The following is a 132,617-nucleotide window of genomic DNA, read 5'->3' as shown; positions in this document are numbered from 1 at the left end:
TTACAAAAGCTTACAAGGGCAACTGCACAACATTTCCCTAATTTGAAATGAAAAAACATTACTTTATTTCAAATAAACCTGTTAAATTATTACAAATAACTAACTTCTTATAACAAGCTTATGCAAGCTACTTATTTGTTTCTTATTAGTTAAAAAATTGAAATAAATATTTTTAAATTACAAACTAATTATTTATAATGAAAAAGAAGTAAATTGTAATATTATAAGGTACTAATTTTTTATGGAAAATATTTAACTCGTAATAACAAATAAATAATTTTTGATAACAAACTGGCAGTTTGTTATGACAAATTTGTAAAATTTATAATAACAAATTTATAATTTGTCGACTCAAATTAATAATTTGTTATAATAAATTAATTATTTGTATTAATAAATAAATAAATGATTTATACAAATATTCTATAACAAATTACAGTGCTATATTTATAAACGTATCAAACTTTCAATATGATTACACCTTCGTGGCATAGGGAGAAATGGGCTGAGAGAGTCTTTATACAGATATAGGATCAGAGACGTATAATAGATCTCTTATACGTCTCTGATAGGATGGTTTGACAGATAAGGATAACTCATACTTTAAACACTAATTCCTGGTATTTTAACGCAGTAAGAGTGATCTTCCTTGGGAAATGAAATATAAATCGAATTCCATTAGGACAGGACAAATTAATTAAACACTAAATTTTTATGTTTATTCCCAAGTTGATTTGTTTTTTGTTTTTTTTAATCTTTATTATCTATAAGTATTTTTTTTTTCTACCAAGGGATAAATTGCTGGATACCCGGCCCTATGACGAGATGTAATATCAAATTTATTCGATATAATTTTATAAAATCGACGCATAAATATTTTCAATTCTAGATATTCTTTTGCAATCACTTACATACTTACTTAATTATGCCTACTACCCCTTCCGTGGCATAACCCCCACCCCCAACCCCACTATCCTGAGAAATAATTTTCTAGTTCTTTTCAATCCCTTTGATTTCGACTTCCAGAAATACCGCCAGGTGTTTCTTGGCCTACCTACTTGGCCGACCAAGGTGTCAATTGTATTCAGTTCCTCCTATATTGCCGGTGGATTGATTGATTGATTGATTGCATATTGTTTAACGCCGGGTCGGCAATATTTCAGCCATATTTCGGCGGTATTGTCGGTGGATGATTTCAATATCCAGTCTATTGCAAGCAGAAACAGAAAGGGTGACATCTTTGATAGACTCCAGTTTTAACTTCAAATGTGCCTCCGTCAGTTGTCAACCATGCATGCATGCCAGGTGTTCATAAGAATTGTTGATATACAGGTATAAGTATACCAGGTACTCCATAATGCCGCAGAAGTTTCCATTTCACCCCCCCCCCCCCTCGTCAACACTGTCAAAACCTTTCTCGTAGTCCATGAAACTTACGTAAAGGGAAGAATTCCATTCAGGACATTGCTCAATGATAATGCATATGTTGTATCTGGTCCGTACAAGATCTTTTATTTAAGAAAACCAGCTTGTTGGCCACATTACACTTCTTTTTTTTCCTGTTCACTATTATCCGAATGGATACCTTCCCTGGAACATTTTAAAATAGCGTTATTCCTCTATAGTTGGCACAGTTACTAAGATCTCCATTTCAGGAATCTTGATATGGAACCCTATTTCTATTTTGTGGAATAATTTTTTCTTTTTCTTTTTTAGTATTTAAGTTTCCCATATATAATGGAGAATTATATCATATTATTTATAAGAGCGCGTAGAGTACATCTATGTCGACCGAGCCGTCAAAATCTGCTTTTAGTGCTTCTGCAAGGATGTTGTCAGGCCCTGCTGACTTGCCATTTCTCAGCTGTTTTAAGGCTGCTTTAACCTCCTCTTTTGTCGGTGGTCTTCCTCCGCCGGTGTTATCTTATACTCCTATAGTATTTGGGTATATTTGAGGAGTCTGGTATTGTATATCAGTCTCTGTAAGTTTATTTCTATTTTTTCTTGAGCTTCGTTTTGTTCTTCTTTCAGTAGGTGGTGGTCTGAGATTTCATCTGCTGCTCGTTTGATCCTAGTATCTTTCAGTAGGTGGTGGTCTGAGATTTCATCTGCTGCTCGTTTGATCCTAGTATCTTTCAGTAGGTGGTGGTCTGAGATTTCATCTGCTGCTCGTTTGATCCTAGTATCTTGCAGAGATCCCAACCATTTATTAATGCATATATGATCTACCTGGTTCTCGGTTTTGTTCTCTGGTGATACCCTTGTGGCTTTGTGGATGTTTTTGTGTTGGAGTATTATGTCACCAACGACCAGTTGTTGAGTGAACAGAAGTTTGTTAATCTTTCACCATTCTCGTTCATATGCACAGTGCACAGTCCGTGTTAGTCCAAGATATCCCATCAGGATGGCGACGTCTCTTTCTCTACGGGTGTCAAGAACACTTTGAAGTCTGTCGTAAATTCATCAGTTGTCTCTTCCTCTGCATCATTTGTTAGAGCATATGGCACTGGATGATAATTTAGTGTTTATTCTTTTGTGTTTTGTTCTAAATAAAACTTTCCTTGGTCAGCCTATTAATGTTTCCTTTGCTTTTTTGGATAACATTATTGTCACTCCCTATGTATGCATTGAATTATCTTCTTCATGTCCAAAATATAGCATTAAGTCACCAGTAGTTAGTCTGCACTGTCCTGATTGAATCCATCTTGTCTCACTTTTACCAAGCAGTGTCAGTTTGTAATTTATCATCTCTGCTGCAACTTGTGCTGTTTTCCTTGCTTCAAACATGGTTTTCTTGATGACATATTGATGTTTTCTGGATCCAAGAAGGGTTTTCAGCCCTATATATCTGTTTTTGGCTTTCATCACATAGCGTTCTCAGTCTTCCTTTTGGAGAACCTTTTTTGACAGAATTCGAGAAAACTTGATTAAATCTGGTTTGCCTTTCTGTAGTACATGTAACTAGGTAACGGAAATGTTTTAAATTCTAAATCTTTTAGATAATGTGCAATTCCTTCACCTGATTATTTATAGAATCAAATAATGAAGTATTCTGGGGGATGGTAATTTTATTTTGCCTATTATCAGGTTTGAAAATCTTGATAAAGTAAATAATTTGTTTTAAAATGAAAATTATGTCTGTTTTTTTTTCTATTAATCAAATAATTGATCAATGAAATAAGAAGATAACGAACAGTATTCAATCTTGAAAGTCCAATAAAACGATACAAATTTGGAGCAGATCAAAAATGGACCTCAAAATTTAGAGGTGGGATCAGGTGCTATGGAGGAGTGAGCATCCCCTGCCGACCGGTCACACTCGCCGTGTGCTCCTTGTCATGATCGGGGGAAAAACCCGGAAAAATCCGTAGACAGTTCAGTGCATAAATAATGGCCTAACAATTAGTATGAAAAACGTCAGTCAGCATTTGACACAATGATAGGTTGTAGGTGCTGACAAGGTCATTGTATCGACCATAAAACTTTCGAAACGATGACTTCAAACGAGACTGTTTGATATCCTTGTTTCATCAACTTGTTTGTCAATAGCTTGCCTCGTTTTAAAAATTGTTCATATGTAGACCATGCTCTTGCGTATCGAATCAACTGAGAGATATATACCCCAGTTAAAGTCATCACGTTTATCATAAAGCTTTGTTGTTAGGTTACCATTAACGTCTTTTTCTAGTAAAATATCTAGACATGAAACAGATGTGTCAGACTCTGTGGTATCTATTATTTCAAGCTCACTGGGATATATCGAGTCGACATGTGAATGGAAGTAACTATTGTTAATTGATAATACGTCGTCGATATATCGAAATGTCGAGTTGAAAAGCCACAGCAAGTGTTTTCTTTTTCTCATGTAGAAGTTTTTGAATAAATTCTGCTTCATATGAATACAAAAATAGGTCTGCTAATAACGGGGCGAGTTTGGTACCCATGGGAATTCCAACAGATTGTTGGAAGAAAGAATCTCCAAACACTACATAGATATTGTCAATCAGAAACTCAAGCATCTTTTTAATATCAACTTCAGAGTACTTGTGTGTTCAATCAGAATGCATATTAACAAAATAATTTTGCAAATGACCAATTGCAAGGTAAGTTTATTTACGAGTTCCATTTTTGTTGAAAAAGCAGCTGTCTATGATATCAAAAAGCCTGGACTTCAATTTATCGTGGGGAATGGCTGTATAAAGTGTTGAAAAGTCGTATGTTTTGATGTTATTGATTTTAGTAAAATTTTGTGATTTCAAATTTTCTAAAAGTTCCTTGAAGTTTTTAAGTATCCACATCTGATTTACACCACTTCTAGAATATACTGTTGTACAATACTCCCGAAGTTTCCCCTTCATTACAATATATATTTTAGTGAGGAGTAAAGAAAGAAGTTTGGTAGAACATTTATTGGAACCCGCTATGTATCCTTTTTTGTAAGGATTTTATGAAGTTTAGGAATCCAGTAAAGGTATGGTAATTTAACGACGAAGGACCTAATTCATTTCTGCAATAGATTTTTTATTCAAATTCTAATATGAGGTAAAGTGACTTTTGGTGAGTTAAAATCAATAAAAAAAATCACATGGTAACCAATGTAGATTTTTAATGGGGAGCGTTTCAAAAGATGGCGATGGAAATCGATAATTACTATAGGAAGTAATGGGAAATTGCCAGTGTAGAGTATAAGAGTGATCATTGAAAAAACAATTATGCAATAGAATTTTTATTCATATTAAAGGGAAATGTTAACAAGACAATTTACCAGCAAATTATGCCAAAAAATAAATGGGTTATCGGCTTATATTTTTCAGGAGGGCATGTCAAACTCAGGTGTAGGGCACGTTTTGGGGGAAATTTTCAATGAAAATACCGTGCCCAAATAAATCATTTATTTATAAAATTAACAAATGAATATAAATCGAAATATTTACAATATTTTTTAATTGAGAGGAAACGTTTGATATCTTTAAAAGAATTAAAAATGTATATTTTTTTTATCTATTGAAGTACATAATTAAGGACAACGTACCTTACCTACTGATAATTTTTTGAGATATTCTTATTTTAAGATTATAGTGCCATCAGATGTTCGTAGACAACAAATCAGCATGCATTACCAGTGGTTTTGAAAAGATATCAAATGATGAAAATTTTTGTATAACTCAAAGAAAAATATACAAAAATTACTAAACATATACCGGTATTCTAGATGTTTTGTTTATCAAAACTTGTTTTAGAAGAAGTGTACAATAGCATATATAGAAATTAAAATGTAGCACAAAGTTCCTTTAAGTATTGGAACTCTTCAACTCCAGAGAAAAAGACAATAAAGTTAAAACTACGTTGCGTATGTCCTTAAGTCAATTTGATTCAAGGCATATGCGCGGTTTTCTGTGCAGTGGCGCGAAATTTCGAATTCGGTCCGTCGTCCTTAATTTCATTTTGATTGTTGGGAATATTAAAAAAAATCTAAAACGGACATATGATTTTGAAGAATTTCATCCTTAGAAAGAGAGCTATGGGTGTAAGCTGGATTTCCTTTTGCAGAATTAAATCCTAGTTCCTCTAAAATACAATTCAAATAATGAGCCTTACAAACAAAGACTATGTTGTTACCAGGTTTGACAGCTGAGATCAGTACATATTGAAATAATTCCACATCCCTTTTATGCATGTAAATGTGCTTCAACATCATGTAAATACCTGTAGCAATTATATTTAGCTTTTCAACTGCATTCATTTCGATGGAGGCCAACAAAGCACAGAATGCAAAGCGTAGTGTTTTTAAAAATCACAATTTGAACTAATAAACACTTACTTTACCGAGGAAATGCTGCATGTAGTAAATATCCTAGCTCAAGTGACCGAGGAAAGTAAAGATCCTAGCTCACGTGACCGAGGAAAAACTGGTACATTTTGCAAAGATCCTAGACATACGGTTTTCATGAAAAGTATGATAATCGACAACTTATAATTAATCTATCAAATAGATGGAAGAAATTTACTAAAGTAAAAACTATATGGTATTTTTTCTTGGTTTTTATGCTGATATAATCTTTGTGTGTGCTTATATCCTACATCTAAAGGATTTTGAGCGAGTTATACTATGAAAGCTAACTCAGACATTACTTTGAATCCCCTTTTCAAACTTGTTTACATAAAGAAAAAGAATTAGATGTTTTGAATTTGTCATCCTCCTGGAAATCATTTTCACCTTAAAAGAAGATGTAAAAGGAAATTTCATGAAATATTTACACAAGTCAGAAACAGTTTTTCCCCGACTGGTTATATAAATTATCCGAGTAATCTTAATAAGAATCGACTCGTTCCAGCCATAAAAAGAGGTGGAGTCAGTTTTATCTCGTTGTTTGAACCAGAATCCATTTCCCTAATGAGAATTCATGTTTGTCAGACTGTTGGTTGAAAATCGCGTGGTAGATTGAACTCAACTGGATACATGTTGTATAAGAGAATGAAATGTTTGTACAAATGATTCTAGTGAAGCAGAAATATTCTTAGAATAAATCCTTTTAAAAATATTCAAACAACAAAAACAATTAATTGAATGTTCCTGCTTTGTATATAAATTGTTATAAATGCAGCATTTTACTATATATGTACTAGTTTTCTTGTGAGTACGTGTAAATGTTATTTTGTATGTTGTTGTTGTCGTCGTCGTCGTCGTGATGATGATGATGCAATCTGTAGATAAGGTGATATGATTTGGCCCCAACCCTAAATATATACGAGGAAACTTGTAATCTCATTTATCTTTTTATACTAGATTTGACTGCGGAATATTCCAGTTACCTGATCAATACATAGGACTCACGGCGAGTGTGTCCAGTCGACAGGGAATGTTTACTCCTCTTATGCACCCGATCCTACCTCCGGAATTTCCGGGGGTCCGTGTTGTATATGTTCTGTTCACAGATTTGCATTGTTTGTAGACTTTTTTTTTTTTTAGATCGATCACTGTTCGTCATCTTCATCTTTTTCGTTATATAAGTATCTTTTGCTTTTTATTTCTAATTGCTTGCTGTTAGTTTAAGGTTTGTTTGTCATCGTTAAACTATTATTTCATTATGTTTCTTAATTTCTTTGGGGGCGTATTTTATAGACGTTTATTTGAATGTTCTCTGTTCTTTTTTCTTTTGTTTATTTTTTTAGTTTCTTTTTTCAATTGACATTCCAAGCTGACAAATGTCATATTATCTAAAGCACGTTTCTTATCTGATTAATTGGCTTTGTCAACAAGAGCATCCTTATCATACGTTTAAAGCATATTTCCAAAATTAACAAATGTGCCTGAATTAATACTAATAATTACCTGGCACATTCTCTTACGTTACTATGAATCAGGAATAGATAACAAATTTCAGACACACAATAATGTAGCATATTATTTTACACGAATTAAAAAAAATGATTTTAAATAAAATAAAAATAAATTTTATTCTGTTTATTAAATCCTTTGGGTACATGTATACTGCTGAAAATGACTCTCATCCCTCCACCAGTGAGAGGGTTTTATGTTACTTGTTTATGTTGGGCCTACTTGTGTTGTGTTTCTAAAGAAAGTAGCAAAACATTGATCTAAATGAATTTAAGAAAAGCGTGGTACACGTGAGGTTGATGTGATATTTCCTTCTCTTTTGTAAAATGGAGAAAAATATCACTACAGTACGAAAAAAAAAAACAAGTACATGTAGTCCTTATTATACCCCCGCTTGAAAAGTGGGAGGGTATATAGTGATCGGGATGTCCGTCCGTCCGTCTGTTACGCTTTGGGGTACCCATCTCTTATCCGCAACTCCTCTTATACCACTGAATGAAATTTTATGTACCTTTCACAGAATCTTTGTTACATAGTGCCATTGTGCACCTCCTATTTTACTTTTTGATCGGACACATATTTCGGGTTTCCCATAGCAAAAGATGGACACTGCCATTCTTTCCATAATATTGAAGGGTACCCATCTCTTATCCGCAACTCCTCCTATACCACTGAATAAAATTTAAGGATACTTTCACAGATTCTTTATTACATAATGCCATTGTGCACCTCCTATTTTACTTTTTGATCTGACACTTATTTCGGGTTTCCGAGAGAAAAACATGGACTTTGCCATTATAATCATATGGGAGGCGGGGGTATCATTTAGTGAGCTCAGTGCTCACAGTACCTCTAGTTTTTTTTTTTTTATTTCAGTGGGGAAGGGTATGGCTGGGGATATATAATCCCCGGTTGGGGAGATATAATCCCCGAGTTGCATTTGGTTTACGAAGTCATTCATTATCTTGCTTACAGCTCATTTTGGGGAATGCATTTAACCCCATTAATAATTTTTGTTGCATACTTTCTTGCAATACAAACCTTTACCATAAAAAAAATCAAAAGAATTTGTCCTCTGGTGTCTTATTTTTTCTTTCATTTTTATTTAATTCTACAGTGGGGAAAAAAACTTTTTCTAAAGAAACAAAACAGTTGATAAACCAGCTTATAAAATGGTTGTCGCTCTAATTCGAAATTCTTGTAGCTTCACAACTAACTTCTCATTTATATTTATTTTAATTATTTATTTATTTATTTGAACGTATATAATACATTAATATATATCATACAATGTTTAAAATAAGGATAGGAAGAAATCTTTTTTTAAAATCAAACAATTAAAAATATAAATAAATCATATAAAGTTTTTTTCTTAAATGCAAGGCGTTGACATTTTTGGAGACATGAATTTGTCTCATTTAACATTTCTTTGAGCAGATTTAAGTTCACCACCGTCCTCTCCCAGCCTTTTACTATTTATCACTGATCCATTTTACAACAACCCGTCAATTTATATACGATCCTAAAATAGAAATTTCATTTTCAAAGAAAGTTCACTGGAGCGACCCTGCTATACCCATAAACCCGATAGAAGTGATTATCCCCAAATTTAATGTCTTAAACATTAATCGTGTTATTACTTCATTCTTAGGCGTGTAGTTTAAATCCCATAATATTCAACTTTGGTTTTTTGTTTTTTTTTTCATGTGTTATTCGTTTCTTCTTCTTTTTTTTGTTTTAGATAAATGTTGTCTTTATCTTTTAAAAGTCCATCGGCATGATTGTTTGATAACTTATGTAGGTTCATATAAATTATAGACTTAAAAATTGTAGATTAATCCACACTCTACTACTTATTATAAGTTAAAAATGTAATGGCGTCTCTGAGTGTTGATCCAGTGATGTACAACACTCTCTAATTCACCACTACCAATCAATCAATCAAACATATGCTTGTGACTTCGAAATACATATACGATGCAGTATGGTCTAAAAACTGATTTTAAAAAAAAGTTGAGCAATTGAATGGCTTGTCCAAGTATTTTCTGTATACTGTGTGTAAATAGGACGGTCTGAGAGTTGGGGAAATGGTGAACAGTAAACACCGTATGTATGATTAAGCCCAGGTTTGTTTAAGTTACAATCATGTCAGATCTGTCTCATGCTCTCCGTTGGTTTCTTTCGTCCGAAATTTCAATACATCATACAAGTTGTGAAATACACTCCTCTATCCTCGATATCTATTGGTTTCAAAATTTGTTATTAGACTAAATAAACTGAAACAAAACATTTTTTTTTTTTAAAAAAAGGGGGGGGGGCTGGAGGTACCACATACATCTGCTTTGGGGATTTATCATTTCTCATATTTATATACATAATAAAGTCAATGGCCCAAATATCATATTTACTCTTCTTTATTAATTTTATGGACAAAATACATTATTCACATCACCATACAATTCATTAAAAAAATGTTAATGGTATTTTCTTTAAATCACCGTAAGGTGTTGCTTCCATAAGAGCTGAGTTAACGGTAGACACACCTGAATTTTTTTCATTCATGTGGAAGGCGAGTTACGTAGTAAATAGCAATATATTCCATCCGATTTAAAAGGTCATACAGTCATTTAAAAAGTAGAACGGCAGTGCCTACACACAGTATAACCGTAACAGGAGGCATCTCAGTCTAACGAAACATCAATGAAATCAGTGGGGCATCCCCGAATCACGCATGACAAACCCCGGCACAGCCCTCACAGTCACTCAGCGTTATTACAACATTTTTGGAAGCATGTATAGCCGGTGAATTTTTCGTACAGAAATAATTACGGGATTTATATGATTTAGTGTACCTGCTACTTTTTATCATTTTGATCGAGAAACTTTACTGAACAAGGTGAGAAAATAAATTGTACTATTCAATATTATTTACTTATTATAATTATATTACAATAAGAATATTGTACATCTATTATTGAACAATTATAGTATATAAGAAAAATATTTTACAATGAAATATTTAGATTATTTATATACGCAAACTATATTTATCAATATATTGATTAATAATCTAAATGGTTAATCATGATGTCCTTTTAAATCTGTAGAACTGCTTGAACAATATATTTGACACTGCTTATAAAACACATACATCCCTTTTCAGAAAAATTCTTTTACACATTTGATTTTTAAATCATACCGTCTTTGACAATACTCTTTTTCAAAAAGTTTTTGCGTCACATAAATTAAATTAAATCAAATGACATGTATTTCTGGACCAATGACTTCATATCATATTCTTGTTTTTGGTCAAATTCATTTTTTTTTTAAATATATGCATGCATTAAATTCGTAATTAGACACGCCCTCAATTATATGATCGGGGTAGAAAAGGTCACTGCCCGAAACCGTCCTGGTCCATTGACTAGCGCTAATATTGGCCGTATTGTTAGAGAAGGGGTGCTTCTCCAGAAGTTTCATTGTATTTATAATGGAATTCGAACACAAAAAGGTGAATCTTGGCGTCCATTCATTGAAAATTACCCTCAAAATGTACTGTTTGACCTGGTATTTTTTAGCCATTGGACATTCTCTCTGCTAGACATGAATAGTTTGAGCGAATAGAACATCTTTGACCAAATGCTCTATACATCAGTACAGGACTAGTATATTTTCAATGAAACGTTGTTCAGATAAATGATATACAGTAATCCAAAGACTACAGTAAATCATATCTTGAATAATACACCCAAACACTGAACATCTTGGATTAAATTACAAAAAGAAAGAAACTAGCGCGCTTCATGAAATATGCCTATGTGACAAGTCTGTGTGATTTACACACCAATAACTCACACAAAACTTAAAAACATTCCTTAAATATATATATAAAACTTTATCTTTTTCCTAAAAAGATTCATCGCAATCCTGTTTTCCTAATCAATAGGTAATCAGTAAATTTAAGACACGTTCTATTTAACCCGGTCACACCTTGAAAACCGATGCAAACGTTAAACTAAACATTATAAGATGATCTAGGTACATGTCCTACAAATGCATGGCATTGGTACATACAGTATGTACATTCATTAGAAATAGGTTGCAGATGCAAACATGTAATTAAAACTGAAAAAAAGTTCCTAACATTTCAAGCCGAGAATTAGAGAGGCAGTCAATGCCTAACAGCTACGACTGATACAAGTACAGGATGAGGAAATAATGCCCAAAAATTCCATAGAAAGACATTTTTGATATATATAATAAATATATAAATATATTTAAAATTTATACCTTATTTATAATGTATTTTTCAGATGACTTCGCTTACAAATCAAGTTTGCGTCTTCTCTTTCTTGTTAATTTTGGCTCACCAAACCTCGGCACAAGAAATTATTACGGAAAGTACGCCGGCTTCCACTGATAGTGTACAAATAACCACAACGCAAGGAGGCTACACAGAGAGTACTCAGACAGTTACAACACAGGAAGTAACAACTGTCAGTTCTCAGACAGCTACATCACAGGAAGTAACAACTGTCAGTACTCAGACAGCTACAACACAGGAAGCAACAACTGTCAGTTCTCAGACAGCTACAACACAGGAAGCAACAACTACAAGTACTCAGGCAGCCACAACACAAGGAGCCACAATTACAAGTACTCAGGCAGCCACAACACAAGGAGCCACAATTACAAGTACTCAGGCAGCCACAACACAAGGAGCCACAACTACAAGCACTCAGGCAGCCACAACACAAGGAGCCACAACTACAAGCACTCAGGCAGCCACAACACAAGGAGCCACAACTACAAGCACTCAGGCAGCCACAACACAAGGAGCCACAACTACAAGTACTCAAGCAGCCACAACACAAGGAGCCACAACTCTATGTACACAAGTATCTACAATATCTACAACTGACAGTACTCAGTCAACAACAACACAAGAAGCCACAACTGACAGTACTCAGTCAACAACAACACAAGAAGCCACAACTGACTGTATTCAGACAGCTACAACACAAGAAGGCATGACTATAAGTACTCAGACAGCAACAAGTGACAGTACCCAGGCATCCACGACACAGGGAGCAACAGCTGTCAGCACTCAGGCAGCCACCACACAAGAAGCTTCGACTTTAAGTACTCAGGCAGCCATCACACAGGTTGCAACAACAGACATATCTCAGTCAGCAACAACACAAGTAGCTACAACTATCAGTTCCCAGGCAACCTCGACTGATAGCACACAGGCAGCTACGACTGATAGTACCCTGACAATGACAACACAAGGAGCAACAGCTGTCAGTACACAGACAGTCACCACACAAGTAGCTACCACTGTCAGTACTCAGACAGCAACAACACAAGAGGCCACAACTGATAGTACTCACACAGTGATAACAGAAGGAACCACAACAGCAAGTACTCAGACAGCAACTACACAAGGAGCTACAGCTACAAGTACTCAAGCACCAACCACACAAGAAGCCTCAACTGCAAGTACTCAGGCAGCTACATCATTGAGTACTCAGGCAACCATGACACAAGGAGCATCAACTACAAGTACTCTGGAAGTCACCACACAAGGAGCAACAACTGCAAGTACCCAGACAGCAACCACACAAGAAGTCACGACAGCTAGTTCTCAAACAGCCACTACACAAGGAGCAACAACTGGAAGTACACAGGCTGCCACAACACAAGGTGCTACGATTTCAAGTACTCAAGCTGCCACAACACAAGGTGCAACAACTGCAAGCACTCAGGCAGCCACAACACAAGGTGCAACAACAGCAAGTACTCAGGGAGTCACAACACAAGGTGCAACAACTGCAAGTACCCAGGCAGCCACAACACAAGGAGCCACGACTGATAGTACTCAGGTTACTACAACACAAGGAGCTACGGCGGCAAGTACTCAGGGAGTCACAACAAAAGGTGCAACAACTACAAGTACCCAGGCAGCAACAACACAAGGTGCAACAGCTACAGCCACAACTCAAGGAGGCACATCTGGAAGTACACAAACTGCCACAACACAAGGTGCTACGACTGCAAGTACCCAAGCTGCCACAACACAAGGTGCAACAACAGCAAGTACCCAGGCAGCCACAACACAAGAGGTCACGACTGATAGTACTCAGACAGCCACAACACAAGGTGCAACAATTACAAGTACCCAGGCAGCCACAACACAAGGTGCAACAATTACAAGTACTCAGGCAGCCACAACACAAGGTGCAACAACTGCAGGTACTCGGGTAGCCACAACACAAGGTGCAACAACTGCAAGTACCCAAGCAGCCACAACACAAGGAGCCACGACTGATAGTACTCAGGCTTCTACAACACAAGGAGCTACGGCAGCAAGTACTCAGTCTGTCACCACACAAGGTGCAACAACTGCAAGCACCCAGTCATCAACAACACAAGTTGCAACAGCTAGTACTCAGGAAGCTACAACTCAAGGAGGCACATCTGGAAGTACCCAAGCTGCCACAACACAAGTAGCTACGACTGCAAGTACCCAAGCTGCCACAACACAAGGTGTAACAACAGATAGTACACAGACAGCCACAACACAAGGTGCAACAACTGCAAGTACCCAGGCTGCCACAACACAAGGTGCAACAACAGTAAGTACTCAGGCAGCGACAACACAAGGTGCAACAACTGCAAGTACCCAGGCAGCCACAACACAAGGTGTCACGACTGATAGTACTCAGGCTGTTACGACACAGGGAGCCATGACAGCAAGTACTCAGGCAGCCACAACACAAGGAGCCACGACTGATAGTACTCAGGCAACCACCACACAAGGAGCCTTGACTAATAGTAGTCCAGCCACAACACAAGGTATAACAACAGCAAGTACTCATGCAGTCACAACACAAGGAGCAACAGCTGCAAGTACCCAGGCAGCCACAACACAAGGGTACACGACTGGTAGTACTCAGGCAGCCACAACACAAGGAGCCACGACTGATAGTACTCAGGCAACCACCACACAAGGAGCCACGACTAATAGTAGTCCTGCCACAACACAAGGTGTAACAACAGAAAGTACTCAGGCAGTCACAACACAAGGAGCAACACCTGCAAGTACCCAGGCAGCCACAACACAAGGAGTCACGACTGATAGTACTCAAGCAGCCACGACACAGGGAGCCACGACTGATAGTACTTTGGCAGCTACAACACAAGGAGTCACGACTGATAGTACTCTGGCAGCTACAACACATGGAGCCACGACTGAAAGTACTCAGGAAGCTACGACTCAAGGAGGCACATCTGCAAGTACCCAGGCAGCCACAACACAAGGGTCCACAACTGGTAGTACTCAGGCAGCCACAACACAAGGAGCCACAACTGATAGTACTCAGGCAGCCACTACACAAGAAGCTACCACTGATAGTACTCAGGCAGCCACAACACAAGGAGCCACAACTGGTAGTACTCAGGCAGCCACAACACAAGGAGCCACAACTGATAGTACTCAGGCAGCCACCACACAAGAAGCTACCACTGATAGTACTCTGGCAGCCACCACACAAGAAGCCACAACTGATAGTACTCAGGCAGCCACCACACAAGAAGCCACAACTGATAGTACTCAGGCAGCCACCACACAAGAAGCCACAACTGATAGTACTCAGGCAGCCACCACACAAGGAGCCACAACTGATAGTACTCAGGCAGCCACCACTCAAGAAGCCACAACTAACAGTACTCAGGCAGCCACCACACAAGAAAGCACATCAGACTCAACTTCAACAAGTACACAGCCCTCTACAACCCAGGCACCTGCTGGTGATTTGTTTTACTTTGATTTCGTTTCGTTTTTTTAGTTTATCTTAAAAAGTATAATGCGCTTTACAGTATCAAATTATGTGGAAAAGTTTATGGAATAGTTAAAGCACTATTGTATGTTAATTACATATCTGGATATGTAGGGGTATTTTATTTTTTGGTTTTAGCTGTTTTTGGCATGCAGATAACGCTTACAGTTCAACCGAATGTGGACTTAAGTGACCAAACCAGCCAGGTGTACCTCAACTACAAAGTAAAAGTAGAAAAATCGGTATGGTTGTCATTTCCTTTCATCTTTTAATTCTGCTAATTAATAATAATAGTTTTCTTCGATTTTTTAATCATTTGAAATATAAAATGTAGCGTAAGAAAGATTTTTTTAAATTAAATTATTTTAACTATTTCAGCTGAGTGATTATTACAGAAGAAAGCTTGGAAATACTTTTGCTTCTCTCACAGTTTTGTACATGAGGTACAGTTCGATTCATTTTGTTTAAAATCAAATATTTACATTTTTAATTGTTTTCTCTATTATAACTCTTTGAAAGTTAGGTGAGTTGATTTCTTGATAATTACACCTGAATGTAAATTTTGCCCAGTGAAAGTTCAGGAGCCTATTATGCATGTCAGTCTCGTGCGGCTGTCTTTGTGTCTCACGTTAGTGGGCGGGAACTATTGAAATTAACACGGGGTGCCTCGCGTACTGTATGTGTACTTAAAAAAAGCGGGCTTTTTATTTTAGCGGCTTTGGCGCAGACAACGATGCGCTGATTCATGAATAAAAAATACTTCACGGACATGTATACCGCTAATTCATGATTTCGCCAAATCCATACCCAGTGATTGCGCATGCCCAACAAACGAGACAGCGATTTTAAAATTCTTAAATATTACCAAGCATAAACAGATATATGGATATCCGTTCCTCAGACAGGAACAGTAAATCATGATATATTTGTTTTTGAATACTTCTTATTAATTCTCAAAGTGAAGCTTGAAATTAAATTCATTTATTGCATAAAACGTTTTTCATATGATAACTTTTTTTAGTTACGTGCAACAATTATCATTTTTAGCTTCTTCTTTAGATCCAAATAACTTTTTAAGTTTTTGAAATTTAAGGGAAAAGGCACAGTTTCAATAATTTTCTCAAAGTTTTCAGTCTATTGCTACATCTAGTATCGATTTTTGTTTATTTCTGATATTAAAGCTGTGCATTTTGTCCTACATGATAAACAATCTTTCGTCGAGTGGATTACTTACGGTACCACATCTCGGTTCCTACAGGTAGATGATGATTTGCTGTTTAATCAATATTTTCATCTACTTATTTTAGAATTGGTAGTTTGATCGTTAATTACACCCTCGCAACTAACTCGGAGTCTACAGGGGAGGTAATCGGTGCTGTACAGGCTCTTGTCCAGCGACAAGAAACGGTCACCCTGGATAACCAGGCCGTGCAAGCGAGCAAAGGCAGCATCGAGCCCACGGGGTCAAGTAACACAGGTAATTCTAGTAAGCCAGGGATCAACCACTGGAGCATCAGTTAAAGATGAAAGATAAATAGGATTGTGGAATAATTTATTCCAGTCCTTTTTTAAGCCGGCTTACTATTATTGCTGATATATTATTGTATATTAAACTCTTTTAAATATGGAACATGTTTAATACGTTTTTCAGTTGAATTAGAAAGAGGAACAGTAACAGACAGTTGTCAGATTTACACCTCCATTAGCGCCTGTTCCTCCGACACTGTATGTGTGGTCGAATCCTCAGGAGTCCCTGTCTGCAAGTAAGAGATTTTCCCATTGATATTATTTGATATACATTTTTGGAATCAAATAAAAACGATATTGATGTAATCTTATGAGAGTTTTCATTCATATCTTTTCTCTTTTTCAGACCTATAGTTAAAAGTGGTAAGTTCGTACATACAAACTACAGAGAAAGAGATTTGTTCATTAATGGTGTAGTCAAGCTTTAGTCTCTTAGAATAAACATTTTCCCGTCTCCGCATATTGTTCCAAGTCATCAAGTCATTTATAATACAATAAATATTGTACTGTCAATTTAGCGCAAAGTAATTACTTTAGCATCAAATTTGAAACCTTTGGTATTAAATGATTGCGGGATTTTTATTTTGTGATTTTTTGTAGACAACTTTTCGTTGATCCTTGGTCTGGCAATCGGCATTCCTGTGTTTTTCCTGGTAGCGTTCCTCGTGGCTCTGGCCTGTATCTTAACGAGGAGGCATCGCCGGAGTAAACGGCTTATGGAGGAGGACGACTGGTGAGGCAACCAAATAAATATAAATAAATAGATATGTATTTTTCTATGAAATTGGTAATGAAATGTAGACAGCATTTATCATACACTTCTTAGGGTACGTGACCGTGCAGGAAGAGCCTTTATTGCGTTCTTATATTTTGCTAGTACGTGAGAAAGCAGCATTTATTTTTTTTAGAAGAATATAAAATATACAGTTATGATAATCTCAGATAAAGTCTGCCTTTTGGTAGTGCAACAAATATTTCAAACACGCTTTGATGATTTCTTTTTTAGGGATGCTAAGAACTACCCCCATCTTTCCTTGCCATACAAATATGATAATCACGGTTTCTACAAACATCATTACTTTATGCCAGATAATCTAGAAATGGAAGTTTTACCATCAGCCAAAGCATTTAAAGGTGAGTAGACCTTAAATTATCTTTGCATCTGGAACTGGCGGATTTAGAATTTTTCAAGATTTGCACATGAGCAACTGTTTTACTATGAAAAAAGGGAAAACTGTCACTGTATTTAAAATGTGCATATCAAAATACCTAAATGGATAAAATTATGATACAGAAAATTTGATATTCTTGCATAATCAGCGTTACGTGGATTTTACTTGATTTTAACCAATATTACAGGAGGAAAGGTTTACCTTTTGCAAAATCTATTATTCAGACCTTCCACCAGCAACTTGATACCGAAAAAAACTAAAGATTTCAAGAAGTCGCTTTACCTGTCTCAGGTTTTTGAAAAAAAAAAATCATCTTTCAATAACCTTGGAAAGTGAAGAAGAAATGTTTAAAAGAGTATTTTATCTTAAGGTTTTTCATCAAATACGCATAGAATAAACATAAAAATGCCTTTTTTAAAAAAAAAGATACAATTCATGTTGTGCATTTTATTTAATAAAATAACGGACACTTCGATTCTTTGTTTTAGGAATTATAAAAAACTAGTAATTAGTCAAAACCAGTGCGTTTTAAGTGCAATAAAATGCTAATTTTCCTGCTAAAATTTCCTGAAAGTATCCGATAAAGAGAACAATTTTAGGATTACTTTATGATCCCCCAAATTCAGAAGCTTCCTAAACCCCAACCAGGGCAAGTGCATTTACTGGGGGACTAATGGCGGCCCCCAGACCCCCCGACCTTGGGGTAAAAATCACGCCCCCTAATTGTAATTCCTGGATCCGCTCATATCTGGAGTCTGTGATCGGCTAACTGCAATAATGTAGCCCTCTCCCTTTTTTTTTTTTTTTTTTTTTGGAGAGAAAATATCAGATAAAAAAAAATCGGAGAGGGCTACATTATTGCAGCTAGTGATCGGCCATCATTATGTGACTGGTGACGTGCAGCTAAAACTACACTGTTTATCTGATTTTATATCTTGAATTTTTTCAGTGGTCTACTTGTCGCAATATCTAGCAATAAAAAGGGCCTTTTAGAATTTTTATGATTATTTACCCGATTGTACTTTAAATATGAATTTATTATGTAAGAAAAAAATCCAGGTGATTTTGAAATAAACTTTTCCAGGCTATTCATCAGGACGTAAAATGAATTCAAATATGAAGTATGTTTGCTGACGAAAAAATATCAAAATGCATTCTGTTTGTATCGTTAGCCATGGAAATACAAATAAGACTTTTTTTTTTACCTTGGCTAGTTGTTATCTATGATGATTTAAGTAAACGAGCCGGATATACAAATAAAACTAGAATTTAGGATGACATGTTTCATGGCAGTAAGCAGTGAAATTAGATCTGCGGCCCCGCCAGTTGTGACATCTCCCTTTGTTGTTTTGTTTACTCGATCACACCTGATCGTGGATTCATAAACTTCTGTCTCCCTAAGGGTGTATCAATACATTAAACTGTCAAGTCGGTCATTCTACACCCATTATAGATTTTCACTCCGTAGATTCTGAGGTAATGGCTCTGTTTCGGGTGTATCTATTGAAAACCCTTCATCCCCTTACTGTAACCGAGAGTCACCCGAGCATTAACAAGTATGGGCGTTACCATGATGATATCACAAAATTAAGCTTTTTCTAAAGAACAGCATTAAAATATGTATACACCCGGTATTGATGTAATTTTTGGAAGATGGTTTCATTTTTTAAATTTATAATGAGTTTTTATATAAAAAAAAAAGTTGTTTGTGAAAATATACCGTTGATATATATCTTAGGTCTTTTTTGGGTGTTTATGATATATATTATTAATTGTATCATTTATTTATTTAACAATTATATGTTTATTCTGATACAGGAAACGCCCCTTGGAATGCTGCTGGTTTTGAAAATTGGGATGAGGTAAATAGAAATGAAAACATCAGCTTTATTTTCGTTTATGACCTCTTAATTTGTAATGATTGAAAAATAAAGTTCGCGAAATAATGTTGCAATAGTTCGTATTTCATTTCTTATATATATATTTGCACCTAATTTCAACTTCGAATTTTCATAATATAAGAATTTTGTGAAATGTAATATTAAAACTGATACCGATTTAAAAAAAAAAATCTCCATCGTTTTCTTTGCAGTATCGCATGCCACGCCCACAAATGTACCGGTCTCCACATCCGGCATTTGTTGTAAGTAACACCGACTTAATCAGGCTTATTAGTCATTTTGATTACTAAGTAGGAAAGGTACAAGTTCAAATGTTATCTTTGGTATTTATTGTTCTTCATAAACTTAATAAAATTGAAGACGTCATACCTTTACATTCCTAGAAAACAAATTATCTGTGGTTGCATATATTCTGAAATCTGAGTTTTGTTTGGGATATTTTGAACACACCCACAGGCTACCTTGTTGTTTACCTGGCAGGTTACGATACCGAATTACATTTTCGTTTACAGCGAAATACCTAATTTTTATTTTTGAAAAATTATAATAATAAAAAAAGATGATAATGCAAAGTAAAGTGTTTAACCATATGGTTTTCCTCAATCGTTATTTTTAAATATTTCTTTTAATCTGCATATTTCCTTTTATCATTTCAGAGTGACACATAGGAAGCAATACTGATCATGTGCTAGGAATGTTCATCATGGTGTGAATGCTGCCAAGTGTGAATAAACGAGATGATACTTACTCATGCGTATCATGATTGTTACCTGTGTCCGTAAGACCATCTCATTCAAAGAATTGAGATTGTTCAACATGTGTGAAAGGTGATTAAACGCGAATGAATATTTCGTTCAAGTAAATCAAATTAATACAACATCATATGGCGTTTAACTTAAAGATTGCCATAAAATGATATATACAGAGATTTCGCTGTTTTTACTGCCGAAAAAAAATTCATAAGTATACTATAGCTTATGAAGTCAGAGTTTAATTTATGTGTGCTATACTTATTCGATTATGGAATAGTGTTCGCTGCAGATTTGTTGAAGGGCATTTTTTGTCTTTTACATATATATGGGTATTTGTGTATATTTTGTATCAGTATGAATTCGTTATTGTAGTGCAATCATTATGAAACTTTGACATAATATGTTTGTTATATTTAATTCATCGAAAATCAAATATTTATATTTTTATACGTTTTGATAAAAAAATTTATATGATTTGAAAACAATAAAGTTTAGTGGGACTTTTTTCCTTTGTGTTTTATTCCATTAAATATCAAAGAGGAAACGAATACAATTGATATTTAATGGAGAATTTGAAGCGGATAGTTGCCCATTTCCAAAATAAGATGGACATTTACGAAAAAATCCTTTTCCAACAATAATATATAAACATGAGCATCTAATTTTTAATTTTTATTGTTCCTATGAATTTAAACTCTATCTCTCTCTGAAAAATATATATATTTTAATATCACTTTTCCTTCAATGATCGATTATTACAGCCAACATTTCGAACGACGAATATTACGTACATTTTCAAATGCACAAATTACTCACATATATAATATGAAATGTCAGCTGAAGCATTATTAACCACAGATATTATCTACACATATAAAGAACGAGGGCGCTTTTGATTGACATTCGGCAGGAATCGGGACGCACTTGAAAAGTGAAAACTTTATTGAACTGTAAAATTAAATTTTAACATTCTTTTGATGTATTGTGTTCCTATGAAATAGGAAAGGAAAATATTTTCCCTATAGTGTGTTTTGATTTCCTTAAAAATAACTTGAAACATGGCCAGATGAGTCATTTGGTACAAAATGTTACATTTTTAACCACGTTTTTCTAAGAATTTGCTACCTCTGGGTCATCTCTCCACGATTTTAAAAAGACGAGTGCATTTGTATTCAAAGAAACAAACAAACATTGTAAAAAATGGAGAGAAGACCCAGAGACTATAAAAAATGAACTCTTTCCAAAGAAATACCAATGTGTAAATGCGTTGCTTCTTTCTCGTTTTAAATTCCGAAGTGTTTGTATAGCGGTGATAGCCCAGTAGTATGCGTTACCTTAGGAGTAGAAAAGTTTTTGGTTCGATCCTCGCATGGAGCAATTTATTTTTTTTTATACAAACAATCAAGTTGTGTATCAGTTGAATTTTATTTACTGATTTATAACTTTCAAAAGAGATAGATTTTGGTTCTGTTGCACGGAAAGCAAGAGCAAATTTTCAAACCTACTGAAACTTCATTTCATAATTATAACATACTCTATTATCTTTTTTGATGTTTATCATTTATGTGAAGTATATATGTGTTATCGTACTATTAAGATAAGTGGACTAAAATATTTCAAATTTGAAAGCTTTTTCAATGTAATTCTAAATATTTTCCTATGTTCGTAACTTTATAAAGTCTGTCCACTTCTGGTCAGTAGACCAAATCGTGGACATTTAAACCATGAATGTTTCGTACGCGTGATTCCTGCAGATCGCACGCCAAGTACGCCCATCTTCTTTTGTATCCTTCTTGGAACAGCTGCAGCTATTTGAAACATAGTAAATAGGTAAATACCATGTACAATGTAGTTCTTTTTACGTCAATGTGTTATATATTACAGTATTATATCTATGAGATACATAAATGTATATAAAGACCCTGGTCATCAGACCAATATTTTACATGAAAAATAAATATAACGAACAATAATCATGCTCCAAGACAAATTGTGAGCAGAGCAAACACGGACTTCTGAACACATCAGAAGTGGGATCAGGAGACATGGAGGAGTAAGCAACCCCTGTCGACCGGTCACACCTGCCGTGTACCCTTTGTCATTGTCGGGTACCAGTAAACGGAGAAATCCGTATAGTCGATTCAGAATGAAAACATGGCCTAACACTTCTTATGAAAGGCGTTAGTCAACATTACGCCCAACTACAACATGATGTTTTTGCAAACAATGTCATTGTATCGATCATAGAATTTGCGAAATGCTGACTTTTCACGAGATTGATGATACTCTTGTAGACTGGTAAAGCCTCGTTGAAGATATTGTTTTACGAAGAACATGCTCTTACGTATCGAGTCAACAGGGAGACATAAACCCCATACAGATGATAATGGTATATTTCTACATTAAATAAGGGAAGATGTTTGTCTATCGTTGCACGTCAACACAGTTTTAATGACGTTGCTTTTCGATTCATTCACAAATCTATCAAATCTTTGACATTCTTCTTAATTTTTATACTTTTTAATAATCTTAACTGCTGTTTTGTATGGCGTGTAAAACATTCCATTAAATTATACTCTTTGGTTATTCCTATTAAAAAAATTTGCTATTCTTATTCTAAAACATATCATTCCTACTCAAGAAAATATGATTCCTATTCGATAAGTTGTTATTGTTATGCAAAAAACTGTGATTTCTATTCGATAATTTATCAATCCTATTCGATAATTTGTTATTTCTATTCGAAAACATGTGATTCCTATTCGATAATTTTGTCATTCTTATTCGATAATTAAATGATTCATATTCAATTCCTATTAAAAACATATCATTCCTATTCGAAAACATATAATGCCTTATCGAATAAAAATTACACGATTATCGAATAGGAATCGTATAACATACGTGGACTAGGAATCTTATTTTTCCAATCAAAATGACAATTTATCGAATAGGAACAACAACTTACCCAATAGGAAACACATTATATCGAATAAGAATGATTTGTTTTAGAATAAGAAACTCTTTGAATAAGAATAACAAAAAAATTATAATAATGCATCGTTTTACACGTCATAGTCTTGCTATGAAGCGTCTCTCTTTGAGTTTCTTTTTATTTTGAACTGTCCAAAGTTGATTTACATATACATCTCGTTGCGCGTAGATCTTTCGATCGTCGAATTCAAGAATGAGACGTTAAGGTGGACTATCTTCATTTTTCTTTCTCTGATGACATTTTTAAAAGGTTGGTAGCCCTATTAAATGAAAAGACGCAACGTTACACACTTTTACTACAAATAAGAGAAATAACAAACTTTATAAAGATGGGAAAAAGATCATGCATAAAACATGAAGAAAGTGGGTGGAGGATCAGCCAACCATAAACATCACTTACTCTTGAATCCCATTCTACGCTAAATTTACGCAGAACGGAATAATGTGGATATGAACTACATGGAATAGTTTAAATAGTTTTGTTAAAACGACTAAAGCAAGAGCACAGTTTGATAGTATAGATTAAATGAAACAAGTGCGTGAGATTTGATACATATTCTTAATCACAAAAGGGCCCAGTCTTGTATTCCGCCATATTTCAAGTTAAAGACTACACCTTGTATTTCCTACAGATATACATCGACTATTGCTTCCAAATTTTTTATTACAAGAAAACTTTACAGGGCCTGGATATATCTGAAACATAATCCTCCATCGTGTTCATGTTCTTCTTCACCCTATAACTATAGTCCTGCTGGACACATTATTACTGGTGACGTAAATATAGTTAATAATGAGGACCTTAGATCACTAATTTTAAAAGGTCCTAAATATAGGGAACCCCGATCCTTCAACTGGCGTCGGAATTTCATAAATATTATGGATTCTGTAGAGGATTACGCCAGGCGATGGGCCAGACATGAAAAAGAAGACATTGACACTTTGTCAGAATGGATTAAATGTATCAGATGTATGTTAAAATCGCACATTAAAAGATTGAGGGGCAATATGAGAAATATCTATCTTTCTGTATTCAATAATCCAGGAGTGAAAAAAGAATTAGATAGATTACATGATTAGTACGTAATGGTCCCTGCTGACAAAGCAGGTAACAACATTGTCTTTGTTTGTTAGGCTCATTATATTAAATGTATTTTAGAGAAACTTGGATTTAATGCTACAAGTGGTAATCCAACTTATACTCATTGTTCCCTTTCTAAGGAAGACATTCTTCAAAATCATATGTCAGTTTTGAATATTTTTAATATTCCAAACAACCAAAATTAATTTGAATTACCATATTTATATTGGATTCCGAAACTTCATAAAAATCCTTACAAACAAAGATATATAGCGGGTTCCAGTGTATGTTCAACCAAGCCTCTTTCTTTACTCCTCACTAAGATATTAACAGTTGTGAAGGAGAAACTTCAAGAGTACTGTGCAACAATATATTCGAGAAGTGGTGTAAATCAGATGTGGATACTTAAGAATTCCAAGGAACTTTTGGAAAATTTGAAATCTCAAGATTTTACCAAAATCAACAGCTTGGGTTAGGGTTAGGGTAACCCTAACCCTAACCCAGACTTTTCAACTTTATACACAACCATTCCCCACGATAAATTAAAGTCCAGACTTTTTGATATCATCACACACAAGTACTATGAAGTTGCGCTAAAAAGATGCTTGAGTTTCTGATTGACAATATCTATGTGGTTTTTGGAGACCAGGTCTTCCAACAATCTATTGGAATTCCCATGGGTACCAACTGCTCCCCGTTATTAGCAGACCTTTTTTTGTATTCATATGAAGCAGACTTTGTCCAAAATCTTGTATATGAAAAGAAGAAAACACTTGCTGTGGCCTTCAACTCGACATTTAGATACATCGACGACGTATTGTCAATTAACAATGGCTATTTCCATTCTTATGTCGATACGATATATCCCGGTGAGCTTGAGATAAAAGATACCACAGAGTCTAACACATCTGTTTCATATTTGGATATTTTACTTGAAAAAGACGTTTATGGTAATCTAACGACCAAGCTTTATGATAACGTGATGACTTGAACTTCTCAATCGTCAACTTCCCTTACTTATGCAGCAATATACCTTCATCACTTGCATACGGGGTATATATCTCTCAGTTGATTCGATACGCAAGAGCATGCTTTACGTATGTACAATTTCTAAAAGGAGGTAAATTATTGACAAACAAGTTCATGAAACAAGAATATCAGCTGTCTCGTTTAAAGTCATCATTTCGTAAGTTCTATGGTCGATACAATGACCTTGTCAGCAAATACAATTTATCATTGAGTCAAATGCTGACTGACGTTTTTCAAACTAATTGTTAGTCCATTATTTACACAATGAATTGTCGACGGATTTTCCCGTTATTTCCCGATCATGACAAGGAGCACACGGCGGGTGAGACCGGTCGGCAGGGGATGCTCACTCCTCCATGGCACCTGATCCCACCTCTGATGTTTGGAGATCCGTGTTTGCTCTGCTCCTATTTTGTATTGTTTAATGGACTTTTTAGCTTGAATACTGTTCGTTATCTCCATATATTTCATTCAGTCATAACCATACCCATACATTCGAAACTGATATTTCCCAAAACACGTCTGATAAAGCTTAAAATAATAAAAGAAATAAAATTACATATAGAAACTGTGTGAAAGTTCATTAAATGGATTTTAGTTTAATATTAACGACATTCATTTCATGGTAAAATTATATTTTTTAATTGTTATACAATCAGTTTGATATTGTATTGAAAGCGTACATTGTTTCTGACATTTTTAAATAGGTTGCAAACATACAAATCATCATACGTACCAACTGTAGTAAACGAGTGGAATTCTTTATCGCTAGACACCAGTCTTTCGACCTCTTTGTCTGCTTTTAAAGTAAAATCACACAAAAAATAATAGTAGCCCCGCCTTATTTCAGTTTTGGAAAAAGACGCTACAATATACTTTAGTACTGCACACCTGACTTCGACACAGTTGTGTGCTAAACGTTGATCTTTATAGGTGTAACCCAATATCTAGTCCTTTATGCTTGTGGTAAGGTAGAAGACACACGTCATTATTTTTTTCTCATGTCCTAATTACACTGAGGCCAGGAAAGATTTCTTCGATAAGTTCTTGAGATTTAATAAAGTTCATATTGTTGACACTCATACTTTACTCTGGGGGGATACTTCACTCAGTATTGCTGAAAATGAATATCTCTTTTCTATTGTTCATTCTTATATTCAGCATTCTGGCAGATTTAATCGATTGTTCTTATACTTAAAATGTGTATGAACAATAATTTAGCTGTATACATGTATATGATGTGAGTTAATTTACTCTGTGCACAATGTTGGACACGTCTTTAGAATTCAATTTTTTGTGATTTTAGTTGTGGGGAGAGGGCGAATTAAGTTTATAGTACTTCTGCCCAATCCCATGGCATATATTTATTGCAATAAAATATGTTCAAATCAAGTAGGTATTAAGAAAAACAGACAAAAGAGAACTAAAATTTGACCTCCTTTCTTCTTTACCTTTCCAGTATATGCTCAACATAACGCAAGCGAATTAAATAGAAAAAAAATCATTCAAATGAATAAATTTATATTGTCGAAAATAATTAACTTTCTTGCAACTGCATTTGTTATTTTGTTTAAGTATATGCATTATATTCTTTTAATTTGATGGCTTGTTTTTACATTTTGACGTATTTCACTAATACATATGTCTTGTATCAGCAGCTTTATCAATACCCAAATGAATAAAAAGCTGGAAATTCTCGCAAAGAAATGTCTTTAAATATTCCATTCCATTCCTCAAAATAATGCTTTTAAAATGATAAATACAGAGAATTCGCTGGGGTTTTTTACTGCCGAAAAAAATGCATCAGTATATTATACATGTAGCTTATGGAGTCAGAATTTAATTCATGTGTGCTATACGTATTTGATTTTCTTTTCCATCAATAATATACAACAAGTCAGAGCATATAATTTTCTAATTTTTTCAGTCCTATGAATTAAATTTCTATCTCTATCTCTCTAAAAATGATACATATTTTTAATATCACTTTTAATTCAATGATCGATTATTACAGACAACATTTTGAACGACGAATATTACAACAAATGCACAAAATAATGATAACATCAATAGATGAGTTTATTGAAGAAAGACGACAGTGTTTGCTTAGATTGTTCTACAGGAGAAGGGCGATAACAACTAGTTTACATCAGCCTTCTAGTGGGCGTTCTCAGCGTAAGAGTTCCTCTTTCTGATAACTCTCAGCCTTCTGGATACTAATAGTCGATTTTAGCACGAAGAAATTATAAGGAGGAAGTATTTTAGACAAAAATCCCTCCACACCAACCCTTTCTAAAACAGATGATGGTAGATAATGAATTATATGAACCGTGTTTCTCCTCTTGCTGCTGTTTGTTTGGTTGTTTGTTTCAGCTGAAGTACTTGAAAGTCTGCTTTCACTTTGAAGAAATCGGTACGGAAAGAAAAAGACAAGAGGGATTCCACTTAGACGGTTCATTACTATGGGTATTCCAGCAGACTTCTTCTGTCTCTGAGATGGAATTTAATCACACGGGATAAGCGGATTGCGTGGCACCTTTATTGTCATAAAGAAAAAGAAAATGTATATTTGCAAAAAACTCTATGACATTTATCCAACTTTGACTGCCATTTCCCGGGGTCAAGGCTACTTTAAGTAAACTACGCTTAATCGTTAATCAGCGGCGTCCGCCATTTCTCGGGGTCATGTGCTGATTAAGGTTGCTCATAGTTGTTGAATAATGTTGATGTTGACTTAACAGTTGAAGTTCAGATATGTGTTGAACAGTTGAAATACAAACGTGTTGAAGTTTATAATTTGTATTGAACAGTTAAATTTGAAAATTGTGCTTATGTTGTGATGTTGATATGTTGTGGCTTGCTCAAGTTGAAATTGCAGCTTAATTTAAATTTACTATACAAAGCCGTGCCCACTTATAAGCCACAGTTAGAGATTATATAATAAAATCGATAAGTATAGAGTTTTTTGTGTTGTCGTCTTTTCTTCGATAATCATATACTGGAGTATATGAAATGTCACCTGAAGCAGTATCTTAACCAAAGGTATTCATCTGCACATCCTTCTTGGAACAGCTTTACAACATTTGTAAATGAACGAAAGTGAGGGCCATAAATTAAGTACTGACATAGACGATATCTAACATCTTAAGGTTTTTTTTATGTATTTGATTGAATTTTTAGACGACAATCAAAATAGAGAGAGAGGTATATTAAGTATATAAAATGTTAAAATAACCTCCTATTATTAAAGATTTTATTGCAGTAAATAGTGACATTACTTTCGGAACAACCCTCGTATATCAAGTTCTTACGTCCCATCCACTTCGGAAACTGAGTCTCTATCATACAGAATTGACTTGGGAACTATTTGATTCAGGAGAAAGAATAAAACTCAAACGTTAAGTATTTCTAAAGGATATCACTTCTTACTCATAGTTATATTGTTTATGAAAGTACCCAAAACACGTTCGATTAAGGTTAAATCATAAAAGAAATAAAATTATATACAGACGGAAAACTGTGTGATAGTTCGTTAAATGAATTTTAGTTTAACATTAACGGCATTCATTTTATGGTAAAATTATAGTTTTTAAATGTCGTATAATCAGTTTGATATTATGATGAAAGTGTACATTGTTTCTGACATTTTAAGTAGGTGATTATGAAAAAAACAGAACTAAAATTTTTATCTCCTTACTTCTTTACCTTTTCAGTTAATGCTTAACATTATGCAAGCGAATTAAATAGAAAAAAATCCATTTTTTCCCAAAATGAACAAATGTATAATGTCTAATATAATTAACTTTATTGCAACTGCATTTGTCATTTTGTCTAAGTATGGCAAGTCAAATGTTGCAATATTTGATCTTTTCCATTTGCATTGTACAATTTTCCATTTGTATTGTATAATTTTTATTTGTATTGTATAATTTTTATTTGTATTCTAAACTTTTCCATTTGTATTGAATAATTATCAATTTTTATTTGTATTCTATAATTTTCCATTTATATTGAATAATTTTTTATTTGTATTGTATAATTTTTATTGCATTCTATATTTTCCATTTGTATTCTAAAAAAAATCATTTGAATTGTACAATTTTTCATTTGCATTCTATATTTTCAATTTGCAATGTATGATTTCTTATTTGTATTGTAAAATTTCTTATTTGTATTTGATAATTTTTCATTTGTATTGTATCCGAGGATTGTTTATTTATTTTGTTGCGAAGGTTTTCATTGGTCAAGATTTAGTCTGCATCGTGTTCAGCGAGATGTTCCTGGTGCTCAAAGCAGACTGGACTTCTATATGTATTTGCGTGCATGCTAGAGACGGTAATTTAGTTGAAATGGGAGCGCTGGCAGATGGCAAATAAATGATATGTCCTTAAAAATGTTGTCTGAGAAGATAAATATTTTGATCTTGACTAGTAGAACCTTACCCACCCTAAGAAATGGAGTTTTCGGGTTTGGGCAGATTTCTTTTTTTCTTCTTCTTCTCCTTGCCTCTGTTGTCATCTCGGACATAAATATTCTCTCCTGCAAGAGCATGAAAAGGAATAATCGGATTCAACAAAATTTGACAGCCCCCCCCCCTTTTTGAGAATTGAATTAAAAGACCGTCCCTTAACATCCAAGCAAATAGAGGTGCCTAGTTCACCCGAAACATTTCGCTTCTTTGAACACTATCCTACATACTAAAACTTGTCCATTGAAATCCTTCGTAACTAAAAAAAAATAATAATAATAAACAATCCCTCGGATACAATACAAATTTATTACCGGTATTTGTATGCGATATTTTTCAAAAATATCGCATACAAATAATAAATTATACAATACAAATTATGAATTAAACAACTTTCACTTCAAAGCGCCGATCGCTTGGCGAAGGAACAGTTGCTATCCTGTTATCAAATCTTGATGACATCACTATGTGATTTAAAATCAACAAAAGAAAGTACAAGAATAACAACCAATATTATGAAAAAGATATACAGTACTTATTCAGAGTTATCTGCCTTTGAATGTTTTAATAATAAGTTTCAGTTATGTCTGTTTTATCAAGATATTGAGATACCATATTCCTGTTAATACAATTCATAACACATAAAAAATTACCATTGAGGGTTTCATTCACGTCTGCCATTGGTTATCGAAAAATTTATTGAATAAAAGTGATATTCTCTCACAGTGTGAAAGGATACCAAAATGATATTCTCTCATAGTGTGAAAGGATATCATAGTAAGTAAAAAATAATTTTTGGCCTGTCATAAGATAGAGATAGTAACTAACCATCTTGATAGAGCTAAAACGGCAAATTTCTTCCCAAATATGTTGCTAAAACTCATGCTATGTAATGTTTTCAATCTCACAACTGCTAAGCTATGACGTCTCAACCGCTCAACTATGACGTCAAGCTTATGACACTGTGTAAGAAAAGACAGGGGCAAAGGTAAAATCAAAGAAAATGTAATAAACAGAAAATTCAATGTTTTGTAAATGAATATGGAATTTATTTCACTCGTGAAAATATCAAAAAATCCTGTCCCACTCGTGAAATACATTCCATATTTATCTACAAAACATTGAATATCCCCCACTCTCTCTCTCTCTCTCTCTCTCTCTCTCTCTCTCTCTCTCTCTCTCTCTCTCTCTATATATATATATATATATATATATATATATATATATATATATGCGAAAAAGATGATTTAAAAAGGGGTTGTTGAAATCCTTGTAACATTAACTTATTTGTCAGTAACTTGTCTTGGTTTAATTTTTTATCGTACTCAGAGCATGCACCGTATGCAGGGATATTGAAATAATACTACATAAATAAGGAAGTTGACGATGGAAAAGCTGAAGTCATCCCGTTTGTCATATCAGTTAGTTATTAAGAGCCATTCTCTGTAATGACTTTAACTTTTATTTAGGAGCTGTGGCACGCATAGTCTCAGAATTTCTCCAAACTCTCTATGATAAAAGTCTTTGATAACGTAAACTCAAATCAGGCAAAAATTGGTTTCTACGTGTCACTGTCACCATAGCAACATGTCCTAAAGTTTGAAAAATGGCATTTTTCAACATGTTCAGAGTCCCACAGTTAATGTTTGCAGCAAAGCAAACAAGTGGCGATGACTGTTTCTGAAAGTTGAAGGCCTGATGTCTTAAATGCATGATAAACATGTTTAGTAAATCAACTATTACATACGTTACTATGGAAACAAAGTATTCAAAAGTAATAATTTTGTTCATTTAATTTTATAAAGTCATACACTTAAGAATAAAAACAATTATAGGTTGAAATGCAAGCATATAATGGACAAGAGATATCCTTGTAACATATACCAAGGACGAAATATGATATTTCTTATAGGTTGGCAATAGTTGCCATGGTTTTAATACCACAATGGGATTTTAAATTTACTCTCTTGGTGTTTTAATCTTATCCTATCTTTTTAAAAAGCATATTTCTATATAACTGATGATCAATTTATAAAGGCGTTGGTGTGACCCTAATTTTCACATTTCAAAAAATTCAAATTCAATTCTTTAAATAGAGCGTTGCTATGGAAATTAGCAGAAAAAATATGCAGAAAAATCTGAAAAATATTCTGTTTCCTTGGATACGTACCCTTGTATGTAGATTCCCAAACCTTTTATGATTGATATTTATAAACAACTAACCTGACTTTCAATTTTGACTACCACCCAATCTCTAACTGGATGCAAAAAGCTGGCACATAGGATTTAATGTTGATATAAAATTAACAAAAACGAGCATTTTCCCTTCTTGGTAACCATAGCAACAGTGTTGTATTTTTCAACAAACTTTATCAATATATGATATTCAACTTTAGTTCTACCAGATAAATAGTATTCAAGGTGAGTCAAATAATATGTTTCTTGATTAAAAGGTAAGTAAATTCCTAAAGCAGCAAAAAATATCAATTCAAACAACTGGTACGTTGTTTCCATGGTTACACTGCAAAAAAACAATTAATCCCAATTTTTCTTATGTTGTCGGTGTTGCAAGGTCTTAAGGATGTGCCAGTCATGAATTTGACTGTTTTTCCTTAAGATCGTAGCATTAACCCAATCTTATCAACAGATTTTGCATGGTTACACTGTGTTACCATGGCAACCATAAAAGTTATTTTTAGAATAATATTGCCAATACCTAATTACTTAAGGTAAAATATTTTTATTGTTTTTTCTTAGATTGTTGATTGAGTTTGATCATTTAACACCTATCATTAGTGAATATTGAGCGTTTTTCTGCATTTTTCAGCATCTAAAATGTATCCCAAATGTACCCATGGTTACCACTTACTTAGAGATAAATTCTAAATAGTTTCTTTATAGCATAAGTGGCAACAAGGTGTCAGGTTTTTGTGAGAGTGGTTTGTTTGTTATTCTTAGTCTTTCTTAAGGCTTAGTAAAGGTTCAAAGTAGCTGAAAATCTCAATTTTTCCAACTTTTTTGGCTGTTACCATGGCAACCAAGACACATAGCGACGGAATTTTATTTGATATATCTTTCTGGTGTCAAGTTGTAATAATGGGCAAAGTTTCATCAAAATCGGTGACCATGCGTGGCAAAGAAGTTTAAGTGGTTACAGAGAATTGCTATTAATTGGCCATTATCGCCTTTAGTCAGTAAAACATCCAAATATGAAATACTAGTGATAGACTCTGTAGTGTCTTTAATTTCGAGTTCACCCTAACAAAAAAATACTGTAGTAAACTATAGTTTACTATAGTTTACTAAAGTTAACTATAGTTAATCAAAGTTCCAAAGTTTTCACTATAGTAAATCAAAGTTCCAAAGTTTTCACTATAGTAAATCAAAGTTCCAAAGTTTTCACCATAGTAAATCAAAGTTCCAAAGTTTTCACTATAGTAAATCAAAGTTCAAAAGTTTTTACTATAGTAAATCAAAGTTCAAAAGTTTTCACTATAGCAAATCAAAGTTCAAAAGTCTTCACCATACTATATCAAAGTTTTCACAATAGTTTATCAACTTATTAAAGTATTTTAATAATTTTTTGCTTTTTGCCGTTTTTAGGGGGTGGAAATGGTGTCGGGCGGGGACTGGTGGCTTTGTACATGTAAATCTAAATTAACAAATTAGTTAATCCAAATGCAATATTTACATTTAGAAATTTAAAAAAGTACATTTTTACTGAAGTTGATGGAGCAGGTATTTTGGTTCTAAATGACAAAATTTCATTTTATAGTATATTATTTTCCTTTCTCCATAAAAAAGAAACTTACACTACATCTGCATTAAATTAAATATATTTAAATAAATATTGCTCATCTATCGGCGCGAGAGACAGCCTTACATTAAAATTCATTTCTTGTACATTAATTTTTTAAGGGACGGGTCGGGTTTATCAAAAGTCCTCTAAAGCTTTTATGAATTTTGACCGTGAAATATCATATAATGTCAAGAATGGGAATCAAAAACATACTTCCATGGGTTTTACTCTAGTAAATTAAAGTTTCACAGTTCTCACTATAGTAAATCAAAGTTTCAAAGTTTTTACTATAGTTAATCAAAGTTCCAAAGTTTCTACTATAGTAAATCAAAGTTCCAAAGTTTTCACTATAGTAAATCAAAGCTCCAAAGTTTTTTCATTGATACTATAGTTAACTATAGTTTACTATAGCATTTTTTGTTAGGGCACTGGGATATATCGAGTCGACTATGAATGAAAAAAATATTGTTAATTGATAAAATGTCGTCGATATATCTAAATGTCGGGTTGAAGGCCACAGCAAGAGTTTTCTTCTTCTCATGTAGAAGTTTTTGAATAAATTCTGCTTCATAGAAATATAAAAACAGGTCGGTCAATAAAGGACACATTAAGCACAATTAGTACCCATCGGAATTCCAACAGATTGTTGGAAGATCTGGTCTCCGAAGACTAGATAGGTATTGTCAAAGAGGAACTTCAGTATCATTTTAATATTAACTTCGGAGTACTTGTATGTATGAAATTGGAATGATTATTAATAAGGTAACTGTATGAGTTTTAGAATATCATAATCAATTGTCAAAAATTGGAAATATTTTGGATAAACACTTTTATATATGTTATCAACTGAAGGAAGAAAAATAAATTGCTAAAATTCTTTTTTATTTAAATACACAAATTCATATGGATAATCAGTACTTTTATCGTTTGTCTTAATGATGAACTATCAAATACAATATTTCCCTTTAATTACTTATAGAAAAATTGTCCATTTATAATGCAAATGTATGTTGAATTTTCAAAAGGCATTAAGAAAATGTCCACATGTTTAAAAAAAAAAAATTTTACTTAAAAAAAAAAATAAACGGATGGAGAGGGGCATTCTTTAAATGTTTGTTATTTCACAAGGAGAAAGACACGAGTGATCTAAAATAGTAAGTCGGAAGTTAACAGTCAGAGACCAATCTCATAAATCCTTCAAACATATGTAATGCGCAAACAATTGAGCAATAAAGAATTGAATTGAATCTTGAACTGGGTAAAAATATGGACCCCTGAAAACACTAGAAGTAGGGTGATGTGCATAAGAAGTAATTGATCAAGTAATTGAAATTAAACTTAAGACAATTGCCTAATAATTTGTTTTAAGCATGTCAGTCAAATAACAAAGTCGCTATAGCGACCATAGAATTTCCAAAAAAAAAAAACTTTAAACGGCATTATTTTTAAATCCCTAAAACATCAATTTTGTCAGCCTGTAGTTTTAACAAATTAAACAAACTGGTAAAATATTTCATTAAACAGAGTAAATTCAAAAACTTCTTCATGAGAAGACCAAAAAAATCTTGCTGTAGCATTCATTTCGACTCTAGGTAAATATCGACGACGTTTTATCATTCTACAATACTTAAAACTTTCATTCGTATGTCGACTCCGTATATCTCAGTGAACTCGTAAGAAAAGGCATGACAGAGTCTGCAACACATGTTTCATATTTAGATGTTTAACTAACTTTAGACATTAACTGCAATTTGTATTATTTTTGTCAGTCATATATGTCAAACCGCAAACATGTATTGTATCATCAGCTCATTCATTATTAATTTTTAACTATTTATCTAGTCTTTTATATATATATATATATATATATATATATATATATATATATATATATATATATATATATATATATATATATATATATATATATATAGATAGATAGATAGATAGATAGATAGATAGATAGATAGATAGATAGATAGCTATGTAACTAATATAATATTTACATGTATGACTTTGACCTTGTACTATGGAGAGGACTTACATAGGCAGTGCCTGCTGTCCAATCCTTTTGTGATTATTCATAATAAAATATTTTCTAAATTAACTGCAATCTGACAACTAAGCTATGACAAACGAGATGACTTCCCTTATTTATGTATTGTGACATGACCCGGCGAGTTTTCCTTTGAAGTCAGCCGTACAATAACTGCGATACAGAACACTTTTAGTGGGCGTTTCTTATGCAAATGAGCAGAAACTGTACTGTATCTGAAAAATATCAACGATACAGTGCGGTTTATTTTTAGCGATGACGGAAAACTGAATCCGTATCTTAAATGATATAGACAAGAATCAATCAAATCGCAAGATAGCGCTGTTAGTATTTATTCAAAATTTGAGATGAATTAAGAATAGAATTTTACAACGTAAAGTTACCAGTGGCGGATTCAAAAATTTTAGAAAGGAGGGAGTGGGGGCAGTACACAAATGGTTTTCATCGAAAAAAAATGTCCAAACTGGAAAATCGGGAGTTTCGTGGGGGGGGGGGGGGGGTAGATTTATAATCAGGCCTGACACTATAAGTGCATGATCGTTTCGTGTTGATAAATTAAAAGTGTATACAAGTTTAGCAAACATAATTTTCGAAAGCCAAAAGAGAAAAAAAATCGAAAGGGGGGGGGGGGGTACCGACGCGCGCGAGTGAGTGCTGGATCTGCCTTGGTTCCTCTACATTTTGTTTCAAACATGAAGGTTATATGCCCCCTTTCTTACATCTGTTTATTTTATTTTGGAGCCAAGAATTTTGTATACACATGTATGACGACCGGTCGATGATATTGTCGGACATTTCTCTCAGAATACAACCTCCCCGAAACATTTTTGCTTCAAATACATTCCCATATATGATTCTTATGTATCAAAATGTTTTGCACTAAATTCGTAGCTTAGATTTAAAAAAAAGTCAGCAAGAGCTAAATAGAAAGGAAAAAACCTACGCAATCAAAATAAATTAAATTTTGGGAAAACACATTGTATAATGCATCTCATAATTATAATCATTTAAATTGATAGATACCTGCACGTCCACCTCACTCGGGATTTCAGTTGCGACTGATAAAAATGGGGTATAAATCATCTTTCTGCAAAATCATCTGATTGGTTGAGAGACGTATTCCCAAATACACATGTAAATTAGCGAGGTCATAAGAAAGGTCATGTCACAAGTCATTTAGAATACTCGTTTCCTACTGTATCGGAGATACAGGGCGGGGCCCGGCTCGAGCTATCGCTCTCGACTTAAGCCCCGCCCTGTATCTCCGATACAGTAGGAAACTCGTACTCTAAATATAACATAAGATACTACTGTTACCTAAATATTAACAAAAGAAGTTGATATTACAGGACTTTCTATTATCTCGTTTAAAGTCAACATTTCACATATTCTGTGGTCGTTATAATGACATTGTTTGCTAATATAAACTATCGTTGGGTCGTATTTTGACTGACAAGTTTCATATCAATTGTTAAACAATTTGTTTTTACACTTATTTCAACTACGGATGACTCCGTTTATCCAATAAATACATAGTCCCACGACAAGTGATTCTTACTACTCCCTTACTTATTCCATTGGTAACATTCTTCTTTCTTAATATGTCTAGAATTAAATGTGTCCAAATCTAAGATTTTAAAGTACCCTGTGTATAAAAATATGCAGTTAAAGAAACAAAATAAAAAGATGAATATTTATATTTTCTTAATATACTAATTGAATACATGAATGATATGCATATCAATTTTTAAAATCATCTAAATATCAATTCTTTCATAGGAAAGAATATTTGCACTTTCCTATTTTGCAATACTTCAGTTTTATCCATATATTATATAATACGAGGAGCATTTTTTCAAAAGGCTTTAGATCTTTATCCTAGGAGGGGGGACATTAATTTTTCAAAAGTCAATTTCAATAATCATCAACATCAAAGCAGACCAATTTCACCCCTTTGAAGAAAATATTATTCTTTGCATTCTTCGAGATTGGGTACAAGGTGACAAATTGGTATTGCACTGCACGTTACAACAATACACAATGTTAATGCTAATATTTGATATTATGACGTGTAGAAAAGCCTTACTCTTGTTTGACTTTTAAGATTAAGGTATGCCTATCTGTTGTTTAATGTCTCTTAGTGTCATAACAACTGTCAGGACTTTCCTCTCCCGGGTGCTTTGGTAATGCCCAATTAAAATCAAAATTAAAATTTTTGTATCAGGTTTCCAGCGGAACTTACTATTTTCTTTTTTCCCATGTAGAAGAATTATGTCGTGACTAATTGCTTTTTTTTTTAAATGAGAGAGTCAGATTATATCTATATGTTATTACAGTCACATCTGATTTATTTCCGACTACAAATTGCATGACAAAGTGTACAGCACATCACACTTAACTCGTTACTCCTCTTATGTTACATAATTACAACAACAAATTAGCAGGACAAGATTTAGCCAGATTGTAAGGAGATACGATATAAATGAATATTTGACATTCATTTAACAATAAAGTCCTTCCCAAATTGGTAACATGAGCCTTTGGTAGTCAACAGCAAAACTTAACGTAATTTTTTTGTTTGCCTGCTATTTCTATTTCGTAAATAAAATAAGATATGTGATTCAAACAATATTGATAACCACTTGAATAATTATCACTGCTGTAAACATTTTGACAACAGGTAGAAATTTACCCTAGGTGCTGATAATGAACAGATTTGTATTTGATGTGCAGAAACATTATCCAATTGAAGATGCGTTCAGATTATGTCAAAAAAATATCCTAAGAAGAATATTGCAATCTTTTTTTTTTTTATTATTTTCAAAGAAAAGATAAAGAATTCAAAGAAAAAATAAAGATATGTTAAATATATACATTTGTACATATATTTTTTTAAGTGCCAAATCATTGGAAAAGAAGAATGCACATTTTCAGGGAAAATAACCTGAAATTTTCACCAGTGAATGTAATATTTTTTTGGATTTATTTAGAAATAAAATGTTATTTGATTTGTTTGATCGAGATCTACGTAGGGAATGAAGAAAATATAAATTTTAGTTTGAGCAATTAAAATCCACTAATATATTTTAATATCCAATTTATCGCTAGGAACCCTTCTATCTGTTCTAAACTCCTTCATCCTGAAGTTTAGATACTTATTTTCATACCCTGTCAAGTCAGCAATGTGGAAAGGTCTTTCCTGTGCACTCAAGAAGCAACTTATTCTGAAACAGACAATGGCTCTTCTTATAGCGGTATTTTATGACATTTTATACACAACTTAATGTACAGTTTGAAGACATTCAATATTGTTGAAGAGAAAGAGGTTTTCATTCAGTGTAGAAATGACACCTATTAAGTTTTGCGAAGCATTAAATCTGCATTACCCGGAAAATGAAAATATTAAAAAAGAAGCTTGTTCCGTAACATTAGCGCTTAATTAGACAAAAATTTGCAAGTACATGTCAATTTCCAGTTTAGTATCATGTTCTCTCTTCATTTTGATATGCATGCACTGTTGTTTCCCATTTGATTTCTTAAAATGTTGCAATTACTATTCGTGGGAAAATTAACCAATTGCAAATACTAACCATTCAATTTGAATAATTTTTATCTTTACTGTTTACAAATATATTTATTGTAATTTGAAATTTTAGAAGTAAAAAAAAAACAATGACTTTATATATGAGGACAAATTTAAGGGTCGCGTTTTGTAATATTCCAAAGAATTGTAAGTACGCAACGGAAAGGAAAAGTTATTAAGTTTCTCCATAGTACCAGTTATTTATTAGAATATTTTTTCCTAAAAATGATATGACCTTGAATCAAAATTTTAAAATGCTGATTTCACGATAAGAAATTTTGTGCCGATGATTTCATGAAAATGAATCAGGCAAGATTAAGATAAATTTCAAGCCATGATCATCGTTGCCATTGAAATTTAAACGTTTATGGCCAGTGGACAAATAACTCTCAAAATAAAATGATTTTATGTCTAAAATATGGAAATAAGTATTTGATATTTGTCATTTATACCGATGTTTATTAACAAAAAAATTATTTTATAGCATGGGATTTGATGGAAGAGAAAAATTTTAGATGGTTTACCTTGCGATCGATACGGTTGTAAACAAAAACAAGTTTCATTTTTCACCTTTTAGAAACAAAGGAACATAAATTAATCTCAATTAAGAATATGCATATAGAGATGCAAACCAAAAAATAAATAAATAAATGAAAATAATCCTGTGAATTAAAAAAAAAAAAGGTATGTAGAGAAAGTCGCTCTCGGAAGAGGTGATAAATCGCATAAGAGGTCTATATATGTATTACATGTGAATTCAGATATCAAGCCCATAGACTGAGAGCACCTAAGTCAAAGTTTCATATCTTTGGAAAGGATTTTGAAATTAAAACAAATTTTTATCATGTGTTCAAAATTCAATATTTTACAATCTTGGAGCTTTGTAAATTTTTTTTTGTTAAATTACAAGCAAGATATTCAAAATGTCAGTTTTGACTTAGATCTATTCTTAGTTTATGTTCTTCGGGCAGGTCGATTATCATCCTAAATAAACCAGAAGTCTCTAACGAGACTGTAGCTCTACTGATTTGTACTTATAACAAAACACTTGGACTTGAATTAACCATTATAAATTCACTAAACAGAATAATGATCCTTGGTTAAGTATCTTTATAAGGCAAGTTTCATAGCAGTCTGACTGTAGAAGGAGTAGCCATATGAAGAGAATTTCACAGAAAATTTCTTTTTATAGAAACCATGGCAAACCATTCATCAAAATCAAAAATCAATGAACAGAATTACATATCACAGTATCGTCTACTTGTTTTTTTAAGCAGACCAAAACTTTACAAAAAGTAGTGTTTTTCAGAATTACAGGGAAATTCATAATTTTAGTAACCATGGAAATGCCTTTCATTGAAATCAATAAACTGATATACAGAATTATGTATCTTAGTGTAGTCTACTTATGTAGAAAGTTTTATTGAAATTAGACAAAAACTTTAGAATGAGTATCATAATGAAAGAATTTCAAACAAGTTCTTTGTTGAGTAACCATGGCAACACCGTTCACTGAAATTAAAAATCGATAAACAGAGTTATCTATCTTAGTTTAGTCTATTGTGTAGCAAGCTACTAGCATATTAAAATTAGACCAAAACGGTAGGAAGAGTAGCTTTTTGCAAAGAATTTCACATAAATTTCTATTTTAAGTAACCATGGCTACACTGTTCATTAAACACCCATATACAGAATCATGTATCTTATTAACACCTACTTGTGTAGAAAGTTTTATTGAAATCATATCAAAACTGTATGAGGATTAGTTTTGAAATTGTTACTTGAGAACCAAGTTGTATTGAAATCGAAGCAAAACTGTTGGAGGAGTAGCATTTTGAAAAATTTGTTAAAGAAAAACAGACAGCTAGAAAGACATACAAACAGACAGACTGACGAACATCGGACACATAAGCTCTCAAAAATGAATATTCGTGATTCCTAAACTCTACTTTTACTTTTCGGTTATACAAGAAATCATCTCTTCATCAAAATTTATGCATATATAAAGATGCCCTTTTTTTTTTACATTAACTATCCTAGTAGTAAAAACACTAGGAACACCAAACTGTATATGTTTTGGCTCAATTTGTTTAAAATCAAATACCCTATTAAATTGTTTTAAAATATAGCAATTGTGCATTTAGAAAAGTTATACAATACAAATGGAAAATTATACAATTCAAATGGAAAATCATAAAATACAAATATAATACAAATAAAAATTATATAACTTAAATGTAGAATTACAGAATAAAATGGAAAATTAAAGAATACAAATAAAAAAAATTTACAATTAAAATGAAAAATTATAGAATACAAATGGAAAATTTTTGAAAGACAAATAAAATTTTACAATACAAATAAAAAATTTAACAATTCAAATAAAAAAAAATTACAATACAAATGAAAAATTATAAAATACAAATGGAAAGATCGAAATTGCAACGTTTGACAGTCTCCTTTAAAGTCATCATTTCGTAAATTCTATATGGTCGATACAATGACCTTGTCAGCAAATACAATTTATCATTGAGTCAAATGCTGACTGATGTTTTTCATACTAATTGTTAGGCCTTTATTTACACACTGAATTGTCGTCGGATTTTTCCGTTATTTGCCGATCATGACAAGGAGCGCACGGCGGGTGTGACCGGTCGGCAGGGGATGCTCACTCCTCCATGGCACCTGATCCCACCTCTGATGTTTTGGAGGTCCGTGTTTGCTCTGCTCCTATTTTGTATTGTATAATGGACTTTTGAGCTTGAATACTCTTCGTTATCTCCATATATTTCATGCCATATATATATATATATATATATATATATATATATATATATATATATATATATATATATATATATATATATATATATATATATATATATATATATATATATATATATATATATACTAAAAATGACCAACGACACAAACAATTATAAATTGTCAAATTTTCGGGACGCAGTGTCCCTTCCTCAGGACAAAGAAAAAAGTTAAGAAGGCATAAAAACAAAGGAAAGAGAGAAATGAAAAACAACTAGCACTACTACTAAACCACCAAACACTATATATTTACAATGTTGTATGTTTAATTTGAAGTTTATAACCAGTTGTAAAGAAAGAAATCCGTACCGCTATGAAATACGTCCGGTCTGTCAGATGTACTTTGGTGAAGGTATGTATTTTTTATTTAGGAAGCATTTAGAAAATCTTATTTCAGTCTTTAACTTTAGCCAAAAATGCCTCAATGTGAAAGGGTTAAGGTATACATACTGTAGTTACAACTTTATTATTATACTGATATGGTAAATGTGGACAAAACATTGACAAATGTAAATATCAGAAAAAATAGGAGTTATCTATTGCTGATACATTCTGTTTAATGTCTGCTATGGTTTCAAATGCTGACATTTTTGTCCATGTATTCTTAATGAATATTTTAATTTCAAATGTAGAAGATTTCTTTTATTGTACATTAACTTTATTTTTTCAGGTTTCTTTCTTAATTGTATAGATTGCTTTTCCAGTGAGTCTCTGGAAGTATACCGACATACTTTTGGCAGAATGAAAGTAGGAGATACTTTAAATACTAAATATCATATCATCAATAAAAAATCAATTAATCAAGCAATTGTATACATTTGTACTTTTTATATGAAGGAAGAGAATTTAAGTGGCAGAAGTTGAAATAGGTCAAAGTAACTCGTAACGAGCTGACGCACATACCCGATCTGCATCATTTAGCTGGCAAGGTTGTTTGCTGTTTCTCCAATTCTTATCTGTGTTCATCAATCATTTATGGAAATCATTTCACATTTGAACTTTTTGATATGTCTTACTTAAAGTAGATTATAGCTATTTATTAATGTTTATATTCATACGGAATATTTCTATCCACTACAGAACATTTCTTTTTCTAGTACATGTATATTTATCTGACCAGAACCAAGAAGAAGAACCTATTATTCTGTGCTAAATTTCCTCTTCTAAAATTATCCTGAGGTAATGATACGTGGTGTATGAATTTAATTTGATTGCAATGCACATTGGTACATTGAAATGATCAAATCATCTTCATGCGTCACAAATCTTATTTCATTGTCAACATTCACATTCCTTCAAGTTGATTTTAAGGACGCCATAGATCGTCCAAGTAACAATTCCTATGTCAAATATGTTGCACCTCACTTACTAAGTTCTGAAAAGCACACGTTCTTCTCATATGTATGAAATGTTTTCCGAATTTTAGGGCACCTGAGTCACTCATGTTTTGCTGTTTTCGTCTTTCGTCGTGCGATATGCGTTAACATTTGAACATTTTCAGCTTCTTCTCGGAAACCGTTGAACCAATTTCAACCAGTTTTGGCATAAAGCATTTATTGGCGAAGAGAAACAAAACTGTGACTTTCATGGTCCCTTCCCCCTCCCCCTGGGGCCTGAGGGGTGGGGCTAAAACCACCAAAATTAATGCAATCCTTAAAAATCTTCTTATTTACTCCTGATCATCAAGCAGTCAAACTGTTGGCACGATTGTAATAAGCATTGAGCCTTCTACCAAAATTGTGAAATTCATGGCCCCAGGATCAGGGGTTCTGATGCTAGGGCGGGGTTCCGTTGAATATATTATGAAAATGAATTAATGCTTTGAAAATCTGCTCCTCTGTCCCTTGGTATTAAGCAAAAAAAAAAACTAAATGTATAGTAATGATGAGCAGGGGTGCCTTTTCCAAAATTGCGAATTTCATGGCTCCTGGGTAAGGGGTTCTGGTATTTGAGCGGCGCTCTATTGATTTTATAGCAAAAATACATTAATACTGTGAAAATTTTCTCCTCTGCCCCTGAGTATTAAGCAAACAGACTAAACGCCATAATATAAATATAAATGTATAAACATAAGTAATTGTGCCTTTTCTCTACTCCTTTGTATCTTGGAGGGAAACAGAGTACAAAATTGTAATAAGTGAAGGAAAAGTTACTCCCCTTTGCTAAATTGTGTTAAATCAAGAAATCATTGTATATAATTTAATTAACAGGTTATTTGATGGAATGAGAATACAAAAAGAATAGAAACAAAAAAATGATTTTTGGTTTAATCGAGCAAAGCATGCTCAAAGTTAGATTCTTGCCTGGGAAGCAGTATAAAAGATTGAAATAAAGATTCTTTATGTTGTTGCGAAAGGGCCAATTGTACTTAGTATGTGTATACTGTAGTGTTCTGTTGTACGTCTTATTGTTAAGTTAATTCAAGAAGATCATAGTGAAGTTAGCAAGAGTCTGCAAAAAGTTGTTTTATACTTTATCAAAGTGAACAAGTGAACAGAGAGCCAGGGTGACTAGGGGACATGTAGTTACTGACAAATGGCAAATAGCCATGTTGTATACTACTACAAGTGAAGAGTGCTGGTAACAAGTATTACCATTATTTTTGTGTAGCCAAGAGGCAAGTGTTGGTACCAAGTATTACCAAGTGGCAAGCAGCTAAATTGTTTGTGTAGCCTAGAGGTATTACCATGGGTAAATATACAAGCATTAGAAATATCTCTTTGTGTACTTAATTGTAGCACTTGGTAAGTGACAAAACATTTCTGTATATATTGAATACCTTACACGCTAGGAAAGTGTCCATTGTACATGTACTTGTATATTTTGCATTCATTAACATCCCTGTATATTTTGTATTCATTAACATCCTTGTAAGTCTTGGGAAAACCAAGTACGATCCCAAGATTACTCGGGTCTCGCACGGTACAATAAGCAAGGGTATTTTTACCAGATATTTGAAATTCTTAGGCAACATAGCTTCATCTTTCAGTTAATTTTGTTTTATACTTCTATGGATCCTTTACAGTCTTGTATTATACTCAGGTGACCGTTAAGGCCCTTGGGCCTCTTGTTTCTTCAATGTCATTCTAATTTTACCAGTCTCTGAGTTTTCAGCTTAAATAAATAAAATCCTGTGATTATGACTTATAATGCATGAGAATAGAGTGTGAAACATTATATACATGTACATTTTAACTATAGAAAAGAAAGTAAACAGAAAATAAACGAATTTACAATTGAATTTAAATACAAAAGTTGAACGAATGTCAAAAAAAAATCACTACAGAATATAGTCGAATGAACAGAAAAAATCATTATATAGTACATGTATATAAAAAAAACTAAAATATAAAAACAAGAACAAAAATTAAACCCCAAGATTACTATAACACGATAGGATAAATCATGTTGATACTTCTCCTCGCTGTTCTCTAACTGTTTATTAAGAGTAAAAAAGAATTTAAGATATCTAAAAAATTAAAAACAAATTTTAGCATTAGTGATTCAATTCAAAGTATTTTATTTTCGTATATTTTTATTGATATTATTTTTAGAAATCTTTATCATTTAAAAGTGAAAGTAAATTTTTATCTAATATAATTTTTCAAAATTTTTTTTGGTTATATTGTTTTATACTGAATTTTACCAAATTTTAGGCATGTAATGTTTTGGTTTAAGTATGCGGTTTCATTTTCTTATGCTCAATAACAGTTCATCTTAGTAACTAAACCATTCATACACTAAAAGTATGATTTTCTGCGTGCTTACTCTCATACTTTGTTTTATGGGCAAGCCTTTGACTGAAAAGGGGCAAGCCTGACATTTTTTAGGGGGTGGGTGGGATTAATTCCATTTATAAATCGGGACATTGTGTTGCAGTGAAATTTTTGTAAGAACTCCATGTATCATCTTTTCTTTTAAAAAATACTACATTGGGTTAACCAAATTGTTTTGTAAACTTCCAAACTTCCTTTCTTTATTTCTTTGAAAGAAAAAATCTAATATACGAGATGGTTAAACTAGGTGTACGAGGGAAAATAGCTCCAATTAATCCATATTTTGTCAAGAATTAGACAGTTCTATTCTAAATGTCGTCAATAAATTTATAAGAGAACTTAAATTATTGCTTGCCGTCAATACAAATAATAATTCAGCATATTTATTTCAAAGCTTCTGACTTGAAGAAAGTAAACTACCCTGTCTAGTTATTTAAACCATGTGAGATGTCATTCACCAAATGGAAACGTTCCAAAGACCTGGAATGAAGTCACGTGGTTTTGTTGAAAGTGTGCGCTTATTAAAGGCACCTCCCATATACTATGTATAACAGCACTCATGCCTTTTTCGTCAGTGTATAAAAGTAAATTACACTTCACTCGGCAGCAGTCATTTCTTATTTGTGGAAAATTCTCTAAAATCTATGGTAAGTAAATAATGTTTCTTATTACTTTTTGTGATGCTTGTTTGCAAATTAAGATTAAGGAACACCTAGCATAAATTATATGAAGGTAAAATGATAATGTATTTCAAGCTTTTATGAAATCTGGAAATAAGACACGAGGCGGGTGCTCATTAATAAAAATGATGTTTACCCTTTTGATGCATAAAAAGGGTGGACACGAAAAATATATCCCAATAAATAAAATATTTTCCTTTGAATTACATTAAACTTTTTATCATTATTTCCATGCAACGTTTATGCCTGAGATTTCCTTTTAAAACAAAGAAAAAAAAATACATAAAGTTTGATCAAAGGACACAAATTTGAAATTTAAATTAATTCTGGGGCCTCACTGTTCTGTTGTATGCTCTTTCAATGAACAAAGATTTTTTTTCTGATATGCAGTCTGTTCATTTATTATATCAATTATGATCCCACATTTTGAAGATGAAAACTCCAGCAGTTGACGTCAAAGATGTAATCAAGTTAATATATACAGCTAAATAAATCCATTCCCTAACCTTTAGACCAAACGAGCCAATAAATCAGGCAATATCTCTTGTTGAAGCATCATTGCCTTTCCTATATTGAGATATATCATCTATTGTCCTTTGCAGCTTATCAAACTAGTGAAAACAGCACTTGAAATGAGGGACATTTATATAACGACAAATGACAATAATGACGTAGAGAAAGAGAGTGAAAGTCAAGACTCCTTTACTTCCGACCAGACAATGCAGCTGAGAAGGAGTATGTTTGGAATAAAATCCACTTTGTATAAAAGCTCGAAAAGAAATAGCTTGGAAGACTTTGATGACATTCGGAGCATATTATCTCACAGGTAGCTATTCTTTCAGATTTCTATGTTATATTGTCAGTCAAGTTTTTCTTCTCATTGAGATCTACTTTGAACAGGATATTTAGTATTTCAACAAGTTTCTAACCTGGTTTTAAATTTCCACAGGAACCCCTATGTAAATACATAGTTATCTAAAGTATGTGTAATAGTCTGCTAAAGTGTTGTACAAGTAGTGATTAAAGTTTATTTGATACTCTTCTAGCAAAGTTGAAGAGAACTGGGAATCACATATTAATGAAGACGGAGGAGTTTTCTATGTTGACGTCACAAAGGACGCTGACCAGTCACAGAAGAGAAGACGACATGGACCTGCTAGCGCACGTGCTAGACATCGCCGCAGACGACTAAATGATCATCATTGCCAATGTCATTTTCAACCAGAAAATGAAACAAAATCAGAGATTCGAAACGAAGTCAGGATCAGAAATGGTGTGAATACTCCTTCAAATTTTGATATTCGAACTGTAAATATAAACTACCTTGAAAGTTTGATAGATTATCAATCTCAAATTCTAGCAAGTGGAGAAAATAATAACAATAGAACTACATTTGATGAAACACACAGCACTCCAGAAATAACAACAGATCTTAGACAAATTTATGTGCTGCCCAAAGAACATACCCAATGTTCCCGATTGCACCAAGACTCTTTTTCTAGGATAATTCATTTTCATGCCTACTTTGGAGCTTTTTTGTGCCACCATAACCAATGTGCTCAGCCAAAAGCCGGAATTTTCCAAGGTATGGTAGAGGAGACTAAATTTCTCGTTCAGTATGTGGAACCAGATAGTCCAGCTGCAAAAGCAGGTGTTAAGAAAGGTAAAGTAATATCTTATATATTGACATATATTTGACTTATATATACATGTACCTTAAATTATGCTTTTGCAAAATTTAGAATGTAAATATAGTATTTTTTAAACAATTTTTTCAGGGGATATTCTTCTCTGTTTGGATGACATAGAGGTTTCACTTTACATGGCAGAACGATTACTTGAAAGTCCACCAAAACATTCAGTAAGTAATTGACGACTTTAGAACCCAGTACATCGGTAATCTGAAAAGAGAAATCCTAAAAATATTCTTACATTAGATTTACTTTTTTTTAAGGTAAAATGGACTTTGAAGACCACGGAAGAAATCAATTCAGAGTCTCCCAATCTGATTCTAAAACCACTTCTTGGAGAACCCTCAACAGAACAACTAAAAACTAGAAAGCAAGTTCGGAAGAGTCTATTTCAACTTCTTTCCCGTGGAGTGAATCCGAAGATTTCGTCGTTTTTAAAAAAGCTAACTCAACACTTTGTTTCTGACGTTGAACTCGAGGAATTGAAAGTTAGGTAGTCAAAAATGATTAGAGTGACATCAAAATTTGTGTGTGTTCATTTAACAAGCATTTGGCTGTGGTGCTTTATTATTTAAGAGTTTTTAAGGAATATGTAAGTTAATGAATATTCTGCATTACAACAGAAGAATAAATTCTTACCAAAAAAATGTTTGTTTTTTTTCTGTCATTGTACTCAAGACATCTTCGACTGAATTTCAATTTAAACAATATGTAATTGTTTTATGTGTCATTAATTCAGTAAATACATTGTCCTGCGACCTACATTTTTAAATCCAGGTGGTGAAAAACTAGTAAATTCCCAGACGTTCAATTAAAAATTAATAACCCATAAACACTTCGGCAAAAAATACAAAAGAATATGAAATGCATGTTAGATGTCATTGAAGCTTTTTTTCAGATTTACAAGAACCAATAAAGTATTTTCGATAGAAGGGAACTGGGTACAAATTAAGTGTTTTTGTACACATAGCTTCCAAGTGAACTGAGGCAAAAATTGAAGGTTCACTTCAAACATTGACGAAGGTGAAACTTTATTGGGTGGATCCAAGCAAGCCATCTCGTCTTTTGTACTTTGGTTTGCAGAAATGGTGGTATAGTTCTAACCTTGTAACCAGACTGTCTTAAGATCACAACCAAATAGTTCGAATTTATGAAACGAGAACACACCCAATGAAAGACACTGGGTAGCCTATAGCACCTTTACAAGTTTATGTACCATGCATTAGTGGTCTTTATATAAATTCTTACGAAATGGTTTTAACTATAAATAATTAAGCCCACAAAAAATACAAGGTTAACTAGAATTCAATTATACTGAACTTATTCAAAAATATGGTATTGTTACTATGAGAATGAGAAGTGAAATGGTTTTAAATTTACTTTCATTTTATCAGATTGCTCTGAACCTGAATAAATTAATTATCGAGCACCGATATACCTTTCTTTATAAACACACCTAGAGTCACGCAAAGAATGTCCCTGAAAGTTGCTTGTTAAATTAATTATGATTTTTTAAATTGATATACAAATGAAATCGAGACACAAAGATTTAAGCATAAGGCTACCCCTTTAACACGATTTACCGGCACCAGTAAGGCGTTTTCTTTACATTATCAAAGCAAAGAGACTTTTTCCTGACACCAGCAGATGTTAAAAAACACTTCAAAAGAAATCTATTTTACCACATTATAACTTATCGACAATTGTGTCAGGAGTGCTGCCTGTGTCAGTGTGAGCCCCATCAATTGAGGGTCTGACAATGGCAGCTTCCAGAGCGATAGAGCGTCTGTAGATCAAAACAAACGACAGAAATGGACAGGCAATGCAGAACAAAGAACCCGTGGAAACATTGGTAGGTCGAGTCAATATTTACCTTTCAATTAAACATTACCGTGTAAATCTCCTTTTCTTGTTTAAATGTTATATCAGGAAATTTACCGTTTTACGGACAATGAGGAATATTTCTGAATTAGTTTCATTATTCTGTGGCGTTCCCTGATCCATTCTAATCGGAATATTCTTAAGAAAGAACCTATATTTGTATTTAACATTTAGTTACTTTATACACATATTCTACAATAATACTGGGGTAATTCTCCTCCTGATATTTTTATTGACTTCAAGTGTATTTTGGAAATGCGTGAACCCTGTTGTTAGGAAATCACAATCGGGCCCCCTGCTCCTCGTACAGAAGCCTCTAATCCTCACAAGAATTAATAATCCCCGGAGACTTATCATTTTAAATCTACTGGTCTGAATACTTTAAATTGTAGTAAGATTCTTTTATGCATTGTGAAGAATTTTTTTGCAATTTTGATTGCGATATAAATTGCTATAGTCCAGACTGTCTCTATATTCTTGTCTGAAAGCTATTTCAGGTACTTTAAAGAAATTCATCTTTATTCAACAGCTTGTCAGTAATACAATTGCATTATATATATATATATATATATATATATATATATATATATATATATATATATATATATATATATATATAAGAAATAAATAACAAGTTTAAAAACTTCAATGGGAATTGAAGTGGGTCGGTCACGTGATCAAATCCTGTGAAGGCCGAAGGCCTTCTCAGAAGATTTGATCACGTACCGACCCACTTCAATTCCCATTGCAGTTTTTAAACTTGTTATTTATTACTTATATATACATTTGAAACGGACAATCGAATGTAATCGAATATAAATATTGCACTAACTGCACGTCGTAGATTTTGACTAATTACGCTAGGTGTAAATCGGCTTGAAAAGCGGTTACGCTTCAAATTCATCTGGCAAAGGATTCTGTTTTGAAGGGAATATTCTGTGAAAGGCTACTTGTGATCAATTATAGTGAGCATATTGGTGTCTTGGAATTTTTGTATTCACGAGAACCCATATTCGATGTTTAAAAACACAAGAAACACGTCCGATGTTTGATAATAAAAAGTTGGAGGAATTTCGGTCGGAAAGGGATGGATGGAGACACTTGTCTGGACCAGATAACTTGAAATCAAGTACAAAATTTGATCAAAAACATAAAATCTACGATTTCAGTAAGGCATATTTATTAATTTTTGATGTTGACATGGAGACACTTGCGACAGCTTACATTGTTAAGACAACGTCACAACGATCTCGATGATGGAGGTGTGCCTACCGAACTTCCAAAGTGCAGTGTTTGTCAGCTGTTTGTGGCGTGATTGCATTACATTGATATTTTTCAACAGATTTCAGATTTATTGTGAGTAAAGTTTAATGAAAAAAAAAAAATAGCATTCAGAGGTCTGCGAGAAAAATAAGGGTAAACGTAGAGACTATGCAGCTCAGACATGAAACTTATAACACGTAGTTTTCTATTCTCTATGTTAAATCGATCAAGAACTGTATTAAATACTCGTTTACATTGTAAATAAAATGATTATTATTTTACTTGCGTATCTTGTACATTTTTATGCATGAAAAACATGCTATAGGCCTATTGCTTAGTGGAGTAAGTCTTTTTATGTAGATATTACTGCGCTGTGTGATTAGGTCACGTAATGACCTATGACCTTCGAAAAACTTCATACAGGTATGAAGATATTTGCTCTCTGCATGTTTATATAATAGAGAGATACCACAAATGTATATATATATATATATATGCACAGAGTCACTTTATAGAATTTATTACTAAGGAAGCCCTAAACACTGTTTTCACCGAAGAGATCTAACTCCAGTATGGTACTTTCATGCAGTTGCTGTGATCTGCACTTGGATATAAAATGGAATAAATGGAAATCTTCAATAAATTACACTATTTGAAATAGATCAAAGTATTTGACAAAGATGAAGCAAATTAAAGCATTATTTACAGATATTTTCTCTTTTTTGTTCTCAAATACTTCATTGTCTTAGAACATTTTTCCAGGAGAATAATGGCAGGTACCTTATACTGATAATGAACTAGATAAACTGGATATACATATATACACCTTTATATAATACAATTTTCTCAAAACTATGAAACAAATTAAATTTATTAATGCTAAGAGCTTCCTTTAAGAAATTCTACTTTGGACTTTTCCTCGTCTGAAAAACGTGAAAAAATATGACGAACAGTAATCAAGCTTTAAAAACTAATTAAACATAAAAAAAAAATGAGAATAGAATAAACGAGGACCCCTCAAAACAGCAGAGATAAGATCAGGTGCCATGGAAGTATATCCCCTGTCAACCGGTCTCGCTCTTCTTGATCCTTTTATCTTGATCGGGGAGACGAAGTAATTCACAGACAAATCAGTAACAGAATTATGGTTTAACATTTTATATGAAACGTCCGTCATCATTCAACCTAAAGACAATTGTAAAAGAACTATATAATTTGCGAAATGGTAACTTTAAACAAGATCGTTTATATCCTTGTAATATCAACTCATTTGTCAGTGGTATGCCTTATTTAGTGATTGATATCGATCGTACACAGAACAGCTCTTGTGTATTGCATCAACTGGGAGATGTTAACACCATATGCAGGAGAGAATACCTTACTATTGAAGTAAGGGAAGTTGACAATAATAAAGTTGAAGTCATCACGTGTATCATATACATGTAGTTCAGTTGTTAGATTACCATCAATGCCTGTCTCTGGTAATACATTCAAATATAAAATACATATGTAGAGTCTGCGGTGTCTTTTTTCGAATTCAGTGATGTATCGAACCAACGAATGATTGAAAATGAGTATTGTGTTAAATTTTAAAGTCGAATTCAAGCCACGGCTTGTTTTCATGTAGATTTTTAATATATAAATTTAGCTTCATAAATACGAAAATAGGTCGACTTATTAATGGGAAAAATTAGTACCGATGGGAATTCTAATAGACTGCTAGAAGAGCGGGTTTTTATAGACTACATATATAGTTATTGTCAATGAGGAACTCTAGCATATTTTTAATATCAACTTAAAAATACTTGTGTGAATTTCAACATGACCAATCGCAAGATATGAAAAATTTCTAAGTTTCGATTTTATTGACATATGATAAATACCCTCTTGGTACAAAATATCTGCAATACATTCTGACTTGCTTTTAGCTGTAGTTTTCTCATAGCAAATCTTGTTTTAATTAAACAAAAAGTAAAAGTTATCAGACTTGAAATGAAAATGAGACCAAGAAAGTTTCAGTATTTTCTGACTTACAGATTTACATTCATGGAAATAAAATCAACAAATAAAAGTGATTGAATCCTTAACTGTTAGTAAGAGGGGAGATCTCCATAAAATAGGCAGGAAAAATGGACGATTTGATTTCAATATCTGACTCTCACAAAACGTTATTGAATCACTGAAAAGCCGATTGATGTTTATGAAATAGTTAACCCGCTATAATTGGATTATTTTTTTTCACTGGTTGCAACAATACCTTAATTATTAAGACATTAATACACAACAAATGTGCTGTATTAAAAATAAAATGTGCTGGTGGGTTAAATGGATTAAATTATTAAAAAGTTTATGGGAAAGTAAATTTAATTCAAACTTCTTTTTATTTTATAAATCAAGCACAGAGATATACTTAAAGGGCTTTATTAATAAACCATGTTGGTATTTAGTAAATATGTGCATGTTTTAAATTTATTTTGAATAATTCATAGTCTATCAGACAAGGGGAAAACTAGCAAATTCGTTAATTGAATATGTTCTCAAAAGAAATTTATAGAATCTTTTTAAGGTAAGTGGTTAGTTACTGTTATAAAAAAAAAGGCAGAAAATCTGTTAAACATAAATATTTGTTAAAGTCATTGATTTAGTTTATCTGCTAGACGGCATCATTTTTTCGTATTTGCCCGCTGTAAGTAGCACTCACATATGATCACAGCAACAGTGTGTTTGTCTATTAGCAGGCCCATTACACTCGCGTGTATCCAACCATTTGTCTTTGTTTTAATAAAGATATCGCTGCATTTAGAATCATCCTCACACCTGATTTATTGGACCTAGGATTACAACAAGTATATTTCATTACGTTGTAAATAACCTCTGTAAAGATAAATGTCTGTTTAGCAGAGAGCTACAGATACAATTACAATCAGGTCAGTAACTCATTAAAACAATTAATTTTTAAGTTGAATAGAATCAATTTTCACTCTAAGTACCATGGAAATTTAGAAGTCTGATGTTTTGCTGCACAAATTGTATATGAAAGAAAATTTCAAAGCTTTTCTGGTAATTGTATAGGATGTTCAGTTTAACGATATTACTTTTTACCTAAACAAAAGCATTTCTCTGAACTTCAATGATTTTCATGTACCATCAAGATAAGAATTTTTTTTTATTTTAAAATTCTTTCTCTCAAACCGAAAGGAGACACATAAGTTGAATTTGAATTATATAAGTATAGAAAAATGCAGAATGTTAGAATAAAGAATATCAACAACAAATAGTGACAGAAAAAATAACTTATAACCATCCAAAATCGCAGTTTGCCAGAGTGTATTTTTCTGGGATATCCTGTAAAATCAAACGCATTTTAAGACAATAGTGACAGACCACATAGTCTGGATGAAGTGATCCACCTGTAAATATATAGATCTATTTTATTATCTTTTCTTCTTTGCTTTCTATATTAAACTGCCACTTCCATAAAGTAAAGCAATAAATGTCGAAATACAACTTCATTTAGATTGACGAGGCAAAAAAAGTCATTTACCAAGGTAGAAAGGATAGGTACTCCTAAGGGCAATTGACACCGAAATCAAACTCCTCGTTCTCATACATCGGACCTATTGGGGAAGCATCATTGAAAAATAAAAGTGCCAAGCAAGAGAATTCCATATTAAGAAAGAAAAAAATAATAAAAGATTAAATGATAAAGACAGATTTTGATAAATTTTTATTAGATTCAACGTTGATTACATTATGAATGATAATAAGTATTACACTAGTTTTTAGGACATTAAAATTGATTTTAAAGACAGGTTTTTATCCTAAATAGATGCCTGTCAATTCATATTTTTTTTCTTATGCTAAATAAGTAAAAGAAAAGTTCTACGAATACTTTCTATTTTCAAAATGTTATATATATAGTAATGAATATGGATATTAGCTAAACCGTCTACTGTTTCAAAAAGTACACCCTTGTTCGAAAAGTTTGAATGTACTTTAAGAGTCAATTAAATGCCAATATGTGCATGAGGATTCTGCATTAGATGAGAATGCATGATAAAGCCGATGTTCAACATCAGATATATTCGATAATTCATTATCACCCATGAGTTCAAAATTTTTGAACAAGTCTAAATTTAAAATTCTTATGTAAATTTCTGAATTAATATACATGTATTTATAAATGCGATTTAAAGAAAATGTCTCATCTTTCATACCATGTGTCTGAATAATATTTTCGTAATTAATTGGCATAAACTTTCGATACACACAAAAGAGCATGCCATGGTAATTATCTAACAACACTAAATAATATTTTTTTTTCAAATTTGTTCCTACTTTTTGAAACCTAGGGCCAAATGCACTGCCTGTTTGCTCACGTAGCCATCCCAAACTGAGAAGTATTGTTACTATTTATAGGCTAATGATAGTCTTCCCAGTTCGTGTATTGTTGTCCTTTTTTCAACCAACTGGCAACATTGTGTCAATACTCACTTCCTATTGGTTCTTATTCCTCCCTACTCAAGTTCCCATGGTCTGCTTATTTCATTCTGAAAGTGCAGGTACAATATAATTACCCGTATCCTAAATGCTGAATAAACAGAATAGTGTCACATTTCAATCATGTATTTAGAGAGATGAATAAGATCTTCTATATCGGGGTTATTTCCCTGTATAGACACTAAAGGATCTTACACAAGAATACAAGTCACTCCCTATTTGAGTAATTGATTCCCACAATCGTTTACTTTCACTGATATTATGTATAATAACATCTGCACTTGTAAAAAAGGATGGGTTGACATAAGTACAATTATATGTTATCAACTAAAGAATCAATGGTTCTGTCAAATCTGATCTACTGTATACAGATACGTACGATGCACTTTAAAATCTGAATAATAATCTATTTATACATGTGTTTTAGAATTCAATAATTAAAATATTTTTACAATTCAATTAATCAGCTATGTGTTCTTCAACTCTCTGCAAGATTGATGTGATTAAATTCTCTTAAAGCTTATCTCAACATTTAAACCATGTATGTTCCCCCATCTTGTGACTCCTCAATATAGTATGATATACATGTATAATCATATTTATTTTGTAATCACAGCAAAGTTCTAATATAACCATTACTGTCTTATTGTTTGGATGAAAAATTATTACAATCACCTGTGCATGATTAACTAAATAATCTTTTTAAAACACCGCATACTTTATCATATTAATTCCTTATACGAATGTTAAATTCCAGTTAAGTATTAATATTAACATTTCCAAGTATTTTTCCTTAAGATTCTTTGCAAATTAGAAGATTGTTCATTTTCTCATGAACTACCATGAGATGAGCATGAATATCTCCCGTCATAATACCGTACTTGACGTCAAAACTATAGTGCAAACTGTTTTGCTTTAAAAAAAATGACAGTTGAATGGCGTAACTTGTGGAAACTCATCGGAAAAATAATGTAAATATAAGAAATGAATTTAAGTTTTGAAAATTCATGAGGTACATGTACAAGAACTACAACGCTTCACGCCGGCATATTTATCATGAAGAGCTAACGCGCTTCATGAAAAATGCCGGCGTGAAGCGTCGTAGTTCATGTCCTCATGAATCTTCAAAAATTAAATTCATTTCTTAAATAGATTCTCAAACCGTAAAAATTACACTGGATATAGCAGTGTTCCCAATGAAGTATATTTTAGCTTTAGTGTTTAAAGTAAAATACAGTACACACTTTTTTTTTTAAAATTTCAACTTGTTAAGATTAACTTCATTTAAAGTCAGTATGGCAGTAAAAAAGAAGACAATATAATCTATACTGAGCTTTTGATTGATATAAAAGGTTCTGACTAACATCAAATTCCACTAAAGTCACTGTTACTTCTCACATGTTGTTTGCTTGTTTTGTATTTCTACGGTGTTTTCGCCCTAATACATTTGAATATTTTTGTGTTACTTATAAATATAGTATTATTAAGTGATACATTTTCTTCCCCCATTTTTAAATATATATTTAATTAGTGGACATTCTTGCCCCCCCCCCAAATATCTATTAAAGTACTATCTTTAACAAAACAAAAAAATAAAGACCTTTACGTCTAATCTAAGATCAAGTTTTTGGTAATTTGATACTTTATAATAACTTCAGTGCTTTCTTAAACTCGTTCTGTTTGTAGTTACGTCATGTCAGTTTTATATTTCTACAAGGAACATATGTTCTGTGTATGTAGACTTCAGAAACTCCATATCAGGAAGATCTCTGTATGATATGTTACACAGAAAGCGGACCGAGTTCGTCCATTCAACCTCACTAGGAGAAAACAAAGAGACTTGTCAATTCTATTCATTCATTTAAGAGAGAGAGCTCAGATATACATGTGGCTCATCAACCTGGTTATCGAGTGACTGATATTCATGTTTACCGGATTCTTTCTGAAAGACAGAATGCAATTGTTTTAACTGATGTGAAATTTTTGATAGGAAGTTAGTCTTACTTGCTTTACCATATCGATTCTGCGTCACGTTTAAATTTAAGTATAAGTAGTGTGCAGTCATACGTATACATACGTCGACATAAATCAATGTTTCCCCTACCCTGGGCCTTCAAAAAATGTTAAAAACCTTCATTTAAAGTTTTCGGTTCAAAATTACCTAGTTACAATGGACATAAAAGTTTTTGTTAAAGAATTCAACACGTTTAACCCTAAATTTTTACAGGGGACTTAAGTGGACTCTTGACAAATATCCCAATGACTAAATACTAGTACATGAAGTCATGACATTCTAGAGTAAACAAATGAAAATGATCAAATGAAAATTAAAGGGGGGAATCTTTCAGATTGCAATATATATCCATTCTACTGAATGCAATAAAGAAGAAATTAAAAAGAAAAATGCAAACTTGATCTGTAACTCATCAAAATACACTCACATACCAAAAAATCAGCTCAATATCTGCAAGCGTTTAGGAAAAAAGTGCGGAAAAACAAGTGGGACAGACTGACAGACAGACAGAGGGACAGACAGACAGACGGACGGACAGACTCAGAGGAAACCTATAGTCCCCTCCGGTTTCACCGGTAGGGGACTAAAAAAAAAAGAGGGGGAAATAGTAACAAGAGAACTTTTTCCTAAACTCAAAGAATAAGAATAGGACATCAAATGTATCGAGCTTAGAGCTATTAAACTCGGCAGTGGTTTATTTAATATTCAACATAAGAAACAGTGTTTATAAAGACTGTATTTGTATTTTTAAGACCACTGATGCCTGACCTCTACTCTGGCCTAAACATTTTTGAAACAAAGAAAGAATTAGAGAGAAATCCATTTTATAGGATGCAATATGTATGCCATGCTACTGCATTACATGTACATCCATATAAAACTATGGCATGTCAAACGTTGCAATATTCGATCTTTCCATTTGCATTGTATAATATTCCATTTGTATTGTATAATTTTACATTTGTATTGTAAAATTTTCCATTTGTATTCTATAACTTTTCATTTATATTCTATTATTTTCCGTTTGTATTGTATAGTTTTCCATTTGTATTGTTTTTTTTTTATATATTCATTGTATAATGTTTATTTATATTCTATAATTTTCTATTTGTATTGTATTATTTTCCTTTTGTATTGTATAATTTTCCTTTTGTATTGTATAATTTTCCTTTTGTACTGTATACTTTTCCATTTGTATTGTAAAATTATACAATACAAATGGAAAGTTATAGAATACAAATAAAACGATACAAATGGAAAATTATACAATACAAATGAAAAAATATACCAAACGAATGAAAAATTATAGAATACAAATAAAAATTACAATGCAAATGAAAAATTATACAATCCAAATGAAAAATTTTACAATACAAATAAAAATTAAACAATACAAATGGAAAATTATACAATGCAAATGGAAAAGCTCGAATATTGCAACGTTTGACATGCCATATAAAACCCATATACATTCCGACTTTAATGCAAGCTTTTCATTATAAAACAACTTTTAAATTGTACCAACTGTCTTTAAGATGAGCAGCTTTTCTCAAAGTGTTTACTTTGAGTTGATTACAAAAGTCGAAAAGGCTTTGGTTTTACATATAGGAAAATCACACCGCATTCTAGCTGAAAAATACACAGAATGTTAATTTGCAGATAGTCAGACGCCAAACGGTTGAGATATTTAAATTCAAACATTTGTTCTTAATCAAAATTTGAGAAGTTCCGTAATTAACTCTTATAGAAAGTTTGAAAAATATACATAGTATATGTCTGCTCTCATAACACTAAATCAATGAAATTTCTAGCTAATGTGTATTTCTATAGCAACATTTGAGAAGTTGTTTTATTTTGGTTGTAGGCCTTCAATATTATTTTAATTTATTTCTTGGTTATAGAAGAACTGGAATGACGCAGATTTTTCTCATTCTGAAAGGAATGGAAATCGTCTCCCGTTAGAAACACTTTCCCCGTTTACTTTTATTACATTGTAAGAAAACCAAAAAGGTATTGATTTAACTGCATGTGTATACCATCATGTAAGCATCCTGTGATCTTGAATCATTAGTCAAATCGGAGAACACTTTGTGACAAAAAAAATAAACCTGCATCGGTCGATTAGAAAATGAAACACAAATTGTTTATATGTTAAATTCTCTTTGATTGATTTTATTGAAAGATTAATTAGTGTTCATAGAATTGAGGTTATTAAGTGAAATGTTCATAAGAGTCTTTTTCATAATGAAAAATAAAACGACACTCTATCTAAAGAAAAATCGTCATATATATGATTTATTTTTTAATAATAAAATGAAGATTTACTTGCAAAAAGTACTCAGACATTTTAAAACCGAAGGAAATAGAATTATTTTATCTGACAATAAACTTGTAGCCTTTTTTAAATCAATTTTTAAAATCAGTAACAACTTATATGAAGGAAAGCAAAATTGAAATGAATTTGTATAGTTTTTCTTCTGACTTTTACAGAGTTCTGTGTATGAATGAAAACTGTTACGAATTGTAAAAACATTGAATCAAGATAGGTTTTATAGAATCTGGATGTTCACATTCTTATATTGAATACTAGATAAAACATTGGTTTCTTATGATCCAAAGCAAAACTTGTATAGAGTAACATTAAAAATTGATTAATTAAGATACACTGTGATACATGGAAACTAAGGAGTCGTGAATTTCATTATTCTGCAGTGTGCCTTAATAGGAGTCATTAAATCGAAGTAATCAAATTAAGTTTAAGGTTAATATTAAATACAAAACTGTCGATCGTTTAAAAAATTGAAAAAAAATTCAAGAATGTGACGTGAAATGGAAACAAATTTATTAAAAGAGTATTTTTCTATTCAAAAAATATCATTTTTTCGTTATTTACTGAAATGTTTATGTACAGTATTTTTTCCGTGCATCGCGCTAAGTCATAACTTGAATTATGAAAAACATAAAGATAACGATCTGTGGTCAATCTCATGACTTGTAAACAATATAAAACATATATGCAGGACAAAAACACGTACCTTTGGAAACACTGGAGGTGGGATCAGGAGCTTAGGAGAAGTAAGCATCCTCTGTCGACCGATCACACCCGATGTGAGCCCTTTGTATTGATCAGGAAAAACGGAGTTATCCGTAGTATGATGTGGTATGAAAGGAAAATCTCAATCAAAATACCAGGGATAGATTGTATCTGACAACAAGTTCATTATAACTCATATAGAATTTGCGAAATGTGGACTTTAACGAGATAGTTGAAAGCCCAGTAACATCAACTTATTGATAAGTAACCTGTCTCGGTTTATAAATTGGTCAGTTGTTAGACATAACACCATGTGCCAAGGATTTACTATATTAATGGGGGAATGTTGAGGATGAAAAAAATGAATTCATCTCGTTTGTGATATAGTTTAGTTGTTAGTTTTCATAATTTCACAGTGATTAGTAACTTTGAATAAATATACCGATTGTCCTTGGAAATCAGTGGTGTACATCTATATATAAGAAAGTATTTAAAATTCCTTAAAAACTATTAAAAAAAAACCCATAAATTATTGAAATGTATAAGTTGCATTCTCTCGTAGCTGGAGATTTCTTCATATTAAACATGAAAATATTCCTTCTATTTAAAAGATTTGTTTTATTGAACTAGTGCTATTTTATTTGACTCTCATTTTAGAGACTCAGTGTAGACATAATGAACACCATATAATTATCCTCATAACAACTATTGTCATAGTCTACATCCTTGTAGATTTTGCAATGTTGTTCTCTGTTCTTTTGTTATGAGTTCTATTTTTAATGGAAAGCTAATACACTCCGTGCTATGTAATATGACTACAGACCTTTATCATTAGATATTTCTTGACGACTTTGTGATAAATAAAGCACTTTCTATAGAGGTCCTGTAATTGGTCCTCATATTTTGTTGAATTTCTGCACAATGTGTCCTTACTGTGCATAAGGAGATTTAACAAACTTTTGTCACAAGTTATTTTCCTACACAATAGAGACACATGCAGGCAATTTTATATTTGATAACAATCCTCATTATTTCCATAGAAAGCAACAAGTGCCCAACTGAAATCGTCCTCAGTGACACGGCATTGAGGCTAGATTGCCAATCACAACTTGTTAATGAAGTCTGGATATGTTAGAGGAGCATACTTTTTGCAGATTGCCTTGTTGAACTAGCCTTGTATAACAATGAAAACATTTCTCTTTGGGGAGAAGAACATTACAATGCCCTGTTAGTCTTCGTTTCAGATGATTGGGGCTAGGGTTCGGATAATGAGAATTGGGAAGAATAATCCTTTATGTAGCGATGAACAGTCGGTGCAACATATCACAACATTACAAATCAAACACGTTCACTCCCCCCTTCTTTCAATTCTGTGAAGTTCATTCACAATGCCTTGTTAATTCCTATATTAGTCGCTCTGTGTACACAAACCAACACGCCTCAAAGGGATTTAATTCTCCTCTCCAAAAACTTTAGATTAGGAAAAGTGTTACTCTTAAAATGTTAATTAATTTTGGAGATGTTTTGATGCATGATTTTGTATTGCACAACCCGGAGCATAGCCTGGTGTGGAAATTTAATCTTATATATTTTTAGTGGCTAGGTATAGACTACTTAGAAAAGGGAATGTATAAAACATAAGCACAATATAAAGCTAGAAAATTCTTTTGGAAAAAAAGAAACTAAAGACAAAAAATAGCTGCACCGTTTCATTTATGTTATAGGGAGAATAAAAGAATTCTAAATGAATTCTTTAAATTGTTTCTCATTGCTTTGCTTTGAAAGATTAATTTTATGATTACCTTTTGTTGTTTGAATAAGTGGACAGAATTCGCTTTAACACCCAAAGACGGACATTGAGTGTAATCTCCAAGTCAAAATAAATGTTCAAACAGTCTTTTTCTTAAATCACAGGACGTAAGGGGATTACTTACACCAAATTTCAAATGATCGTAAGCTGAAATCCCTATTATTAAACTTTAAAGACAAATTATATGAAAACATACCTAGTTCTGACTAAAGATTTGTTCGTGTCTTCTGAACAATTGTATAACTCTGGCAGTGGTCCCTGTTGGTGAGAATTTATGGAGCTTCTTGGATTAGTTTAGTCAGCTGGCGGTGGCTGGAGTCCTATTGTTAACATCATGATACACTGACAAGGGGAGATAAATAGGACTTGTCAGTAAATTGCTTTACAAATATATTGCGGAGACTTTTAAGAGATATGAGGAACTATGATATAAATTATGTCTGCCTGGCTCCTTAATTGAGATTTCCGTACCAATAGGTAAGACATTTTATCTTACAAAATCTCTCCCTGTCAACAAAAAGCAACAATAATAAAATTACTTCATATGAGTTCTCCTATTGTGACTTTGCAAATCTCTTTCATAAACCATAAAGTAAAAGGTTGCATAGGTACTGGTTAAAAGTTTTAAATAACTGTACAGTTATGCGCTATTTCGATCAATTTCGGTCGAATTATATTTCTTATGCATTTGATTAAGCTCTATCATTACAATTTCACTTAAAGGACCGACTGGGGTTTCCATTGCGCAATACTTCGCGCATCACAGTAAAATGAAACGTATTTACTCTTCTCACATAAGTAATAAAATAAAACAAAAATAAGAAATTACATGTTAAAAAAATCTAATTGCAACTCTATATGATTTTTTTAAATTTCTTAGGTAGATTGACGTCGTAACAGTGCGTGACGTTATGAAAAACTGAAGTTCTTTAAAAGGGGATCATGAAAATGTTAAAAGAAAAAGTATAAAATATAAGCTCTTGAAATTTAAAACATAGAAATTTGAAAATCTCCGTTATTTTTGTCAATTTTTGTATAAATCTTTTGTATCTGTCATATTTTGTAGTATACTCCATAAAAATAGGAAAATTTCGTTAATTTTGACATTTTGAGTCCCCCCCCCCCCCCCCGGAAACCAGATGGTAGAATTTTGTGTTTCTTACATATAATGTACAATATAGTATTACTCATCACATATTATAATTTGAGTGAAAAGTATATCGTAGTATTTGTATAATTTGCTTTGAAGTGCAAAAAATTTGCATTTTCCCATATAATCCTATAGTAAATGTACCCATATTTTGAAATGGTCCCTAAAAAACACCTAAACGGTAGATTTCCCCTAAACTTAGCATGTACACTGAAATCAATGTAAGTTACATATGGTATGAAATTACAGAGTTTCACTGTTGTAGTTTTCACAAATAAAACCCCAGTCACTTCCCTTAATTCTCTAAAAGTCGTTAATTAAGAAACCTGTGAGGATACTCTGTTTTTCCCTCCCGTATCGGTTTTTGCCGTCACTCAATGCCTTTTTGTAATATTTTTTCTGAACTTCAAATTAAATTTAATAAGATCATTGTAGAAAAAACTTTTGAATTTCGACAAGGTCATACACCTTTAAATGTCCACGACAGTCTCAATATGTGATCTATATGTAATGGGTCTGATAACGAAATTATTTTTGGAAAGGGGTTGACAACATTTATTGGTATCAAACATTTTAACTATGTGGATTTAATTTGTTGAAATACCAGGAATATGAATTATTCTTCGGATTTACTTGGGGCGTTTTTGTCACATAATAAACATACAAAAGAGTGTTATTAAAGATATAATAATTGACAAAATAAAACCAACATGTAATTGTTGGTGAATTGTTTCTTTGGTCCTCTTTGCTCCTTTTACAATAAAATAAGGTTTATCAAATGTATAAGTTTATAATTCAGATTCCACATAAGAGAATAATGTCCTTTATGAAAATTTTGATATTTCTTATGCAAATTTTGTACAATTGTCATGTACAAATTTTGCATAAGAAATGTCAAAATCTTTGAAAGGAGAATAAGCATACAGTGCAGATATTAACTGACAATTGCAAATTTCTCTCTCTCTCTCTCTCTTGTCTACGACACCATGATGGTCTATTTTCCTATTTTCTGTGCTCAAATAACTGTATAATTTTTTTTATTGATTTACTGTCGTAAGGTCGTCAGCTTACCAATTTTGTTTACTTCTTCCAGTATTGATACAGGAATCTCTTGCTTGTTTTTCCCTTTCCAATGCAAACATTTAACCACTAATTACCTTTGATCAATAATAAAAAAATATATATATATTTAAAAGGCCTCGTGTCAGGATCCTACCCTGGTGTATATAATGGCATCCATCTGAGAGAAACTAAAAAAAATTTCAAACAAAGAGGCCTGTTTGTCTGTATTAACATAAACAAAATTAACAAACCATGCATTCGTTTTGAAAGAATAATACCTTAAACTTGAGACCTGTCATTTCTCTGTTAATGTTCAACGATTAATGAAACCAATTACCGATTCGAGTTAAAGCTTAATTAAATATATTCAAATTTGAATCGATAAACAGGGGAAAATCATCAAAAATTATCAGAAAGAAATAATTATCCCTTAAAAAAAAGATTTTAGAAAAATGTATTTTTATTTACATAGGTTAGAAAGTCGCTAAGCGTGTCATGCAAGAAAGGACATTATAGGGTACTTAGTTATGTATATTCGAAAGTTAAATAAAGGATTCATTATGATTTCACGGGTTATATTTCAAAGATTGTGCATAAAGAACAATTACAATTAATTGCTGAACAATAATTTCTCTGTGGTTCATGTTTTCCTCCATCTCTTGCACTTTGCTTGTAGACCCCCTGCTGAATCCCCCGTCATCGTGCTCATGAAGCAATGTCATTCTGTGATGTACATACACTTAGCTTAAGACAACGAAGGCTATTGTTTTACTTTAAATATGAACCTTCAATTAAAAAAAATCGATTGCCGTTGTCTGCGCAGGTAGGAAAAGAGAGAATAAGGCTATCAAGCAAATCATGATACTGTATCAGGCAACATTTTGGTTAAAGAAAATGCATCTTTGCAATGTGAACTCCAATATGGTGTGGTCACCAAAATAGGTAGGTACTTAATCTATAGAATGTTTTTGACACTATGTGAATAGGTTTGGGTACCCAAAGTTTTTTTTAGCATAATAAAGGAAATACTCTCCTTTCATCTAAAAGCAAAAGGTAAGTATTTCATAGACTCGATCTTTTTGTTGCGTTCAAAGACATCTTTGACATCACTGTCAAGATGACAAAAATTGAGTGCATATTTCGTGTAGCAAAATTTACAGATGAAATTGATACATGTACATTAATTTAGCAATGAATGAAACGAGAATATTGAATTTTAATTGTTGACAATTAATTTTCTTCTTTATCTTAAACTAACTGTTGTAAATAAAAAGGAAAGACAGCTGAAATTGACGTGCAGCTTCCATCAAGCAGACTGAAATTGACATGCAGCTTCCATCAGATAGACTGAAATTGACGTGCAGCTTCCATCAGACAGACTGAAAGGGACGTGCAGCTTCCATCAGACAGACAGAAATTGACGTGGAGCTTCCATCAGACAGACTGAAATTGACGTGCATCTTCCATCAGACAGACTGAAATTGACGTGCAGCTTCCATCAGATAGACTGAAATTGACGTGCAGCTTCCATCAGACAGACTGAAATTGACGTGCAGCTTTCATCAGATAGACTGAAATTGACGTGCATCTTCCGTCAGACAGACTGAAATTGACGTGCAGCTTCCATCAGATAGACTGAAATTGACGTGCAGCTTCCATCAGACAGACTAAAATTGACGTGCATCTTCCATCAGATAGACAGAAATTGACGTGCAGCTTCCATCAGACAGACTGAAATTGACGTGCAGCTTCCATCAGACAGACTGAAATTGACGTGCAGCTTCCATCAGATAGACTGAAATTGACGTGCATCTTCCGTCAGACAGACTGAAATTGACGTGCAGCTTCCATCAGACAGACTGAAATTGACGTGCAGCTTCCATCAGATAGACTGAAATTGACGTGCATCTTCTATCAGACAGACTGAAATTGACGTGCAGCTTCCATCAGATAGACTGAAATTGACGTGCAGCTTCGATACCTGGGACATAGTAGTGACAAAACATTTTTCCGTTTAGGGTCTGTTTTTTTTCTCAGTGACCTCAACATATAACAATCCCATGAAGAAATGTTATGTTTTATTTATCAGATTTGTACATTTCTCTCATGCATTACGTAAATACTTATCAATATTGCTGATGACAAGCGTATGATGTCGAGGTTTATCCTGTCATGGAGTTTTCCCCGCTCCTTCTTCCTTTCTGTTGACAGTTATTTAATTTGACAAGGGGGAACCCTTCTGTCCATTAAACTGATTTAAAATCTATTAAACATTCTAATTTCGAGACATAATCACTTCAGGTCTACTTTTATGTGACAGCACGTGCAATTTCTGTCGCGGACTCCCTGTAGCAATACGGTTACAATTTTTGATCGACAGGAGGCTCCTCTGACATCCGTTATGCTGGGTACAAAATCATTACGGCAATTACACGGCAATAGGGCACAATAGAAATCACTTATACAGATTAAATATGACAATCGCCAACCAACTCTAAAATCTAAGTATTTAATCCGACAAAGAGTCTGTTGCACGGTAAGATGACACTCTAATTTCGGTCGAATTCTTGTCTCTCTATGGCACTTTTTTGTTCGTGATTTGCAATTCTTTGAACTGTACAAAATCTTGTGCTTAGTTTGAGAACTAGCAATAAACAAAATATTAATACGGTGATCAACGTGGTATGGGACTTTTGTCATGAGATGTGAATTTAGATGGATTCTTTGTTAGTTTTAGTCACTTATTAACAGCAATTAATCATAACTGGGAACATCATTAGGACGACCTTAGTAAAACTGGGTCTCGCAATCATATTTCAAATTAATGTCGAAAGATGAGAAACCAAAATTTCAGAACTCTTCCGGTTTTCAATCGAGGCTATTTAGACTTGGTAAGATATTTCCAGGTGATAAAAGGGAATATCAGTATAATAAGCCGCTTTGGTGCTCACAATATTAAATATTTTGCATTCGTAATTGTAATTTCGGTAACCCATTTTTATAAAGGATCCGAGGTACAGGTGCATGAATGCACTGCACTTTTTTGTCATTCTTTTGATAGAAGAAAGAAATAAAGACCACTATTAATGCATTCGTAGCTATTTTATCTGTGTGCTGAATGGCCTGAAATGACTCAGATGAATCTTTCGTTATTATCTTTGAGCGAAATTTGCTAAATTACTGATGCATTTTTACCTGATCAATACAGTCTTCGCAATAAAGATTATTTCTAAATGACAGTACTGATTGACTGTCAGTCTTCAATGGCAGAGAAAATTAGCTCCCGAATTAATTACGAGAACCAGTCTAAATGTCCTTGTAAAACATGTCCCAGTATTCTTCTGAAATAATAGATTGGTTCAAGCACAAAAGAACGTTATCAAGTGTTGTTACTTTGCTGCAAAACCAGATTGATAGTAAACCTGACTTCTTATCATGTCTTTTAAAGTAAACAAAAACTTTCAATTTGTTCTAGTCTGATTCGCAGAATGTAATAATTTGTTTTTTGTAGAAATAAAGGCTTAAAAGAGTGAAAAAAAAGAAATGAAAGAAAGGTCCACAAATATAGCATTCCTGGACGTTTCCGAAAGCTTCCACATGGAACTGACGGCCAAGTTGTCAAGAAACAGTATGTTTGGACTTTCATTGCCGATCTATCGAAGCAGGAAAAGAAACACACTAGATGACTTCGATGGAATAAGAAGTATCTTATCACGCAGGTATGTCTGTTTGCTCTACTCTCTAGTCCCTTTTTGTGTAGTGTATTCCTCTTTTTTTCCTCCGTGTGTGTCTAGGAGTAGATAAATAATGATAGATAATTTCTTTGACGGGTTATGTGTACACTTGAGCGGTGAATCAATAGCATAATGTGTATTAGATAACATAAAGGTCAAGGGTCATGCTAGATCTGACACTGACCCCTCTTAACTACAAGAACACGCTGGATGAGCTGAGTAGATTTTCGCCCCAAGAGCTGATACCCCCTTGGCTGTGTAAACATTTATATGGAATTCCCCTAAGTGGATCAAAGGAGTTTAAGACTCGTGCTTCGGCACTGTGCTCTATAGCCTGTTGTACACCACAGGACTTGTCACATTTCTTTTATCATGTAGGGATATCTATAAATGACAAAAACACAGTGATCATATTAATACTATATAAATAAAACTGGATAATCTCTAAGAGAGATAGACATTGATAGTTCTCAAATTCTTATCTATATAACTGTTTAACAATGTTACTTCGCATGCATGACAATCGTAGCTTCTTACATTTTTCAACAAACTCGGATCCCCCCTCCCCCACAGAAAAAACCCTGACTGGATACGATTGTACATACAGACCTTTATTAAGAAGACAGGACACTGGAGCTTGCAACAAATACCCAAGAAGCTGTGATAGAGTACGCTTGTATACGATGCTGTGGATCCGATTTGAAGAAAGCGTACACTAGTCAAAAGTTTTAATCTCATCCTAATACCAAAAGTCATGAATTTCACAATATTTTGGAAGAGGTATCCTTACTTATCTGCTTAACTCTCTTTGCTTACTGAGTCGTAATCGAGCTAAAGGATAAAACTTAGTACATTTTTATCACCTTGGAGCATGCTTATCAACGTAACGTCAAAATCACAACGTCAAGACAGTTTCTCAAAAATACTCCACCTCCTTATTTTACACATAGTATGTGGCGCCTTACACATTTATTAAAAAGGTTTCCCTATCACTTTATTCTTAGTATTCGAGTATTAATGCTTCAATGTCTTAATTTTTTTTACCACGTAACTCTGCTTTCACTAGTTCCGCAAGTGCACATCTTCCCTTGACGTTATTAGCGGTTTTGACCAGATTTTATTGATAATTCATTTCCTTGAATGCCGCTCATCGTCCAAAAAAAAAAAATAAAAAATTCTTTGACATTTATACACACCTGCATGGCTAAATTTTGATATATTTTCTGCTTGGTCCAGCTTTTTCTGAGTTTGTTTTTGTATTGTCTGATTGCAACACAAAGTGTTTTTTTTTTTTTTTTTTTTTTTTTTTTTTTTTTTTTTTGAAAGAAGCACAACTTGTTTCCTGCAATTGATTTCTCTTTCAACGAAACAATTTACTACATTACGGTATATAAAATGATGTGACCATACTCAATTTGAATATTTAATTTTATTTTGCTTTAACGCTATTTTAAACGAGATATCACTACAGACAATTATTGCGATTACATTACTTAATTTTGACTGACTCCGTGACCCCATTTTTTGCAGTTTATATTTTCAATAATTTTAAAATATACCATGAGATACTATAGTATTAAAAAAAAAATTAATTCAAACTATTCGGATTTATTATTGAAATATTTCTACTGAATTGGTTCAAAATTTGACGTTAAGTTAAAAAAGTTATGGCGAAAGTCTACGTATTTTTTTTTAATGACCCTCGTGGTTATTGCTTCAAAGTTTTAAAATATCGAGTAACTATATAGAGGAATTTTTTATTTAGCATTTATTAACAACAAATTTTTAAACTCTAAAACATCTTATTTCCAAATAAATCGATTTTTACATTTATTTATTTATTTTATTTATTTATTTATTTATTTATTTATTTATTTATTTATTTATTTATTTATTTATTTATTTATTTATTTATTTATTTATTTATTTTTTTTTGAACTTAAAAAAAATCAAATATAATAAGACATATATAATTAAATATGTAAAATTAGGAGATAATATAAAATTTTCTATGCTGAAAAAGTATTTCAAAGGATATGCATTAAACATCCATTAAATAAAATTTTAGATGTATAGCATTGGTGTGTACAATGGATATCTTTTTTTTTAAGTAGGGCCTATGTCACTTTATTTGAATCTGCTACTAAAAACAATCATTTTTTTTATGATAATAACAATTTATATGAATTTAATAAAATCATAATAATAATTCATTAAAATTTGATGAAATAATAACGAGAAAATGTAGGAAAGCTAACGAAAGATAATTCTATGTGTGCAAGAGTTACATTCCTTTGGATAACCTCTTCTGTCTTTAGAGTCACGTAACCCACATACTTCAACGGATACCCGGATGTAAACAAAATGGAGGACTTTTGGAGACAATAACATTTACTTGACACAAAAACATGTAAAGTTTCAGGATTTTGTTAATATTATGGCATTTAACTCTCATTTCAAACCATTTTTTGATCCTAAAAATGAAAAAACACAGCGAAACATCGTTGGAACAATCAGCTCCACGAAGTCGAATGACGAGACGAGTGCGATTCAACAGCAGAGGGCACCTGTTACAGTATCAAAGTACATATTTTCTTAAATACAGATAATTTAGATTTTGCAAGATATAATGCAGTACAACTTTTTATTTTTAGATTGTCATTTCCGTACTTTTTGTATTGAATCAAATAGGCTTTAATAAACAAAGACAAAAACTTAAAAAGAGAGATAATTTAAGTACTTCTCATCTTGGAAAAAGAAGAAATTTATTTCCTAGTATTCATATTGTTATCAACACATTTTCTGTATGAATCTTATTGTAATTTTCTTTTTATCCCCCTCCCCCCCCCCCCCCCACAAAGATAGGGCGCAAAATTTTTCAGTCCTTACTTCTGTTGGTGAAAATTTTAATAGTTTTGCTTTATAGCGAGCACAGCGAGCTCGATAGACTAATGTGTAAGAACAGAGAAAATTTGAATTAAAATCTGTATATTCGTCAAGCAAATTTTCTGTGAAATCTCAGAATTCCGTCGCTACCACTTGCCTGCCAGGATTCCATGCTATAAAGGTGAATAAACAGTCCCACAGTTATGTAGTAATTAAGATTTAGTTCTTGTGGAGAGCTTAAACAAACAAAGAATAATTGCATCCTCTCTACAATGCCTTTCGTTACAAAATTGCGAAAGGCCTATTTAGACCCAGTTACGGAAATCAAATGCAACTTACATACAACGTCATGTGATGTCACAGTCATGTGGTTTGAAGTTTGAAGAGGTGGATAGTGTAAGCTTTGTAAAGGTTTTTTATGGTCAACTGCACTTGCCCCAACAGTGGCATCGTAAAACATATTATTTTTAACTAAAGAAATTTAACTCTAATTAATTTTGGCATGCATATTCAACTATTAGTGCCCTTTCGAATATACGAAGCTAATATACATTGATAACTACTTGATTAGATTCATATAAGGAGCTAATAACTACTTGATTAGATTTAGTATATTCCTTCAACTTATGAAGACAAAATCAAAAGGAGAATTGTAATTATTTAATTTTTTATGCATTATATAGGGCATCTTATAGCAAATAATTTAGTAAATTTACTATATGTATAACATTGTTTGTACTTTTGTGAGTTTTGGCTAGGATTAAAATTGACAGTACTAAGGCACTGGAAAGTTGGTAAAACCCGGGGAAAATACAGCTATGATACAACTTACATATTAGCAACATATATATTTGTTTATCATTTTAGACTATTTATTCTATACTTGTGGGCATATTTTATTATTAATGCTATTGTTTCTTGAAATGCATATTAATATATGTTTTAAGAAGAAACGCATAGCCATTGTAGAACTATTTTGCAACAAAAACATAAATACATTAAAATTGAAAATGTATCAGGTATTTATATACATCCTTCAGATGGATTGTACAGTACAAAATACGGTGAGGAGAATCCACAGCTCTGCCCAGGACGAATTTTTGCCCTCAGTGCTCTTAGAGACAAGTAATGAAAAATATGTGCACGAGGGATTTTTTTGCACTGAACAATCAGAACACATGTACAGGGTTGTCCGTAAGAATTGAAATAGCAGGAGGCATTAAAAAAGTAGAAAGGAGTCAGGGTTTCCTCCCTTAAGAGGGGTTTGATGGGGAATACATGTACCAGGATAACCAGGGGACTTTGTCATTATAGGGAGGGAATTCCCTGGCCCCTAGGTCTTACGGACAACCCTGCATGTATTATGGAATGTTTATTGTTTACATCAATTTGAGAGCAGGCTTTTTTTAGCTAAATATTCCATTTATTTATTTGTGGTCACTGGGTAGATGAAATCTTATGATCTATAGATTACTTTTAAAATAAAATCCCAAAAACACAATTTTCTACAAATCTCTGACAATGAGAAGCTGATGAGGGATTTATGTATATTCTATAATGACTTAATTAAAAAGGCATCTGTAGCTTTATAATTTACTTAATCAGTGTAGCTGTTCGGTCAGATCTGATCATTGCTTGGAGATTTGTGGCTCAAAATTCTTTGACAACTAAAATTTCTACTATCTTTACCAAAAGATAATCATGTAACAATGTAATATGGTTCATTTGGAAGATAATTAATTAGTGTAACTTTTATTGATGTATACAAGAGCTGTGTTAGATTTACATTTGTACACTTGGCAGAGGGAGATGTTTTACTTTATCAGAATTTTCTGCATGAACTGTGCTGAATAAATTCCTTGGGACTGGCATAACATTTTCATGTGTACAGTCTCAAGTTATCTGATTCATGGTGTTAAGAGAAATAAAAGGTTGCATGCTAAAGATAAGATACTCATACATCATTTATGAAATATTTGTGGTAAAAGGACTCGTACTGTTGCATGTTGGGCATTTTAGTTTGGGGTGTTGATTTTGTTTGAAGAAATATCATAATCTGCTGTTATGTTTATATTTGAATTTTCATAAAATTTGAGTATATGTTAAAAAAAGACTTTAAATTATTGTATAAATTCAAAAGACTAACATTTTTCGTTAAATGCAGTTTAATTTTTCATTTAATATTTGAATTGAATAATTATCTGATCATTAATTTCAGTAAATGCCAGGAAAATTGGGGGCCATATGTGCATAAACAAGGTGATCTTTTTTATCTGGATGTGAAACAAGACAACAAAAGCAAGTATCAGCAAAGAGGGCATGTATCCGATTGGTCCTCCAATCACCATGTGGAGCAGTCACTGAATTCTGGGAACTCATACACACACAGTGGGGATCACAGTCATCTGGAAAATAACAATCAGCCTCTATATACCAAGAGCTCTGCTGCAGAGACAAAGTATAATAAGAATGAGGTACAGGTGTCAGGAAGTGGTTACAAACATTTTAAACCTAAAATTTTGTTTAGTGATCAGAACATGTTAAAAGAAAATGATTTTAATTCTGAAAATTGTGTCGAAAGTGATACTCACAAAAAGCTAGGTAATGGACAGATCCTTAGTTCTTCCTGCCCTCCAAGTGAGGATAAAATCAAGCATGTTTATTTGGTGCCAAACATAAGAAACTGTTGTTCAAGTGATAAATCTGGAATCATTCTTTGTGAAAAGCTTTTTGGGATTGTGTTATGCCAGTATAACCAAAGGACTCCTCAACATATGCTTAATGGTAGCACATTAGAAAAGCTGGCCAGAGAAAGGAAAATCATTGTACAAGATGTCTTACAGGCCAGTCCTGCCAAACAATCGGCTCAAATTTTTAGAGGTGAATTTCTTGCATTTTTTTTGGCTGTTTTAATGTCCTATTTTTATCAACCTTTACTCACCTAAGAGATTTACAAAGTGAATGAATTTTACAAAATAGAAATAATTCACTAGGCATGTTGATTTATGATACATTTACCCTTTTTCTGTTTTTGATTGTAGGAGATATGTTGGTGTGTTTAAATGACATTGAATTAACATGGGTAAACTTGGATGAAATTTTCAGATCAATCACCAATAGACCAGTAAGTTTTACAAATGTATAATTTATAGCTTTTCTCTTAAAAACAACTGGCTCAAATATGTTTTATGTTTACATTTAGTGTTTTGATATAGTCAATATTTCAATATATTTCAATTGTAAATAAGCTATCTTAGGGATGAATTAGAACAAAACAAACGCATACTCAAGTTATCTTTGGTTTTATTATAGGTAAAGCTAACCTTCCAACTTCCTGTGGTTATTGGGCCAGATAAAAACCCACCACCTTCACGCGTCCCTCCACCTCTACCTCCCAAAACATACCCCCACAAAGTCAGCACCTGTACAGTGGTCCCCACATCCCCACACCAACCACCAAAGAAACAGCGTCCCCAGCTGGGGGATAACATCCTCCAATTAGTGTCCGGTGAAGATAAGTCCAGACTTGTCTTATTTCTGAAGAACATAATGTGTGCTGTTATGTACTTGACTTTAGACTCCCCTGAACCAGAGGAGTCATCAGAAAACACAAAAGAAGACATTGTGTATCAGTTTCCTTGTGACCTTGAGAACAAACTTGTTGATGTCAGAGGGTTATTTTTGACATTGTGTGGAACCGTCCCAGACATCACTGGCAATAATGTTAAATGGTAGGCAATTGTGTTAATAAAGATTTGTAGCATTTTAATATTGTTAAATAAACATGAAAAATTAGGCATTTTTTAAATCACAGACAAACACAAAAAATCAATTTGATGTACTTTGACACTTTTTTTCTAATTTGACCATCTTTTAAATTTTCAGTTGTACCATTAGTCACAAAGGGCAGACAATCCATGTAGTGTTCATACGAGAAGGCCAGGACTTGTTCTTGATGGGCTTTCCCCAATCCAGGTGAGATAAAAATATGTTATTCAAAAAAAGTACTATAAAAACAACTTATTTTAAGAAAACTTTATGACTGATACTGTTTGTAAATGCGAGTATGTGTGTTTTAGAGTTCCTCTGGCATTCTGTGAGGTTGTTATGAAGGAAATGCATAGACTCCTTAAGGTTTTATTTGGTTCCGTGGTCAGGTAAACAATCATCCTTTATAATTTTCATCTTTAATATGAAATTTCTTTAAATGGTTGCAAGTTGATGAATGTGTACAAAGACAATTTTTAAAAAATTTTCTTATACATGTAGTGCTTTTCGGTCTCCAAAGTTTCGTGTCCAGCTGGATCAGCTGTTTTCTCTAACTCTCCACACAGTACTTCTGAATCCAGACATAATCCAACATGGAACAAACTCCAGTATTCCAGCCCAAGTCTTCTTTGAATCAATAACAGGAGCTCAGAGGCTCATCCTTACTCAGGAAAATATGGTACTTATCTCTATCATCTCTGTAATAAAAAAACTTGTGGAATTATTACGTTTGGCAAAAACTGTCTAATCCGACTCCTGTGCAATCCATTTCTCTGTGAAATCTGACACCCAGTCTATTCCAACAAAATTTCTTGCCCATTGCATGTCAGAGTAAAGAGGTTTCACTGTATAGAATTCAATTTTTATGGATTCTGCAGGTACCCCATAACCAACAAATTTATTTCCTCAATAGATATTGACCTTTAATGTAAATCTTTCATAATGAGGCAATTACCTACTGAATTAGATCACCTAAACTTGTAAATTTTTAAACAATTTCCCCATCTAATTAAAGACAATAAAATTCTGCCGCTGTTCTGTTTTACAGTTACTCTGTGATGAAATATTGAGTGAATTCGAAGCTGCTGACTTTGATGAGTTTATGGTAAGAAATTTTCTTTTGCCCAAAACATTTTCTTTTGAAACATTGCCCAAGTTTGATTGATTGTGTTCCACAGGCACTTGTTTCGTATATCGGGTAACACCCTTCTTTTTCTTTCGATAAGGTACCTAATTCAATTTCAGGCACACTCACTTCAAGCTCATATTCTGTTAATATATCAATCAGTAACCTACTTTAAAATGACATCACTGGCTTCGAGAGACTTTTTTCAAATAAATCGTTTCAGACGTCTCTGGTCCAGCCTCTTCATTGTAAACCACTCGTTTATTCCTAGAAAATTACTTCAATACATATTAAGACTCTAGACGGGACACAAGAACTTCTGGTTGGGGTTATAGATGTAGGATGAAACCAGAGCCTTCCAAGTTTTCCATTCTGAGGTCTCTGGTTTTATCGTAGACTACAATCCTAACTGGAAGTTCTTGTATCCCCTCTTGAGTCTTAATATGTATCAAGGTAATTTTCATGGAATAAATAAGTGGTTTACAATAAAGAGGCTCAACCAGAGACGTTTGAAACGGTTTATTTGAAAAAAAGTCTTTTGAAGCGAACAATGTCATTTTAAAGTAGGTTAATGATTGATATATTAACAAAATACATGCTTTAAGCTAGGGTGCCTGAAATTGAGTTTGGTACCTTGTGGAAAGAAAAAGAAGGGTGTGACCCTATATACAAAACAAGTGCCTGTGTTGTGTTCCTATTTAAGTAATTTTGTTCATTATTGTCCTATTTTAACCAAATACAAACTAATTCCAATAAATTTTTCATTCACAGGAAGAGGAAGATCTGTTTGAAAGGAGAACATTTACTGTGTTAGGGACCTGTCTATACTATAAGGTATGAAAAGAGAACATTTACTGTGTAAGGGACCTGTCTATACTATAAGTTATGAAAGGAGAACATTTACTGTGTTAGGGACCTGTCTATACTATAAGTTATGAAAGGAGAACATTTACGGTGATAGGGACCTGTCTATACTATAAGTTATGAAAGGAGAACATTTACTGTGTTAGGGACCTGTCTATACTATAAGGTATGAAAGTAGAACATTTACTGTGTTAGGGACCTGTCTATACTATAAGTTATGAAAGGAGAACATTTACTGTGTTAGGGACCTGTCTATACTATAAGGTATGAAAGTAGAACATTTACTGTGTTAGGGACCTGTCTATACTATAAGGTATGAAAGTAGAACATTTACTGTGTTAGGGACCTGTCTATACTATAAGGTATGAAAGTAGAACATTTACTGTGTTAGGGACCTGTCTATACTATAAGGTATGAAAGTAGAACATTTACTGTGTTAGGGACCTGTCTATACTATAAGGTATGAAAGTAGAACATTTACTGTGTTAGGGACCTGTCTATACTATAAGGTATGAAAGTAGAACATTTACTGTGTTAGGGACCTGTCTATACTATAAGTTATGAAAGGAGAACATTTACTGTGTTAGGGACCTGTCTATACTATAAGGTATGAAAGTAGAACATTTACTGTGTTAGGGACCTGTCTATACTATAAGTTATGAAAGGAGAACATTTACTGTGATAGGGACCTGTCTATACTATAAGGTATGAAAGTAGAACATTTACTGTGTTAGGGACCTGTCTATACTATAAGGTATGAAAGTAGAACATTTACTGTGTTAGGGACCTGTCTATACTATAAGTTATGAAAGTAGAACATTTACTGTGTTAGGGACCTGTCTATACTATAAGGTATGAAAGTAGAACATTTACTGTGTTAGGGACCTGTCTATACTATAAGTTATGAAAGGAGAACATTTACTGTGTTAGGGACCTGTCTATACTATAAGTTATGAAAGGAGAACATTTACTGTGTTAGGGACCTGTCTATACTATAAGGTATGAAAGGAGAACATTTACTGTGTTAGGGACCTGTCTATACTATAAGGTATGAAAGTAGAACATTTACTGTGTTAGGAACCTGTCTATACTATAAGGTATGAAAGGAGAACATTTACTGTGATAGGGACCTGTCTATACAACATGTATAAGGTTTGAAGGATAGAAAGTACTGAGATACCCTCTGTCATATGTCTGTGTTGATAAGTGTAGTCAAATTGGATGCGGTGTAATATACATTGATAGTACATTTTCATGTTAATTTTGTAGGAATATCTCCTGTGTAACCACCTACCAGTCTCTGATTTCCAAGATGTCCACCTCTTTGTTAAATATCACAGCCTGCTTCAGCTAATGGGCAGAAAGAGTGTGGAAGATCTGGTAATTTGGAGGGAAATGTTTCCTACCCGTCGATGTCACTGTAGGGAGGCCCCACCCCCAGGGTATACAGAGCCCACAGGGCACTGGTTTCTGCTACTTGTGGGAATGGTAAGACCAACTAAATATTGATTTGTTGTAATGGCATTATGGTTATTTACAAAAAGGAAATAAGTCAAAAATATACATGTATGTAACATGTTGCTATTTTCAGAAACATTTTTTATTGGGTACCTTGCTTGAGATGGGAGGTTGCACAAAGACACGGAATATTCCACTGTCTCCTGATCCATTCTATGTGAGTCAAGCTAAGGCCACTCTACTGCAGTTTGAGACCGATGATGTTGCGATGGCTCAGTGCTGTGAGAAAAGGTAACACATAAACCTGATTCAGGTCAACTTTTTCTCAGATATAGCTGATGATGACTTTGTCAGGTTGAGTAAATATATGTCATACTGAATTTTGGGTACATGTTTTTGTGAATATTTAGATTGACAGCAGAATCCAGTGGTCCTACTTTGGTCAGTGCCGATTCTATGTTACTTGGTATCAAATCAAAGAAGGAAGATGGGTCATTTATCAGTCCTGCCAAAGTGCAGGAATCTCCCAAGAGCCGTAAGCATCTAATTCACTCTCTAAGTGCTTGTAACAAAAACATACAGCAAACTTTGCACATAAACAATAAACATATGATTTATTGCTTACAATACATACCAGCATACTATACCAGTACATGTAAATGGCACCCTATTTATTCACATATTTAGTTATTAACTGCCAGATTTTCTCTTGTTTATACTGTTGATCCATTTTTTATTAAAGGAAATTAGAGATATTATACTATAATTATTTTAAAGTACGTCTAAAAATAAATAAGAATTTTTCTTCTGGTTCTGATTACTTGTGGAATTCATGTGAAGGAGAATTCTTTGACTTTTCAATTTATAAACTGGATCAGTAGTGTATTGCTATTATAGACTGTATCGAACCACTGTTATCTTAGAGATGTATCAGTTTTGTCAGTCCTAGTAGCTTGCACTGTTTGTCATGTTAACTGTGTGTCTGCACATATATCTTGCTTTGACAGCTACCATTCTGTCCCCCACTTACACTCTCCTCTTTAAGTGGCCACTTTCTCCAAATAATGACACCAACACTGGTAAGTCTCGGAAAGTTCTGATAAATCTTAAAACAGGCATTTAGTGATGTTTCTCATGATGAAATTTTGTTAAATAGGTAGTAATATTTTCTTGTTTCATTAATTGCAACACTAAAGAAGCGATAACAGAGACAAAACAATTATTTAAAATATTAATACAAAAAGAAGATAAATTGTAAAAATGCATTTCATGTTACTGAGTATATTAACTTTAAATTAACTTTAAATTAGGCACCCTTTCTTCATTCTTTTAAAATGATGCTACCTTTAAATTCCCAGGGTTGACAGAGGAATCCTCAGATCAATACAGGGGTGGATCCAATAGTGACGTTTCCACTCCTATAATGAAACGCCATGGAAGTCGTTTATCATATGGTTCCAATGATTCTGCAGGAAGTGGGAGTAGCTCTGGGCCACACAACAAGGTATTTATACATTATATAGAATTATGTCTCATACACCAGTTTATGTTCATATATGATGAAATGCTTTTCACTGATATCCTGAATTGTCAGTGTGTTTTCTCAGACTTAGAAACATTGTTCTATTTAAGAAACTATACATTTAAAAGCTAAGCTTGCATGATGTAAAGCCTATTTTTTTTTTAATACAGGGAAAATTGGGCAGCAAATCTGGTTCAGTCTTTGATGTCAATAGTAATAACAGTGCAATTCATCCAGAACCATACAAAGTAATCAGGTGAGATGATGGTTCAGCTTGGCTGGTTTTTACCAGAATTTAGATATAACCCAATTATTAAGTGTCCTTTTCTTTTTATCTATACTTTTTAACACACAATGTCTTCTATCTAACAGAGTAACCAGAGGTTGCCAGAACACGTTGTTTCATGCTGTTCAGTTTGACAGTGTGGAGGGTGTGTTTATCTCCCCTACCCCACAGGCTATGGCTGTCTCCCAGGGACATCTTCATGGTCAGGTTCTCTTCAACTTCTACAAGAGTTGTCTGCAAATACGCAATTCATTTCACAGCAACCTTCCTCAACAGGTATGTCAAAATATGTAATAGCAAGTAGAGCAAGCGGCAAAAGCACTGCTTATGCATTGAACTTCATAGACAACGTGTAGGAACAGAAGAAATTTGGGTTGAAAGCTACACAGTGTTCAAAGAAATTTTATGAGTCCATGTGGAAAAATTCTAAAACTCCCAGTCCTCTTTATGTGCATAGCAACATGGTGGCTAAACAAAGCAAAGACTTAAATTGTACTTCAATAAAGATATTTACTAAATAGAATTTTATGGAATCTCCATGCTACAAAACATTCCCCCTCAATAAATTTTGACGTAATTTTTTTGGTCACTAAAACATCTCAGGTTTTACCTTTTTTGTTGGAATTATAATAGAACTATCTGAGAAATTTTTATTTTTAATCCTGAGGTATTAGCCTTGTTGTCATATAATATATTAAACCCTGCAATATTTTGAACCCGGGTTCAATATTTTGCGGTATCAAAATATTATGCTACACCGGGTTTGTTACCCATTTTACCAACTTTCAAAGATATTATTTCACAAACTGCTTTGGCCCTAATGGTTTCACTATTGGGAAATATTATATTGGCTTAGCTTTTTAACCCTTGCTTTTGCTGAAAGGTTGAATTTTGATTTGGGTCTTCCTGTCCATTTATCTGTCATTTTCTCTGTAATACTCTAAAAGTTGTTTAGGTTTTCATATTATTACTCCCTATGTCTTTTTAAAAAATCTATTGATTTTTGAGTTTAAAAAATCAAAAGCCAAGGTCAGAAATTTATATGTTGCATATAGATAACTTCAGTTCTCTTTGAGCTTTTGCAATGAAACTTGAGTTGATGACTCTCAACTTAAGAAAGACCCTATTGATTTTAAGGCCAAAGGTGAAAGGTCAAGGTCACAAGTGCATACAAATGTGTATGGTATGAAATGGTTTTCAGATTCACTTCAATACTGTCTATAACTAAAACATGACCCATTTGGTTTTGAGGAAAAGTCAAAAGTCAAAGTCACGGACTTGTATATTGTCTCTGGATAACTCTGTATTTAAATGGGACATAAATTCCCTGAATTATCTTGTTCATATACAAATGTACATATACACATTTTACTTAAGGTAAAAAAAATGTCTTTTGGTCATGTATATGATTTATTGATGTAGAAATTTGCTAATTGACCAATTTTTGCTCAGGCCAAACTGAATCCACGGAACTTGAAGTGGGGAGTGAACTCAATGTGTCTCCAGGAGCAGGGATTGCTGTTTAGTTATGTGCAGCCTCAGGAAAACAAAAAAACACCAATAACTCTAACATACTGGGTAGTGGGGTAAGCTAGACTCTCTATATACAGGTTCAAATGTTAAAAAATGCTCTCATTTCTTAAATATTATACCCCCGCTCCGAAGGAGAGGGGGGTATACTGTTTTACCCTTGTGTGTCTGTCTGACTATCCGTCTGTGTGTGTGTCCGTCTGTCTGTCCGTAACAAATTTTGGTCGCAGTTTTTTCAGCAATTACTCATCGGTGATGCTTGAAATTTTAGCACACTCTTTGTTTAGGCATGCCATATGGTGGGATTCATTTTTGTGAGAATCCAACGTCAACTTCCTGTTTATCCATGCGTCTGTCCGTACCATACATTACAAATTTTGGTCGCAGTTTTCTCAGCAATTACTCATCGCTGATGCTTGAAATTTTAGCACACTCTTTGTTTAGGAATACCATATGGTGGGATTCATTTTTTGAGAATCCGACATCAACTTCCTGTTTATCCGTACGTCTGTCCGTACCATACATAACAAATTTTGGTCGCAGTTTTTTGAGAATCTGACGTCAACTTCCTGTTTATCCATGCGTCTGTCTGTACCATACATTACAAATTTTGGTTGCAGATTTCTCAGCAACTACTTTTTGCAGATGCTTGAAAGTTTAGCACACTCATTGTTTAGGCATGTCATATGATGGGATTCATTTTTGTATGAATCTGATGTCAACTTCTTGTTTATCCCTGTGTCTGTCCAAAAATGAACTTGTGTATTCACATCAGAGCAGGGGTATTAATTTAGTGAGCATTGGCTCACAGACTTCTTGTTTTTTTTAATGTGCACTGAATATTAACCAGCACTTACATATATGTACTTACATGTACTAAGTGGTACTTGCATGTACTAAGCAGTTATAAGGGTCTTTATGATAAGAGTTTTATGGAAGACAAGTTCACCTCATTCTGTAGTAAATTACACAAGCACCTGTTAAATTTATTTTGAAAATAATTGTATCTTGTTAAGGAATGCAGAATTTATCTTTGAAACAGGATGAAATTAACCAATAAGATTTTTTTTTCAGACGAATATTACAACAGGACAAGGAGCTGTACGTGTGTTTCCATGAATCTATTCCTCAGTCCACTGTTGAGCTGGCCTTCAGGGTGGGGTTTGGTACATGAATCTATTCCTCAGTCCACTTTTGAGCTGGACTTCAGGGTGGGATTTGGTACATGAATCTATTTCCCAGTCCACTGTTGAGCTGGTCTTCAGGGTGGGGTTTGGTACATGAATCTATTCCTCAATCCACTGTTGAGCTGGCCTTCAGGGTGGGGTTTGGTACACGAATGTATTCCTCAGTCCACTGTTGAGCTGGCCTTCAGGGTGGGGTTTGGTACATGAATCTATTCCTCAGTCCACTGTTGAGCTGGCTTTCAGGATGGGATTTGGTAAATGACAGCCTGACATGTGTGCCATATAGTTTTTTTAATGATTACCCAGTGAAAAAAAATACAGGATTTAGTTTGCATGACTGAAAATTCCTCTTGCCACAAGGAAGTAGTTAGTTGTGGGATAAATACACCATTCAAGGCTACTCACAGCAGTTATAACTACACAAATTGTTCAGAACATTTATATATTTCATATATAGGTCTTTCAGAGTGTGAGATTATGTACATTTTAACATGGAATATAAAGAATCCATCAACAGGTTAACAGACACAATCTTTATTTTTTTTTCTGTGATACACTTTAAGTCTGTGGTAACCGTGAATGATATTTGTTATATTTTATTTTTTTGATAGGTACAAACAAATTTGTGGTGCTACATTTCACAAAGATCATTTCCAATTTTTTTTTACTGTTTACTTTTTATTATATGTGTTTTTGCCTTTTAAAAATCCAATTAAATGCATAGATTTTTTCCCCCAAAAACTTTGCCTTTGAATTTGTCAGTTTATTATTTACTACACATATTTCTCTGCAGAGTTAGTATTTTTAAAATGTATTTTAGGAATAAAAAATAAGAAATTTCTTGTTTTATTTGCTATACAGATACACGTACAATGAAATCATATGTACAGTGTATAGCTGTTAATGATGTTAATTTTTTTCATAGAAGTGTCTCCTCAATTTAGTTAGATTTTTAAATATTTTGTCATATAAAAGCTATTTTGTCCAATCCATAGTCATTATATTATACTTAAATTTTCTAAAAATAAATTGCTTGTAAGAACTGTTAGAGGTTGAACAACCTGGATTAGATAGAAATATATAGTTTACATGCTACAATAGTGTGAAACTTTGTATTCATACTGACAAAAATAATCTAACATCATTTATAATTTACAATCCAGTGATAACGATCCTTGTGCAATATAAAGAGGGTTATTAATGTTTTGTAGTTGGATAGGGAATTTATTTTACTCCTGAGGCATTATTTTTTTAATATTTTCACAAGTGCAAAGCACTAGTGAAAATATAAAAAAAAAAACTTTCTCATAAGTGAAGTAAATTTCATATTCAAGTACAAAACATTGAATTTTCTGTTTATTACATTTTCTGATTTTCCCCTTGCCTTCATCTTATTGTAATGCAGTGTCATAGGCTCTGAATTCATAGTTGAGCAGTTAAGATGTCACAGCTAAGCAACTGTGAGATTGAAATTGTGAGTTTTGGATTTTAACAACATATATGGATAGTGGAAATTTTAGTCTTTGTCAGAATGGTTTATTTACTCTTGCTATCCAAAAGGGGGGGGGGGGGGGGGTCCACATCAACTCTAACAAATGTCAGACTTGGAAATTTTTTTTGACAAGCAAAAAAAAAGAAGAAGAGAAAAAAAATAACAACTACTCCAAACCTGCAGACCTGAAACCTATTTCATGTTGGATGGGGTTATTGTAAACATTTTCCTTAGTTATATTTCTTCAGGTACATGCAGTACCTTTTTAAGAGGCGTCTGTATTTCCTAAAGGGGGGGGGGTTTAAAGGTCATTTTTTTATTCCAATATTTTTTCATAGAAATTTAATTACTCTTAAATTTCAGGGGGAGTCCAGAACCCTCACTTTGATATTTTTTCACACTGTAACAAAATATCACTTTTATTCAGTAAATAACTTACAGAATTTCACTGCTGAAAATGTAATAAATATCGGGGGGGGGGGGGGGGGGGGAGAGAGAGAGAGAGAGAGAATGTACACTAAGAGAGGTATTAGAAGGTATTTAAAAACATAGTCACTGTTTGTAAACAGTTCTCAGGCAGTTTATGGTGAGGTTTTGGGTTTTGACTGATACATTAACAGAAATTTACTACCAATAAAATTCTCTAACACTGAAATATAACATCCACAAACATACATTCTTGATTAAAAAAATACAAAATTCCAATGATAATGACATGGAAGAGACAAGCACAAATTAAAGCACTGGCCATACCTTATATTATACAATTAATTGCAGATTGTTTTATTTGATGCAATTGTTTTTTTTTTCTGTCATTTATCAGGAATTACTAGTTCAGTGAACACATACTGGTGTATATTGAAATCCATATTGACAATCATGGAATCGAACTATTTTTTTTTCACTCATATGCATGTTCAAAAACATTTTATGTTTGTTTATGTCTTTATTACATGTCCAAGGTGTGTTGAAGTGAATACTTGTTATGAATAATATTTTCTTAATACTTTATCAATATTTGAATTATTATTTTCTTTCTGGAGTGCCAGTAATAATATGCTGCATATGGAGTTTATTGAAACATAATAACACAATGGAACCTCCATATGTTGTATGGTATGATAGATATACATGTATTTATTTTATTGTCAGTTGTTTTGAATTTTAAAATTCTAATATATATATATATATATATAACACTTGAAATCTGTGAATATTATTTTTAATTGATGCTATCTGAAGCTCTCTGAGGGGCAGAGAGCAACTAATCTAAAAACATAATTCTCTAGTCTGTAGGTCTCTGGAGGAGTATAGAGAGTGATAGATCTGTATACGTAGCTCTCTAGTCTGTAAGTGGAGGAGCAGAGAGTGACAGATCTGTATATGCAGCTCTCTAGTCTGTAGGTCTATGGAGGAGCAGAGAGTGACAGATCTGTATATGTAGCTCTCTAGTCTGTAGATGGAGGAGCAGAGAGTGACAGATCTGTACATGTAGCTCTCTAGTCTTTTGGTGGAGGAGCAGAGAGTGACAGATCTGTATACGTAGCTCTCTAGTCTGTAGGTCTCTGGAGGAGTAGAGAGTGACAGTTCTGTATACGTAGCTCTCTAGTCTGTTGGTGGAGGAGCAGAGTGTGACAGATTTGTAAACATAGCTCTCTTGTCTGTATGTCTCGTGAGGAGCAGAGAGTGACAGATCTGTATACGTAGCTCTCTAGTCTTTTGGTGGAGGAGCAGAGAGTGACAGATCTGTATATGTAGCTCTCTAGTCTGTAGGTGGAGGAGCAGAGAGCGACAGATCTGTATATGTAGGTCTCTAGTCTGTTGGTGGAGGTGCAGAGAGTGACAGATCTGTATACGTAGCTCTCTAGTCTGTAGGTGGAGGAGCAGAGGATGACAGATCTGTATATGTAGCTCTCTAGTCTGTAGGTGGAGGAGCAGAGAGTGACAGATCTGTATACGTAGCTCTCTAGTCTGTAGGTGGAGGAGCAGAGAGTGACAGATCTGTATATGTAGCTCTCTAGTCTGTAGGTGGAGGAGCAGAGAGTGACAGATCTGTATACGTAGCTCTCTAGTCTGTAGGTGGAGGAGCAGAGAGTGACAGATCTGTATATGTAGCTCTCTAATCTGTAGGTGGAGGAGTAGAGAGTGACAGATTTGTATATGTAGCTCTCTAGTCTTTTCGTGGAGGAGCAGAGAGTGACAGATCTGTAAACGTAGCTTTCTAGTCTGTAGGTCTCTGGAGGAGCAGAGAGTGACAGATGTGTATACGTAGCTCTCTAGTCTGTTGGTGGAGGAGCAGAGAGTGACAGATTTGTAAACATAGCTCTCTAGTCTGTATGTCTCGTGAGGAGCAAAGAGTGACAGATCTGTATACGTAGCTCTCTAGTCTTTTTGGTGGAGGAGCAGAGAGCGACAGATCTGTATATGTAGCTCTCTAGTCTGTTGGTGGAGGTGCAGAGAGTGACAGATCTGTATATGTAGCTCTCTAGTCTGTAGGTCTCTGGAGGAGCAGAGAGTGACAGATCTGTATACGTAGCTCTCTAGTCTGTAGGTGGAGGAGCAGAGAGCGACAGATCTGTATATGTAAGTCTCTAGTCTGTTGGTGGAGGTGCAGAGAGTGACAGATCTGTATATGTAGGTCTCTAGTCTGTTGGTGGAGGTGCAGAGAGTGACAGATCTGTATACGTAGCTCTCTAGTCTGTAGGTGGAGGAGCAGAGGATGACAGATCTGCATATGTAGCTCTCTAGTCTTTTGGTGGAGGAGCAGAGAGTGACAGATCTGTAAACGTAGCTCTCTAGTCTGTAGGTCTCTGGAGGAGCAGAGAGTGATGACAGATTTGTAAACATAGCTCTCTAGTCTGTATGTCTCTGGAGGAGCAGAGAGTGACAGATCTGTATACATAGCTCTCTAGTCTGTAGGTGGAGGAGCAGAGAGTGACAGATCTGTATACGTAGCTCTCTAGTCTGTAGGTGGAGGAGCAGAGAGTGACAGATCTGTATACGTAGCTCTCTAGTCTGAAGGTGGAGGAGCAGAGAGTGACAGATCTGTATATGTAGCTCTCTAATCTGTAGGTGGAGGAGTAGAGAGTGACAGATTTGTATATGTAGCTCTCTAGTCTTTTCGTGGAGGAGCAGAGAGTGACAGATCTGTAAACGTAGCTTTCTAGTCTGTAGGTCTCTGGAGGAGCAGAGAGTGACAGATGTGTATACGTAGCTCTCTAGTCTGTTGGTGGAGGAGCAGAGAGTGACAGATTTGTAAACACATCTCTCTAGATTGTAGGTCTCTGGAGGAGCAGAGAGTGACAGATCTGTATACGTAGCTCTCTAGTCTGTAAGTGGAGGAGCAGAGAGTGACAGATCTGTATACGTAGCTCTCTAGTCTGTAGGTGGAGGATTAAAGAGTGACAGATCTGTATATGTAGCTCTCTAGTCTGTAGGTGGAGGAGCAGAGAGTGACAGATCTGTAAACGTAGCTTTCTAGTCTGTAGGTCTCTGGAGGAGCAGAGAATGACAGATTTGTATACGTAGCTCTCTAGTCTGTAGGTCTTTTGAATGAGTGTTTTCAAACAGAGGCCTCATGTTACGGCAGGCGTTGGCATGATCAAGATCCCTCACTCAATGGCCCTGAGTGCCGAGTAAAGGTCTAAATGTGAAGCCCTTCACCGGTATATGGTGATGTCTCTATATTAGTGAAATATTCTCGAATGGGACGTAAAACAACAACATATAATCAAACAATCACAAACTCTTTTTTTCGAGGAGGCAGAAGGTGAAACATTTCATTTAAAAAAAACTCGGAATAAGGAGACTATTTTATTAGTCCCCCTTAAAGTGAAATCAGGGGAAGCTTGCAGATATTGATACATTTATTTGTATGAGAGTCAACCTTGATGATTTAGAGATCAACTTCGCATCTCATTCCTCATCAATGATTTTTTTTTTTGGGGGGGGGGGGATTACGGCATTTGAATTCATCACCTGCTATAGATATCAAATGAAATTTTCTGCCATAATTGTTAATGTAATCTGGATTACATATGCCAGTAGGGGACTCGGTATTACTAAATCACGCACCCTTTCTCCGCAACCGCGCATTTTATTCTTTGTTTACGCGAACGTCATTTATCTTCAATTTTTAAGTTATCCTAGATGATTTCTCTTGAGAACAAAGGGGAAGGTATACTCTTATGAAGTGAATTTCATACTCGATTTTTTACATTAATTTTGTTACTTTTATTTTAAATTTCATACCATCATGAAACGATAAACTTCAGAGAAACTTGCACCGCGCTATAGGCAAGTGCTTGAGGGGGTATGGGTTATGTCACATCACTATACAAGTCAAAGGCGGATTCAGCGCCGGGCGTCCCCCCCCCCCCCCCCCGGTTTAATTTTTTTTTTAAATTTCAGCGCCGGCGCGCAGGGCGTACCCCCCCCCCCCCCCGTTTAATTTTTTTTGAAATTTTGTTCGTATAACAAGCATTTACCTTCGGTTTAGTCCAGTTTAGTACATAAATTGATAAAATGATACTACTGCCCCCCCCCCTCCCCCGTTATGAAATTCCTGGATCCGCCACTGTAAGTGTATACAATGTGGCACAGATAAGTTGTAAAGACAAGCGGATGAATGCTATTTTGAAGTAATATTTCCCCCCTCCCCTGAAAGAAAATATATGCCTACAGTAACGTTTGAAATACATGTACTTTGTATTATGAGTCTAGTTTGTGGCTTTAAAGATTTATCAATACTTAGATAAAATATAGATTTCTACAACAAAACAAACCTTGTAGACAGGTGTGTGTGTAAATAATTTAACACCAACGTTTCGTATTGACATTTTCCAGGTTGCGGATATTTCGTTATTATTTGTAAAGAAATTATTCGATTCTTGCTATTTGCACATCTGCATATATCCTTCATAAATTTTAGAAAAAAAAAACAATATATGCACCATATGACTATTAACTAGTACTTAGGAAAAAAATCATTTATTACTCCAAAGTACACGTAGCAAAATAATCTATTATCTAATCGCATTGATGTCACATGAATATAACAAATTCTAAAAATGAGTAAATACACAAGAAACTTGGTCAAAAGTTAAATTGCTCTGAATGCAGTACTTCAACTATATATAAAAATATACAACTCCTGGTATAATATTGCACTATCTAGTATGTACCCAGGTCTTCGTTAATCTCTAGATGCTGATAGAATTCGGAACCACTTCCGGATCAAGCCATTCATATTTCGGATTTCTGTGTTCGTTGCTTCTTTTGATTTTCATGCTTATTTCTTTTAATTCGGCTCTGAACCTAAATAAAAAATTTAAAAAAATTAAAAAAGATCTTGACTGCATATTTAATTACTTCTTTAGCTTGGTCGAAAAATCTTTGCTCGTTTATCATTATTACAAACTGCATTACTTTTCTGCACCTGTTGCAAAATCATTGCCCAAGTAATAATCCTTAAATTCACTAACAGCATTTTACTTTTCAATAGGTGGATATAAACTCCGTAACACTTCACACTTACTCTTGGACTATTTGTTTTGCATCTGGATCAAATATATATTGCACTTCAAAGTCGCCCAGACTCTTTGTACCACGATCACTGAGAATCTTGGTTACCGTCATGACGTCCAATGTCGTCTTTTTGTCCGGAAGCGTCATCAAAATGTCCTCCTCCGTTAATGGACTCTGCCGATAGATCATCAGTTATCATGTATATTTACTCTACTTTTCGGCATTTTGGAATATTTAATATCCACACTACACCAAGTACTTTTTTTTGCATACAAGAAGTCTTTAAAAATGAACAGATCTAGAAATGAACTAATTCGTTATAAGTACCTTGTCTTTGGGGGGTACTCCGTTCATGGAAGCTGGATAATTTGGGGGAAAAGCATACTCGTCGTATTGCGGGAAGTTTGTTGATGCATGCGCAACACTACATGTGTAGATAATGCATGTGAACACCATTATTAACTGTTCTGGCTTGTCAAATTTACCATCGAATGGAACACCCTAGAACGACAAAACAAGAACCTTATATCATTATCATCAAACCCAAAATAACTAAAAAGCAATCCTAACGATTTTCGTTCTCTTACAAGTAAACCGCATCCTCCTTCTTCGCGTGAAAGAGTCAGTTCACGGCCAAAGTTCTGCAATTCCCAGTCTTTCTCAATTGTTTCTGGAGAATCTGCAACAAGATGAAAGAATCGAAATGATTAATCTTTTTGTGGACTTTGATGTATTTATGATGTATTAGAAGGAAAACCAACAATGCAGCATTCATCCTCTCATGTTAAATGCTACATGTAATTATAAAATTCATATATAAAGACATTATATTTTTAAACATTTTTATCCCATGTTTACCCCTTTATCCCGTGGATATGACTCATTGGATAAATTTTTCATAATCCACAGTTAAGTGCAGTTGTGACGTCACAATGGTTTTTGCGTTAGCGTGATGAAGTAAAATAAAGTGGAGTCCTGTATAAAACAGTGTAAAACATTGGTTGTGAAGTATTAAACAAGGGATAAAAAGAATCTCCCATGATTTGTAGTTGGATATGACTTTTATCCAACTCCTATATTTATCCCATGTTTACCCCTTTATCCCGTGGATATGACTCATTGGATAAGTTATAGTTACACTATAGATATTAATTGGTTCGCGGTAAATACACTCACAGTTTTTCATTCACTCGGGGCTCCGCCCCTCGTGAATAAAAACTGTGAGTGTATTTACCGCGAACCAATTAATATCTATTGTGTAAGTTACTTGTACCAGAGGACCAATGAGAGAAAAGCAAGTTGATAATTAGCACCGCCTATGACGAGGTGTCAAGTCAAGGTCCGGAGTCTGTATAAATAGCTGTCTCCATCTGCAAGGATCATTTTTAGCTGCAGCATTGCTACTGCAAATCGTTGATAAAAAATTCGGAATTGGTACGTGTGAAGATATTGTACGTTTGGAATGTTGAAGATGCAGAAAACATGATTTTTGTCAGGTACAGGGGTAGCGATTGTAGGCTTTTATATTCAGGCCGTCAACTCTGAAAGAAAATTAATCTTTCTATATCGTTTTTTTCTCTTTTTTTGAAAAAAAGGGGGAGGGGGTATGGGAAATTTCGCCATTGAAAATTTTCTTTATGGCAATCGGCGTACAGAAAAAAATGAAATGATTTCTGACATTTTAATGAAAGTTTGAAATGGTATTGGAAGTAAAAAAAAAAAACGCGGGGACTTCTGATGTGAAATTGCTATATGTATTTGGAGACGGGAAAGAGAATAACGAGAATTCGAGATAGGGCGTATCATTTACTGATTAAGGATACGCGGAGAAAACATATAGAAATATTTATGAAGCGAACATCGACAAGCTAATGTTAGTATAGTTGACTTAATTCATTCATCAGCCATTGCCAACATCTGGAAATTAACATCATTCATTCATCAGTCAAGGTCTTGTCACAGTATGGCTTGATGCCAAAAAGGTGGGCGTAACTTAAAAAAACTGTGATTCTTCTGGCAAATACACCACAGCAACATCAAAGCAAAATCTAAATTTACCGCCAGTCCTATGGTACAATTTTTTCATAATCCACAGTTGTGACGTCTCAATGGTTTTTGCGTTAGCGCGATGAAGTAAAATAAAGTGGAGTCCTATATAAAACAGTGTAAAACATTGGTTGTGAAGTATTAAACATGGGATAAAAAGAATCTCCCATGATTTGTAGTTGGATGTGACTTTTATCCAACTCGTTGTGTGTTTTTATTCCCTCGCCAAGGCTCGGGGATGAAAAACACACAACTCGTTGGATAAAAATCATATCCAACTACAAATCATGGGAGATCCTATATTTATTCTATTCAAGTGTACAAACATTTAACACCTAAAATATTGCCAAGTTACCATAGTAAAGATTAATGTATTTGGTGACGTAGTTTTTGATGGCGTCATACAGGAGTAATGCGTCATCTCTGAAGTAATAACCAGGTAAAATTTTCCCATTGAGACAGTAGACCTAGGGTAAGAAAAAAAACATCAACTGTTATAAAATTCAAGCTATTTTTTTTATTATTTGTTTAAACATTTCTTTCTTAGATATTTATCAGAGATACACACCCCTCTCCTTTTCAGATCTTCCGGTAGTGTGCCATGAACATCCATGCGCCATTCTTTTAACCTTGAAACGATTACATTAAATAAAAACTAATGGGTGCAATAAGTTTAATAGGTAAACAAATTTGATTAGTAATTTTGATGGAATTTTGTTATTCAATAAAAACTGTAGATAACGCCCATACCCTCTAGCAATCAATTCGAACATTCCTTTGATGCCAATGTTCATGGTCTTATCCACCCACCCGTTCGGAGCCACCAGCAGCTCTAGGCCCCGCCTACAATAAGAAGTATAGTTCAAATTTTCTTTGGAGTTCAATCCATAATTAAGTACATGATTTTAAAGTCTTCACAGTATTGATTGACGCCAAAGCATACAAGTTGGATTAAAAGTCTAATAAACCACAATGGGATAACGTAGGTTTTAAATGTCAAAAGCACCTGCTGCTTTGCACCGTACAACGACCGGTACATGTACAATGAACTTTCTACTAATCGTATTCATTTTCAAATCACTGAATCATTCTGTTATAAAAAGAGGAATTTGGTATACAAACAAGTATTTATTTGTCTATAAATCACCAGAAATGCTGCATCAACTGGCACGGGGAAACATGGATGCATTTGCAAGTACGTTTTATATACAAAATTGGTAAATATGTGGCATCTTACGTGTTAATGGCGATGAGATACAAGAAATGGGGAGCTAGAAGTTTGAAGAGTGGATGTGATTGAGAAAGATTACGATGAAATGCGACACAAACTCCTTCCATAATCAAATGTGTGTAGCCTACAAAAACGGAAGATGCATATTATTTTTAGATATAATATTTTTAGGAGAAAAGGAACAGGCAGTGGTGAATCATGATACATTAGGAATGTTACCCAGATGAGTGAGAGATTGATGATAGCTTGCGTCCCCCAGATTATACCACATTTTTGCCATCATCCAAGTGTAAGGAGGGTCTGTTGGAAGGAAAACCTAACCACATAAAAATAACAAGTTAAATATTCACAGAGCATACAAAGTTTGTTTAACAGTTTGGGGAACATCTGAAAATAAAGAGGCCCGATACAAGGCAATGTTGATCATTGAATTTTGTTAATTTATCCCAAATATATAAAACACTGAACTAAATTTAATTGTTACTCAGAGTAACATCCCCATCCCCAACGTGTAGGTCCTCTGAAATACGTACAGGGTTGTCGTTGGCTTTCTGTTGGAACAACTGGATGGCTATGGGAACAAGTCGTCCATCACCATTCACAAAAAATAAGGCAATGGGTACCGGGCACTTAAAAAAGAAGCAATTTTATACTTGTTACTCAAGTTATAATGCTAAAAAAATATCCCTCCTTCCAAAACAGATATCTGTTGAATGCTTACTATGAAATCTTCGTTTTTACAGGGGAGGTCCTGTAATATTTCCAGGTCTACTATAAACAGACGTTTGGCCTCTATCACCTGGTGAAGGGGCCATCCTTCCAAGAACGGCTGCAGCATTATATCCGTTACTCCCAACCTATTTGAACAAAACAGTTGTACATAATCAACAAATACTAGAAAATTAGTTTTCAAAAATAGTTAATATAATTTAAGTGTTACTTAATTCCGTGATATACATGCATTAAAGTGATACGATTCGAATTTTCCATACATTTGGCAATGTGATGCAAATAAATTATTGGTTCAGACTCGTTAGAAACTTTTTCAAAAGAATTATTACTGATTTCGACCAATGTGTCGCGATGCTTGATTTACATGAGAATATTATCGAAATACAATCTGACACCGTCTCACCCACATCAAAGGTGATCACTTTTACTCAACCGACATACTGGGAGTATAAAAAGTATTTTCATTCGATTACCACACTTTTGTGTCGTGTAAAACCTATTTTTAATCCTGTTCATACCTGAATGGTTTTTTCTGTACGCAGCATTATCCTCATCTTAAATTATAACGTATTATTATTTTTTATTCCATATTTTAAAATGTACAAGGTCACCATTCACCAAACTGCATTTTAATTATATTTCCTCTTTTCCATGATGTCTAAGGTTTTTAATTTTGCAATTTTCAGAGTCCCAGAAGTATTGAGTAAGTAGGTAAAATTTACCAGTATGTAATTGTATTTTTCTTCGTCGAAATATAAGTTATCGACCACATCAGTGATACTCACTTTTTGGGGATTTCTGTACAAAGTTTTATTAAAGAGTGGTTCATGCTGTTTATCCTCTGCCAACCAAAGAATATGTCGTTACTCCATCGTTTGCACCCCTACAAAGAAGGTGTAGTGTTTGTTTCTGATGGAATTACTATTTTTCTAAAATTATTTTGTTAATTGCAATTAAATATTGAACTTAATATCTTGTCCGATACCAGCGGCTCTCCGAAGGCGTTAGTGAAGACCTTGGTCAGATGTTGGATCCCCTCCCATTTTCCACCCTGGGTCAGTAACTGGAGCTTGGAGTCCGCTATCATCTTCAGCTTCCTCTTCGCAATGTTCCACTAAGGAAACAAAATGCATGTGTAGTATGGAATTTATTTTATGTTTTGACACTTGAAGGTATACAAATACCAGCAGATTCTCCTGGCATATATGACACGACAAACGCACCAGCGTGCATCCATTGAAAAAATCACATTTTCATTGAGTGTATACCATGCCGATATTATTAAACTCTTGTCCGTACCTACAATACATTTTACTTTTAAAAATATAAATATACCCCCCCCCCCTTTTTCCCCAACATCAAAATCTACACACATTTTTTTTTTACCTTACAAAATATAATATCGGTTGAATTAAACTGACTTTATGTAACACAAATATTGAGTATGGGGAATAAGTCTATTTGTAACAGACATCATTACATAATATTCTTTGACTTTTTTAGATCGGATCACGCCTCCATTACTCCCTGCCATAATAAGTCTTTTTTGAAGAGGTGGAATTGTTATCAATACTAATCTAAAATCTATTAACAACTCTATTTCCTTTGAGGGTGTGCAGCGAATTAAATCTCTTACATTATCACCCCCTTCGGATTGCTGTAAAAGGAATATTGCTGGACATACATCACACTGAAAATCTCGGGAGATCTCGCGAGATAAAAAACAATATATCGGCAAAATGTTGCAGCCTCTCAAAAGATTTATTATCAGAGAAAATATTCACTCAAAAAGACAGAATCGATCACATTTAATTTTGTGTGAGGTGAAATCTCTTAAGTCTTAATGCCAATTATTTCTAAATATATTTGTTTTAAATGAAGAAAATATTAGGAAGTACTGCCTTTATACATACTTTGTAATCAAAGGAAAACTGTTCATCATCCGGGATAGCTTTCACCTGAAATTAAAATACATACTTTTTTTAAAGAGTAACAGTTACCAAAAAAAATATTTTTTAATATCAAATAAAATTTATTTCGTTAAGCAACCGTGACTTCAATTTAAATGGAAATGCAGTATTGAAAACATAGTATTACAATTTATCTGTTAATCTCCATTTACTTAGTAGTTCAATGTTGGAGACTATAACGCCACCCGCTTCCAATTCTCTGGGAGAAAATCAGTTTTATTTCTTTTTATATGCTGTTAATATATATATATATATAAATATTTTTTTCTATATAAATTTGGCCCTTATTAGTCTGCATATATGTTATGATGTTTGTCAAATAATATACAGTACATGTAATAAGCTTCTCAAAAAGGTATAGCATATAGTCTTTAAACTTAAAACAACATTATATATACAGTAAATATGATTTTTCTCTAACGATATACTCGTACACATATTTTCTTGTTCCCATGAATAGAAATACCAGAAGTCGCTAATAAGGAAGGATGTACAACAAGGATCTAAGGTCATCCATAATCGGTACTTCCTACTTAAATAAATCTTCCGGCAAATTAATAGTAAAAGGTTGGAATTATCAGTTGTAATGTATACATTTTTATTTTATTCCAGAATGTTGTCTTGTCACAAGTATGTCAAAATTCAAGTGTTATTAAGCTAGGCAAATTGACACAATATCAAGAAACTTCGATGAAACATGAAAGTTTATGTCACTGGCCTAGAAATTTTGCCAAAAAGTAAAAAAAAAAATCCAATTTACTCAGTTGTGTTACCAAACGTCTAAAATGTCTTTGAGGAACTTCTCTTTGACCTTTTGGGATAAAATAAAGTAAGAAATATCGGACATTTAAGGCTCCCTGACCCCCTGAGAAGAGAGAAAACTATCCATGGGATAAATGACTATTATTTCTTTATAAAGTTGTCAACTTTTAAATCAAAAGTTCATTTTTATGAACGTTTGCAAGGTAAGCTGGAGCTATGTACATTTTATTTTTCATTTAATTTTATTTGGGAAATCATTAATCTTAAAGCAAAAGTTTATATGTGTGAACAGAGGGATGGTGAACCTTAAGTTTTTATGTGTGAACAAAGGGATGGTGAACCTTAAGTTTGCAAGTGTGAACAGAGGGAAGGTGAACCTTAAGTTTACATGTGAGAACAGAGGGAAGGTGAACCTCAAGTTTATATGTGTGAACAGAGGGAGGGTGAACCTTACGTTTATATGTGTGAACAGAGGGAGGGTGAACCTTAAGTTTATATGTGTGAACAGAGGGAGGGCGAACCTTAAGTTTATATGTGTGAACAGAGAGAAGGTGAACCTTAAGTTTATATATTCTTCATCATGAAACCATTAGTCGATAATTAAAATGGTCGACAAAAGAGAACCTAATGCATGAACTATTATGTTAACTTTTTTATGTCTGACTTAACATTAAGTTGATTTTCATTTATCGCTTATTAAAAGAAATTAACAAGATGAAAGTTGTCACCTTGATGCTAAAATATGTAACCCGTATATCTGTGTCAAACAATACAATTTTATAAAAGTAAAAGAAAAGCACAGTGCTGCGCTCGAGAACGCATTGGCTCTGTAGCACTATGCAGAGCATCGGTCAAGGTAACCTAGTTATAGGACGTCCGCTTCATGATGGGGAGGCCCGGGTTCGATTCTCGTTCGCCGCGCCGTGTCCAACGTACGACATAAACATAGGTAGTGACTGTTCCTTCGCTAAGCGCCCGGAATCACGGGTCTTTCGGGTGAACTTTGAAAACCGAGGTCCCGTGTCACGGTAGGACGGTAGGCGTTGGCACGATAAAAAAACCCTCACTGCTCAATAACCCTGAGGGCCCATAATATGTCTAAATTTTAAGCTTACGGTGACACGTGTATATATGTCTGAAAAATTCTCCAATGGGACATTTAACAATATACAATCAATCAATCAAGCAATTAATCAACTAACGTATAGAACTACTACATGTACGATGTTGAACGGTATGTTAGCTTCGTCAATTCGCACAGTGCGTTCTCTAGCCTATCGAATCTGCCACGATCTTAAACGCAGCAGTTTTGAGCTGGAAGAAGCTAGAGTGCCCATAAGCAAAAAGTATTTTTGTCTCCTAAGTTTGATGATATGCTTTTTATAAGAATGTATTTTAAACATCCCAATTAATTAAAGAACATTGCAATGCTTAGTACAACAACATAGCTATGTTATTTGATACAATGGGAACTTTCTTTAACTCATGGTTCCTTAATTAAGAGTACTTTCAACTTCCTGTTTATTTCGCCATTCTACACTTAGTGTCATCTTAACTGTATACAGAAATCTTATAAGAAACTCTATCTATCGTTGAGTTGGGCTCATTATAAAACATACACATGAACATTAAGTATCATATTTCTTTACATTTTTTGTGAATTTCGGAGCAGATCGAAACAAAACATAAAATGGAAATTTTGACCCCCTTACTTTTTGCAAAAATACAAGTGTTCAACATCAAGAGTATTCCCGATGCATTTACATCGTGAAAAAAAAACAAACAAAAGAAATAATTTTTGACCAATGTGAGATGGTGGAATTGTTTTGATGCATTTTATTTTTAAAAATAATCATATATATAACAATTATATATAGTAAAATTATTGTTGGCCGTGGTTAGGGTCGATACGTGGGCCTTTGGATTTTTTTTTGGGGGGGGGGGGCAAATGCCTAGCCACTTGTCTATGGAGTAATATGGTTCCCGAATTCTGAAAGTTTTTAAAACTGGTATTATGTTTTCAATAATATTTCATGTCTAAAATTATATTTGGGTTTCTGTAAGCATTGTGGTTGGTCCTTTACTTAAAATACTCATCTCAAAATAGGAACTTTATAAAATAATAGCATTTCTTTAAAATAATAATTTTTATCCCTTTGTTCGAAATTGCTTGTTCTCCATTACAAGATCCGCCATACTTTGGTTCAGAAGCATCTTTGAAGCACCTGTAAAAGCTATTTAAACAGTTTAAAATACTTTTTATCATCGTAGAAGTTGCAGGTGTATGTTATTACCATGATGTGGCGGATCAAGTGATTCAATTCCCTTACACAGGGCCTTAACTATTTACCATATATTCAATAAATGAAGGTAAAGCACATTACCCAGGGTCGTTTCATTAAAAACAAGTTTTTTTTAAAAAATATCTCCAGACCTTGTTTATGAAGTGAGTGACTTTTATTTGAAAAGACATTTGAGTTAAATAGGTTTGAAAAAAATTCTTTCATAAAGGTGACCTTGAAATTTTACACAAACTTCTTTTTAAATGTTCACCGCATACTTAGTACACAAGGCTTTTATTTCTAGGTTTTGAGTTTTTCTGTTGCCTTTAATAACTTTTTGGGATATTACCCGTTCAAAAGAAGTCGTGGGTGGATGTAGATGACTATACTCTATTATGTCATTTGTCTGCATCACATCGCCCAAAGGTTGTGTTATATATAATTAAAATGTAAAATTTGTCTGCTTAATGCTAATAACACATATTTTCTTTATGACACTCCACATGACGTTTTAAAAAGATACATGTGTACATGCGTGTTCAATAAATTTCGAGTCTGACATCATATTCCCTCAAGTGCATTATCTTTGCCAGTTGGATTATTTCTAGTTCAGTTTGTTAGCATGGTGAGGCAAAATTTTACCTGTCGATTTTTTTTAAACGTAGTGTACTTTGTAACTGTCAAGGTAGGAAGTACATCCATGTCTGGATAGAACTACTTGGGAAATCATTACAAAACTCAAGCTTGCAGTCTCCGAATGGAAATGACTAGTAGGGAAAAAAAGTTAATACAAGGCATGGATAAATAGAGAATCGTTATATTTTCAGGTATTAGAATTCTTAACTCATACGAAGACACAGTATTGTCCAGACAGAACGTGGGATGGAGCAGAGCGATCATTCTATCGGAAAATAACCCAAAGAAGGAAAAAGAAATAGAGGGGAATCGTAGCTGCAAAATTGAGAGTACCTGTTATCAACACTTAACATTTTAAACATTTATCGAGGGTTAAAAAATATCAGCTTATAAGTATCTTGGGATTCTTTGGTTACAGATATCCTACCTGGGATGGACACCCTTCCACTTTAACACTTTGCTGATACAAATTGCATTTTTCATTTAACTCCATTTTACGTTGGTCTACATGCCGATCTTGTTGAGGCAGCGATGTATCTAGGTGGGTTATTCTATAGTGGTAATTTGGTTTTATCCACCGGTATACCGGAAATACAAAAATATCGTTTGATTTCCGATTTTCCACCAAAATTTTATTAACATACCAGTCACTTGCGATTCCAGAGTCATCTCTCCAAAATTCAATTTCAGATATGATATTGCCAAAGTTCCTTAGCTCTGGGATGTGAAATGTATCTAAAGAACCTGCTTCGAAATCATCACGAAAGAAATTGTCCAGGGTTATGTCTTTGGTTTCGTTTCCATCACTGTCATGTAGACGTATTTTCACGTTCGCATTTGTTCCCGCTCCTTTTAGATCCCCAGTTCGGACGTACACCATGTAGTCGGCCTTGGGGGCACCACAACAGTTACCCATAGCGCACGTGGCCTCACTCGATCTTGTGGTTCATAACACTACTCGCTATATAGTCACTCCGGTTCCAGCCTGTGGAATGGTCCTTAGATTGCGAATAGCAATGATGCGCAGGTAAAGAAAGTTTTGTCGATTCAATTTCCTTATTTTCCTGCGACCTGTGATGAAGTTATTGATCTGACAATGTCACACACAGCAGATAATGCACCCAGAATGTCTTAAGATTGCCGGTTACCTTCAGTAGAACACTTGTAAACCACCTGGCTTAAGATAGCTAAGCGTTGTAAACTACACTGAAACGTGGATTATTTAAATGTCATGCGAGATTAAAATTATCGGATATGAAAATATTTTTACGTAGTATAGTACAACTACAAGCGAAAAAAGTCTAAATTCGGGTACGTATGAATGAAGTTAAATTGGGAAGAAAGTCACGTGACCACTTACCCTTTCTGGATTGAACCGAGATAGTCAAGTCTAATTAATGTTTTAATGAATTGTAGATCATTTCGAGTGAACTTATTTCATGCTTGAAGGGTATCTTTTCAAAAATACCGGATTTAGAAATATAGATGAAAAGTGTGTGCAATATAAAAGAACTATTTAATGATAATTTAATGAACAAAAATTAAGGAAAGTCATTTTGACCACCCACTTAAAAAAGACGTTAAACTGATCGTGGAATGTTCTTATAATTAGTTAGTTCAAAGGAATGCCCAAAATTATCGGAGAAATATCGAGGTCGAGTCAGAAATAGTTCTTTTGAAAATTTGTCTGGTATGTCCATCTTTTGATTTACTGAACTAATATATCTTACCTCTTGCTGTTTTACAACAGATTAGTGAGAACAGTATGTTGATTAAAGAACTCGTTCAATGTCGCCTTACATGAATTTTGTTTGATTGTTAAGTTGTTTAATTCGGTTTTGGTTTTTTCTTTTCTTATTTTTTAAAGGTAATGTAAGGAGTTCCGCAACAATTATTACAAGTTATGTACACAGTTTTAGAGAATTTACGCTGTACCTGAATGAAAGTAATCCGAGATCGGTTTCTCCTTGGCTTTAAGAAACCCTTATACACTGCGCACCAAAGAGTTCTCATTCTAAGGTATTTTTATGTAGTTAGAGTTATCAGTCGTTAGATCTAAATTAAAATAGAAATCTACAGTCAATATTTATAATCAATTCAAACATTCTTAACATTTTTTAGGCCAAGATAAGTTAATTAAACACTAAATATTAGCATGCATTTTCCCCACTTGTGTAAACAACAGTGATTTCTGTTCATCAATACTTTGTTGTCCTTGAACATTTTTCCCAATGGTAAAAGCCAGACAGCCTGTGCTAATAATGATATAAATAAGTTCAATATATGCACCTTTGTACAATATAATTTCCTCAATGTCCAGAAAACATTTTGGTTTAATGTAAGGGTCCTTAGAAGAATTAAAGGAAAGTTGAATATTCGGAGTGCAGAATATCGTTTTCTTCAAGAACTCACAAGAAAAAAGGATTAATTTTGATCTTGAATATATATATATATATATATATATATATATATATATATATATATATATATATATATATATATATATATATATATATATATATATATATATTAGAACTAGAATTTAAATTGTTTTGGATGCGGAAAGTACATACAGTAAGTAAGGCGATAAGATTTGACATATATTTATTCCACGCTCTTCATACCAAGATTGCGTAATCGGTTGCATACGTGCCTTATATATGTCATTTAAAATTTATCTGTTGTGCATCCAAGAATGTTTCCCAACAGTCTGATCAAAGCCCCAATCTGATAAGATTGACGAAAGCCCTTTAAAAATTTATAGGCAAGAAATCACATAATTGATCATATCGTAATTAATCAATTAATTAATCCAAGGCATGTTTCAAATAAATTTCATTGCAAATTGTATTTTTATGCGTAAATAAATTCTCAACCCTTAGTATGAAAATGGTTTTAATTTTTACCTGGGCAGGAAGGCCCGGACCCTTCACTGAAAATTCGTATACGCTTCTTTTCTCCTCCAAATAATGATCTCGCTGGTCGGGGAATCTGTCATTTACAGGCAGACATGTGTCTAAATGCTGAATCCGATAGCGAATACCTGATTTAATCCACTTTAAAATCGGAAAATGAAACGTCTTTTTTCCTTTCATAACCGAGATCCGCTCCACAAACCAGTCTGCCGCCACTCCGAATCCGTCCTTCCACAACTCCACCCACTCAATATCGCCAATATCATCGTCACTGATGCAGAATTCGTCAGTGGCTCCTTGTTCAAAATCATCTCGGAAAATGTTGTCTAAATTGGCAGGTTGCGTAGCCCGCTCGCTGTTCCCATGTAAAACAATATATACTGAGGAGTCGGTACCGGATAAGAAGCGATCGCCTGTTTTGACTGTAACAACATAATCCATTTTAAATTTCAACCTCCAGTATCAGCTTAGATGGATACCGTCTGTTAGCAGATCCAACTCTAAATTGAGCAGAGCACCTGCCTAACTATTTAACAAATTTTACTGCAGATTAGCTTGTGTGTATTTTTTTTTTTATTTCAATTGGCATAAGAATGTACAACACTCTTGGATCCTGAGCCAAGATTCCACTGCTGGATCAGACAATAATGAAAATTTTATAGAGAGGAGCACTTCTGTTATTTCTGTATATGTTTGGTAGTCTCGGAACCACCGACACTGTGTCCTAAATAATAATAATGATGCGGAAAGGAATCAACTATCATCTAGTTTCCCCCAACAAACGGAAACGTCGAACGGAATCGCTGATTGTGGGGAAGTTTAGGAAAGATTCAAATCTTCATTGCATCAACTGGCATTATCTTATCTATACAGTGAATCTAAAGAGCTTATACTGAAGTTAAATCCTTGGAAGTTGAAGGTAGTGTCATGGCTTATTCTATACATGACCTTTGATTCCTTATATTAAAATATAAAAGTGAAGAGGGGATTGACTTTTTTGTTGTTTTGGTTGTCGGTCTGTTTGCCCCTAATAATTTACACTTGTGCCCTCTCAATAATGATGTCTGATTTTTTTTAAACTGTGACCATTCCGGATAACACCTAGAAGTCAAACGAAATGTTCGTCGTAGTTTGGTCTCGAGTTCATATATTAAATCTGTGACCATTCCGGATCACATCTGGAAGTCAAACAAAATGTTCTTCGTAGTTTTGTCTCGAGATCATAACCTGACAGTGGGCTAAGATGTTGAAAACATATTAGGCTAGACGTTTCTTGGTCAGGGATAGAGCTAGGGAAGGGGGGCATCTGTCTTGTCCCAGAAAATTTATATCTCTTGGCAAAGACACTACTATATTACTTAAAAACACTTTTCAATAGGGTGTTGTAATCGGCTGAATGCAGCTGTGTGAACTTCTATTATCAGAACCAGGGCATTTCTATGTAATAATTCATTCCATATAAATTATACAATGTAGTTGAAAACTTTCTCGCTATCATCTTATCCCATTCCATACTCATTTTTCGCTGCATTTGTCGTTTTTTTTTCACAAAAGAAGAAATAGTGTAATCCAAGAAGCAGGTAAAATATTTTCCCCATCAATGACTTTTTGCAGGTATTCAGGCAAGTTATACAAATGAATAACTCCAGGAATTCAGATTTTTTATGCCCCCGTAATTGAAGATTCAAGGGCATACAGTTTTTGCTCTGTCCGTTCGTCTGTCTGTACGTCTTATTGTCTATTTGTCCGCAAAAACGTTTACCTTGCCCTTGCCCATAACTTTTGATTGATTGGAGCCATGGCTTTCAGATTTCACATGTATACGGTATTCCTTGTGACAAGACCTTTCGTTAGTTTGACCCACTTTTTAAAAAAAAAAAAAATTAACCTTGGCTATAAGTTCTGAATGGTTCGAACTAGGGCTTTTATATTTCCTGGTGCATTCTTTGTGATAAGACCTTCTCTCGGGTACCAATAATTTGGACCCTTTGACCTCTTTTGAAAAACTTTAACCCTTGTCATAACTTTTGAACAGTTGGTGCTAGGGCTTTTATATTTTACTAGTGTATTTCTTGTGAAAGATCAACAGTTTTGACCTTTTGTCCTAACCCTATAGTGACCTACTTTTGAAAAAAAAAATTAACCTTGACTATAACTTTTAAAATGGTTGGTGCTAGTGCTTTCACAGGTGACAAGACCTTCCCTTGCGCACCATTATTTTTACCCTTTGACCTCTACCTCTAATTTATCAATACTTTAACGCCGCTTAGCAAGCCACATGTATAGATTTCTTGAGGAGTGGCTATTCCATCAATGAAACATTCAATAACTTAAATGTACATATCAATTAAACAATATTTAACCTACTTAATTCTACATGATATGATAATTTATACGGACATAAATATAACAAAATATCTTTGTTTGAGCAATGCAGTTATTGCAGAAAAAATTACATATTTTTTCTGCAACAGCTGCAACATTGATTCCCGAACAAAGAAAACATTTTTTATTGTTTAAATACAGGTATATATATATATATTACAAACCGAATTCTTAGGTAGCTAGATACATGTACTTGGCATAATATTAACTACTAGTCATTTACTCTTATATTTACCATTATTGTAGTCAACTCAAGATTTAAAAAAAAGTTTTCAGAAAAGAAAGACAGTATTTATAGTAATAAATATTAACAAACACCCAGTTGTGGCTTGTGAACAGAGTTCCATTGTTATACGCCCATTTTTCATTGCTTACAGTGCATACACTCTGAAATATTTATACAAGTGGGAAAATATCAATACAACAATTGATACAGTCGAACTCTAGCATAATCGATAGAAGACTTTCTCAAACACTCAAAGAACCAAGATTGAATGACATCCTTGATACAGGTTTATCCGTGGCGGTGTGTACTTTTTAGAACGCAAAATAATTTTTCAACAGCTCTTTAGCTCTAACTTCATTTGCAATACCCTATTTTGAAAACACTGTATGCCTCTGTAGTGCAGGTTTGCTGTCTAACTAGTGATAAAGAAAAGCTAGAAAAACTTGAACTTGAGTAGTACCCGTCAGCTTCCGCGAGATTTTCTTTAATTATGGCAAGTAGTTAGATTCACACATGGCCGTCAGAACAGGGGACACGAGGGGGGGGGGGGAATTATAATTTTGCCGTTTTATAATATTCTAAAGAAACATAGTTACTTTATGCTTGTGCCCCCTCAATAAAAACGTCTGGTGACTTTTTTTTTTTTTTTTTTTTGCTTGTCAAGGAAGTTTTGCTTGGTAGTGCCCCTCAAACTTTTTAAAATTCCCACAGGCCTGTTACATAATAAGTTAAGTGCCTGCTTATTTGATAGACATATTTCACAATTATATGTGCTATAGATCTAATACATATAGGTCCTAGTTAGATTCTGAAAACTATGATATTCCAGGGTCAATCGCATCTTCTCGTGTCTTTCCGGCAAGCTCGGATTCCGATTGTCGGAAAGATCCGAGAAGCTGAGATTTATTCCAGCGTTGGTCAAAAAAAAAAAATACGCGGAACGGAAGATCGGAACAGAAACGGGGAATCTTTGTATCATTTTTTTTATCTTAACATATAAATCTTTACTTTTCGGCACTCATTTTGAGTTCATCCATACATCTTTTTAACCTCTCACATGCTTACTGCCATTTTGCTATCAAAACGTCTTGTTTTGGGTTGTAAAATAATTTGTCCAAATGTTATTTTTATATCTCCCGCTTGAAAAGCGGGGTGGGGTGGGGGGTGGGGGGGTTGGGGAGTGATGGGGGTAACCGTCCGTCCGTCTGTCTGTCTGAACATCCATCCGTCCATCCGTTTCGCTTTGGGGTACACATCTCTTATCCGCAACTCCTCTTATACTACTGAATAAAATTTAATGAAACTTTCACAGAATCTTTGTTACATATAGTCATTGTGTACCTTCTATTTTATTTTTAATCTGACACATATTTCGGGTTTCCACAACCCCTTCCCTTGAAAGAGGGAGGGGTGTAATTGTGAATTCTGGTATAAAATTTTTATTTGAATTATTTTCTTACTGACACCCATAATAAATTTATTTCTTCAATTCATGAACTTGAAAATTAGCTTAATTATGACTTTTAAATTTAAAGAAAAAAAATATCTCACATCTAGAACATATGATTAAACAAGATGCTCAATACAACACTGTAAAGGATCTATAGAAGTACAGTGAAATCTGTCTAATCCGACATGCACTGGGAGACGAAATTTTATTTCGGAATAGACAGGGTGTCGAATTACACAGTGTATAAAAGAACATTGAAAATAATAATAAGGGTAATGCACTGCATAGGATAATTTGATAATTTTCACTGTATATAATAAAAAAACCGGATATATGAAGATGTGTTACCCATTATCAAGAGAAATATGATGACCAGGTATCAACAAAATACTGTAGATAGTCTGGTACTCAGCAGTATTCAGTAATAAATAATAAAGTAGATTTATTTACTTGTCAGAACTAATGCATTCCCAATTGTTACTATCAACATACAAACTAAAGAAAACAATATTGCTTTAAGCAATTGGAGTAAACTCATTCCCTCTCACATTGGCCTCTCTGGGTCTTTGAGGAACATTTAATGTACAAAGATAAGGTATTTTTGTCTCATTTTTATTTATCTATAATGCACAAGTCTACCTGATCATTAAAATCTATGAAAGAACTTTTTGTATTACGCACGTACATTTAAAATTCTAGGAATTTTTCAAAGCATAAATGCATTTTCACTATATAATCAATAAAGCCCGCCCTAACAACCAGGACCCCTGATCCAGCAGCCATGAAATTCAAAATTTTGGAAGAGGCATCCTTGCTCAGCATAACTATGTACTTAGTTTATCTGCAAATACCCAGGAACAGAGAAGTAATTTTTCAAAGCATTAATGCATTTTCACTGCATAACCAATAGAGCCCCGCCCTAAACCAGGACACCTGACCTAAGGGCCATGAATTTCACAATATTTTGCATATTTTGGAAGTGGCATCCTTGTTCATCATAATCATGCACTTTCTTTGTTTGCTTAATACCCAGGAACAGAAGAGAAGATTCTCAAAGAATTAATGCATTTTCACTATATAATCAATGGAGCCCCATCCTAACACTAAAACCTCTGACCAAAAAGCCATGAAATTCTAAATTCATCATAACCATGCACTTAGTTTGTGAGCTAAATTTATAGGGGTAGAGAACAAGATTTTCAAAGAATCAATGCATTCTCACTACAGGAGTAAAAAAGGTTTGTTTTTTTTTAAAATAAAAATTGTATTAATTTTGATAGTTTTGGCCACCCTACCCCTCAGGCCCCAGAGAGGGGGGCATGGACCATGAAATTAAAATCTTTTGTCCCCCTTTGTCCATAGATATTCTACATCAAAATTGGTTGAAAATTGGTTTATGAGAAGAAGCTGAAAATATTCGGAAGCTGAAAACGTTCGGACGACGACGGGACAAAAACAGATCGCTGTTGATCACTTGAGTAACTCAATTGTCCTAAAAAATATAATTTTATTGACATGTCCTGGAAATTGTCCTGTAAATTTTAAAATTATTTTACAGTTTACAGGACACTGTCCAGTTTACAGGACAGACTGTCCGGTGGATTTTACCCTATTTCGCCATCTCTACATTTAAGGAATGAATTCAATAGCTACCCAAGTTATACTGGTATAACCTGGGTTGGGGCAGTTTACGCTTTATAAACCGCGAAGGGGTTTATAAACAAGAGGTCCATGGGCCACATTGCTCACCTGAGCATTTGGCTAGGAGTTCAGTATTTGATAAGTGGTTTTAACCTACCCCTAAGGGAAGGGGATGATTTGAACAAACTTAGATCTACACTAACTGAAGATGCTTCCAAATAAAAATGTTTAATCATGGCTCTGCTGTTCTTGAGAAGAAGATTTTTAAAGATTTTTCCTATGTATTCCTATGTAAAACTTTGATCGTCCATTGTGGCCCCGCCCCAACCCCAAGGGGCGATGGTTTGAACAAACTTGAATCTACACAACCTGAGGATATTTCCAAATAAGTTTCTCATCTTTTCCAGCCCAGTGGTTCTGAAATGGAAGATTTTTAAAGATTTTCCCTATATATTCCTATGTAAAACTTTGATCATTCATTGTGGCCCGCCCCAACCCCGGGGGTAACGTTTTGAACAAACTTGAATCTTCACTACCTGAGGATGCTTCCGTATAAGTTTCATCTTTCCTGGCTTAGTGGTTCTAGAGAAGAAGATTTTTAAATATTTTCCTATGTATTCCTATGTAAAACTTTGATCATCCATTGTGGCCCCGCCCTACTCCCTGGGGTCATGATTTGTACAAATTTGAATCTACACTACCTGAAGATGTTTCCATATAAGTTTCAACTTTCCTGGACCAGTGGTTCTTGAGAAGAGGATTTTTAAAACACCCAACCAAATGCTCATTATTTCTTAATTATCCCCCCTGAAAGAGGGTGTGGCCCTTCATTTCAACAAATTTAAATCCCCTTCACCCAAGGATGCTTTGTGGCAAGTTTTGTCAGAATTGACCCAGTGGTTCTGGAGAAGAAGATGAAATTTGTGAAAAGTTAACGACGACGCCAACGACGACAGACAACGGACAAATTTTGATCAGAAAAGCTCACTTGAGCCTTCGGCTCAGGTGAGCTAAAAAGCGTAAACTGATCCAACCCATGTTATACCAGTAAAACTTGGGTAGCTATTACATTCATTCTTTATAATTTAATTTTCCATCATAAGTGTAAAAAATAAGACAATTTCTCCTTCAAAAATGCTTTGTAATTGTACGTATTTTAAATCTAACGTCAAGCAAATTGATACGTTTTTGACGTAGGCAACCCAGATTATTGCTAGCGCTCTCGAGCGCTAGCAACTACGTTGGTCTATATTTCTGAAATACGCATGCTCGACTTTACGGTCGGGGATTCTGGGAAAACTATATACTATATACTATAGATAGACTGTACGATAACAATTTCGTTTTGTCATACAAAAATAGAAATGATCCGAATTTACACTGGCCTTTCCTGTCTGATATGCGCGATATTCCGTATATTAGAGACAGTCAATACCAGTCTAGATCCGGAATTTTTTTAAATTTATTGTCTAACCTACACATAAAAGTACAAGAAAAAATTTGGCCATATAATGCCAAGATTCTAGACATCTAGCTTTCCTTACAGTTTTAACACCTTAGTGGATAATTCCGGCAAGCTCGGAAAAAACAACAACAACAACAAAAAACATTTTCAGAGTATGTCGGAAAGACATGGCAATTTAGTGTTTATCATCTGAAAATACATATGATCTGAATTTCGTGTTCTGTTTAACCTGCACGTAAATGAACTAAAAGTAACTCGGGTCTTATAAAACCAAGACTGTTATTTCTAAAGTTGTAATGAATACATAGCTTTTCTAATCTACCTTCATGGATCTTTCCAGCAAGCTCGGAAAACCGCGGCAACCTCGGATATGTTTTCCGAGCTTGCCGGAAAGGCCCGAAGGTGCTCATTGGTTCTACTGATCTTTTATTTTTCACCTCGAAATTGAAATTACGGTAAAATACAGAATGCTTAAAGCACAGTTAAGAGTTATGCCATTGCCGACGTGAAGCACACTCTTAGATTCACCATTCTGAATTGTGACCCCCCCCCAAACTCAATCCCCAGTGCACCAATCTGCTTTCCTATTAATAATTAATCGATTCAGCAAATTTAACAAATGGTTCGGATATCTTCTGTATTTTATTATGCTACAGCGCTAGCTCACCAATCTTTTTAAAAGATAAGCTTGTACGATATATTCTAATTTTTTTTATCCAATCAAATGACGCGTTACAACCAAAATGAAATTACTGAAAGATAAAATCAGCATTAACAAGTCTGCATCATCATCGTATTTTGATGATGGTTTTCAATTTTACGTTCTAATTCATGACTTCTACAAACGTAACTGAATTGCATTCCTCTATGCTTATTGTTAAATAGAAAATAAATTATGTTCAAAATATGATGTTTGAAAAAAGATTTCTTCAGTTGACCATTCTTTGTATTTATAAATGACTATAAAATACGCTCAAGCCAAACTCTACTGACTAAGAAGCGCAGGGTCATATTTCTCTACAGGGGGGATCAGACGATTTCATTGAGTGTAGAATTACACAGGAAATGAGATCTAATTCAAGGTTTCAGCCTCATCAAATATTTGAATTGACTTTCCGCCCAGTTATTAAACCTTGGGTAAATAGATCTAAAATTAACCAAACTCCTTGTCTTTAAAATGTTTAAATATTTCTTTTTTAAAGCAGTTTTTGTAGGCGATAGAAAGTTATTATTGACACGATGTACATGTTTGCTATGTGCAATTCTTAAATCCCCCCTGAATCACAATCACCATATAACGTTACGCCGCAGGAAATAGCTTCGTACAATAAAAGGAAATCCTACATGAACATCATTGTAAAAACATTCGCAAAATTTTTATAAATTCAAACTTCCATCATCTGAACAAAAGGGTAAATTGCGATTTTCTGAACAGGAACACATAAAATTGAGAGTGCTGTATACTGAAGACGGTTTTATTAAAAGTACAGATTTTACCTGTCCGCTTAATTTGGTATTTTATCATTGTTGATGTTTGCCTTAAGCAATCATGTGTAAACGTTATCAGTTATTTCCACTTTTATAGCACAATTAACATAAATATTTATGCAACACTTTAGTCTTATACGAATATATGAAATCATTGACAGTCTTTTTTTTTCTTTTTTTTTTTTTTTGCAGAAAATATTCTATATTGACTAACCTGACAAGGTAACCCAGGGACTCTTTGAGTATATTGGTATTTTTCCCTAATGTCCTCAAGATCCATATTCCGTTGGTTTTTGTGAGGGTCATTCTGAGGAAGAAAAGTGTCCAGATGCTGAATTAAATAATGGTACTCTGGGCGGATCCAGCGATAAATTGGGAAGACAAATTCCTGATTCGTGCGAGAATTGGTCACTTCAACGTAATCACAGAACCAATCGCTATAGAGACCCGCACCATCGCGCCAAAGTTCGATCTGATGAATCTCGCTCAAATCCACGGCATCTTTCACAGTAAATTTATCCCTCTGACCACGTTCAAAATCGTCACGCAAAAAGTTATCTAACTTGGCGGCTTTGGTTTGCTGGCCCTTTGCATCATGTAGAATGATTTTGACGTTAGCGTCCGTACCTGCTCGTTTTTTATCGCCAGTTTTAACCACCACTTTATACTGAGCAGACTTTCCTGCCATGGTGTATTGCCGACTGATCCAACATAAATAACTTCCACGTGGGGACTGTAAACAACTCCACTGTGGCCCGAAGTGGTTTAACAACTGCTTTACGTGACAACTCGGAAATTGAAGGCGAACGAGGGAAGTTGCGATGCTCAACATTACGACCAAGAAATCGTCATCGATCACCTTCGATATCAATAACAAATGTCATGAAAGGGGTACACAGCCACCTTTATGAATATTTAAAATGGATAGGGGAATCGCTTGTTTATTGTTCAGAACATTCGTAATCAGAAAAAAATCGTATTCCGTTTCAAAGATTCTTTTTAAATATCCATCCAGGAAAAGCTGTACATATAAATAAATCAGAGTTAAATAGGTTTATTGGATTAGTCCTAAAAGTCTTTTAGAGGATCTGACAAAAGATTATTATTGTTCATGTTATGCATGCTAGCTAAGCAAATGATTAAAAAAAAATCTGAAAACATTACCCTATCTTGCCTTCTCAAATAATATTGCAGACGACAATTCCTGCGCATACCTAACGTGACACTAACCCATTTTTTAAGTGGATCAGTATAGATAACTTTTGAGTGGTCTCCGTGATGATTTTGTTCATGGGCGCTTACTGAGTCATTTTATATTTCAGAATGTATGTTCTTCAACCTTTATTTTACTTCCGTATGTATATTTTTAAACCATGGTGGAAAAAAGAGCTCTGTAATGTACACAGCTTCATGATCTTTTCACCTCTGAACAAACTTAAGTAACCATTGAACTACCAAAAGCTAAATTTGATCTTGTAATTTGAGATTTTAAAGGTAAAAGGACTGCCTATACTTGTTAAAAAATGGCGTGATCTCCCTATATAGTCCGGGTTAAAGTTTATTTCAAATGTTCGAAATATAATTACATTGACGCTCGATCTTGTGTGACTTTGACATTGAGCAGCTAATAATCTGAAATTACCATTCTAAAACTAATTAGCAACTCACTCGAGTTATTACACGGTAAATTATAGATTTGCCTGATCCTTTTATCAAAAATTCATTACGCTTTCAACAGTAATAATTTATTTCTTAAGACTATAAACCGCGGCATTTCAGGAGATCAACAGTGCATGTATCGCATACACCGTGAACGCAGTACACGGGCTTGAATGTTTCGGCAGTAACATTATATCCTCAGATTCTAAAAAGAAAAACGAGAATCAATTTTGTGCTCTGTGTTTGCTTCAGAATATCTTACCAATACTTTGATAATTGATTGACATGGTACTAGTTTCTTTGACCTACTAGGTGCTTAGACCGTGTCTTCTTTTTCAAAGAAAGCCTATAACATTGTCATGCGTGAAATTCAGTCTTTGGGATAACATCTGATATTGTTAATTCATGAATCACAGAGATTTCATTAGTTTATAAATAAAAAATACAACACAATACAATATGCCGTATGACAAAACAGCCGGTGTGCTTATAAAAATGTCCAAAGATACTCTTGAAAATCCTTACGATATTTCTTAGGACACACATGTATCTTGATACGTCTTCGGATGTAAAACGAAAGCATCTTGGGAATGTTATGTGTGAAGCATGGAACTGCATATAGAAACTACATGTACACATGTACTAGTTTTAAAAAATGCTTTACATATTTTATCTATATTGCGTCATAGATTTCCATGACAAATTTTAGCAGTTAAGTCCATTCTCCTCCCAGTTAGATGTATTACACTGGTATATAACTGAGATGTCTACAATCATATAACTGAGATGTCTACAATCATATAACTGAGATGTCTACAATCATATAACTGAGATGTCTACAGTCATATAACTGAGATGTCTACAATCATATTACTGAGATGTCTACAATCATATAACTGAGATGTCTACAATCATATAACTGAGATGTCTACAATCATATTACTGAGATGTCTACAATCATATAACTAAGATGTCTACAGTCATATAACTGAGATGTCTACAATCATATTACTGAGATGTCTACAATCATATAACTGAGATGTCTACAATCATATAACTGAGATGTCTACAATCATATAACTGAGATGTCTACAATCATATAACTGAGATGTCTACAATCATATAACTGAGATGTCTACAATCATATAACTGAGATGTCTACAAAATTATAACTGAGATTTCTACAATCATATAACTGAGATGTCTACAATCATATAACTGAGATGTCTACAAAATAGCATGAAATTACAACAACAACAAAATAAATCATATATATCTATAGATATTTGTATTTTTAGATAAGTAATTCAGAAAAAGAGTTTTAAGGTGGAATGAAACACTATTGTGAAGTACTCCCTTTTGAAGAAATGATAAAATTAACCGTATACCATTATAACTGTATAATATCATCCACAAGTAGAGACCAAAGGTAATTAGATAATGTCATATTTTCAGAAAATCATTTCTTGTCGTTGTTTGTCCCATTATGTTCAACAAAACTCCCTCCCTCTCTCTCTCTCTCTCTCTCTCTGGGAAGGTTAAGAGCACTAGCAACCTTTCTTTAGATATTTCATACGATGTGTTAACATTAACAGCAGCTATTACCGACATATGTAACAGGTCGATGCAATATATTAAATGCCTGTCTTAAAATCATAATAAAATTACTCAATATTTCTTTGTTTTACATTTGTTACTGTTGTTACAGATTATCAAATCATCAAAGGAAGCATTCGATTCTAATAGGTCACCAGATTCGGGGGGGGGGGGGGTGCCAAGTCCGATCTTTTGATATTAAAGTATGTGCATAGGACTACATCTTCATAACACCCTCTCTCTAAAAAGTACAATTAATAACCAGTATTTTATTATATTCACTTTCAAATGGGTTTCATTAAACCTACTTCAGAAGTTTTTACCCTGATACGTGTTTAATAAATCAATTATTGTGCATTGACATTCATAACTTTTTCTATTTTCATTTGTGAATATACATGTGTACATTCACAGTGAAATGGCAGAATCTTTCCAAAATTTCATGAGAGAAATTAACATTTCACAAAAAATATTGGATTTAATTACAAACACGGTAAGTTCCATAGTTCGAGGTGGTTTTGCTGTCACCAGTGCTACTTAAATCCCGTACAATATGTCTTGGGATAAGCATGTCGTGGTCTTAAGGTACGGACAAAAAATTGTAAGTCTTATTATTTTTCTGCTTAAGAAAATGTTTACCGTAAAACTAAAGTCTGTTTATGTATTACCGTAAAACTAAAGTCTGTCTATATATTATCGTAAACCTAAAGTCTGTTTATTTATTACCTTAAAACTAAAGTCTGTTTATTTATTACCTTAAAACTAAAGTCTGTTTATGAATCACCGTAAAACTAAAGTCTATTTATGGATTACCGTAAAACTAAAGTCTGTTTATTTATTACCTTAAAACTCACGTCTATTTATGCATTACCGTAAAACTAAAGTCTGTTTATTACCTTAAAACTAAAGTCTGTTTATGGATTACCGTAAAACTAAAGTCTACTTATGGATTACCGTAAAACTAAAGTCTGCATGTTTATTACCGTAAAACTAAAGTCTGTTTATGTATTACCGTAAAAGTAAAGTCTATTTATGTATTACCGTAAAAGTAAAGTCTATTTATGTATTACCGTAAAAGTAAAGTCTATTTATGTATTACCGTAAAAGTAAAGTCTATTTATGCATTACCGTAAAACTAAAGTCTGTTTATTACCTTAAAACTAAAGTCTGTTTATGGATTACCGTAAAACTAAAGTCTACTTATGGATTACCGTAAAACTAAAGTCTGCATGTTTATTACCGTAAACTAAAGTCTGTTTATATATTACCGTAAAACTAAAGTCTGTTTATGTATTACCGTAAAGGTAAAGTCTATTTATGTATTACCGTAAAACTAAATTCTATTTATTTATTACCGTAAAACTAAAGTCTATTTATGTATTACCGTAAAACTAAAGTCTGTTTATGTATTACAGTAAAACTAAAGTCTGTTTATGTATTACCTTAAAACTAAAGTCTGTTTATGCATTACCATAAAACTAAAGTCTGTTTATGGATTACCGTAAAACTAAAGTATGTATGAGTAATCATGGCCAATAAATTACCACAGAAACTTAAAAAAAGTATTTTATTTGATTGTACCCTAGTCAAATTTCATTTCCTATAAATCTTGATAAGCATTCTGTCATTTCATTGATTAACTCTTCAAGCATAAATAACTTAGGGATATTTAATATAAATTTTTCATCTTAAAAAAACTGCAAAGTGAAACAAACTAATTTTAGCCAATAATTGTATCTAATGCATTACTTCCTTGTTCAATGTGACATCCATAATATAAAAATGATTTTATTTACAAAATGGCATTGTAATGAAATGAATTGATCATCTGAACATATTGCAACTCAGCTTGTTCACATCACAGCATTTCACAGAACTGTCCATGAATCACTGGTATATAGGACAGGGATAATAATTAGGAAGACCCCTGCTTGTCCCGGGACTGGGTCCAGGCCTGAGCAATGGTCCTCCTCATGTCATCATCCCCTTCATCATACATCTTCTTCAGCATATCCATCATGCTCTCATTTGGATCCTTATCATCATCTGATTTTGACCTGCAAGACACAAAAAACAAGAGATGTTTGTGAAACACTTATGCCCCCCCTCCCAATAATTTTTTCTAAGTCCATGAGGCATAACTCTGTCAAAAATTGCTCACTCGTACCCAAAACAGAACTTGACCTAGATATTTTTATGATAAATCTGTATACCATTTCATTTCAGTATGTGCACCTCTGCGAAGAAAATGAACGGAAACTGACAAACAGACCGACCAACCGACAGACAGCAAAAAAGCAATATGCCCTCCCTAGGGAGGCATAATAACAACCAGAGCACAGAGAAATAACCACCAAAACACAGATAGACAACACTGGAGCACATGGCAAGAAAAATAACAACCAGAGCACAAAGAAATAATCAACTGAGCACAGAGCAAGAGAAATAACAACCAGAGCACAGAGAAATAACCATCAGAGCAGAAAAATAACCACTGAAGCAGAGAGCAAGAACAATATTCACCACAGCACAGAGAAAAAGCCATAAGAGCACAGAGAAATAACCTTGAAGCACAGAGCAAGAAAAATATCCACTACAGCACAGAAAAATAACCACCAGAGCACAGAGAAATAACTACCAGAGCACAGAGAAATAACAACCAGAGCACAGAGAAATAACAACCAGAGCACAGAGAAAGTACCACCTGAGCACAGAGAAAGAACCACCAGAGCACAGAGCAAGAAAAATAACCACCAGAGCAAAGAGAAATAACCACTGGAGCACAGAAAAATTACCACCAGAGCCTAGAGTAAGAAAATAACCACCAGAATAAAGAGCAAGAAAAATAAAGAAAAATGACTATCAGAGCACAGAGCAATAAAAATAACCACCAGAGCAAAGAGCAATGAACAAAAAAATTATAAATAATTTTACATTCCCTAGGGTTGCCTTTCTTTTTGAATCAATTTAAGAATAATGATTCAGTTTGATTATGTTTAACCCTTAAACTGAATACTTGTAATTATAAATAAATCTTCCTTAAAACTTGAAAAAGGTTCATGTTTAGGTTAATTTTTTAAAAAAAATCACCTCGGTCTTTAGAAGTATTTCAGTTTGTGAAGTTGGATTCTACTCACTTCTTTTCTTTTTCCTCCTTTGTTTTCTTTGACTCTTTTTCCCCGGAGGTGACATATGCCCATGTCTTTCCTGTTTTACTTTTTTTCAGCATCAGAAGGACTGTATCTGTTTTCACCTTCAAAAGACCAGTACATTAAAGTGAATTTTTTTCTAGAAAGGAAGAGTACATGTAATGGAATCATGAAAGAAAAATATATGAGGATCTCAAGAATAAACTAGAACCATCCAAAAGGGACAAATACCCCCCGCTTGGTTTTTTCAGAGGTACCAAATCACTAATATTTTATGGATCTAAGAGGTGTTCGCAATTTTCTTATAAACATTTAGAGTGAAAAAATAATTGCTCATTACAATTTTTTTTAATGAATGAAACCAAGGAACAACCTAATAAAAATCAATACCAATACATTGTAATTACATTGTTTTTTTAATACATTGAAAAATAAATTGCAACTATCTGTCATCTTTTTTGAGACATGACACTCTGCAAATTGATTGTTGAAAAAAAAATCAATTAATTGAAAATCAAATTAATCTTGATAACTTTATATCAAATTCATTCTAAAAATAAAAAGGCTGGTCATCCAGTAACTATGTACTATGACAGGCAATATATTACAATTAAGTATAAATCATCAATATATATGTATCTATTCTCTGATATTGCAGGAGGAAACTATTTCTGGTTAGTGTAAGACAACTCAGATATCCTGATACCAGAAGATAACTTGTGTGTCACTTCCCCTGACTCAGTAGACAAAGAAATGTGGTTGTACCTCTTTATTCCATGTGTGTTCAGACTCTGAATGTGTGGTCGTGTCTGGCAACACATCTCTGACTGTACATATGTAAAGAGTAAAAACGGTGGCTGTGAAACAACTTCCACTGTACCAGGCCTCTATATGTGGATGTGTATGACAAAAGCAACATCTTTCTGTATTCCTAATGTGTTCTGACTTTATATATGATTGTGTGTGGTAACCTGTACCCCTTCAATATATATGGTGTGTTTGGACTCTATATGAGGTTGTAAGTGGCAACATGTACTTCTTCACTCTACAATGTGTGTTTAGACTCTGTATGTGGTTGCCAGGAGCATTATGTACCTTTTAACTCCATATTGTGTATTTCTACTCCGTACATATATTGATATTGGTTTATCCTGCCTCTGATGAAAATCTTGAAATTTCAATGGTCAAGAAGAATACTGTTTAAAACCATATGATATCATACTGCCTACTAACATGATATCTCCAACTGACCGGATATCAAATCAATATACCCCCTCCATGTGCCCTACTGACCAAATAGCCAATTCCATATGCTGTTTTCACTTGACCATGTAAGGAACATAATAACTGATGTCACATAAGCATCAGACATCACATTGTAAACAATTGTAATAGAACAGTTTGTTTTGCTCAAAAAACATGAACTCTTTTGCTTCCCCCTCAACCAATCTGCATTTTTTGAAGGACCCCATATATTTCTCTATTACCTCTCTAAATGTCCACTTAACTAATAGTGCCTGGCAATGCCTTTCTGTACACAGGGTTCTGACTCTGTGTGTAGGTGCCTTCCATCTGGTTATGAAGAGTATTCTGCCAGACATTCATTTGTGTTTACAGTTAAGCCTCTTTAATCTAGACACTCGTAAACATTTGTATTTACAGTTAATCTGGACACTTGTAAATATTTGTATTTACAGTTAATCTGGGCACTTGTACACATTTGTGTTTACAGTTGAGCCTCTTTAATCTAGGCATTTGTGTTTACAGTTGAGCCTCTTTAATATGGACACTTGGGTTCAAAAGCAAATTGTCAGGATTAATAAATCATCAGCAGTGCATGCATTGTTTGTATATTTGTCCATCTCTACCTGGGTGTATGTGTGGTTCCTGCCTGTGTAGCTATCTGTGGCACTGTATGTCATGTGTATCTGACTATCTATGTGGTTCCTGTCTCTGTGGCTATATCTTTATTTGTGGTGCTGTAGACACAGTCAGAGGTAGAGATACAGTTTATACAAGTGTCATGTACTATTAGATAGTCTTACAGACAGGCACCACAAACATAGACAAAGGCAGAGAAACAGTATATAGTGTCAGCCTTACTTTGAACCAGTCAGAATCGTCAGGGCCTTTCCTTGAACCAGCTATCATTGGGGTCTTACCTTGAACCAGCTATTGTTGGGGCCTTACCTTGAACCAGCTATCGTGGGGGCCTTAACTAGAACCAGCTATCATCAGGACCTTACCTTTAACCAGCTAATGTCAGGGCCTTACCTTTAACCAGCTTTTGTTAGGACCTTACCTTGAACCAGCTAATGTCAGGGCCTTAGCTTTAACCAGCTAATGTTGGGGCCTTACCTTTAACCAGCTATTGTCAGGACCTTACCTTGAACCAGCTAATGTCGGGGCTTTACCTTGAACCAGCTAGCATCAGGGCCTTACCTTGTACCAGCTATTATCAGGGTGTTACCTTTAACCAGCTAATGTTGGGGCCTTACCTTGAACCAGCTATCTTCCGGAACAATGTCCTCCAGAAGTGTAGAAATGTAGAGCTCTGATCGACGCTTGTTCTCTTCCTCCTCTACTTGTAATCGGAATGATCTATGAAGAAAGAAATAACATATAAACAAAGAGAGGTAACTCTAGCACAGAGAAATATGTTGCCTTTGCAAATATTAATGAAAGCCGGGCTTTAATTAATTGCTCGAGAATATTGTCTGATCCGAAATTAGTACATATTTAATTTTTTTTTCCTTTTGGCCATTGATGTTTAATAGGTAGAGTTTGTATGAATATGATTAACAATATCCCATATACCAGTAATTAAAATTAACAGTCCAGACCCCAAGATATGTTATGATTTTAAAATTTAACAAATAATATTTCCAAGAAATTCTCGCATATTTTCTATTCAATAAGCATTTTTTCTCATAATTTAAAAATTGAGTCTTGGAATAGTTAAAGTAATGCACATATTTTAGAGACATTCTTTTAGTTTCAAACAAACAGTACTTTTATCGCCAACTACATGTAGAAACACTGATATATGTACATTTTCAAGGGACGTCAGGCAAAACGCATATAAATTCTTAAAGTTCCAATTCATTTTACTATTAATTTGTTAAAAATCAAAACAGAATATTAACCACTTACATAATATCGACGAAAACGATATGAAACATGAAACTTTTGAACAATTTCAACCTTTTGAAAAGCCTGCCCTATTGAAAATAGTTCGCTTAAAATATGCATTCAGCAGCGTATGTGCACATATTGTTATATCACGATTATCCCAATAAAGCAAATATCTAATTTCTCTTTCAGTTTAATTCTCAAGCAAAAATATTGATCATTAACTTTTCCAACGATTGGGATGTTAAAAATATTTGTTTGAATATTGTCTCGCAATGGGACTATTTTGTTTATCGGAAGCGTCTGCTTTGATGCTGTTTGGTTTTTTGTTTTACTGTGCTATTTATAGTAAGACAGTCGATCATGATGCCTTTAGCCAGGACTTTGCTTTCAGCAAAGCCCAGCTAAAAACAAATTTACAAAATGTACAAATTTACTTGGTTTAGAAGATACTTAAATGAAAAATAAGATTTTTAGTTTCAAAAACCTTGCCTTTTGAGAAAATATTTGAGATTCTTAAACCCCTCATTCCCTCCATTTCCCTTTTACATTTTACTCCGTAATGATTTTTCAGAGTAAAATATCATAACAAGGACTTTTAGTTTATATTCAAAATGATCAAATTCACAATATGTATAATTCATTTGGCTTTGTTACTTACATTAAAAAAAGTTTACTCCAAGTTCAATGTTCATACCTCTTACCAAATTCACACGTAATTCTTTCCCTGGGAAGGGTGTGTACGCCATTGATTGTTACATAAATCTTCAAGAATTTGTCTGACTGATCCCAGGCTGAAAGATATTTTAAATTTTTTCATGACATTCCTAGTGAAATTCATTGTATTTACATTATGACTTTATCTACTGCGAATTTACTCCAGTGTATTTCAAATTAATACATTATATTGATCTTTATTCATATAAATGGTGCAGTTTTGTTTGTGAAATACATTTTTTATTGTATAATAGTATCTAGCTAGCTGTTAATATAATAAAAAAAAATGAAATTGAAGCACAAAAAAAACTCAACAGAATTTCTGAACCTATCAATATTCAGAATGGTGTATATATATGTACCTGTTATCATTATAATGATGCCAAACTGTTACATCAAATTACTGCAGATTCACCATATGTACTTACCATATGTACTTATGACCTTAGTTTGTACTTGTGGCCTTGGTTTCTTGGGTGGTTCTTCTGTGGACGGAACAGGTTCTGAGACCGATCTCTCCAAACGTCTGATCTCGAGTTCTAACTTACTCATCTCTGTTCCGATTATGTCCTTCACTCGTGATCGAGTGGCTTTCATAAGTAAGTCTCTCATTTCTTCTACATCCAGACGAAGCTGTATAGAAAATATTTATAGATATCATCAATGTTCTTGTTTTTGTATTAATTTAGCTGAACCAGTAGCTAACTAGGCAGTTGATGGATCTAATTTGATTAATAGTGTTCCTAATCAATCTGTTACTAGATTTCATATCAGTGTTCCTACTGAGAAAGCACTTACATACATAACAAATTTCTATTGTTTAATTTTCACTGTTTTTCTTCATCTTCTAGATATTGTTGCCAGTTGTATTGCCCAGCATTTTCCCCAAAATGATTTTGTTTTCATGGAGACAATGCACCAGTGCATTTCACAGGTATTAATTATGCTAAATTACAAAACTGAAACTAAATAGTTGAGGAAAATTGTGGCCAGCCCAACTAACTACCAGATGCTAAAACTATCAAAAATTGGATGTTTTTGTTGAAAACTCATTTGAGAAAATAATGCTATCAACTCAGAACTTAAGATTTAGAGAATATGGACCACCATTCCAATTAGTCCAAAATATCTGATGTTTTGTAGGCTTTTTAAAACAATTTTGATATTTGATGATTGCCAGGAAAAGGCATAATAAATATCAAAATTGTTACAAAAAAAGCCTGCAAAAACATCAGGTATTTTGGACTTCATTCCAATTCACTATATAGAAATCTATTCATAATCCATATACTGTTGTTCTTGATTCTTCATCTGTATGCTCCATCGTCATACCTTCTACTTACCTTATTTTGTTGTCGAAGAATATATATATATATATATATATATATATATATATATTATATATATATATATATATATATATATATATATATATATATATATATATATATATATATAAAGAGAGAGAGAGAGAGAGAGAGCAGTATGGATAAGCCCGTGAGAGGTGTGATTTTAATCAGACTGATTGTTGTGCACACTATATATATAGCAAATCTCTCGTCTTTATTACAGTCTTTTACCTTTTACAATGAACTCTGTGATACATATGACCCGATTTTACTCTAAGCACAAATAAAATTAAAGATAAAAAGTTACCTCCTCCACAGTTTCCATTATCTTCTCTAGAACTTTCTGAAATCTACTTTCGGTTTCACCACCCGATTGGCTAACTGATGCTTTAAGAAGGTTTATGTCCCAACACACAATTAGTTTTATTTGATATTGAATAATACACCTTCAAACACTTGTTTAACAAAGTTTAAACCTCGTTTCACACTAGTTTTTGTGTTTTTTGAAGACGCACACACACATGTGGTTGTCACTACGAAAATATTAATTCGTTCTCGAACTGTTTCGACAATCTTTTCTCGGTTTAGATTGATTGATTGATTGTATATTGTTTTACGTCCCATTCGAGAATTTTTCACTCATATAGAGACGTCACCATATACCGGTGAAGGGCTTCAAATTTTGACCTTTACTCGGCACTCAGGGCCATTGAGCAGTGAGGGATCTTTATCGTGCCAACGCCTGCCGTGACACGGGGCCTCGGTTTTTAAGGTCTCATCCGAAGGACCCGGAACTTTCACTTCAAAGTGCCGAGCGCATGGCGAAGGAACAGTTGCTACCTATTTTTTATCGACTTAGGTCTGTCGCGGCCGAGATTCGAACTCACGACCCCCCGATCACGGAGCGAGCGCTCTACCGACTGAGCTACCGTGAACGGTATTCTCGGTTTAGAAGAGATGTGGATGTAGGTGAAAGCCTGTCCACTTCTCTAAAGAGAATAGGTTTATACATTGCATGGTGACGTGGGTTCTTTATCTGGTGTTCCACCTTTTCAACTAGAATCATAAGTCAGGCCGTGAACATCCAACAATGATTAAAAAAATCTTTCTTCAACTGTTCAAGGCAATGTAGGCCGCCTAGTTTATCCATCGTATGTGATCGATTCATTTCTGTTCGGCTGTGAGATCTGTCCAGTTCATACATTTATAAATTATTGTATATGCTTTAACTAATCTGGTGATACATCAGTACCAAACTGATGCTTTTTTGAGAGAGAAAATGAATGATGTAAATGGTTTGTTGCATTGTCTAAAAGTATAGAGACTGCAATGATATTATCAACCGAGGCGCAGCCATGGTTTTCGAGGGGTGAATACATAAATATAAAGATAACGAACAGTAATCAAGCTCAAGAGTCCATTGAAACAATACAAACTGGGAGCAGAGGTGGGATCAGGTGCCACGGAGGACTAAGCATCCCCTGTCGCACACGCTGTGTTCTCCTCGTCATGATCGTGCAAACGGAAAAATTCGTAGACAATATTCTGTGTAAAAATTTGTATGAAATACGCCAGTCAACATTCGACTTAATTATAGATCTAGATTGTATTTGCTAACAATGTCATTGTATCGATCATAGGGGCTTGTCTTCCGGTTTTGTTAAATGACGACATTGTACAATAAACTAGTATAATTTTGATTCTACTTTTAAAACACTTAAAAAGTTGTTTCAAAATAAATATTTTGACACTTTCAGGCAAGAAATACCATGTTTAAAAAAACGTACCATACCTATATATATATATATATATATATATATATATATATATATATATATATATATATATATATATATATATAATTATAAACTCTATATACAAGGCATGTACGCTGTCATCTTGGAAAAAATACATCACCCACTTCAGCACCTGTTTCTGTACTCTAACCTTTAAATTTATTTCAGTGTCATAGTAGGATTCACTACAGCGATAATTTTCCTAAATGCTGGTGTGGTTGTCGGTCATCGCACGCATTCAATCAACATAAAACGGATACAATTTCTTCGATTTGGATTTGGAGGCTCATCTCCAAATCCACCTGCATGGAAGGAACGGAATTTTGCATTGAGGAAGCTAAAAAATCAAGAGCACTTATAAAGGTAACAACAGGAGAAAGGCCAGGATCAGGAAGTGTCGTGAAAAACTGAAACAACTCGAACAAGCTATTCAAGATGGCTTCAGAAGTGCAGAAAAGGGGAATAGTTATATATACTGAACGATGATTTTAGATCACAGCTTACAAGACTGAGATGAGCAGAGAGCACACGGAGGATGAAGAGGCGAAGCACTGGAGACAGGGCACGTATTGTGAAAGGTCCATTCAGGTTAAAATAAAGGAGTCGCTAGGCAAAAAACGGTCCGGCATATTGTGATGCTCGAGAGAGAAAGTAAAGTGACATCTGAGGGAAACCGATTCAGACCCACATACATAGATCGGACTATGTCCGAGGAATGTTGTAGAGGAATCACCAGAAACAGAATTAGATAGCAACGAACCATTATGGAAGCAGATAACATCCATCGTTAAAAAAGGCTCGAAATTATGTACACTGTGCTGACTCATCTGGAAAAGGGGAAGAGTGCCAGAGGTGTGGATAAAGAATTTACCTTATTTCACCTTTTACAGCCATACACACATACAAGCAATGGGTTTAAACTTCATTGGAGGATACTGTAACTTGGGAACGCATGCCGTTTAAAATAAAGAAATCAAAATGATAAAAGTCCAAAGTTAAAAGATTCTAACGACAGTTGATAACCGTATAAAATGCTTTGGGAAGTGGCTCGATTCATCACTAAAAGACAGTAACCAGTCAACGGAACTAAAGCCTAATGTAACATTATTGCTGGAAAAAAGTCGACAAGAGCGATCTATCAGGAAAGTACAAAGCCTAGATTTACCACCATGTAATCCTGCCGAGACTGATGTGGTTGTTGCTGATTTATGAGGTGCCCATGACAGTAGTAGAGGGTTTGGAGAAAGCTGTGAATGGCTTGCCGAAAATGATTAGGAGTTCCACCAAGGGTTACTTCAATTGGACTCTATAGGAAGACCTCTCAAATCCAATTACCCCTTTCATCGGTAATTAGAGGGAACCAGGTGGCTAAAACAGACTAGTGATGACCTTACGAGACTCATTTGACCAAAAAGTCCATGATGCTGTAAACAGCCAAGGTCAGGGCCAAGTGTCGGCAGTTTCAGTAGTAGATCAAGCAAAAAACATGCTAAAATTGTGGGGCATAATTGGCAAGAAGTTCAAAGGCAGAGAACGGATTTCCAGGAATGGACCAAGGCTGATAAGACCGAGAGGAGGAGCATGGTTCAGGGAAAAGTGAAGAGAGGTTGAAGATGCTAGAAGAACATCGGCAGGCAGGGGGTTTGGATGAAATGGGAGCTTCCACTAGAAACATGAAATCTCTGACATATGGAAGATGGATCAATTCAGAATTGCGTTTTTACTGCCATCGGGATCGGTGTATGATACACTACCTTCCACAGCCAATCTACAACAGTGGTGACTTACTGAAGAGCCTGAGTGCAAGCTTTGTAGGAAAAGGGGTACCATAGCCCACATCTTATCTGCGTGCTCGGTTGCAGTGATGTAAGGCCGGTACATGTGGAGACATGATAAAATCTTAGGGAACTGACTGATGTGGTGGTGAAGGAGAAAACAAGAAAGAGGAACAGCAGCAAGAAGTCTGATTTCATCAACTTCGTCAGGTAGGGTGCAAGACAAAGGATGGATTTTATCGGTGCTTGACATAGGAGGAGGATACTGGAAACAGGGTGGATCTTGATGGAGGAATCTTTTCTTTTCAGAGGTAGTTACACCATTGCGACCAGACTGAGAGACTATGGTCCAATCAGACCAGGACTCTGGTAGTCAAAGAATTGACAATTACATGGAAGGAACACTGATGACTTAGGAATAGGAAGAGATTAAAGTATGCAGACTTAATGGCAAATGCATGGAGAAGGGTTGGAAGTCAAGGATGTTTTCTGTCGAGGTTGTGTGAGAGGGTTTCCATGTCCAGTCAATGTAAAAGGTGTTCCAGACTTTAGAATGGTGTCTTTATTGCGGAAATCTGCTATATAACAACTGACAGAGGCAGCGGAAAATGATATGCTAGGTATGGCACAAACGAGAGGAGCCGAGCTGGTTGTCTCGAACCAAGGAGTAGTGGTATGGCCACCATTGCTGACCAACTGGAGGATGTCGTGGTCTGGGGGTCGAAACATCCAGGGAATGTTGGCCACCATTTAAAGACGTTGTAACCAGGCAGAGGGTGTGGCGGACTCAAGTCTGACGAATGGAAGCTAGTGTTTTTTTATTATTCGATAGAGTTTCTGTATGCCTTGTTCGGAAGCTACTTGTTCTGCTTCATTAGCTAGTTTTTCCGTGTGTGCCCTCTTGTCTGCACACCTTTTTTCCTCCTTGGCTATGTCCTGATATTCTGCTTGGGGCAGATCTTTTAGCCTCTTAAATTTTTTTCTTATCTGTTTCTTGTTCAATTCTTATCGTCTGAAATTCATTCTTCTTCCACCGTTTTGTTTCCTGGTTAAGATTTTTTCATGTTAGGATTGCTGGCCAGCATACTAGTACTGATCTCGGAGGACCAGTGCTTTTATGTTGGTGTTTTCCTTCCCCTAGATTACTGCTTTCCCTTGCAATAGAGCTCATCTACACGAATTTCCTTCCGTAGCCGTTGACTTCCCCAGGCCGTTAACAATGCAATGAAGTTATTTGACACATAGTTGGGGGCTATAGGTTGGACATGCATGTCGTGCATTTAGGGGCCTAGTCTGCTCCTAGACCCCATGGTTCTGCTAGGGACTGAAAGAACTATATATCGATCTGCTACCTCGAGGAGGATATTCTTTTTCAAATATATTTTTAATGATTTTTGTACCAGGTATTCATACTATATAATCAGGTATAATAATTTCTGATGTAAACAAAGTATGTAATTCCGACTGTCTGTTTCTCTATATAACAAAATATCTAACACATTTTACAAAAACGTATGATTTTGACATGGTGCTACAATTGTACTTCAAGAGTTTTTAATTGTATACGTTTATAAACTCTAAAATAATACTTCTATGTAATAATTGTATGAGTAGACAATATTATGTTGTATACATGTATATAGTTCATATTTCCAACATTTAAACCACGCTCCAATATCGCACAAAAGAATTTGTTTACTACACCACGATGTATGTAACATTCAAATCAACGACTGAGAGGAAAAATCATATATGTAAACAGCTCGTTACCTAAACTTAGTATTTTATCTCCTATACATTTCTTTATAATATTTTTGCATGGAAAGAAATTAATTTAAAAAAAAATAGGAATGTGTATTTTCATTTTTAACCATTTGAAAAAAAAATTATGATACATTTATATACATATTAACTAAATGCAACAAACGGACACAGTTCTCAGAAGTTTGTTTCATAATTTCGGGATTTTGTAAGTTTATCCCTCATCATATACTGTAAGTACACAAATGGATAATACGACTTTTCCTCCTTAGGACTTTGTTCTTCTCCCTGGAATGAAATGCACGCATGATGTTAGACAAATTAGCGGTAAGTATACACGTGTGTTAAAAATGTTCAACTTAAGTTGAGTATATATATATATATATTCACCTTTTTCGTTTTTTCTGCTGTTTGTTCAATATCTTGATTTCTTGTGAGTAGCAAGGAAAGGTCGAGAAATATTCCACAATATGACGGTTTTACAAATTGCCTGATTGAAAAAAAAATGCATGGTGTATATTATTTTACTCTGATACATCGATTGTCTTGGCATAAATATATCCACCGGGCAAATGCCACCAATATAGTAAGACTATTCAAAACATTTCATAAAGTTGTGATAGTGGTAGGGCGCTCGCTTCGTGATCGAGAGGCCCGGGTTCGATTCTTGTTCGCCGCGCTGTGTCAAACCTAAGTATAGGTAGTGATTCAGTGGTGATTGTTCCTTCGCCAAACGCCCAGCATTAGGAAGTGAAAGTCATGGGTCTTTCGGAGGAGACCTTAAAAACCGAGATCCGTGTCACTGCAGGCGTTGGCAAAATAAAGAACCCCCACTGCTCAGTGGCCCTGAGTGTCGAGTATAGGTCTAAATTTGAAGCCTTTCAGGCATATACGGTGACGTCTCTACTTGAGTGAAAAATTCTCGAATGGGACGTTAAACAACAATCAATCGATTAAAGAAATTTTTCAGGGCATGTTTATCAAACTTCATATGCTGATACATATTAACTGCATCAACACTTTTTTTTACCTTTCCTTTGACCTTGACCTTACTTTTCTTAAATATGTAATAAATTAGCTCAGTTTCAAAGAAAATATTCAAGATAATTTTATCAATCTTCATATCCTGATTCATATTTGCGAGATCGATTCAATTGTATCAATAATTTTTTACCTCGATCTTCCCTTTGAAATTGATCTCACTTTTCTTAAATTTGCATATAGCTAAGTTCAAGACATGTTTATTTTTCTCAAACTTCAGTGAGTGCAATTGAAATGCATAAAAACATTTGACCTTTGATTTTGACGTCTTTCTCTTATTTGCATTTAGCTCGGTTTCAAATAAACAAATCATTTTTATGAAACTTCATATGCTGATACATATTATTGAGAGCTATTCAAATGCATCAAATTTTTTTTACCTTGACCTTCCCTTTGACCTTTACCTTACTATTCTTAAATTTGTGTTAGATCAATTTCAAAGAAACTATGCTGATCATACTGGAAAAAGCTCTTAAAACTGCATCAATTTTTTTTTTACCTTGACCTTCGCTGTGACCCCGACTTTGATTTCTTAAATTTCTTTTTGCTCAATTTTAAAGACACTATTCCGGATATTTTTATCTAGACATATTTACTGATTCATATTAGTGAGAACTATTCAACTGTTTCCAAAATGTATGACCTTGACCTTACTTTTCTTTATTTTTCATTTATCTCAGTTTCAAAGAAATTATTTTACATATTTTTTTTTATCTACACACATGTACTGTTACATATTAGTGAGAACTTATCAATTGTATCCAATTTTTTATCTTGTGTTTAAAAATCATTTTCCAAGAAACTTTTCAAGATATTTTCATCAAAAGTCATACACTAATAAATATTGGAGAGGCTATTCAATTGTGTCATAATTTTCTGATCTTAACCATCCCTGTGACCTTCACCTTACTAATCCTCACTATCCTAATCTTAAACGAAGAAGCAAGGTACATTTCTTTTCATGCTACATTACTAATGAGCCCTGAGCGGTGCATTCATGTCCGTTGACATATTTCTCAATTTTTAATTGTTTTTTTTTTTTAATTAGTATTTTTTGAAGAACACAAATACACAGAGTAAAAGGGATGTCTTAACTTTTAGTTTAAACTTTTCCAGTTTAAATAAATGACATATGTACATGTAAACTTCTTTTGGTCCTTTGGCTTCTTGGATAATCCTTGTAGGTTAATAACAAATTTTCCCCAAAAATGTGAACACACGGACATAATAGATAAAGCATTTCAAACAGTTTGCGTGTCGTGGATATCGTTTCAAAACAAAAGTCCACTCAATTCCCTTCACTTCTTTTTTTTTTTTTTTTTTTTCGTTTCGTACATATGTTTTATTCCTTTAAATTTTCTTATCCATATATACGGTCATAATCCCTGTTTAAGTTACATTTAGTAAACTAATTTATTAACACCTTCCCATCAATGTATCCAATGTTATCCTAAAAAGGCAAGAATTTGAAATATAAATTATATCTATTCTAAGAAAATCAAAAACGAGTTGTAAAAAGTTTTCATCCACGTTAAACAGTAGCGGTTATCCGGCTGAGTTTTTCCCTTTTGTTACCAGCACTAAGTTTCAATGATCTAGCAAGATCCATGTTCGTAGAAACCAATAATTTTGGCGATATATAGAATACTATATAGAAAACATAGCTACTATATGGTTGTACCCTCTCAATAATAGTAACATCTGATGACCTTTTTTTGTTTGTCAAGGAAATTTGAATTATTTGGTCGTGCCCTCCCAAACTGAAAATGTTTGGTTGTGCCCCCTCCCCCCCCCCCCCCCCCCCGAAATTGCTTCCTACGGGCCTGAGATTCCATCTTACCTTCCGTTTTTGTCCAATATTGATGCACTGTTTCTCCATATGTACAGTGTCAGTAAAATGCACGTGATAGATCCAAACACCCCGGCAAACATTAGAAGCATTATTGGTCCTATAGTATCTACTTTAAATCCCCATAAAGGCTGTGCCACATTGCAAAAGTCCGCCGTCAAGTCCAGGGGATACTTTATTACTGGAATGAATACAAAAGGTGTTGCAATCAAACTCATCATGAGGGGTACGGAAAAACATACCATTTGGAGGTTAACTCTACATGCAAATCGTGTACTCAGGAAACAAATAAATCCAAGGATATTTGTAATGAGAAGCAGTATCCCAACATCATTTCTGTGACATCCGTAAGAAATGTAAGATCGTGATTCTAAAACGACTTCTCCGGTTAGGGTTCTGATCTTCGCAGAACCCATGAAGGATATAGCTTTTGCTACATTTATTGATTTGCCACTTGACCGCAATGAAAATATCATATATGGAAAAACAACAGTCAGTGTAATTTTCCATAACATTGTTAAAATTAAAACTTTTTCTTTCTTTGACCGAGTGTATTTGGAAAGAAAAGATTTCAGCTTTATAGTTTTGCAGCAATTGCCGCTAGATTTCTCCCCTACTCTACCTATTGGCGAACTGAAAATCAAGAAGTTTTCCCAATAATTGAAGGAAACCAGAACTGACGACACAATCAGTAATGCACTAATTGTCCCACTCTCAACATTGTCGCCTGCTTTCTCGTTGATATAACCAATGCTGAACCCATACGCCATCAGCAGACTTAAAATACTGAAGACTCTTACGATGCTTGAGACAATCTTGTTGTTTGTAATTTCTTTCACAGAGGACGCTTTGCTGAAGTTTTCACTGCTTTCAGATTCACTTCTTGTAATTTCATCTACTTTGTCAAGTTTAATTTCCCTGTCGCTTCTTGAAGTGCTGCTATTGATCGTCATCCGGAC

At 33.9% G+C, this 132,617-nt stretch overlaps 6 protein-coding genes across 11 annotated transcripts in view; 3 read left to right on the top strand and 3 right to left on the bottom strand.

The window, feature by feature from the left end:
* Window positions 1–11,652: 11,652 nt before the first annotated feature.
* Window positions 11,653–21,023, top strand: LOC133173580 (pneumococcal serine-rich repeat protein-like). Its single transcript, XM_061308560.1, has 11 exons — window positions 11,653–15,151; window positions 15,319–15,422; window positions 15,559–15,623; window positions 16,488–16,657; window positions 16,832–16,943; window positions 17,054–17,070; window positions 17,308–17,440; window positions 17,714–17,841; window positions 19,698–19,741; window positions 19,972–20,022; window positions 20,437–21,023. Exons 1-11 carry the CDS (start codon window positions 11,653–11,655, stop codon window positions 20,446–20,448), a joined length of 4,335 nt encoding a protein of 1,444 aa, XP_061164544.1. The 3' UTR covers window positions 20,449–21,023.
* A 25,718-nt stretch (window positions 21,024–46,741) lies between these two features.
* On the top strand, window positions 46,742–49,139 carry LOC133173108 (uncharacterized). The gene is made up of 5 exons (XM_061308038.1): window positions 46,742–46,788; window positions 47,424–47,647; window positions 47,868–48,484; window positions 48,600–48,682; window positions 48,776–49,139. The coding sequence occupies exons 1-5, from the start codon at window positions 46,786–46,788 to the stop codon at window positions 49,007–49,009; spliced, it is 1,161 nt and encodes a 386-aa protein (XP_061164022.1). The 5' UTR covers window positions 46,742–46,785; the 3' UTR covers window positions 49,010–49,139.
* Window positions 49,140–68,769: 19,630 nt separating this feature from the next.
* LOC133173129 (protein inturned-like) lies at window positions 68,770–84,306 on the top strand. 4 transcript variants are annotated; one of them, XM_061308064.1, is made up of 19 exons: window positions 71,315–71,543; window positions 72,887–72,971; window positions 74,065–74,726; window positions 74,888–74,970; window positions 75,159–75,577; window positions 75,732–75,821; window positions 75,926–76,003; window positions 76,116–76,293; window positions 76,663–76,719; window positions 77,512–77,574; window positions 78,874–79,092; window positions 79,196–79,353; window positions 79,473–79,597; window positions 80,070–80,141; window positions 80,421–80,566; window positions 80,755–80,840; window positions 80,957–81,146; window positions 82,323–82,456; window positions 83,475–84,306. In XM_061308064.1, exons 1-19 carry the CDS (start codon window positions 71,441–71,443, stop codon window positions 83,572–83,574), a joined length of 3,048 nt encoding a protein of 1,015 aa, XP_061164048.1. In that variant the 5' UTR covers window positions 71,315–71,440; the 3' UTR covers window positions 83,575–84,306. The 4 variants fall into 4 exon arrangements, with proteins under 4 accessions (XP_061164049.1, XP_061164051.1, XP_061164048.1 ...); XM_061308065.1 differs by lacking the exons at window positions 71,315–71,543; window positions 72,887–72,971 and adding an exon at window positions 68,770–68,945; XM_061308067.1 differs by lacking the exon at window positions 72,887–72,971 and having other exon boundaries at window positions 71,296–71,543; window positions 83,475–84,305.
* Window positions 84,307–90,046: 5,740 nt separating this feature from the next.
* On the bottom strand, window positions 90,047–112,701 carry LOC133173672 (polyunsaturated fatty acid 5-lipoxygenase-like). 3 transcript variants are annotated; one of them, XM_061308658.1, is made up of 15 exons: window positions 112,049–112,701; window positions 96,528–96,572; window positions 95,600–95,728; window positions 95,400–95,497; window positions 94,604–94,739; window positions 94,416–94,511; window positions 94,102–94,198; window positions 93,889–94,006; window positions 93,402–93,494; window positions 93,220–93,280; window positions 93,007–93,118; window positions 91,193–91,284; window positions 90,933–91,106; window positions 90,616–90,779; window positions 90,047–90,395 (listed from the first exon to the last, which is right to left on the bottom strand). In XM_061308658.1, the coding sequence occupies exons 1-15, from the start codon at window positions 112,664–112,666 to the stop codon at window positions 90,281–90,283; spliced, it is 2,148 nt and encodes a 715-aa protein (XP_061164642.1). In that variant the 5' UTR covers window positions 112,667–112,701; the 3' UTR covers window positions 90,047–90,280. The 3 variants fall into 3 exon arrangements, with proteins under 3 accessions (XP_061164642.1, XP_061164644.1, XP_061164643.1); XM_061308660.1 differs by lacking the exon at window positions 112,049–112,701 and adding an exon at window positions 103,171–103,638; XM_061308659.1 differs by lacking the exon at window positions 112,049–112,701 and adding an exon at window positions 100,692–101,195.
* A 4,163-nt stretch (window positions 112,702–116,864) lies between these two features.
* On the bottom strand, window positions 116,865–123,919 carry LOC133173217 (calcyclin-binding protein-like). The gene is made up of 6 exons (XM_061308175.1): window positions 123,744–123,919; window positions 122,516–122,720; window positions 122,068–122,164; window positions 120,737–120,839; window positions 118,227–118,342; window positions 116,865–117,146 (listed from the first exon to the last, which is right to left on the bottom strand). Exons 1-6 carry the CDS (start codon window positions 123,759–123,761, stop codon window positions 117,005–117,007), a joined length of 681 nt encoding a protein of 226 aa, XP_061164159.1. The 5' UTR covers window positions 123,762–123,919; the 3' UTR covers window positions 116,865–117,004.
* A 4,453-nt stretch (window positions 123,920–128,372) lies between these two features.
* LOC133173338 (uncharacterized) overlaps window positions 128,373–132,617 on the bottom strand; it is a 7,923-nt gene continuing 3,678 nt past the window's right edge. Inside the window, exons 3-5 of the mRNA XM_061308327.1 lie at window positions 131,650–132,617; window positions 129,159–129,258; window positions 128,373–129,056 (exon numbers count right to left, since the gene is read on the bottom strand). The exon at window positions 131,650–132,617 is cut by the window's right edge and continues 189 nt beyond it. Coding sequence (XP_061164311.1) covers window positions 128,946–129,056; window positions 129,159–129,258; window positions 131,650–132,617 — 1,179 coding nt within the window. The 3' untranslated portion in view covers window positions 128,373–128,945. The remainder of the gene's footprint in view (window positions 129,057–129,158; window positions 129,259–131,649) is intronic.

This window comes from Saccostrea echinata, unplaced genomic scaffold (assembly GCF_033153115.1).
Source record: "Saccostrea echinata isolate AGI-Se365-2 ecotype Australia unplaced genomic scaffold, CSIRO_AGI_Sech_v1 ptg000056l, whole genome shotgun sequence".
NCBI lineage: Eukaryota > Metazoa > Mollusca > Bivalvia > Ostreida > Ostreidae > Saccostrea > Saccostrea echinata.
This window is presented reverse-complemented; position numbering and strand designations above follow the sequence as displayed.

Coding starts and splice junctions, on each gene's coding strand:
- LOC133173129 (XM_061308064.1), top strand. CDS start 71,441: ATGAAAAAACACAGCGAAACATCGTTGGAACAATCAGCTCCACGAAGT. Junction 76,720..77,511: donor CTGACTTTGATGAGTTTATG/GTAAGAAATTTT, acceptor TTTCATTCACAG/GAAGAGGAAGATCTGTTTGA. Junction 79,093..79,195: donor TTCTGCTACTTGTGGGAATG/GTAAGACCAACT, acceptor TGCTATTTTCAG/AAACATTTTTTATTGGGTAC.
- LOC133173217 (XM_061308175.1), bottom strand. Junction 120,840..122,067: donor ACGTGTGAATTTGGTAAGAG/GTATGAACATTG, acceptor CTTTCTTCATAG/ATCATTCCGATTACAAGTAG. Junction 117,147..118,226: donor AAGGAGGAAAAAGAAAAGAA/GTGAGTAGAATC, acceptor TGTGTCTTGCAG/GTCAAAATCAGATGATGATA.
- LOC133173580 (XM_061308560.1), top strand. CDS start 11,653: ATGACTTCGCTTACAAATCAAGTTTGCGTCTTCTCTTTCTTGTTAATT. Junction 15,152..15,318: donor TACAACCCAGGCACCTGCTG/GTGATTTGTTTT, acceptor TTTTGGTTTTAG/CTGTTTTTGGCATGCAGATA. Junction 17,441..17,713: donor CTTATGGAGGAGGACGACTG/GTGAGGCAACCA, acceptor TTTCTTTTTTAG/GGATGCTAAGAACTACCCCC.
- LOC133173108 (XM_061308038.1), top strand. Junction 47,648..47,867: donor CGGAGCATATTATCTCACAG/GTAGCTATTCTT, acceptor ATACTCTTCTAG/CAAAGTTGAAGAGAACTGGG. Junction 48,683..48,775: donor AAAGTCCACCAAAACATTCA/GTAAGTAATTGA, acceptor CTTTTTTTTAAG/GTAAAATGGACTTTGAAGAC.
- LOC133173672 (XM_061308658.1), bottom strand. CDS start 112,666: ATGTTGAGCATCGCAACTTCCCTCGTTCGCCTTCAATTTCCGAGTTGT. Junction 94,740..95,399: donor TGTACAGAAATCCCCAAAAA/GTGAGTATCACT, acceptor TTGTTCAAATAG/GTTGGGAGTAACGGATATAA. Junction 93,119..93,219: donor AAGATCTGAAAAGGAGAGGG/GTGTGTATCTCT, acceptor TTCTTACCCTAG/GTCTACTGTCTCAATGGGAA.